Source organism: Poecilia reticulata, chromosome 3, assembly GCF_904066995.2.
Source record: "Poecilia reticulata chromosome 3, P_reticulata-male-v2, whole genome shotgun sequence".
NCBI classification, from domain to species: Eukaryota; Metazoa; Chordata; class Actinopteri; order Cyprinodontiformes; family Poeciliidae; genus Poecilia; species Poecilia reticulata.
In genome coordinates, this window is record NC_088832.1 from 14,514,155 (window position 1) to 14,629,341 (window position 115,187).

At 40.3% G+C, this 115,187-nt stretch overlaps 11 protein-coding genes across 15 annotated transcripts; 5 read left to right on the forward strand and 6 right to left on the reverse strand.

The window, feature by feature from the left end:
* Window positions 1-1,285: 1,285 nt before the first annotated feature.
* On the reverse strand, window positions 1,286-10,367 carry pros1 (protein S). Its single transcript, XM_008404382.3, has 14 exons — window positions 10,172-10,367; window positions 9,473-9,630; window positions 8,493-8,517; window positions 8,315-8,398; window positions 8,111-8,233; window positions 7,836-7,961; window positions 6,776-6,904; window positions 6,308-6,548; window positions 5,194-5,380; window positions 4,850-5,011; window positions 4,587-4,755; window positions 3,854-3,990; window positions 3,539-3,767; window positions 1,286-2,074 (listed from the first exon to the last, which is right to left on the reverse strand). Exons 1-14 carry the CDS (start codon window positions 10,248-10,250, stop codon window positions 1,896-1,898), a joined length of 2,028 nt encoding a protein of 675 aa, XP_008402604.1. The 5' UTR covers window positions 10,251-10,367; the 3' UTR covers window positions 1,286-1,895.
* A 1,083-nt stretch (window positions 10,368-11,450) lies between these two features.
* On the reverse strand, window positions 11,451-54,678 carry rasa3 (RAS p21 protein activator 3). Of its 2 annotated transcripts, XM_008404379.3 has the most exons (25): window positions 54,375-54,678; window positions 43,324-43,441; window positions 38,767-38,870; window positions 36,487-36,581; window positions 31,933-32,009; window positions 26,845-26,925; window positions 26,682-26,754; window positions 25,346-25,419; window positions 25,160-25,264; window positions 24,049-24,205; window positions 23,799-23,947; window positions 23,361-23,475; window positions 22,913-22,987; window positions 22,695-22,818; window positions 22,056-22,162; window positions 21,767-21,844; window positions 21,561-21,638; window positions 21,086-21,159; window positions 19,098-19,157; window positions 17,185-17,291; window positions 16,357-16,439; window positions 16,055-16,263; window positions 15,859-15,962; window positions 15,580-15,763; window positions 11,451-14,818 (listed from the first exon to the last, which is right to left on the reverse strand). In XM_008404379.3, exons 1-25 carry the CDS (start codon window positions 54,427-54,429, stop codon window positions 14,743-14,745), a joined length of 2,562 nt encoding a protein of 853 aa, XP_008402601.1. In that variant the 5' UTR covers window positions 54,430-54,678; the 3' UTR covers window positions 11,451-14,742. The 2 variants fall into 2 exon arrangements, with proteins under 2 accessions (XP_008402601.1, XP_008402602.1); XM_008404380.3 differs by lacking the exon at window positions 19,098-19,157 and having other exon boundaries at window positions 54,375-54,677.
* A 6,637-nt stretch (window positions 54,679-61,315) lies between these two features.
* Window positions 61,316-77,688, forward strand: tpp2 (tripeptidyl peptidase 2). 2 transcript variants are annotated; one of them, XM_008404375.3, is made up of 29 exons: window positions 61,316-61,654; window positions 63,127-63,255; window positions 63,408-63,503; window positions 63,783-63,887; window positions 64,003-64,127; window positions 64,229-64,392; window positions 64,831-64,985; window positions 65,284-65,360; window positions 65,449-65,576; window positions 65,655-65,903; window positions 66,025-66,140; window positions 66,249-66,420; window positions 66,513-66,670; window positions 66,755-66,831; window positions 66,918-67,024; window positions 68,122-68,276; window positions 68,367-68,483; window positions 68,565-68,665; window positions 68,776-68,872; window positions 68,951-69,088; window positions 69,190-69,434; window positions 69,673-69,751; window positions 72,727-72,765; window positions 73,128-73,279; window positions 73,363-73,459; window positions 73,546-73,676; window positions 73,771-74,026; window positions 74,869-74,988; window positions 75,103-77,688. In XM_008404375.3, the coding sequence occupies exons 1-29, from the start codon at window positions 61,319-61,321 to the stop codon at window positions 75,190-75,192; spliced, it is 4,011 nt and encodes a 1,336-aa protein (XP_008402597.2). In that variant the 5' UTR covers window positions 61,316-61,318; the 3' UTR covers window positions 75,193-77,688. The 2 variants fall into 2 exon arrangements, with proteins under 2 accessions (XP_008402597.2, XP_008402598.2); XM_008404376.3 differs by lacking the exon at window positions 72,727-72,765 and having other exon boundaries at window positions 61,318-61,654.
* Window positions 77,661-82,836, reverse strand: mettl21ca (methyltransferase 21C, AARS1 lysine a). 2 transcript variants are annotated; one of them, XM_008404378.2, is made up of 8 exons: window positions 82,707-82,836; window positions 82,433-82,534; window positions 82,182-82,351; window positions 81,585-81,702; window positions 80,845-81,507; window positions 80,107-80,255; window positions 79,893-80,010; window positions 77,661-79,156 (listed from the first exon to the last, which is right to left on the reverse strand). In XM_008404378.2, exons 2-8 carry the CDS (start codon window positions 82,524-82,526, stop codon window positions 78,714-78,716), a joined length of 1,755 nt encoding a protein of 584 aa, XP_008402600.2. In that variant the 5' UTR covers window positions 82,527-82,534; window positions 82,707-82,836; the 3' UTR covers window positions 77,661-78,713. The 2 variants fall into 2 exon arrangements, with proteins under 2 accessions (XP_008402600.2, XP_017159617.2); XM_017304128.2 differs by lacking the exons at window positions 81,585-81,702; window positions 82,433-82,534; window positions 82,707-82,836 and having other exon boundaries at window positions 82,182-82,300.
* Window positions 82,837-84,764: 1,928 nt separating this feature from the next.
* Window positions 84,765-87,586, reverse strand: mettl21e (methyltransferase like 21e). The gene is made up of 5 exons (XM_008404374.2): window positions 87,245-87,586; window positions 86,535-86,704; window positions 85,732-85,849; window positions 85,538-85,635; window positions 84,765-85,311 (listed from the first exon to the last, which is right to left on the reverse strand). Exons 1-5 carry the CDS (start codon window positions 87,294-87,296, stop codon window positions 84,994-84,996), a joined length of 756 nt encoding a protein of 251 aa, XP_008402596.1. The 5' UTR covers window positions 87,297-87,586; the 3' UTR covers window positions 84,765-84,993.
* Window positions 87,587-87,891: 305 nt separating this feature from the next.
* On the reverse strand, window positions 87,892-96,877 carry ercc5 (excision repair cross-complementation group 5). 2 transcript variants are annotated; one of them, XM_008404373.3, is made up of 15 exons: window positions 96,643-96,877; window positions 96,336-96,511; window positions 96,135-96,250; window positions 95,904-96,005; window positions 95,337-95,391; window positions 94,820-94,963; window positions 94,524-94,734; window positions 93,099-93,935; window positions 92,747-93,024; window positions 92,003-92,122; window positions 90,514-90,727; window positions 90,187-90,331; window positions 89,885-90,085; window positions 89,493-89,577; window positions 87,892-88,604 (listed from the first exon to the last, which is right to left on the reverse strand). In XM_008404373.3, exons 1-15 carry the CDS (start codon window positions 96,728-96,730, stop codon window positions 88,107-88,109), a joined length of 3,270 nt encoding a protein of 1,089 aa, XP_008402595.1. In that variant the 5' UTR covers window positions 96,731-96,877; the 3' UTR covers window positions 87,892-88,106. The 2 variants fall into 2 exon arrangements, with proteins under 2 accessions (XP_008402595.1, XP_081461253.1); XM_081605127.1 differs by lacking the exon at window positions 96,643-96,877 and having other exon boundaries at window positions 96,413-96,501.
* A 155-nt stretch (window positions 96,878-97,032) lies between these two features.
* blzf1 (basic leucine zipper nuclear factor 1) lies at window positions 97,033-100,278 on the forward strand. The gene is made up of 7 exons (XM_008404372.3): window positions 97,033-97,207; window positions 97,468-97,532; window positions 98,120-98,574; window positions 98,767-98,966; window positions 99,156-99,284; window positions 99,653-99,881; window positions 99,995-100,278. The coding sequence occupies exons 2-7, from the start codon at window positions 97,508-97,510 to the stop codon at window positions 100,178-100,180; spliced, it is 1,224 nt and encodes a 407-aa protein (XP_008402594.1). The 5' UTR covers window positions 97,033-97,207; window positions 97,468-97,507; the 3' UTR covers window positions 100,181-100,278.
* Window positions 100,279-100,877: 599 nt separating this feature from the next.
* On the reverse strand, window positions 100,878-102,933 carry trmt10c (tRNA methyltransferase 10C, mitochondrial RNase P subunit). Its single transcript, XM_008404371.3, has one exon. The coding sequence runs from the start codon at window positions 102,693-102,695 to the stop codon at window positions 101,178-101,180; it is 1,518 nt and encodes a 505-aa protein (XP_008402593.1). The 5' UTR covers window positions 102,696-102,933; the 3' UTR covers window positions 100,878-101,177.
* A 206-nt stretch (window positions 102,934-103,139) lies between these two features.
* Window positions 103,140-105,171, forward strand: txnl4b (thioredoxin-like 4B). Its single transcript, XM_008404370.3, has 3 exons — window positions 103,140-103,335; window positions 103,413-103,564; window positions 104,626-105,171. Exons 1-3 carry the CDS (start codon window positions 103,198-103,200, stop codon window positions 104,789-104,791), a joined length of 456 nt encoding a protein of 151 aa, XP_008402592.1. The 5' UTR covers window positions 103,140-103,197; the 3' UTR covers window positions 104,792-105,171.
* A 522-nt stretch (window positions 105,172-105,693) lies between these two features.
* Window positions 105,694-108,924, forward strand: mrpl16 (mitochondrial ribosomal protein L16). The gene is made up of 5 exons (XM_008404368.3): window positions 105,694-106,037; window positions 106,324-106,395; window positions 106,873-107,021; window positions 107,241-107,534; window positions 108,504-108,924. The coding sequence occupies exons 1-5, from the start codon at window positions 105,968-105,970 to the stop codon at window positions 108,693-108,695; spliced, it is 777 nt and encodes a 258-aa protein (XP_008402590.1). The 5' UTR covers window positions 105,694-105,967; the 3' UTR covers window positions 108,696-108,924.
* Window positions 108,925-109,025: 101 nt separating this feature from the next.
* Window positions 109,026-114,712, forward strand: cenpq (centromere protein Q). The gene is made up of 8 exons (XM_008404367.3): window positions 109,026-110,543; window positions 110,632-110,692; window positions 110,775-110,886; window positions 111,598-111,666; window positions 112,075-112,204; window positions 113,358-113,477; window positions 113,919-113,993; window positions 114,307-114,712. Exons 1-8 carry the CDS (start codon window positions 110,451-110,453, stop codon window positions 114,502-114,504), a joined length of 858 nt encoding a protein of 285 aa, XP_008402589.1. The 5' UTR covers window positions 109,026-110,450; the 3' UTR covers window positions 114,505-114,712.
* Window positions 114,713-115,187: the final 475 nt, after the last annotated feature.

Consider the following 115,187-nt stretch of genomic DNA (forward strand, 5'->3'; position numbering starts at 1 on the left):
AAGAAAATGTCATGAACTGGAAATCTGTAAAAATATCCCACCTTTCATTCAATTACCGCTGTAGATCGCCACCAACAATCCTGCAAGGACAAGTGGGTAAAGGTAGTAATTGGACATATAAATAAACTATTGAGAAAGTTTATATTTTCGAAATTCATATTCTGTTTACATTTTACTATTGTTTTTTGAGAAATGTCAAAATTTTCTATCAGGGAAAAAAATTATTGGTTGAATGAAAACTAATTTAGAGTTAATCAGCCAGGGGTTTGAATCATTTTTGACTGAACTGTTTTGTGAGACTTGAATTGTTTTTAACATTAAGCTTGCATATCCATTCACAAGAGTATTTAGAAAAGTCACATTCTCTGAAACGTTTTTTTTTTTTTTTCTTAATGGCGGTAAAAAATGTTATTTTTACTTTCATATAAGTTCTGTCCTTTCTGGTCTAGTGACGCAGTGGAAATACTGTTGCGTAACTCAGAAAACCTCCCGCAGTTGTTTTTATTCTTGCCAAAAAAATTTTTTTGCCAAGAAATCATTTTTAGTTTGTTTCATTTCCTGTAAATTAGACGCAAACAGTTTCATTTTCATATTCTAGATACTGTACACAATTATCATCCCTTTTTTGAGTTACATTTCTGTTTTAGTTTTCATTTCTGCTCCTGTGATTTTTGTCTTTTTGGTATTGAAACATGAGCAACATGGTACCCATCTACCATGTGAACACAGTTCTAGTGAGGATTAAGAATAAGATTTGTGCTCTTATTCAGACTGACCCTAACTTTTAAGCTTTAGCTTGAAAAGTTTTCAACATTTTAGTAGGAATAAAATGTCCATAAAATAGTTTTTCAACTTAACTCTTTCTTTTCAAACGTGTACTGAAAGCACAGGGGAATAATTCACTTTGTTTTGAGGTATTTTTTATATGTCAAATTGATCAACAGAATTGGTGTTATTTTGGCACACAAAGTTGGAAAAAAAACTGCCTTGTTGAATCCCATTTTTCGTCTTAAGTAATGCAAGCTAATCTGCAATAGGTACCCTAAATCAGCAGGAATGCTTGAGAATTCACAGAATAGATTTCAAAATTTTGGAGAGGTTATTTAAAAAAGTGCTTACTATTAAATTAGCAAATTCCTACTGTTTGCTGCTGTCACATTTCATACACATGACAGCATAATTTTAATCAGTCAATATACCTGACCCTGTTCTGTTTAATAAGTTTGAATTTAAACTCAGTATTATTTGAGGCAAGAGGACAGAATTAATAAAATGTAAGAACCACTGCTTTAATTAGGTTTTATTAAAATAAACATTGAGGGAAAAAAAATACACCAGGAAGAACTACACGGTTTGTCTTTTATATACACTGTGAATTGTGCACCCATAATATCATCAACCGAGCTGAAGACCAAAAGTTTTGATAACTGTGTGACCCAGATCAGTACTGTAGATCCGAAGACACATGAGTCGGAGGCCTCCAGGTTCTGCCTCTTTTTCTGAGACAGACACAGATAGGAACGTGACTGCGGCAAGGACAGGGTACTATCAGAGCATGGCCAACAGTGACCATTTGTTTATTTATCCACACAAAGGCAACCGTATGTTGCTCAGTACAAACTGCTACTGCAGAACCCAACTCTTTCTGTCAAAATATCTTGAAAAATTTTACATTTATTGCAACAAACTGCTACAACCATAATGTCCAGCTTTTGCTGAAGCCAAGACCAACCAAGAAACCCGGAATAAAAAGGGTGAACAAAGTTACACAGCATGGATGAAGGACAGCTCTTAAAACCCCATTTTCTACCTGACACATCCCCAGAGGTGTCCCCTGCGGGGTGTTGGCTAATTTGAGAAGTTTTTTTTAATGGTTTGCTAATTAAGGTCATTTCCTATGCAGGGCGATGTACATCAGGGTGTCCTGGGTCACTGACAGGAGGACAGGAATGAGATTTTATGCTGTTGTGTTTACTCAGTGCTTCGTCAAAGTCCAGCTGTCTGCCATTTATGCTGATGTCCATACAGCCGTGGTAAAAGGCTGACACAGGCGTGGCAGGCAAAGGGACGTCAGCTGAAAGAGAGTTGGGGAAAAAAAAAAAAAAAGCTCATAACTGGGCATAAACATAAGTGAAGTCTTTAAAGCTACTGGGATTTTTTTTTTTATAAAATCATTTAAATTGTCTTTATGTATAAAACAAAAAGTCCACAATTGACTCATAACTTTCCCTTCCTGACCATTGGACAGGCAGGGTTTCCTGTTTTAGAATAACCAAAATTGCTTTTGTGTAGCCTTTTCAAAATGATAACAGAAATTTTAGAGAAGTCTTTATCAACAGTTTACTGAAACCTTTCGGCTGTATTAATCAAACAACCTTTGCTTTTCCTCCACAAGCTTCTCGTCTTGCTTTTTGGCTTCTTCCTCAGCGAGTGGCCTTTCAGCACATTTCAGTTCCTGACTTGCTTCACTGTGGATCATGGCATTCTCTCACTGGCTTCAGTAACCCTCATGACACCTTTTGGTTTTGTTCTGGGACACATTTGCACATTTTGCACCAAAACAAATTCATCTCTGGGACACACAACACATCTTCCTCCTGAACAGTGAATACCTCCTGGTGTGTATACCTTCGTATGAATATGTCACTTTTAGGTATTTGGAAGTTGTACACAAGAATTCAAACACATGAGTTCCAGAGTCCTCTTCGTGATATCTCTGCTGGTTTCTTTTCTTTTCTCTATCTTACCACTCTGGCATTAAGCAGATAGGAATAAGTTTGGTAACTAACCAACTGAAAACGGCAAACATTTGGTCTGAATTAATGCCAGAAAAACAAGTTGCATGCATAAAACATGTCATATTTGTTTTGTTTTTGTTGTTGTAAAATGTCATTTAATCAGGATAAAGTTCACACTCCCCTAAACAAGCTTCCCTCCTTATATGCCCCTTTCTGTGACATCACATCAGCCAAATGACAACTAATCTTTTCAATGCGTCCATTTGAATACATTTTCTTTCTTCTTGTTTTTTAATATATTTTGTTCTTTCTTCTTGTTTTTAATCAAATTCTTATAGTGTGTGTATAGTGTTTACACTAAAGTTTGATAAATAGCTCAATTGTTATGCCTCTTGTAACACAAAAAGCAGAATTGGCAGTGTCTTTTTTTGTCTTTTTGCTTCAATGCACTTCAGAAAAATGTAGTAGCTAGTAAAATCCTGCAGTGGGAATCCATGCTTCATTACTCAGCAGTGTTTTTACTACCAATGAACATTTGCTAGTGAAAAATGCATCACTTGATAGAAGCTCAAACAACTGATTGTGTTGATTAAAGCAATAAAATATTGCACACTCTACTAAGTCTTGCCACACTAAAGTATCTGTTTCCTCCTGGCAGTGCTATAGCCCCACCCTGAGGCTGAAATGTGTAAGCTTTAACAGATCCACCACATTCCTAACTTACATTCCTTCCTTAAGATTCATGTCTGGGCTTCTATCAGACTTAAATGTGAAGTTTTAACCTTTGTTCTTTAACTTACATGGTATCCCGCCAATGTAAGTGCCTATGGGGTTCTGCATGGTGGTGTTGAGCTGCTCCAGGGCCTTCTGCAGGGTTTCAGACTTTATGTAGCCAACAGTGGAGGAGTTTGCAGAGATCTGGATTTCGGTCGGAGTCACGTTCAGCTGCACCATCAACCGATCAGGGTAACACAACATAAGCGAGTCCAGCGTGGCCACAGAGACACCGTCCAGGAACACTTGCAGGTTCTGCAGTGCAAAAGCACATGAAGTTGCAAAAGCTTTATCTAATGCGAACAGGAGTTTATTTCCAATATCAGTATCGATTAACTCACTGCATCTTCTTCCTCCTTCGTTACCACAGCAACCGACAGGGGGACTGTGTTGTTGTAGACAAGAGCGAGGAGGACGCCTGTGCTCCTTGATGGACGGATGTTCATCATTATATCCACCTTCCAACTCCCAGAATCACCTATTTATGCAAAAAAAAAATGCATAATTACTGTTCAAATTAAACAGGATGATTCAGCTACCTTCAAATTCATAGGCTCCAAATATAATATATCTTCAATTAGTGGTAAAGAATCTGAAGCTTGTTGGATTTTATATGCCATCTGGAGATTACTCAATTATATCTCACCAATTCAAACTTTTGGCTTGTTTATCCAGTCATGGTGTGTCACCAAACCTTGCTCCAAAATGGTTTTTTCAGTGAAATCAGTGGACTTTGTCAACATGAAGCTAATTTTTAGAACTATGGGACCAAGTACTGAGCAATTTGGAAAGCGCCACTCTGCAGAGTTCGAGTATTAACCTCGACCTGAAGTTCACCTCTGATTTCCAGTTGAGTCTGTGTAAGTTTTACATTGAAGCCTGAGGGTTTTCTTTTTCCAAGCAGGATTATTTTTCAAATATATTGTTTCTTTTTATACTGAATTATTGCTTTCTTAAAACTAAGAGAGCATATTCAACTGTACAGTCAGTCCTGCTGCAGCACCCTATGATTCCTCAAGCACACACTCAAAGCTTTCCCACAGGGATTAATAAAGCATGACTTAACTTACTCACTGTAGTCTATGTCGAAGTGTGCCAGTCCGGCCCCTGAGAAGAAGGACCCTCTTTCCACGTAGATGAAGCAGTGTTTGCTCTCCTTCTCCTGAATGATCTCTTTGACGCCGGATGCCCCCTGGTTCATCAGGTTCCAGCCACGGATGCAGCCGTCGAGTCGGGGATTGATCTGATGGAAGAACAGTTTGGATTTTATGTGTCAAACACATCCACTTAGCCCTGTCTGCGATCGTTATTTCTCTGCTGTGACAGGGCCAGCTTACAGGCTTCATGACGTCTGTGCGGTTGGGCAGCCCGGCGATGTAGACTTTGGTCTCCAGTTTGCCGTTGACTGAAGTGAAGAGATTCTCGGGGCTGTTGATGCTCATCACGGCCTCCTTACTGATCTTCACGCTGATGCTGCTTTCCAGCTCGTCCACCGAGATCTGTGCACCACACAGACAATGCATCACTTTGCGTTAGGCTGACGCCTTACAGCTTTCAGAGCAGAACCTCTGTAATCAGTTCAGCTTATCGATCAAGACATCAGAAACCTCTCCGTCAGCTAGAAGGAAGGAACCAGCTTTTTCTGGGTGCAGCAATTTACTGACGTGTCGCACTACCTTACCACATGCCACTGTCCGTCATTGATGGCTTGTCCTCCGCTTGTAACCTTGTAGGTGTGCTGGTTTTTAAACTGGACTTCAATGCGGCCAGCCCTCAGTCCCAACATGAACCACGAGTCAGGGGCGGACTCGGCATACAGAACAACTCCCTCTGGGTCAAAGGTTCGGAAGTCAAACTCGGCTGCGAATCTATTGAAGATGAAGAAAGATGAAAAAACCCTCTGGACAATCATGACTGTCATTATGGACGTAGTCATGGTAACAGTATCTTCAGCATCTCTTATTATGCTACAGAGACTTCAGCATAATTCATGTAAAGAAAAGAAAGAACTGCACTGTTTTTATTCTGGTGTTTAAGATGGATGAAGTATTTGAATAACTGTGGCTATTGCACCACCATTGATTGCTTAGTACTTCTCAACCAACAAATCTGGGCCCTAAAAGAAGTTTGTTAAGGCTGGGTGAGTATGCAGGAATAGCCTAATGCATGAAACCCATTTGAGTTGACAAAATGCGGATCATATATATCGGCAAAACCAGTGGGACATCCTTTATATGTCTAAAAGGTGTTTATTATAGTTCTTGTTATAATGTCAATTCACAAAATGAAGCAAAATATTCTAAAAATCTATAATTCATGTGGACCATACCATCTGTGGTTACATTTTCACAGTTTTATTTCCATAAAAGTCCAATATGTTGTTGTCCGCCTTGTCAATGTGGTATAAAAATGGTCTTAAGAATGCTTTAACCAACAAAACCAAAAGTGCTGCTAAGCCACAAATTCCACCAACAAGACAATACAAACAACAGCAAAAAATACAGGACTGAATCATTAAGAAACCAAATTTAACCAGTCATTCAAGTCATTAAAGTACTAGGACAGTTACGACAATAAAATCCAATATTCCCTAAAACAAACCAAGATATACAGATGAATAAAGGAACAGAAAACTATTTCAAAACCCAAAGGTGACAGCACTTTTTGCTAGGGAGCTAGGGAATTTTGTTTCATGTGTAGAAAACATCCGCAGTCTCAGAAATGTTCACTAAATGTAGAAAGACTGAACCACAGTTGCACTCATCAGCATATGCTTAGGTTTGTTAAACACCTACTTTGTGTTTTCAGGAAGGCGAAAGCGCAGGTGGATGACTGGTTTGCCTGCAAACTGCTCCCCTAGGTAAAGCATCTCGGGGTGTTTAAAGTCCGTCAGGTCCACGCAAACGGGGATCCTCTCGCAGTATCGCTTGTCTGCCGCCAGCTGTAACCCCCGACGGCCGTCACAGTGGCACGAGTAGCTGCCCACCGTGTTATGACACGTCCCGTCACACGAATGCGTCTCACACTCGTCCACATCTGCAACAACAAGAGGAAAATTTTAAAGACATTCGGATTGCTTGGTGAAATACACGAGGAGATAGCCTCAAGTGTAAAATAATTACAGAAAAACAACTGGAAAGCAAAAACAACTAGATAAAAGTAAAGAAGGTTTCACATGCTGAGACTCACTAATGTATAAAACACCTAAAATTACATTATGTGCATGTCAGGTGGGACAGAGTCTGGCAGGGTAAAGTTCTCACCATTGCATGTCCTGGAAGTGAAGTTGTATTTAAATCCGAGGGGACATTGACACTCATACATGCCTGGTGTGTTGACACATTTAGCTGGTTGTTCACAAATACTGGGGTACAACACACACTCATTGACGTCTGGAAAGAAACACAATAACAGTCTTGTTAGACATCAAAATATAAACTGCTTAAGGAATATTCATAAGGTTTACAAGATAAATCAAATGTACACCATCTCTGGTAAAAAACAACAACAAAAAAACATCTCATTTGGGATTTTATGTGACACTTTAAAATGTCATGAGATTTAGATTAGAATCAGTTTATAGCAACATTGCAAAGTCTGTCTGCAAACTTTGAATCTTTTAGGTGTTCTGACATTTTATGCGCAAATCGCACCGGATGTAAAATTATTATATTATCATGACACATTAAAATAATATAATTCTGAGTAGGAGCTGGGGTGAGCAAATTGGTTTTCATGGTTTGTTTACTTGTCGGGGCACGCAGTGGATAGCAGCAGAAACTCAACATGACGCTCACATGCACATGCAGCAGAGCGGCTTACTTACTCACTCACTCCCTGCAACACGCCAAATGAAAACAGAAAGCCAAATCATCAGACCGCCTGAGTTCATGTTTGTGAAGACTTTGTACTGGACAACACTCAAAAGATAAACAGTGAGCTCCCACACAGAACAAAACAGGAAATGTCCAGATGATCAAAAATGGGACAGCGGACATCTAAAAACCGTATGCTATTTCAAATAGCCTAGAGCTATTGGGCTGTTTTGGTGTTTTCAGCAAACCTGCTGGCCCGTCGGGTCAGAAATAACAAATGATGTGCTCCCTGAGGGCAACAGCTGGGGGAGCAGAGTTTGTGATTTAAGGCATGAAGGGTTCAACTATCCACATGAATAACTAGCAAGAAAAGTATCAGAATGAAAAACAAACTGTCTGTGTGCTCAGCTGTTGAGTAGAAGGTTGTTTTTTTTGACCGTGAAGTTGTAAAAACTTCCAACTTCACCTGCCAGAAATCATAAAAAAAACAAAAAAAAACAGGGCTTACCAACACAGTTGATCTTGTCATTGGTGGCGAAGCCTTCGTCACAAAAGCAGTGAAAACTACCTGGTATGTTGTGACATTTTTGGTTGCATCCTGCTGGAAACTCAGGATCTGAGCACTCGTCGATGTCTGCAGAAACCAGGAGCCATGACAAAGCAAAGTTCAGTCACTAAAAGGGCTTACACTTATATTCAATTAAAGTTTAAAAGCACCATTAAAGTAAGCACTTGTGCTTAAAAATCCAACAAAAAAAAAAAAGTCAATTAATGATAACTGACCATCCTCACAGCGCTTCCCCTTCCAGCCCGGCTTGCACACACACGTGAAGGAGGCCTGGCCGTCGACGCAGCGCTCTGAGCCCTCCTTGTAGCATGGGTATGGCGTGCACTGGTTACTGAGCTCTGGTTTAGGACACACCGACCCACAGGGCATGACGCTGGCAGCAATTCACAGCAAAAGCAGACCCTGCGTTAAAATCTCACCCGTTACGCAGGTTCGAAGGTCGGGCGGGATGTTTGACTGCGAGTTGTGGTTGTTGATGCCGACGCGGTGGGAACCCAAGCACACTGCAGAAAGAAGAAAACGAGTCGCGGGTATGAAAGCATGAGATGCTGAAAATGGCAAAAAAAAAAGAAAAACAATTAAAATGGCAAAACTCACAGACATATTTGGGGTAGAAGTATTCCTGCAAAAAAAAAGTGACAGATTGACAAATGTTAGATGTTTCATACTTCGGGACTTAGAACAAAATACGTCCAAAATCAACCTAGAACCAGTGTTCTGAAGAATTAATTATTTAAGTCACCAGTGCTACAATTATTGGCTTCCTTTGCGTTTGTCCAAAGTTAATGTATCTGAACCAGTGCCTTAGTTTTTATTTACATTTCTTTTAGGTTGATCAGACTTTCCATGAACCTTACATTAACAATCCATGTTTAAATGGCATTTATCCCTACAGTATGTAACAGGAGCATTATGGAACAGGAGGTAAACTAAAACTCTTTGTTAAAGAGCTGCAGGTAAAGAGTGGCATCTTTACCGTCACCAAGTCTCCATAACAACCATTAGATGTTATTTAGAACAACAAACCCTCCAAGTGGGTCTGAAGACAGAAAAAGACTTTAAGTTCTATTGCATGGTGGAGGGACTGTGGTGCTGTGGGCTGCTTTCTATTCCAAAGGCCCGCGGACCCTTTTTAGTTCACACGGCTTCATTGGATTCTTGGATTCTTTGTAAATAAATGTGGCACGAGTTAAAGTCCGAACAATCAGGAGTTGACCCACTTTTTATTCATCTGGTACTCGTGTTGCTTTTCTTTCGATGATTTGAAACAAATGACCTGAAACACACATTTGAAGATGTGAACTTAAGCTTCTCTCAAAGTTTTCAAAGATTTTCACAAATCTGAAGCATGATCTGCAAATTCAACTTCTAGTGAAGCTGGAGGCTTTTTTTTTTTTTTTTGCTTTACATTTCTTCCAACTTCTCTGCCTGTGTGTGTTCTTTCAGTTCTCCCCTATGTTCTGCTTCATTCCCCATTCCTGATCCTCCTCTCCTGTATTTTCTGCTGAAGCTGGTTTCAAAGTCTGACATATCCTGCAAATGCAGCAACATCTGATCTAACCCCGGGGGACCCTTACCGTCTCTGGGTGGTTCTCAAAAATCTCCCTTGCCTCCTCCTTGTTGCACACCTCCTCGATGCACTCCCTCTCCAGGTTGCCCTTCTTGCTCTCCTCGAACAGAGAGTTGGCCCTCCGCTGCCTGCTCAGGAACTGGGAAGCTGTATTCTGGTTCAGGACTAACACAGACACCCCGTTTCAGAAACATCTTTACCGTCTCCAAACAGCCACAGCTTGTTTGTGTAAAGACAATAGGAGATTTGCTGATTTGGAGGTTCCAATAGTGATTAATGCAATATACAAATACAACAAAGCCTGACTGATCCCCGCAGGAATGCAGAGGAGTCTCTTCCCTCATGACAGCTGGCCCATGTGTTTCTGGACTAACCTAATTGCTTCTCTATGAATTGGCAATGAAAAGAGTTCATTGCGAAACCGTTATTTCCCAGAAATAGCCCCCCTAGTTGTTGTAAGCGGCTCATGTAGTCCAGGCTTTTTCTTTCACGGTGTATGAGAGTCATGACCCTTCCGCCTCCCTCTCTGATTATCTTCTTTTTTTTATGTAAAAGTCCTGCAACTTTCTGAGCTGGTTTTATCCAGACTGAAAGCTCAATCTGGGGCCACGGTTTGAGTTTTAATGCGCCCTGACGAGCTCTGCCCCGTTAATGTCAGCAAAAAAAAAAAAAAAAAAAACCCGCAAAATGCAGCGATTGTACTTACATCGATAAGCATCGGCGAGCGCCACTAGTAATACGAGACAAGCCAAGGGTTTCCCAAGAGCCCGCTTCTGCCTCCACATAGTCGAGCCGTTCTTCCAGCTACAGGCCACGGTTTGGCTTAGACTGACCGAGAGCAGGTCGGTAAGACGGGGGGAAGTCGGGGGGCAAACTTTATTTTTCCCGAAAGTGTTTTTGTGTGGGGGGGGGGGTGGGGGGGGGAAGGAGAGGAAGGGAGGGAGGGAGGCAGCTAGGGAGCGCTGCTGACACGCTATTGACGCTCTCTGGCTTTTGTTTACTCAATGTGGCTGAACTCAGGCGGAAAATAGCGTTACTAAACACAATACAGGACAGGGGGCCCACAGCCCACAACTCAACCAATACGCAATATTGCATATTTTATAGTATTTTTAAATATTAATGTCCAAGTTAAACAAGGAATGTCCTTGATTTAGGAGTTTTATCTCCTAAATCACTGGGTGTCCATAGTGCGGCTTTTTTTTTTTTTTTGTGGACGAGCTGAGATGTAGAATGGAGCAAATCTGGCTAGCAAGCATAGGTAGTTGATGCGGGTGGATATTTTCTCCCTCTATATCTATATTCACATTTATTAAGAAAAGTTTTGCATTCATCTTAATTCTGGAGCAACTCGAACCACAAACATCGACCTAATTTTTCTCTAAAGTCATCAAAGGTCATCGGGCTGGACTCAAACCTGTGATGGCTGCTTTGAGGATTAAGGTTTCCATACGTGGGTTGTGTGCTCTGCACCACCATAATGCCCAAAAAGTTAGTTTTAAAAATGTTGGGTGCTATGGTGGCACAGTTAATAAAGTGCAACCCGTGTATAGAGACCTTAGACCCGAATACCAATGCTATATTTTTAAACAGCTGGTTGGGTCTCTGTAAAAACATACTACAGATAACACTGGATCTCTCTTGGTCGGTGTTTAGTCAGAAGAATACATTGCAAAGTAAATTGACAATAGGCAATCTAGCTGTCTTAAATTGTCAAGTTTTTACAATTGGTTTTAAACACACATACAAGCCAGAAGGCTGTTATATGCATGTTTTTGTGGACCAAAATGAGACCAAAATAAAACTTTTAGCAACATTTCAGCATCTTTATCTGGGGAAATGGTGATGGTGGCATAACTGTGAAACATAGCTTATCACACCTAGCACTTTGCTTGACTAAAATATCTCTATAACCTTGTTTCCAGTAAAAACTAACAGAGCACATCTCTTGAGGGAAGTTAAGAACAAATGACACATACACCAGATTTACATTAATATTGTATTCATTTAGTTATTCAGGAAAAAAAAAACACATCACATTTGCACCGTTCATTCAGCTGTTGTATGTACACATAATAACACACTTATTTTAATACTTTTAAAATATTTGTACAAAATACACTGTTCTCCCTTTATACCATCTCTCTGCTATTAGAGGCATTTTCCTGCAAAAAGGTCAGCAGACGCAAACTGTTGATTTGTGGTATTATTGCATATCGTCTTTATTGCATAATTCAGTCCCCCCTTTATTTGGGGGCTTTTGGGATGGAGGAGGTGCTTTTACCGTAACTGCCATCGCTGCACCACCTCAGCAGGCTCTTTACTGGAAAAATTATAATAAATATCAGTCTCATACACCTGAGGAGCATTAGCAACTGAAGAGAAAAAAAGAAAAACTGTTCAGAAGTCAAAGCAACACTGTTTTCCTAATAATTCACAAATGATCATTTACTAGGAATTTCTTTCTTTTTCTAGAGGAGAAGAATAAAATATATTTATAAGGGGAGCACTAAAACAGGCCAAAGTGGGGAAACAGTGTCCTTAGCACGATAGTGGGCAGTGGTTGTTTTTAATAAATGACCTGTTACAAAAGGTTTAAATTAATTGTTGATAAAATCCATCATCAAAACACCACAAGAATACACACAAACACACATGCGCACGTGCACGCACACACACTTACTCCAGTCATTCAGTTCAAGGTTTGCGTATGACAACATAGAAAACAAGAAGCTTCCCTAAAATTCACCACAGTCATCAAAGACGAGAAGAATGTTGCTTGAATAAGCGTTCAGCTGCTTTAAAAACAGTTCAGGCTGAGTTAGACGAAAAATACATCTCTAAATAACAGTTTTTTTATTTTTTTTTATTTGATTGCTTTTTAAAAAGTTGATATTAGAAAAAATCATGACTGGCACTGGTTGGGATCCTGTTTTCACGGGAACACCTGTGAGGCTAAATATACTGTACATGAGCTGAGTTTCAGAAAATACAAAATCTGCTTCTTTTGTTTTCAAGAGTCCATCGGGGCTACGGCTACACTTCACATGCACTGGTTTGGCAAGAGTGAGAGCTCAAGTCAGAGTGGCTGCCTTTGGAAAGAGCGAAGGGACAAAAAGAACCAAGCAAGAACAATAAACCCTGTACCTTCAACGGATTCTGAGCTGGCGTCCGGTAAGATTCACAGCGGACAGCTTCTCAGAGGAATGCACAAAAATAAGATAATTCACAACACAAGGAGGGGAAGAGGAGGCAAGTTCTCCAAGAGGACCCATCGAACACAAGGACTGCACCTTTATGGCAACACAAGTCAGCTCCACACAAACCATGTCAAAAAATACGGCTTGTGTTAGATTAAATGGAATAGTAGGAGGGAAAATAAATCTTTGTAATGGCTTTTTCTAACACACTGCATGTAAATGAAATAAGTAAAGTGACTTTAGCTACCTACACAGAGTAAAAAGAAAAATAAAAAAAAGTCCAAGCAGCATGTGCGATTATAGCTTGAATGGAGAATTTTGTTTCTCAGTTTTGTTAATATACAGCAGCTACATTAGTGTGAAAGCGGCATTTCAATAAAAAATAAAAAAATAAAATGAATATATGTTTATCTGCCTTAAAAATTGGGACTCCAGATCCACAGGTGCTTGAAAGCTTCCAGGGTCTGATTTATTTGAATATTCACCGATGTGCCTTCATGTTTTTTACTGTGTGGCATTATATTGAGATCATTTTCTAAATGCCTCTAGTACAGCTGTGTTCGTAGATTAAAAACAACCGCTCTTTTGCCAAATTTGCACCCAGCTTATAATTTTTTTTCCCATTTTTTTATAATTGTATTTTTTAAGAATTTATATGACACTATTTCCAGTATTTCTGTTTCTAATCTCTGTTTGGGCTACTTGAAATATGAGCGCTAATCCTCCCCGACGGGACCAAAATGACCCAAAGAGTCCTCCAGCTGGTAGATAACCACTTTTAGGTTGTTACACAACATAAACTGATTTTGTATGAAAGGTTTTTAAAGCAGGTACAAAATCATCAGAAGATAGATAGATAGGAAGAGTGGCTCCTATTTTCTTCGGAAACAGAAGTCTACAAAACGACTAAAACTGCAAAAGTACGATGTGGTGAAATGACCAGAACCCTACTGATGGTGGCTCTAAACTGGCAACAAGTTGTATTATCACATGAGAGCCAAACTCTCATGTGATGACACGTTATTATCCAACGTGTCACCAATGCAACCAACATTACACCCAACTTTGTTGGAGTTGAGAGTACCTGGGACTTTGTGGAACTGATTTTAGTGGTGGATGCAGTCAAGTCATGTTAGAGCACACAAAGACTCTGTGTAAGCAGCTAATGACACCAGCAGTATTCTCTTCTATCCTCTATACAGGTCACAGATGTACGTGAGAAACTAAACCAGGCTTACCGTGCTGATGATAACAATGAAACAGAAACATACAATTGTGCGTGGAGTGAGAATTTACAGCTAACGTTGAGCTACTTTCAGATTTCCTTGGTCCCAGTGATCCCTTCTTTTGTCCCCTTGACACTTGCAGCCTTACAAGAGTGGAACTGGGACAAAACAGAACAATAACAAAAAAAAGAAAAAAAGAAAGAAAAACCACACACACAAGTGCATAGGGACAAAGTCCTTTCTTCCTTCTTAAGTTTGGTCTGTCGGAGGCGAAATGCAGTAAAACATTTCACCGATCATTAAGAAAAAAATACACTTAGACAAAGTGTGCTGTGAGGCTTGTTCATCCAAGGATCTGGAGGCAATTAAAGTGCGTGTTGGTCACCATGAACAGTGTCCACTGAAAATGCTTAGTTTATTCTCTCGTCGCACCGCAGAAGGGACGTCAGGGCTGATGTAAGCGTGGTGTGAATGGCTCAGCTTTTGCATCCCTTCTTTCTTTGCACTGATCTGATGTTTGTTTCTCCAATTTTTGTGGAATGCGTTCGGAGACGCTGTTGTGTGGTCCAACCGACACAATGCAGCTCTTAAAGTCTGGCATCGGGTTTCCTTAACAACTGAACAAATCAGTAAATCAGGGGATCCCTGTTGCCAAAGCAGCTCATGAGTTACCTCGGAAAAATTATTTGGCTTGGACGCACCTGTCCTTTTTCATCTTATCTCGAAAAAGAAAAAGACAGATTTACGACTCAACAGAACACCCTGGGCTGCTTTAGAGTTGGGCTTTCTTGCAGTAAAGAAAAAAAATTGCTGGTTCTGGGCAGAAGAGAGAAAAATATGCAGGGCTGCTGCTAGATAGAGTAGGTGGTGTTCTCAGACTGCTGGCGAATGTAGCACTGAAAGCTCTTGTCTCCAATCGGATGCTCCCTGAAAGGACAAAAAAAAAGGTGGTGTGAGGTGTCAGAGGTAAAAACATGCACAAAAGTCTGACATTACATAAACAACTGATGTGACTTAATTCTCAGAGGTGAATGTGAACTTTAAGTTAATCTAGATTGTGTTAATGTTTCAGGCAGTTGTGCAATTCTACCACCTGCTGGCCGCCAATGGTAGTTATTCTCTAAAGACCTGGAGACTCGTTTTAATTTTGTGGCACGTGAAGATAAAGAATGTCTTCAACGGGCCGGTTGTGGCAGAAAGCATTGATGAAACTGCCAACTAACTAGCTGTTAAAATATGCATTTGATGAGAACCTCTCGAATTTAGATATTACACATCTTTTCATATGGATGGTTTTGGCCGTATACAGGTAAAACTACAGCAACTTGATTAATAGAATGATATTCTATTCTGTTCTAAGGTTCTAAGGAACCACATGAAAATTTATGGCTGGCCAGATTTGGCCTATGGGCCAAGAGTTTGAAACATGTGACCTACAAGATAGAAAGCCTTCCAGTGTACAATAAAAAGGCTTAGAATAAATAGTTCATTTTCCACAAATTTAGGTGAGTCGCTACCTTCCTGCAGCCACTTGTGAATTTTTATCATTATTATTATTATTATTATTATTCTGCTGGATGGTTTATTTTAAAGATTTTTTACAAAGCTTTACCAGAAGGGGTAGTGAATGTGAAGGGCACTTCACATTTGACTTAACATAGCAAATGTATCGTATCAGAAGCACATACTGGCTGCCTATCTTTGTCTTCTTGAACTTGTCCCGTTTGTACTTGGTGTGCTGCTGCTCCAGCGTCTGCACAGCCGAGATGATCTGCTTCAGGGTTTTGTACGTCTCCTGGGGGTCGTCGATGACAAAGGTGGAATACTCCTCTTGTTCTGGCCCGTCGTACACGGACTTACTTCCACAGGCCTCTGCGTGGGGGGGAGTCGGAAAGAAAACGAGAGATGAAGTGGAAAATACACACATGTAGAGAGCAGTGCGTGAGGCAGAGCCGCAGGTGTCTGACCTTGCATTTTGATCAGTTTGGTCATGTATGTGCCGAAGAGGGAGTAAATCCTCTCAGTCTCTCTGTCTCCATCTACGTCAAGCTGGATGTTTGCAGGTAAGCCGCTGAAATTAGGTGAACACGTGCACACGGTGAGAGGAAGAGATGGAAAATAAATAGAATCTGATTGTCGGCGTGCTCTGAAGGCTCCGCGTACCCGGTGCAGGGCGTACACCCCGGGGCCGTGTCTGCGGACAGCTTGCAGCAGAGCCAGTGGCCATTGAGGTAGGCTGACGGGTGGTAGGTGCTCAGGCGTTTGCGGTTGCACTGGCTGACTTTGGTCAGGATGTCTATCCAGTCTCGGGCCTCCACACAGTTGTTGGCTTGGATGTAAAGCGCTCGCTCCGGCTGAATGACCTGGAACATCTGGAGGAAGGGGCAGAAGCAGCAAGTGAGCAGAAATATGAAGCGCTTGCAGGGAATACTTTGGAGCATTATCTCGGGAGGAGCGCTCCTCACATTTTTCATCTTGAACGACTCCTCTTCTAGCCTCTCCACGGCCAAGATGTTCTCTATAGGAATGCTGCACAGCGCGCCCTCTCCTGGAGGCAAAAGGTAGCACAATCAGACAGAAGAAGCACAAACTAATCTAAAAAGCCAAGAAAAATGCAAAAAGAAAAAAAAAATGCAAATAATGCTGAGGAGCCAATCAAACAAAGGTATAATCTTATTTCATGGGACAAAAATGCAGCTATCAGATATTTTAATGAAATCATATTTTGGGGATTATGACCCCAAAACACATTATTTTCCAAAATGTCTGCAAGTTGGCTTTTCAGTATCTTTAGTTTGTAGAATATTGTCTGCAACCTATCTGCAACATGTGCTAAAAATACAACTCTAAATAAAGAATTTCAGATTAGCTTCAGTCAGTAGTCAGGGTGGCTGCACAAACTAGCTGCCTGCCGAATAACTTAAATCTGCACCACATGTGGTGCGGGATGAGTGTGCATGCTCTGCACATTCCCACCCCCTCTTCTGCTGAGCCAAACGGAAACGCCCACCAAGACGTAAACCAGGGGTGTCAAACTCCAGTCCTGAAGGGCCGCTGTCCTGCAGTTTTTAGATGTGCCACAGGTACAAAACACCTGAATCAAATGGCTTAATTACCTCCTCAGTTCTCCAGAGCCTTGCTAATGACCTAATTATTCTATTCAGGTGTGGTGCAGCAGAGGCACTTCTAAAAGTTGCAGGACACCGGCCCTCGAGGACTGGAGTTTGACACCCCTGACGTAAACTGACAAGAAAAACGGCGTAAGATCTTTCCGGGGAACTCGCTGAGCCCACCTTTTGTTTTGTGATAGGTGAACTCGTGGTTGGTGAGTCGGAACCATCTTTTCTTGAAGTTCTTTATCCCAAACCGGTTTCTGCCCTGAGCTCTCTTTATCATAAATCTGCAAAAAAATAAGAGCGGAACAAAAAACACAAAAATTAAGCTCAAGTGTTAAACGGAGCAGTTTCTTAAGCAAAATGCACGTAAAGGTTTCGTCTGCAGGGCATATATATTGCTTCATCTATATGTGGGAAAAAACCTCTGAAGAAGAGATTTGACATAAACCTTTTGCAAGAACTTTTGATCTGATTTGAGAGATTTCCGTATTCGGAGTTTCCCATTCTTTACATATGCTAAAATAGTCACAGCTGAAGCAGAAGACTTCAATTTTACAAACCAGTCAATAAGTCAGACAAAGCAGACAGGTCAGCTGAATAAAATCTATCAGTGGTTTTCCATATTTTACTCCCAAAATCAATAAAGTTGCATAAATTATACATCTTCCTAATTGGTGTACAGATGCCTTCTGTTTCATTTCCTTACTATTTAAGTAAAAATGGACTTAGCAATATTTTTTAAGACATGTACTAATCACTCAGCCATTGGTCAAAACTGGTCATTTACCCCTTTATTGTCTCTAACTAGGGACAAATATATAAAATATATTATTTCTTGTTCATAGAACAAAGAAATGTCCTGTTTCTTTGGTCTGTTAATGCTAAAAAAATGTTTTTCTTTAATTTACTTTGTTTAGCTTGTAGTAAGAATCCAACAAGTAAAAACAGCATAATCTTATGTGTAGACGGAAACAATCTTATAATTTATTTCAAACTCCTACCTCTTTTAAGGAAACCTGCAGCACATTGCTTTCATAGTTTCTAACATTTAGTGCTTAAATTCAGCTAAGAGGTAATCCTGCCAAAAGAAAATCAGACTTTAAAGAAAACCTGAAAGTGGTATGAGCCACAAAATCCTCGATGGGAGTCATTTTTCTCCTTTTTCTGAAACCCATCGTGTCATGCAGCACTTTATATCCGAAAAACTTTGATAAAACAACTGAAAGCCCAAAAGATAAAAGCTCTCAAATAGCAAATCACATAAAACAAAATAATAAACTGCTGTCTTATTCATTTTGTGACATTTATGAATCCGTGCTTCACAGTTTGCACCTTTTTTTAAATCAATAATTACATGCACACTAGTACATTCATGTTCTTCCAGTTTCAAGAAGAAAACACCTGCGTTGGCTTAACCAAAGGTTGAGGGTGCTGGTGGAGCTTTTGATGAATATTCATAAGTGTCTCCAGTTTGGCAGCGTGCTTGTTGTTCTTGGTAAAACATGTAAAACCACTGGGCATGACGGCATAAAGGAGAGTAAAGAGCAGGATGACTTTCTACAGGAATACAAGGAACATAAATCTGCAGGAATCTAAACCCCTAAATTTCTCACTATTTCACAGATCCTGGATCAGATCTGAATCCTCTGTTTTGGGCAGTGACATGGTCCCGCTCTGGATGCAGAGAGCGAGGAGCCGGGGATGTGGGCAGATATGAGATCGTGGAAATGTTTGTGAGTTAACTGAGTCTGGCTGTCGTCGTCACACCAAGCGTGTCGGGAATAATGGGACGGGCCAATCTGCGCCATTAACGCCGCCAAGGTAAGCGGGTCTAAAGGCTGACGCTGTACGTCACACGAGCACAGTGGAGTTACCGAATCACACTCTGGGTGCAGAAAGCGTCACCGCATCAGGAAATGCAACAATACTTACAACAGTTTCCTGTCTACAAAGGGATATAAAGTGTCAACAGTTTGCACATAATGACGGTGGGAGACAAATCATTTTGGGGGAAGTCACAGAGCAAACACGAGAGGCAGGGGTGGGAGGGGGGTCACCAAGGCTAAGCCTTTATATGCAGAAGCTCTTACCTGCCCTTTGGGGCTTTAGGCCCCTTCCCATCAACCCTCTTTATAGTCACTTTTACACTCCTACGGCCGGGAGCAGAAAAACAAGAGGGTGGGGTTGTTGATGAGTCAGGTTCTGACCTTGTTAGTGATTACAGATCAACAGCTACTGGGAGTGTTGATGGAAGAGGATCTGTGCTTTGCCTCACGTTAAGGGTCAGAGCTAAACGTTTCAGAGCTAGACTCTGCCATGGTTCCTGTTTCCACTCATTTTATCTTTTTAATTCAGACATTAGAAGAAAATGACTGAAAGGTAACAGAATCCATAAATTAAGTACATTTATTTAAATTTAAAAAAAGTTCTATTAAATGATTAGTTTGTGTATCTTTTTAAGGAAGCTCTAATTAGCTACATTGCTCAACACCACATGACATGTCATCAATCAATCAATCAATCAAATTTTATTTGTATAGCACATTTCAGCAGCAAGGCATTTCAAAGTGCTTTACATAATTACAATAAAAACAGCATGTGACATTAAATAAACAGTGAGAAAGAGAAAGAAATTTAAAAAAAAAGAAAAAAAAAGATAAAAACATTAAAACCCGCACCCCTTTGGGACTTCAGTTAAACGCCGTTTAACTGGGATTCTAACCCTCAGGGTCTTTAGTCAAAAACACCGTTTGACAAGGACTCCAACCTCTAGGTTTTTAGTTGAAACTCCGTCAACTGGGACTCTAAACCCCGTAGAACTTTAGTTAAACGTCGTTTAACTGGGACGTTTTCCGGGGGGCTTTACATCATTAAAATGTAGAAAAGAAATAAAAAGAAATTAAAAACATTAAAGACATAAAAACATGGAAGACATCAAAACCCGCAAGACATCAAAACCCGCACTCTAACCCTAATTTAGCCATAAGCAACTCTAAAACAGATGGGTTTTAAGTTGAGATTTAAAGGCACCCAGTGTTTCAGCTGTTTTACAATTTTCTGGAAGTTTGTTCCAAATCTGAGGTGCATAGAAGCTGAATGCTGCTTCTCCTCATTTGGTTCTGGTTCTGGGGATGCAGAGCAGACCAGAAGCAGAAGATCTGAGGGGTCTAGACGGTTGGTACAACAATAACACATCTGTAAGGTATTGTGGCGCTAAACCGTTCAGTGATTTATAAAATAACATCAGTATTTTAAAGTATATTCTCTGAGCTGCAGGGAGCCAGTGTAGGGACTTTAAAACTGGTGTTATGTGCTCTATCTTCCTGGTTTTAGTCAGAACCCGAGCAGCAGCGTTCTGAATCAGCTGCAGCTGTTTGATTGATTTGTTAGTCAGACCTGTGAAGACGCTGTTGCAGTAATCAATGCGGCTAAAGATAAACGCATGGATGAGTTTATCTAGATCATGCTGAGACACAAGTCCTCTAATGTTCTTCAGGTGATAGAAGGCCGACTTTGTGACTGTCTTAATGTGGCTCTGAAGGTTCAGGTCAGAGTCCATCACTACTCCCAGGTTTCGGGCCTGATCGCTGGTTTTTAGTTGTAATAACTGAAGTTGTGCGTTGATTCGGGTTCGCTCCTCTTTATTATCCAAAGATAATAACTTCTTATTATATTTGTAGGATCCCGCATCTGCGGGATCCTACAGATGCAAAACACCATCAAGTGAAACCAGAAAAAAAAATAAAACTAATGCCGACTAAAGCTTCTGTAAAGCATTCATCCTCTTATATTGTGGCTGAAGTGGAGCATGGGCAGCCATCTTGCCATCTGTTTTCTTTACATTCAGAGAAACACTGAGGTGAACAAACTGCGGCTGACAACTACGGCTTAAGATTTATTTAATTTCACTCGTTAGTGCGGTTAGTCCTTAAATTCATCTCCAACTCTGCTTGCTGTCATGTCTAAAGTTAAGAAACAATTTTGCAACAGCTTCATGGCTCATCTTTACATCTGACCTGTGTATTTATAACGGTTTCATAAAAGTCACATTAAAAACAACGTTAACGGGTCTACTTACCCCTCCTTGAGCATGATCGGTGTTTCAATGCTTTTCTGATCCCATTTGCCAGAAGTGGAGATCAGGTCCAGAAACTGTGAAGGCAAGTGAAGGATGCGTTCGGTCAAATCCCAGATATTCCCAGCGCTCCTTTCATATATTTTATGTCAAACTAGCATTATTTCCAAAGGTAAACTCTTCAGTGTTTTTTTAAGCCAACCTTTAAAGAGTAAATAATGGAAGATCTAGTTCTATGGATGGATAAAATGTTTGGACAATGTGATGAGTAACAAACTCTTTAAATAAGCCTCTTTTCCATTCACACAAATTTATTGCTTTTCCACCAAGAAGCCCTGCTACTCCTTCACATCGTGGACATGTTTTTAAAAACGCAGATCATTTCCCATCTAACCATTTTTCTTCTAACTCATCCCACATAAAAGCCAGTGTCATTGAACAGTCTGCCAAGTGTCTGAGAGAAGAAGCAGACACTCACATTCTTTACAGCATCTGCATATTTCTGCTCATTGAAGTAGTCGTAAAACGCAGCCATGTAGGACTCTTTGAAATTGGCCTTGAAAAGAAAACAACAAAAAAAGTGGGGGATAAAACGGAGACAGGAAGTTAGAAGCTGGTATCTTTGTTTTGAGCTGAATAGCTTAAGAGTGTTAGACAGAACCAGGTTGATGCAGAGCAACTCACAGATTTAGACTTGGCGAGACTTCCAAGAGTCTGTATTGTCTTGGAGATGAGAGTGAGGGTCCTTGAAGTGGCGGGATCCTACAGACGCAAAACACAAAAATGATTATTTATCCTACCCAACTGTGATTCGAAGCATTTCACTTAAATTCTCTCCTCAACCTGGTTCCGCAAACAACAAAGAAATAAAGTCGAATCTTTTGCTTTTCGGCGAGCGCTTTCACCAGCGCTCGCTTCGGATGCACATGCCGGCGCAAACAGAGCGCGTGTTAGCAGTAAATATCCGACTCACTGGGTGATGAGGCCGTAGGTGAAACAAGTTTGGTGAGAGGATGGCCGGCGCAAAGAATCGCAGGAAGATGAAGCTGCTGACGGCCGTGTATCGGACATCTTGGTCAACTGGATAGGAGAGGAGACAACAGCAGGCATGTTTTACACACGTTTCCGTCAGTGTTGAGGGGGAAGAACGTGCTGCGAACTGTGTGATGCTTTGTTTACTGGAAACAGATCGTGCGTGTTTCCAGTGACTACGGAGTGCACTGGCCACACAGAAAAGATTAAATTTTGCAGGTTTTGTTTATAATAAACGAACATGGATTATATCATGCATCTTTGAGAGCTTTCCTAATTTTATGACGTACTTAAGAAGCACAAACGAACTACAGTTGGAGATAGAAACAACGACTGGATTGGCTCATGACGGCCAACAGGGGGCACCAGAGTCTAATGAAATGATTCAATAATTTTCCTGAAAACACCTCAGTGGTTTTGGGACAGAGAGCAAACATAAAAGTACTTCTCGCTACCCACTGCATGTACACTTAGTGTCCTTGTAAGTCTTCCACTTCCTGCTATTTTACTACCCTCCACTTCCCGTTGCTTATTCCCAGTTTTCCTGCATCTCTCAGAAGTCGCTACAAAGTAAGTTCACCTTGAAACCTAGTGGCTGCCGACTCCCTCAGGGAGAAGAAGATGTCGCACATGACAGTGGGACAGCGGACACCGGAGGTGGTGATGACGTTGAAGATGCGGTCCACGTACTGGCGAAGGTTTTCCTGAGGAGGAGGAAAAGTCAGGTCAGAGTGGCCGGATAACACAGCGATGGAAGCGCAGACAGACAGACAGACTGCTTCAAACTAGAGTTCCTACTCTGTTTGTCTCCAAGTTCTCCGACTCCTTGAGCTTGACTGGGTCGATTTCGCAAGATTTGTGTTCTGTGCAAATCTGTGGGAAAGAGCGATAGCATGCTATTAAGACAGATATTCAGACATGTAGACCTAAAAACAGAAAGATGCATTCATATCTTAAACTTCTACCCACTTTTCCACATTACAAACATAAAGGTCAGTGAAATTGCAATGTTCTTCACTGGAGTTTAATTAGTGACATCACAGTAAAGGGGGCTGCATACAAAATGCATTCTGAAAACCATGATTTTCTTTCCATTATGTTCCAGTATTCCACTATTACACGGAATCCAGATTAAAAACATTCACAATTTTATTTGTAAGGTGAAGAAATGTGGAAAGATTTTCAGTTTAAAATATCTTTTAAAATACATTTGAACGGGACAGTAAAATGAAAGGTGTTTTAATACCTCGTCTATGATCGGTTTTAGCGTAACTTGCAGATAGTGCATCCCAGCCAGCTTCATGGTCTCATCGATACACTTCGAAGTCAGCGAGTTTCCCCGGAAAATGGTGTTTGGATCCCTATTCATAAAAAAAGTGGGGTTTTTTTGTTGTTTTTTTACAGAGTACAAATCCAAGGAGAAATAAACCATGTAGTAATTTAATATCCAAGGTAAATCTTATTACGGTGGAACTATTTTTTCAGAAAAAAAAAAAATTTCCCTACAGCTGGACTTCTACTGCCTCTGTAACTAAACGTGTGTTGACATAAAATGAATTGAAAATCCTCAATATACAACCTTGAGATTCTGAATAGATGCAGCGATATTTTTTTTTGCAACCCAATCATAAAGCTAGAGGACGAGTGGTATTGCGTTCCCGCTGTCTGTGTTGAAATCACTCACTGTGTGCGGTTGATTTCTGCATGAGCAATGGCACTGATGAAAGGCACTATTTTGCCGTAATGAAGAAAGAGACGCACGAGCGGGATGGCGGCTTCCTGCTTCTCTCGACACACCTCCCCCAGAATGTGTGCGGTGGACGCCGACACAGGCTGGACAGAGACACATCGCGGAGGTTCAGAAAACAAGACAGCGGGGTTTAAAACGCAGGCGGACAGGGCGGAGTGGGGGCGGGCGGCATCGTTCACGTTACCTCTGCGTTAGCAGATTGCAGCAGCAGATCTCTGAGGGGAGTGTAGTGTTCGGAGGGGAAGACGTGGTCCTCGGTGTAAACGATGTTTAGACGCAGAGAGCCGAGGTCTTCCACTTTCACAGACTTCCCTCCGTTCTCCCTGGGTAGCAGAAAGTACCTAAAGGGCAGAAATTAAAATAAAATCTGAGTCATGACACAAAAACCACACACGCTGATGAGTCAAAATAAATTTGTTCAAAGCACCAGCAGCTTTCTGGAGGTTTTTCCAGTCCATTTACCTGAGGACAGTTTGTACTGCTCTTTCTAGACCATTTACTGTAAATCTGAAGTGTGGGTAAAACCAAAGACTCAAGCCAGTCTCTGTTTTAATAAATCTACATTGGATTTTAGGCTCCATTTTACAAGCTGCCTGCCTCAAAAACAGTCGGCTCTCTATTATTTTGTTGAGCCCTTGTGAGCCCTTTAGTCATGTTTAATGATGACTGGTTAGCATTTGAACAAAGGGGAAATTCATTAGAAATGTTGTCTTTGTTTTCCACTTTCGGCTCACCACACCAGATGGTTTCCTAAGATTTTTGTGGAAAATGTTATCAACCACAGCTAGGACCAAACTGCGGTACATACAGAGTTTTAACAAATGCAGATGGTTTAGACCTACAAAAAATGAGCTAAAATCAAATCGAAATTTCTATATTTTTTCTGATTTTGAACTTGATCTCAAATTATTAACATTAAAAAAATAAATATTTACACTCTTCCTCTTATTAGGAGGAGACAATTAAGCTCCTGAATGTGTTCTTTAGGACAGAAAATCTTTTTAAACAATTCTAGGACAGTTATTGGTGTCAAAAAAAGCCAGGTTGCTAAAATTTTCCATCATACCATTCTTCTAATTTAAAGTCCTTTCAGCAAGATGTCAGATAAAGCGCCAGAGTCACAGAGTTTTCTATGGCTGTAAAAATAATAAAAGAGTAGCAGTAGCTGCTTTTTTATTTTAAATAAAAGCAATTAGACAATGTTAAACACTTTTTTAAATTGAGTCTTAAAACACAGAACTTAATCAATAAATTCATCATATGGACTCAGAGTGATGAAAATTTGTCCATCTCACCAGGCATCGTGCACTCCAGCTTGGCCCAAAACCCGCAGGGGGACTCGCACCCCACCCAGGAACTCGTCCCCAAACTTCAGGTTGCTGGCGTTCCACAGATCCACCCTGAACACAAGCAGTATGCTGTCGCTGGAACTCAAAGTGAAAAGTCCAGTTTTAAGTCCGTTAAGACAGAAAAAGACTCACCTCAGAGCCAGTTTGTCAACATCCTCCTCTTCAACATCAAACTGTCTCTTCGTGTAGCTCAGTGGCCGCGTAACCTACAAACATGCGTCAAATTAAGATCCAAAGATCGACCACTATGCATAAAAGATTCAGGAAGTCTAAACATGTCAGCTAAGACTTTGGTGATGATCCACGCTGATAAAAAAACCCAACATAGTTAAGGGATACAAAGAGTAGAGACGAGTAACGTTTCTGCATCAGTGAGACACAGAAGAGAGGATTTGGTCAGAAAACACCTCGGAGTATCTGTAGGTCTGTTCATGTGGCAATTAGAAAGAAATAAGACGGTCTTGTCGGAAATCAATGGGTCAGATTGTTTGGTTTGTCTGAATCAATCATGCTCTTGTCCAACTGGAGCTGCAGCGCAGAGGCCAGAGGGCGGAGCACAAGAAAAATGTCCGTGTGGCGCTGCAGCAACCGAGGGTCAACAGGGACAGAGCAGAAGTGACTATAACTGTATTTACTGTATTATGCAGAAACGTAAAAATAAATATAACTTTACTTTTTGCATTCATTTATCCATTTTTCAGCGTGACTTTAATTTCAAATCTCATTAACTGAATGTTTTCTACATTAAAGACTTCATAATTTAAAATGTATTTGTATTCTCGTCATAGTTGCTGCAGCAGTCATTCAGAACCACTAATTTCTTTGTATGACCACATCAGCATCCCAGTACTGGAGCACAGTGCAGATGTTCAGGTCCGAAGCACGCAATCAGATGAAGAACACTTTATGTCCATGTGATCACTAATCTCTGTTTTTGCTTTGTGTTAGGTTGCAGAAGAGAAAAATGAAAGATACAGTCTGAAGCACTCTACACCAAAGCAATGCATGGAATGAGCCCAAGATGAGCCAAATATTTATGTGCTGCTCAAGGACTGTGTTGCGGTCAATTTAAATCTCTTAAATCTTAGATATGGTTGTAGAGATACAAAGAAATATAAATGATCCTGTTCACAAAGTTTTAAAGTTAACTAAAATTATTCTAAGGTGTTAAAAAAAAACAAAAAAAAAAAACGCTGGGCCTGCACCTAATGTGGCATCATACTAATGTGTCCCCAATCAGTCGACTGGGTTGTGTGACCCTTGGAGGGCTGCGGTCGGTTGTCTGGATAGCTTCTACAATGGAAAAGTGGCCCATAGGCTACTGGATCACTGGGCAATATGACAAGTCCAGCATTTTCGTTTTAAATTCTTGTGTTAAAGCAATTAAATTGTTATTTTTACTCAGGATTAGTATACCGGAATCCACCGTAAAAGTACACCTGTAAAGAGCGAATTTATCTTAACCAACCTCAAAGTAGAAAGTTTCCTCAAACTGGGGATTGTTGGTTTTCCTCTTAACCTTGGTCTTCTTGGCCTCTGACCTGAGTTACAGAACAAACGCAAAGAAATATATAAAGCGTTGTCTTCCCAATTCAGACCAGTGATAAATATAAAACCGCAGCCAGGCTCACCTCGAAGGACCGAGTAAGGAAACAGCAGCGTAGGGATCACACTGTCCATTGACGATTGGAAGGCCTTGGCACTCCAACACTCTGTTAAAAATAGATGTTGACGCATCAGCACAATACTGGGCAGGAGTCTCACACTGGCTGCACCAGATCTTAGCGGGTTAAGTGGTTCAAAATTCCTCCTGAAGACGTTTAAGTCAATATTTAATTTCACATTATTACACAGCTAAAAGTATGATGAAACAGTAACGGGCTTTGCAGTTTCCACTGGGAAACAAAGCCGAATCACGCCCTTCTGCAGAGCTTTTTGGTTCCCTGCTTCCCACATGTGATCTCTGTACTACCATCAATCCTCCTGTACAGCAGAAGACAGAATATCGTGCCAGGAAACAAGACGATAACAAAGTCCCTGCTATCTGCGCAAGCGAAGAGATAGATTAGAGCTGTGAGCTTCCAATCTTACACTGTCTGCTCTGAAGACTGGTGTATAATCACTTTATTAATAGATAACACTAGAGCTGTGGTGAGTTCATGTGCTAAAAATGGCTTAACTCAGCTTTATTATGTAAAATAATGATCAAATTGAGTCTGGATAAATCCCACAGGCACTCACAATGGCAATAAAATTCAAAAGTACTTAAAGCGAGACTAGCATCCGCCCGCAGTTACAAAAAAGGGCCTTATCTAGAACTTTGTAGTCCGACCTCCTCGAAGACAATGCTAGACAAGCAAACAGTAACTAACAACGTCACTGTCTGTCTGCTGCAGAGAAGAAAAAAAACTGCTTCCTTTCTCAATTAATACAACAACAAAAAAATCTAAATCCTGGAGGCTTCGAGAGAATATTATATCCCTGCATTAGTCTCACTTCAAGCATGTTTACAGGTCTAGAAAAAAAGTTTTTAGACAGCAGCGCTGAAATTTATTTATTTATTTTTTTTTTATTGAATGCAATGCGGCCTTATTTGTTCAAAAGCCCTAAAAATACCCATCTTTCACTTGTACGCATGTGCCACAGATACTTTTTATGTATGCCTGTCTGGATAGAGGCTGACCTGCTGCACCATGACATCATGCTGTAAGGGGATTAGCGCCCAAACAGGGCACCCCGGAGGACCAATCACTTCCTGTGTGTCACTGTGATGCACCGCGAGTCACACAACACGACGAATTAAACAGCAAATTACAGAGCTTCCCAGAGCTGAACTGACACACATGAGCAGCTTGCACAATCCTCCTGGCACACACACACACACACACACACACACACACACACACACACACACGCAGACACACACACATACGTCTGTAATAAGGAGGAAGGTGTGTGCCTGGTTTAGCTTGGCTAATGCTGGAGCACTTCCTGTCCAGTAAGCTGGTTTATATAACCCCTGCTTGGCCTACAATACATCCAGCCTCCTCTTTCTGTCATCACGGCCGTGAGCTCTGACAGACCAGACAGCCAAGCAGACTTGTTTGTTATAGTCAACATTACTCATTCTAGGCTAATGTGCTTCTGCACCCACGGTTCCTGTCAGAGGTAATTACTCAAAGAAAAGAAGAAAAAAAAGAGGTGAAGAATTACTTCACAGCTTCCTCGCTACCTTCAACAAACCTGCAATTATAAAGTACACTTGATTATGGGTCAGTGTCGCCATGTCACATTGATGAGAGCAGCAACCTCCAGCACAATGATCTTTCTTGTTTTCATTTATCACTTCTTTTTTTTCCTTATTTAGCAATGAAACACAAGACATAAATGCTGGAGAAAGTTACTATTTTTTTTCGGTGGGGGCGACAGGGCGGAAGCCTGAAGCAAAAACCTCAGTAGGAAGGGGAACTTGGTTGAGTCAGTGACATTTGTGGTTAAGAGTTGGAAAACGAAAATGAAATCTAAAGCCATCTACAGTAAACGAAACTCACAAGACACTAAGACCTAAACTATGACGAGGCAACCAGAGCAATCAGCATCACACTGTAACTCGTCAAGAAAAGAGAAAGACAAGACACGTCGACTAAGAAACACTTTATATACTGGAAAATCTAAATCTTTCTCCACCACCTGGAAGTTCAACTTCAAAATGCAAAAAGGAGAAATAGAATCAAGAGATGTTGAGGCCGAGTTGGCAAATTATTGAAACTGCTTCTAAAGACAAACAGGATGTTCTTTATCTGATCCAAATGTTAAAGTTATTAGTCTGAAGGAAATAAAAATTTGGCTTTTCAGTCATTTTTTGACAGACACTGATGGCGCCGACAAGAAGTCTTCTCTGTGACCGTGGCATGACTGTTGTGCTGCAAAATAAAGTGTAGGTTTTTTTGGGACTTTTGGCACTAGTGTTGAATGAAATTTCTCAGAGTCTGAAACATTGAAAGCACAAAGAGGAAAATAATGCCAGGGGAAAATGTAATTCCTGAAAAAAAAGTACCCCTATTCAAACTCACTGTTTCTTGAGGTATCATTAACAATGACTCTCCAGGTATGTTTTTCTGCTCACTACTCCCCTGATAAGAAAAGTGAAGTTTTTTGCAAAAGTAAGTTTACATATTGCCTGAAAATCAAACATATAGGATAAAAAGTCAAAAACGTATTCTAAACAACTAGATATGATCATTTTTCATAAGTGGAATTCAATGTTTGACATAGTAATGACTAAATTGTATGTTTTGACGGTTTCACAATTAGGAAAACCTGCAACTGAGATACTACTGTTGAAAACTGCAATATATTAACCTAAAATTTTCCAAATTTTTCTCAGCACCTCTTTAGGTCTTTTGTCATCTTACTGATCATACTGAGTAAGTCTGTCCAACTGGATGAACATGCAATATGCTAATGTTACCAAAGCAGTCTGTAGTGATTAGCATATTGCATACTGATATTGCAATGATTACTTCAATTTCATTTGTTGTACAGCTCCAACACTGTGGTATAATATCAAAGCTCAACACATAACTTTTATTTTAAAGCGAGAAACAACCACCACTGCTGCTGCTGCGGTTGTGGTTTCTCAAATCAGTTAATGCTTGATTTGCATGAGTTTGTGCTAACACCCCAAACCCAAAGCAACGACTTTTGCCTTGTTAAAAAAAAAGTTAGTATATTTTAAAATTATGAACACATTTTGAAAGGGAATAGTGCCATCATTTGAAATATTACTATATTTTGTCTAATGTGTTGAGAAAGGCAGCCATGTTGAGAAAATGTTTCTCTCATTAACACTATGAGGTCAAGTGGTCAAAATGTTCAGTTTCAAAAGTTCAGACTTCAAAGATTTATTTGCTCATAAAGTTTAAAAACAGGGCATGAATACTTTATAATTATTTTCACTTTGATAGAAAGGGCCAAACAGAGACTATTTATTAAGACAATGAAAAGTCCAGTTGTAAAGCCTCATAAACATTAATGTTGCTCTTTTTAACCCTCTGTCATACGAGTCTTGAATTAAACACCACGGCCGACCATTTCTAAAGCTTTCTGTTCTACGAACAAAGTTTCTTGAAGCACCAAGACAAAATCATAATCACCAGAGTCAAAGTTGGCAGACGTTGGAGATATTCTAAGCGTTGGTAATTTGCATATTCCAAAATAATCCCTTGATGTGGCTTCAAAGAGTCAAGGTATTATTTTTATTAAGAGAAAACTAATCTAAATATGCAAATGTGACGATCAAATGTTGAAGACATCACGTCTGTGGCTAATTCAGTTCCGTTTACTCATCTTCTGAATGAGCCTACATGTGTGAATGATTTCTTTGGTTTGTGGGGCTGAATGCAGGCAGCAGCTCTTTCGCCTCGCTCTCACGTGTCTTTCTAGAGAAATCTGACGAGATGACCTGCTGCTCTTCGCTCTAAGCTCCTTACCAATATGTGATCTGGGAACAGAGCCACACTGGCTCATCATCAAACCTCTTTACTGCTCGTTACGGAAGCACACACTAACCCATCGACGGCTGTGTCATTCATCCCACTCACTCCGACTCCTCTGAAACGTACCAAAAAGCAATTGCACCACAGTGCGTAAGGTGCGATTTCCAACCGATGCATTTAAAAAAAAAAAACGTTGAAGAATTATAATTAAAAGCAGAAAACGACTCATTTCCAGTCATAAGGCCAAGCAGTGCAAAAGCAAAATAAAGCATTCTGTAGCAAAATCACCACAATGCCAAATATTGCAAAGCTTGCTGTTTCAAAGCATGACTATATGCAGCACAGGAAGCATAAATCACTGCTGGGAACCCTACAGTAACACGAGGAGCTGGAAGACCACTCGATGCTCTGCACTAAGCTCTTAGCAACTGACAGAATATTTTATGCTTGTTTTTAAAAGAGACTATTCTTGTTTAGTACACTACACATCGCTGTTGCTTACTGGCTACCAGTAAGCAACAGGGATCAGAATGTGACAACAAACCAGTGATGATAAAGAGGAGAAGTATTTCCCTAACATATGCAGAAAAGTTCCAGTACTGCAGGTCAGTAACTGTGAAATGTGGTAAAAGAAGGAACAACCCAGTAAAAAAAAAAAAGGTTTCCTTTTTTGGCTCTGGTGGCTTTTAGTTGAAAGTAACTTGACAGGAAATACTGAGGGTAGTGAGAGAGGGGGAAGACATCTGGCAAATGTCGCCAGGCTGGGAATCGAACCTGCGACTACCAGCACGAGGACTAAGGCCTCCGTATGTGGACTGTGCTTTTCCCCTGCTCCACCACAGCACCCAAAAAAAAAAGGTTTCTTATATTACGACTTTTGATTCGGGAAATTTTAAGTTAAACATGCATATAACTTTGGAGCTTCATTCCAATCTGCCACCGTCATCATCATCATCATCATCTTGCTTATTCTGTGTGGTTGTAAGACAAGATGTCTTAATGAACTAGTCAGTGCATTGTTGCCCTCAAATTTCCATTATGAGCTATAACAGTCGTAAGAAAAGGGGAAAAACAAAATGTAATGATAAAATGGTTTTACAATGTAGAGAATTGTAGGTCCAATGTAACTGTACAGGACTGTCAAAGAAATTGTGATACCATTTTGTTCATTTATAAAACATGTATTTTAAATTATTGCTAAGCAATAAAACAGAGACTCACCGTGTGGCCAGTTTATGGTTGACCACTCCACTGTCGGTGATAACTTCACTCAGGCGCAGCTCAAGGTGAACTTTTCCCTGTAAGACACACAAACATAATCCAATGTCTAATTTATTTCATGTTGTAAGTCACTTGAGACAGAAATAGACTCTGAATATGCGGATACATCCTCAACCCCTTTTTTGGACCTTTTTGTCACCTTTACCATCAGTACTTTAACAGTTCACAAGACTGGACCTGGAAGCGAACAAAGAAAGGTAGTGTTGACCTTTCCTCTCTCTCGGTCATCCTGAGTCCAGGATCCTCTTCTCTTCAGTTCACCCTAAAAGGATTTAGTTCTGACAGACGGCCATGTTGGATTGGATCATTACCATTTTGATGATCCATTTTCTGTTTTTTTGTAGAGAAAATAAGATTTTTATATAAAATGTCCTGATGTTTTAAGAGTCCATCTACCTGTAGTATTTATTATCAAAAAGGTCAAAATTGGGCTCATTTTACCAAAACACTTAGGTCACGTTAAAGTTCAAGCAGCATTTATCAAATGTCACATGTTTACATTTGTGGTGGTAGGACAGACATGGCTTTTTCATGGCATATTTCCCAAATAAGCTGAGCGTGTAGCAGATGGCGTATCATGTTTTTTAAGTAGAGGTGCCACTCTTCGCTGCTACTCTCCAACATTTTATTTTTGCTGAATTACAGGATAAATTCACAATTAAATGAGATGCATATTTAAAATTTTCAATCTGACAATTTCCTGATTTCAGTTCATTTTTATTCTTTCTACACACCCCTACAAAGCCTGCCGACAATCGTGGTACATCATTCGTACTTATTTTTATCGAATCTAATAACGCCAGAAGGCATTTTCTAATCTACAGACTTGTTTTCGTGCTGTGAGACGTTCAATTAAACACAGTTTTGAGCCGGTCATAAAACACGGCGAAGCACGCTGTCGTGGTGATGAAGAAATCATCTAACACGCCGACAGACAATATTTCTTCTTTCAAGATTTGTGTGTTTCTGTTTGGTTCTTTATTAATCAAAGCTACTCAGCTGTAAACAAGCAGTAATCCCCCCAAACCCCTGACAGTGGAGCAGAATAACTGTGGCTGGTCGTCATGCTGGAGACATTTTCCTTCTGAAGTGATTGGATTAATGACATAATGACAGTGTAGTGGTGCAGCTGTCTAGAAAAGCTCCATTAATTAACAGCATCAGTATGCAAACTCACAGGCGTTGCTGCTTCTGGGACATTCAAACGGAGGAAACACACACACACACACACGTATGCTCGCACACATGCATGCATGCACAGGCCAAACAATGCGTCCTCTATTAAACTGAGAAGAGAGACACTCTATCTTCCTACTTCATTTGATCCATCTCCTTCGCTTTTCTCTCAGAGCTGTGAGTCTCTCACGCATCCTTCCTCTTCCCCAGCTCCGCGGATGAATGTGTCTCTGTTTCAGATCGCTGCTCCGGGGCTACACACACCCATCTGTCTGCAGATGTTACTGCTCACTGTTCACTCTGTGTGTCTGCAAGTGTGGGTGACTGACAGTGCTGAATAGTGAATGGCAGAAAATGTTGCACACACAGCAAACAAAGCGCAATGAATGAAAGTGGCGAAAAGGCACTCAGCACTTAATCACTGGAAGATTTTTTTTCCCGGAAGCTGTAAGCACATATGCCGTCTCAATTGTTTTTTTGTTTTTTTTAATAATGTTTAAAACCAATTCATGGGTTGATTTTTGGTTTTAAGATCAAGATAGTTTAACCCCAGATGATTTATCTGCAAATTAAACCTAAATTCTCACCGCCCCCCCCCAAAAAAAACACAAAAAAAACTAACAATGGGAATGGTTCAAATGTAGCCGGTTTAATCCATCCATCCATTTTCTTACACCCTTGTCCCTTAGTGGGGTCGGGAGGGTTGCTGGTGCCCATCTCCAGCTAACGTTCCGGGCGGGAGGCGGGATACACCCTGGACAGGTTGCCAGTCTGTCGCAGCGCAACACAGAGACACACAGGACAAACAACCATGCACACACACCTAGGGACAATTTGGAGAGGCCAATTAACATGACAGTCATGTTTTTGGACAGTGGGAGGAAACCGGAGTACCCGGAGAAAACCCACGCATGCACAGGGAGAACATACAAACTCCATGCAGAAAGACCGGGGCCGGGAATCGAACCCAGAACCTTCTTGCTGCAAGGCAACAGCTCTACCAACTGTGCCACTGTGCAGCCTAGCCGGTTTAATGTTTGGAAAAATATTCAATAAGGAAAAAAATGTCCTTTTATTTTTGCTGAAAGTTTTTGTCCTTTCAATGCTCGGACTTACAACCAGCACAGCTCCCAAAGGAACACAACACACTGCAAAAGTACAATGTCACCTCCTACTTATGTGCATTACTGGGTTTGTACTCGTTTTCTGTACATGTCACACAATGTTGTTGAATTTGAAAATCTTGCCTGTTCTTAAATTTAAGGTAAGTATATAGGTATATATACACTTAACATAATGGAATTTTGTATTTATGTTTGTTTATTTTGAAGTTCATGCCGTCTGATAGTCTGTTAGTCATTTCTACTGAGTGTTATTACAGCGTGTGCGTGTGTGTGCGGGGGGATGTGGTGGGTGCTTGTTTTTAGACATCAATTTTTCAACAACATTGCACTAACCAGCTCTGGGACCAAAAAGGCGGGTTATGTTTTCATTCTATTTCATTCTTACTGCAAGCAACTACAATTCACAATCACATATTTGAATGAAAAAGTAGGAGTTTTAGTTTTTATTTTGCAAAAGGTAGAATAGCAGGATACGGCTGGAGGAAGATGCAAAAATACTGAGAGTTCCTCCTACTGACGCTTCCTTACAAACAGTTTCTGAAATGTTTGAGGCTTTTCGATGTCGTTTTGTTCAACATGACAGCAAAGGCTGCCATTGGATAAATATGCATTTCAAGACTAATTTGAATGTTGCATTCTAACAAGTCCTCTTATTACATCTAATTTGTTTGTAATCAGATCATTCTGAACAGAAAAGGAAATAAACGTGGCCTCTTTCAAGATGATCTAGAAGGTTTTGCATATTTTTCCTCTTCTGCTCACGAACAGAAAGTGACAAAGGTCAGTGGATGTTTTTTTTTTATTATTATTTCCACAGAAAACACATGTGACTTTGACCCTGCAGGTTTGAATGTTTCAGGTGCACACAGGCTGTGTTTGTTTGGGTTCTGTCCCGACTCCCAACATTAACACACAGACACAGCATCGTACAAATACACACATGCATATCCTGTATGCATGCGAGGCACTGGGTGATTCCTGCTTTGATATGGGAAATTCAGAAGAAATGGTTTGTTGTGTGGATTATTTTAGCTTCTTTTTTTTTTCTAGCGAATGATGTTCAAGCTCATGTTAAAGTAATTTCCTGACATCGGTGATGCAGCCTTTAAAATGTCCTGAGCCGAGGCGTATTTACAGCTTCATAAATACGCTACAAGCACATGGAAATATTCACAAAGAATTTCAGTTGAATAAATTGCTCTTTTACAGCTATTTGAAAGAAACCAGAGATTTCTCCAAAGTTAAGGAGCGACAACCCCAGGGGCCTACTATATGGCAATTTAACAGAGGAACTGGAAGCATAATTAAAAGATCAAACACAGCAGAAATACGAATCTGTCATGTAAGCAGGCCCAAAGCGTTGTATGATAGTAATGCAGTTTAGATCAACTGTGACTTTCACTGGAACCCGGCGACCAGAGATCATGAAACGGGAGGATGTGCCAATTCAGTTTTGGTTGGCTGCTGCTGAGCTTTCAGTCTAATCTTTGTAGCTGACTGGGATGAGACAAAAGATAATTCTGACCTAAAAACAAAAAAACAGATGTTCTTAAATTTATTTACACATCATTCATTTTTGACAACTAGGAAATAGCTGAAGAACCGAAACAGGATGTAAGAGAAGCGTAATTTTTCTGTTGACCCTGTTTTCCCCTGGATGATGCCAAAATACTTTTATTTTTGAATATTTTATTGTTTCCATACCATCAGCCAACATGACTCAACACTAGTTTATTCCTTTCTTTGAATGTGTGTTATTTGTATTTTTTATGATGTTTTGTCAGCTTCAATGGTCTTTATTTGACAGCTGTCTTTGGATGTGTTTTTAAGCCGGAACGACGTTTTTTTTTGTCATAGTTACGTGGCAAAATGTGACAGAAAAAAACAAATACACAAAAAATACACAAAACACTTCCATATATTATGATCAATAGCACATAAGTGCAGAAATGCCTGGTGACTCAGAAGTAAAATAAAAGTAAATTACAGACTTGTAATGTACACTTGATGCTCACGGAAAAAAAGCTGGTCAAAAAGTTTAGGAGTGAATACATTTTACATATTCATGTCATACTTTTCCATCCGAGTATAAAAAACAAACAACGAGTGAGTCTTTGTGATAGAAAAAAAAAAACAAAGAGGAAAAACCGCTTGGTGTTTGGAAAGCTTGATTCTGTTTTCTCTCTGTACTGACCTGCACTTCTGAGTCAGCGCTGACAGGCTGCAGCTGGAACCAGGTGTCTTTCCCATGGTATTTCTGCAGGTCCTCTTTCTTCACGGCAACTTTGCCTACACACACACACACGCACACACACACACACACACACACACACACACACACACACATCAGCAAACAAAGACAAATGAGCTCTAAACGCGACTCACTTTATGCTTTCCAAAAAAGCCTACGTGTTCAGATTTAATCTACAGCAAAAGCTCGACTAAGGCCCACGCACAGCGCTCACATGTCTGCTCATGCTCTGTAAATCCTCACACATCCATCCATCCATCCATCCATCTCTGTGTAACCCAAACAGGCACCTGGAGAAAAAGTACACACAACATGCGCTGTGGTGGCCTGGAGATAACCCCAGGAAGTAAATCGCACCACCTGCAATCATTCACATAATCAGGGCGGAGTTGTGACGATATGTCAGTTTGTGGTAAGTGATCAAACCCACTTAGATTCCTAGAGTCACACCGACACACCCGAAACCACCAAGAAACTTCCACTCATTGCAAACACACAGGGATTATTAATATAAGAGAGCAATGAAAGGTTATAGGTCACACAGAAAAAAATTATTAAATTATTATTCCTCTATTGTTGCAGTAGGAGAGATAAACACTGAAAATTTAGCTGCAGTTTTTTGTGGCGGTATTATTAGGCTTTTTGTATTCAGTATAGCTTAGTAGTTAACTGGAGATTTTCTTCTTGCTTTTTTGTAAACTTCAAGACAAATCTGCCTTCATTGATTTGTATTTATGTTCTCATCTTTTTTCCCCTCATTTTTAAAAGTGGCACACCATAAATATACCCAAAGGAAACTACGAGTTATAAATGCTGAGACACACTAACCAACCATAAAAATAAACAAAATGTATTTTTAGAGGAAAATGTGTACCACCAATGATTTTATAAAGAATATACTTTATCTTTACACCAAACTGTTTACCTGTTGAATAAGTGCTCAGATTAAATATAGCATTTTTCCCCCAATTTTTTTAGTATAAAATACTACCCAGGACATTACAACAAAAACTAAGTAACAGTAAATGTGGGAGATGATGTGGTAAAAGTCACAAAACTTTAACAAAACACTTTTAGATAATTTTAAATCGCTTCTTGAAACTTATTTTTATTTGTTGGCATTTAATTGAGGCCTGATACTGAACTTTTCAGCTGTGATGTTATATTTGTATTTTATTTACTTATTATTATTATTATTATTACTCTTATTTTTTGTAATATTATTATTTTTTTCTCTTTCTCTTTTCATCAACTTATTCCATTGTGTTATCGTTTTTATAAATGATTTTAAACTTGTGCTACATCAAGAAAATTGACATTGACATTGAAACAAGTTTCAATGTCAATCTAATAGCTAATGCCATCTCCCTGGTTCTGCTTTTTTTCCGCATCATAAAACTGTACAAGACAAAAACATAACAAAACTAGTAACCTCTAAAAGTTAAATATCATCTTGGTTGTAATCTTGTCATTTTCTTCCCGCTTACTCAAAAGACTTTTGATTTTTATTTTGCGAACTCTGTCTGCACATGGTTTTCTGGAGAGAAACCAAAGCTCACAACAGTGCTTGCAGCCATCTTGCTGACTCAGATTTGCTGCATGTTACTGAGAAGTACTGTGAGACTCGAGATGTTTAAAGTTTGAGCTTGTTAGCACTGGTAGGAGCTGCTGAGGGCGCACTGCCTCTGGTATACTGACATCAGTTGGATCCTGAACAAAGAGAAACGTGAGCAACTGCAAGAACCTCTGAGCGACGAGACTGTAAACCTCCAGACGTCTTTTATTTTTAGCCCCATTCCAGCAGTGCAACATCTTTTACTCAGCATGCTGAGGACAGAGACTGGCGTCCAATTAGATCTCGTCAGGGTGCAAACACCTGTTGGCAGCCAATCAGATCTCAGGAAGAGATGCATGGCTCAGTCAGACAGGGTGTAATTATTGGCAGCGATTATTCACAGGGCCGAGGGATGATCGCATCTGAGGAGTGAATAAAACTCGGACTATAAAATATTCTAAAATAAGAATTAATTGAATAAGAAGGGAATTAAATTGTGTTTAATGAATTGATTCACTTTTTGTGTCCTACTAGAAAAACCTGTGTTTATAGCTTTAGCTGCTAAAAAATTTTGATTTTTCACTGCAAGTCGATTTTTAAGCTCGGTATTAGATGATAATGGGGCTGAAAAGGGGAGCATTAAACAGACAGATGAGCTTATGACTCACCAATGCTGGAGTCCCTCCTGAACACGTCCCTGTCGAAAATGTAGAAGGAGAGATGTCTGAAGCTGCGTGGGATCTCGCAGTAGAAATCCTCCCCGTAGAAAGGACTGCAGGAAAGAGACAGACCGGGGTCAGAAACTCATGCAACGGATCACTTTATTAAAAAGTAATTAGTGTGTTGACGTTGTTTTTCCTCTTACAAGGTTTACTGTGTGGATTCTTGAATGAGAAGCTGCAGTTTCCAGAAAATAGCACCTTTAATCTTATCTTTTTGATTTTTTTTTAAAGATCAAAGTTTAAGCAAATGATTGAAAACAAACCAAAATGAAGATAATGGTGTTGATTTGGAACTGCAGTTGTGTGGACATTTTTCCTGTCAATTGAGCGTGGAGACACGCATGTGAACCACAGACCCAGAGACCGTTGTCTCTCACTCAGAAAAAATTATTCCTTCAGATTTAATTTCAAATTTTGTTTAAAACCACTTGAGAGACCAACTGTTGTGCAAAAAAAGGGCTTTGTTCAGAATATTGTGAACACTCACTGACTCATAGCTTACTCTAATTACTTTGAGTATTATTTTACGTTTTTACTTATTTAATTCGGTCAAATTTGGTAATATTATTTTCATTACTGAGGAAATAATTCCAGTGGCCAGCTCAAATACTAAATTGCATTATTGTTGTTTTTCTACATAAATCCTATTTTTGATATACAAAACCTAATTTGTTCCTTGTTTAAGACATGTTCTAAGATCCCTGAAAAAAACGTTGTCATTCATCCTTCAGATCATTTTACCAGGTAATGAGACTCATTCATTTCATCCATGAGTCAAGTAAATACTGGAGCGGCACATTTTATTGAATCACAATCATCGTCTCAATTTTTATGTGTGCAATCATATAATCCCAAAGAACTGATTGCATGCAACACTTTGAAGGATGTCGTACGTCAGGTGCCGCGCTTTCACAATCTGCATGTCAACGATATGTTTGGCCAGTTTAAAAGCCAACATCTGATGCAATGCTTTGTGATGTGGCTTAATAGTAATTGCTTTTGTCATTGCATTATTCAGCAACAGTATTGCGATATGCTTTACTTAAATTATGCACCCGTACTTTATTCATTACAGGCTGTTTCCACTATGACTTTGAGAATTTATTCTTTTTTTCTCTGGACTTTAACTTCCTGAAACATTTGATCTAACCAGGTGTTTTTCGTCCGCGTTTTCAGAACAGGTCTTTCTCTGGGTGAAGGGAGACACAGATCTCTGTCCACCACAACAGCAGAGTCTATGTCGCAACGAAAAACAACGAAATCAGCGTGATGCAGCATTAATCTTAAAATGCTACATAGTGACTGCAGGCGGGTCGATCTACGTTCCCACCCTCATCTATGGTCATGAGCTTTGGGTCATGACCGAAAGAACGAGATCACGGGTACAAGCGACCGAAATGAGTTTCCTCCGCAGGGTGGCTGGGCTCTCCCTTAGAGATAGGGTGAGAAGCTCGGTCATCCGGGAGGGACTCAGAGTAGAGCCGCTGCTCCTCCACGTCGAGAGGAGCCAGTTGAGGTGGCTCGGGCATCTGGTAAGGATGCCTCCTGGACGCCTCCCTGGTGAGGTGTTCCGGGCACGTCCCACCGGGAGGAGGCCTCGGGGAAGACCCAGGACACGCTGGAGGGATTACGTCTCTCGGCTGGCCTGGGAATGCCTTGGGATTCCCCCGGAGGAGCTGGAAGAAGTGGCTGGGGAGAGGGAAGTCTGGGCCTCCCTTCTGAAGCTGCTGCCCCCGCGACCCGACCCCGGATAAGCGGAAGAAAATGGATGGATGGATGGATGCAGGCGGAAAACTGGTGTGTGATGAACTATGCATCCTTGTTTTATGCATCCTTGACAGCCAATGGTTCTACAGATAAAACAATCTGTATCAGAACACTAATGCTGCAAAAATTTTACAATAACAGAAGTCTTAAATATTTCAACTTAGGTTGACAAATTTGGATAATTTGGTTGAAAAACAGTGTGATATACAGCAAGGTTTGTTTAAAATATTGTGTTTTCAAACTGTGTAATTTAAAGAGCACAAAGTTGAGGATAAGATGCTGAGACATGAGAAATGTTTGGTTTCCTCCCACTACAAAACTGCACACTTAGTTCATTCCGAAGGTCCTTCCTCCCAAACAGGGATGTTTTTGGGGTAGATATTTTTCAACTTTTATCGCATTTGTTCCTGGATCGGGAAATGAAGGAGGGAGAAAACAAACCCAAGAAAACTATCCGTGTCCCTCAAACGGTGAAAAACCGAATTTCCTCCATCAAACAAGAAGTGTAGCCGAGTCTCCTCGGTTACAGTTCAGCCAAGGATCACCTGGTTAATCTGTAAACAGCGTCTGCGTCTGTTACATTTTCTTCCCATCTTGGTGACTGGGAGTGTCCTCAACCAGCAGCCAGGCTGTAGGTGTACTTTCACCTTCGAGTAAACACCCCAACCACATCCTTGTCAACATTCAGACATGATTGATTCGGTCAATTAATCACCTCCCACATGGAAAATAAAGCCTGCAGGTATGTCTTTCCACGAATCAGTAAGAAAAGGGATTTTGCAGCCTGTTTGCCTGCAACAAAAAGGTCTGTTTGTGACCGCTGGCTGGAAGGCTCAGCGGCTCCCACGGTTCGCCTCACCTAAAGGACAACCGCAGAAATCACAGCAATAAGAATCTCGTGAGCCAAACCCTCGGGGCCGCTGCTGCTGCTGCTAATTATCGACGTCTTCCGCTGCGTGGCGGACGTGAAGACAGACAGAGGAGAAGATGAGTGAATGGGAAGGAGCATGACTGCACTTATCAATGATCTAGCTAATAAATGCATTTGAACTCCGCTTTATTTAATTTACTCTAGGAGTTGAGGAGCTACCTGAAATATCTCATGTTCATCATCTGATTTGACAACTGTCTTTTTTTTTGTTTTTCACTTTATTAAAGACTGGTATATTTTACAATAGAGTCAAATAATAAAAACATTCCTCAAATGCAAGCTTTCTGCTACTTTGTATTTCCTTTTTTTTCTGCATTTACCACACAAAACAATGCGCAGCAAAAGACTAAAAGAGCGATTTTGCTATCATTTTGAACTAAAACTACTGCCCTTTCCTCATGATCATTTTAACTCTTGATAGCATTAATAATAAGCACATGCTAATGGTACTAATGAAGCTATAACATGTAAATCCCCATGATTCACTATTAGAAAACATTAGCTGAAAATGTAACTGACCACGTGAAAATTTTGATGTCTTGTTAATTACGTTTGTGTATAAAATCTCTACTTTCCGAAGAACTCTTCTTCTGCTGCCTTCGATGGTGTGTTGTGCTTCTATTTTCACAGTAGTGACACCTGCTGCTTAAAAGAGCGACTGCAGCGCTTATAGCACCCAGATATGAAGAGCAACTCAACCGGGCTGATGCCAGAGCTTGTTACTTTTACCAATATCTGTTCAAATGAATCAAGACTTTCTGCTAAGACTAGCCATGGATCGACTTCTGTGTTTAAAGATATACCACACCATAAAATGTTGGACTAATAAAACTGCTCACACTCTCTTTCAAACTGTTACTATATTTATTTTTAAGTTTTTTAGAACTGCACTTGGGAACCTACGAACACCATATTTATTATGCCTCCATCTAAAAACCCACAACAGGCGGGCTACCTGAGCAGATAGCCTGACTTATTACACAGCAAACATATCAACTCCCATCATTACCGCATAATGAGCAGAACAGGGAATTTGGTGGGGGTGGGGGGGTTGCCATCAAACCTTGGCATTGTTAATTAAGGTTATACTGTGTGCATCTCAACACTAATTAAATCACAACTTTTATAAACACCAAAACCAAACTGCTGCTTTTATTGCTCTCAAAAATGTCCACAGTATCCTCCATCTGGCTTTAGAGAAGAAGAAAGGACGTACTTCATAATTTAAAAATGATTACAGTTTCAAACAACAAAAACACAGAGCAGCTGCAGCCCAGCACACAATGGAAGTGTGAGCAGATTCAGAGCTGACTGGATTTAAAGCTTGTGATCCATGGAGATGATTGGCAATCTAACATGTGATTCGGTTTCTGCGCTGCTACCGTTTCCATCGGCTCTTCTGCTGGAAAGTTGGCTGCCTCTTGCATCTCCTGCTCTGAGTTGATAAGGCCAATATGCTGGGAGGCAGATTTCTAACAAAATAACCTTTAGATGTTGCTGTAACAAGCCTTTGTTTGAGTTCAAACACTAAGTATTGAAATCCCTGTGTTGCATGATACAAAAACAGAATTGTTTGGTGCATCTTTAATCTAAGAAAATAGGGTTTATACATATTAGAAAACCTTACATTAAATAAAATTTAAATAAGTGATTAAAAAAAACATTCCAGGCATTGAGGGGATGCCATGTTATTCTATTCTATTGTCCTGTTTTTTTTCCTTACACTTATATGAAAAAAAATGTCTTTTTCCTAATTATTTTTGCATCAGAAGACGAGACAACGGAAAAAGGGGCTTTAAACGCACCAAAGTGACTTTTCCACAATCTTGGTCCTGAAGACCTCTTCTTGGTCCAGGTTGACGGTGCAGTAGCAGTCCCTCATCCTGTTCGGTCCCGGATATGGAGGAATGTTTTTTGCTTCCCCTGCACAAACAGAAAGAGATTGAGTGAGATTCATTTATGTGCCGCAGAGGCAAACATAATGTGTTTATTCAGGCTTCCAGTGATAACTTATTTTCAGAACACTAAAAGCAAACAAAGCATAAAAAATAAATAGAATTATGCAAGTTCACACCTGGTCAAGCTACAAGAGTGTGAGTGTGTGAAGATTGGATCTCTTTTTCTATCCCACCACCAAATCTGGCAGCACGATAAATGAGATTACCTCTGCCAAGGTGGCTACTTTTACATCTCACATATCATATCAGGGTCTCCCAGAGACGCAGAAGGACATGTGAACAGGCGTGTGTTTCCGCTGTGCTGCTCAGATCTGTGAATGAAAGAATCTGCGTGGGACATTTCCTGAAATCTTCAGAGTCTCAATCTGCACATCAGACATGTGTAACAGACAGCACTCCCTTTCACAAAAATGCTGTCCTGCCACCCACTGAGACAGACATATGCACACACACACAATGCAAAGGTGGTGCTGCAGTCCTGAGGGACCAATATATTCTGCTTCATGAAGCTGAGGTCTTAGTGCTCTGCTCCTTATTGTGTTTCTCTTCGCCCTGGGGACCCACAGGACTCTGCAGTCTTCAGTTACACATGTGTTAACTAACCATGTCAGTGTTTGCTCCAATAACGCGCCATCTGTACAGGAATCTGATGCAGCTTTGTCTCGCCGTATTACTTTTGGCGTTAAAAGACTAACTTAAGAACAACAGAGGCAGAAAGGATCCAAACACTCAGGGATTACGAAAGATTTGAATACTCTGATCATTTCTTCTTCTTTTAATCATACATGACTCAGCAAAAGCTATAGAGGCCTTATGTGGAAGAGTGACCTTACCTTATCATTTTAATTCAGTTGAATTTGGTTTGAGATCATCATGATCATCGTAAGTTTGAGCAAAAACACAACTGCTTCAGCATATTAGCACAATGATTTCAAACAAAAATATATATACCATATATTTATCGTCAATTTGATACACAGACTTGAGCTCTGGTTAGTTTTAGTATTTGTTTTCATGTAAATGTTCTTATTTCTCTGTAATAGATGTATTGCAGCGCAACAAAAGAATAAAAGGTACAGCATAAAATTATTCCAAAATAGTTTTTCTCATATGCAGGGGGAAATTGTAGCACTGTTCTTTCTGCTAGCTGGCCTGCAGTGTGCAGCAAATATGGGGCAAGGGTCATACAAGACAAAACTTCTTTCACTTCACCACATTCCCTGTTCTCTCGTTGAAAGGACTTATTTTTGCCCTTTTGAAGCTAACTTTAACAATGCACTGGCAACAGACACGTAGTTAGTCGAATCCTATTTTTAAAACAATTGCCACAGATAAACCTATGAGCCCCTATCTTGTGTCCTGTAAGCAAACAAAGCAAGAAAAAAAAAAAAAAAAACATTAAACCGGTTTGCTTAGAAAAATATTCGATTGCTGCAACAGGAAACAGTGGGCATGGACTCAGTTACCCCTGCAGCTGAAACCAAAGTAGAAAGGAGGGAAAAAGTTGACATTTGACACTGGAGAGCCCGCTGTGAAACAACAAAACAAACTATCTGCTCATGGATTACGGAAGTCATTTGTCCTGCACTCTGATTTATCAGACCCATTGGACTTTTCAATCACTCTGCTTTCTGAATTCACAGAGACAAATTAAAGATTCTTTGCCCCTTTTATTAGACATTTACCGCAGGTCTTTTAATATGCTATGATATTTTGGTTCAGGACTTCCTGTGTCTTGCACATTACCACAGTACCAGTTGAATCCTTCAGAGAGATGAGGTAAAACATGTGTGAGGACGGAGGTGAGTAGTTGGATTTATGAACACAACACATAATTTTAAGGGTTTGGATAAAGCCTGGGGCTTATTTAAAGATTATTTCCAGGCTGACACGATACCTGCTCGTAACGTCCTTTAACAAGAAGAAATTTCCATTGTTAGTTTCACATTTGATAAAATGACATACCAATCATTTGAAACCAATAATGCAACAGGACCGACAAGACGCACTGATATGGTGTTTGCACAATGCAGCGCAGTAGGCAAACGTAAAACCCTGGTGAGAGAAACGGTGGGGATAAACTGCGCTGTGAGCATTATGATGGCTCCTCTGGAGGCTGATTAAAGCCCTGGGCGAATTATTACACAACAGTTCCTGATAACAGTCATTCACAAATGAACCAGACACCTGAGCTGCGCAGCGTGTCACACACTTCATTGCTTCAACTTGCAGACTGCAGCTCTTACGTTGGAGATGACGTTACTCTCTCTTATCTCCGCTTCACCTCTTCATTTCCCTGTTATTAGATCCTCGTCATCTCTGCTTTCCTTTCATCCGTTTTCCAATTTTTACTCCACCTCCAACATGTTAATCCCTCTCATTCATTCCATGCTCTCAAATTCCCTTTAATCTGAATTTTGTTTTTGTTTTATTTCTCCCTCCGACCAACGCTCATTCATGATCTGTGAGATGCCTTGATTGGATTGCAACCATCCGGGTCATCCCAAATGTCACGGGATTACCACCACTTTCTCAACTCTGCATGCTTTTAATGACTCAATTTAAGGTGTTATAAAAATAAATAAAAAGGGGGCAGATGGTGGGCTGAGGAGAACACAGGGACTCAACACAGACTCAAGCAGCATATATCATTCTAGGGTTTTTAAGATAAGTTGTTTTCTCAGAAGCAACTTACTATATTTATAATCCATGAAAAAAAGGCCAAAAGACAGTGAGTCAGAAAAAGCTATCCGACACAGGACAACGGACAATAAATTTGAGTTTATCTACCTATTGTCATTGTCTAATTTTGATTGTTACTAAATTGATAACGCATTATGTAAATTTACCTTTGTACGCAGAGACGTGTTGCCATGTTGCAGCTTAATGTTGTGGAAAATGTCAGTGCATGTTTCTGAATTCAGGAGGGTGGATGGTTCAAGTTTTAGTTTTGTTTATCTGTGTGTGCTCATGCATGACAGCACATGAGTTGGAAAAAAAAAATCAATAAATAATATAAAAACTAATCTTGTAACATGTCTAAGAGTTTATCAGCTAGCGATTCTCTCTTTCCTGTTCCTGCTTTCATTTTCTATTACCAGAAAAAACTGATTTCACTTTCTTGTAATTTCTGCAGCTTCCCCTTTTCATCTCTTTCTCCATTATGCAGCCAAACAGACACTCGGACAAGAACGGCAGCGTTTTGTTTTTCATCATCAACCACCGATGCAGCTGTCCCTGGAGAATATCTTACCACGGTATCTGACCCAAACAGGCCAAGACACACACTTGACACGACTGTGTGTGCACACACAACAAACATGAAGGCCCCAGAGCCGACATGCAGAAAAGCAAGGGCGAATTGACACGCTCGACTCCCGTCGTCAGCGCGGCCGGTGAAAAACCGCCAAGAAGAGAAGAAACGAGGAAACCCGAGTGATTGTATGAACGTAATGGATGTAGTGAATGTGTAGCTTTGTTCCTCTCCTTCCTCTGTTGACCGACTCCATTCGCTGCGCCCGTGTGTACAGTTACAGACGCGCTGTTCGACTCGTTACTCTAATCTTGTCTGACATGAACACATTCGAGGATACACAGGCGTGAATGCTTTCAACTCAACTAGCAGGCCTGCGGACCACAGAGTTGAAGAAAGGGAAAGAGGGGGGGAGGCAAGGTTGTCACACACACACGCACACACATGGAGAATTACAAGCAGTGTGCTCAATCGAGTGTAAGAGAAGGGGAAGACTGCAGAAAGAGAGAAAAGTCAGCCAGATAGAAAACTGGAGAGCAGTTCTCTTTGGAGAACGCTACAACAGGAAATGAGATGGGGAGAAAGGAATTTCAACTGGATCCAAGGCGAAGTTTAAAAGCAGCGAGAACAACCCAGTCACCCCTGAGAGTGTGTGAATGTGGGGGGAAAACATGGTGTCGGTGAGAGATCACCATGAGCATGGAAACAAGGAGCGAAACTGTCTTATATTCTCCCACTGGTGCTGCTCGTCTCTTTGATGTTCGTAGGTAGAGACTCATAAAAAGAACTGAAACCAAACTGGAAGTCATTACTGTCGTTCTCAATATGACTGCACATAAAAACATTCGCCGACACACGACACGCAAAGGCCCTCCGTACGGACATCCATAGCCGGGACGTTAATCCTGCAGGACTGTTTATTTATCTATTTGTGACACTAACATAATAAATATGAAAAATGACCTTAGTAAATATGGTTAATACGGTAATTCTGCTCATTTTTTTGTTCCTTTTTTTTAACTTATCTTCACACTTCTTGTCTCTCCTTTGTCCTGCATAAGGAGAACCTTATCAACACCACTATGAGGCTCAGTTTGCTCTAATTGTCCAACTGATGAATCATCATGAGGTATTAATGGTTGATCAAGAAAAACTGAAAATGTGTCAGATGATTTTCAACAATACAACACTAATCCTGTTTGTTTGCCACTGTACTGAGCTTCTATAAACTATTAGGTAAAGCAGTTAAGCCGAAAAAAAAGCTACATTTTGATGGAAGCATGGAGCCATTTAAAAGTTTAGCATATCACGAATCCTTAGGGAGTTTGGGTCTGTGAGTAAAATCCACATTTAGCCTTCTTTAGATGAATCAGCGAATTCATTTGTAAAATGAATTATACATGAGAGTAAAAAAATGTTTCGCACTGTGTGATTCTCCCAGCTGAAACAAACAAAAAAAACGTCGAATTTCACGGATCTGAGATCTGATTCCGCTCACACCGGCAGCGACATAAACACGTGTTTCTTTTTGCCACAAACTGTCCTTCGTGATGAAGAAGAAGCGGCCTAATGAGCGGAGCTTTCCACACAAAACCAGCAGTTGTGAGCGCAGCATGTGGAGAACGAGAGCCGGGACGGAGGGAGGCTCTGGTTAAAGACTGCACACCGCCATCTCTGCAATAAACCAGCATACAGTTACTGATCAAACTCCCTCTTTGTTTCAGAGCCGCCTAGAGCTAATGTTCACACCGGGTCGTTGGTCTCAACGGAAAACTTGAACAAAACAGAAATAAACAACACACACTTCTATCTTTACGTGCAACTAGACCCTGCGGGAGGAGCGGCTTTCCAAGATGTCTTGTTGAAGTTGAAGCCCATGAATGGAGGACGGTGACCTTTCAAACCAGCAGGGTGTCACCGGCGCAGTTAGCAGGAGAGAGGCTGAGCTCCACGTCCTGGTCAGGATGCAGGTTAACCCCAACACTGCCTCCAGGCTTCATGCGCATTTACATAATTCTCAGAAGACTTTGTTCTTGTTTTCTGTCTTCTAGAAAAAGAACAATTAAAGACATAACAAGAAAAAAAAAAAAGGGGGGGGGGGGGTGGAGGGAGGTCAACCCTCTCGTTCCACTCTGCTTTGTAACCTCTAAGACAAGCTTAGCAGACACATAGCTGAGATGTTGTGATGTCTTTTGCAAGCGCGGGGAACAGAGCATGTGCTGGGTGTAAATTCTTGCATGTGGTGAGCTGGCATTGCTGGTTTTGCCCGCGTATGGAAACACTATTGCAAAACCTGATTCAACCAGCGTCCACGTGGCCATTTCCTAATCGGTCACTGAAGTCACTTTTCACGAGTGCTTTTACCGTCTCCAATCGAACATTCCACGACATGTTCGATTGCGTTCCTTCGCGTGTCGTTACTAGTAGGTAGAGGTCATCCCACAGGGCGTGTGAAGGACATGCGGAAGGAGCGGCACTGTGGGCGAGCCCTCCAGCCCTTTATTTACCTCCGCTGACATTGCATGCTGGGCCTACGGCGATACTTCCCGGTGTTCCTGGTACTGTGTGCTCTCATTGAGGACGCATTAGTGACACAAGGAGAACAACCCGGATTATTCCGCCAGCCTCGAGCTGCGTCTCAACAGTCAACAACACGCATGTTTATAAGAAACCTCCAGGACAAACTCGCCTTCTAGGACAAAATGGAGAACTTGGCATGCACTTGTTATTTCTATAAATTGACCCACGAGCCAGAATTTCAAGCCGAACCTCCTCTCGGCCACATGGCTCCCGTTTGTTGTCAACGGGAAGAAATGTGGAAATCTCCACGGGCCGGCCGCCAAGTGAAGGACGAAGGTCTCAGTCACTGCGACCAAATTTTTCCCTTTCAGCTAAAGTCGCCTGAATTGAGCCACCCACTCTTATTTCCTGGACCACAATCACTTGAGATCTTTTACAAACAATGAGTAATCTAGTATTCCTTCCAGTGTGCATTAGACGCTTATGTTCACTTCATCCAAAATTACACTTGTAATGTAACAACACCATTAAACAGTAACAGCCTTGTGCTGTGCCAACACAGTAGAGCCCATAAAAATAGTTAATGTCGGGCGGTTAATAAAGAGGACAGACGATTGATCAAAGATCAACCTGCCTAGAATCATACACTGACTCCAGCATGAAAGTCTAACCTCTCATATTTGAATTAAACAGCAGGTATATATAAAAGGACGTAGCTTACCATCAGCAAAATGGAAACGTTTGCAAATGCATTACTAACGACCAATTTGGTTATGTAATCTTTTTTTTTTTCCACTGATGGTATGCTGTCTACAACACAGAACATGCTTTCTTTGACCAGTGAGGTTTAAAATTTCCCTTTAGCTGGTCTTTTTAAAGCCTCTGCAATCAATATTTTTATATAAACAATAAAAGAAGTCCCCTTAACGGAATCACTCATAACAAATCCACAGAAGAACAGTGACTTTCGGTGCTTTTGTATCTAACGGCCCACACATTTTCTGTTTTGGTTGAGTTTCGGTGCTCACATCAGGATATTCTGGTTGTTTTTAGTAAAAGAAAGCTACAGTCGAGCCACATGTACCTGAAATGAAACACCATATGGGCAAAGAGGGGAACAGCTGCTGAGCAAAAATGGACATGTGTGCAGGTTTTCTGATGCGTCTTTGTTCCTGTCTGTTTCATATATGTCCAATTTCGATCACAGCAGCAACAACTGCAAACCCCCCCCCCAAAAAAAACATGAAAGATTACATACCATACTAAATAGAAATTTAAATGGCTTATGGGGAAATACTGTAGATAAATAGTTTAAGTCAAGCAAGTTTTAAAGAAAACCGATACAGTACAGGACTTGAATGATTTTTGGTTATCCACTCAGTTAGCAGTCAGTAAATGTCGGTGGCTGTTCTCATTCAACACGTACAAATACATCCTGTGGTATATTTCACTTTCTTATCTTAGCTATACATCGCTCTCGTCATTGCATCTGCTGGTACATTTTCGGGGAGGGAATGGTTTTAATATGCCTAATGACCACATGTATGTTGTGTGTTTTTGTGGGTCTCTATGCAAGAATATCTTTATTAGTCCACTTTTAAAACAATGTGCTATTACTGGTCAGGAACCGACCTGTTAGAAGCCGAGTTAAAAGATTTCAACCCACTTTGCACATCTGTGTAAGAGAATGCTCAATAATGTGCATCATTATGAAGTTTCATGTGTGTCACAGTGTTTGTCAAACAATGTTTCTCACTGTGCCAGAGAGGCCAAACGCACATATGTTGCCGTTAATTAGTCCCGACTCCAGCTGTGCCACTGAGATTTCCCGTCTCTCCGAGCGCCGAGTCGCTGACAGATGAAGCACAGTCTGCTTCATCTGCGAGACACCACCTCCTTACCCAACTCCCCCACCCATCCACCCACTCACCACCACCACCCCCACCCCAATATGCATCTCTCTACATCTGCTTTGTATTAACTCGTTGCCATGCAGGAAAAAACAATCCTTTTGTAGTCTATTCCAGCCAATCAGGAAGCGAATTGGGGGCAGTTTCCTGTTTCCTGTGTTTCCCCCCAGACGGTACAGGCTCGGATCCAGTAGTCCAGTTGGGTTTCCGATATACATTTGTTCCTCCAGGAAGTCGAGGGGAGTCATCACCTGGCAGGCCGTAATAATAAGCGCTCTTATTATTACGCGAATAATAAGAGTGTGTGGCGGGTTTTCGACTCTGAGTCATCGGCCAACCGCAGCCTCATGCCAAAGGACAGGCTCTGATGAAAACAGTGTGATGCAAGCATATCTTAGACGTTACTGGGAGCACAGCGCTGCAGGGATCAGACTGACAGAAAGCATGTCTGCTGCTTGGTAGCAGCGTAGTGTAAACTCTGCTGTCGTCATTAAATGGCATTATGAAGAACTTCAACGGAGGCCTTCGGAGTGACGACAACATAACGGTTTCTTATTAACGTCAGCAGCTAATGCAAACTCATAAGGGCCTTTTTTTTTCCTGGGGAGTGTATTATTTTTAGGAATGTAACTAGTTTTACTTGTGGTTCTAATCCTGTGAGAATCCCATACAGGCACAAGTACTACTAATAGTACTTGTACCACAATTTGCATTATTAAAATATGTCATTTTGAAATGTGCATTTAAAGTTAAGTGGAGTTGTAAGCAGTGCTATTTTTGTGCTACTGTTGACTGAAATTTGTCAACTCTTAGGAATACAGGCTTACATTATATTTCTCAGCAGTTTCAAACTTCCAAACACCACGACATGTTCAATAAAGGACATAGTGTAACATATGTCCTTTATTGCTGCATGTGTTAAAGACTAAAGGACATACATAACATCAGAAGCGCAGCTATTACAAATTGTTATGTGTAAGGCAGCCAACATTGGAGGTTCTGACTTCTACAGGCCATTCTGTAAAATGTTCCTGACACAAATATGGAAATTTAAGTTTAGGAGTAAAATTGAAGGTCATAATTAAACTTAATGTTTTTTTCTCCTTTTTCTGATACGACACAACAAAGTAAAATTGTCATGATCATGGTGCTTGTAACATAATTGATGTTCTCTTAGAGAGAAAAAAAAAGAGCAAAAATTGAAACCAAGAGGGTGAAATCTTTGGGTTTTCACAATATGTCAGCTACTGTTTAACATATTGTTTTAGGATTAGGCAGACAGGAGTCTTTTCATTTTGAAGGTGCTCTATTTGGTTGTAAAAATAATTGATGTTCCTGCTTGGCTTGGGAGAGTCCTAGCTCTGGAAATGCGAGAAACCTTTGAGATTTGAAATGGATAAATCTTCCACCCATTACAGGGGCCATAAGGAACATTTCACCTAGGGTGATTTTAGAATCGCATGTTAACCTAAAATGCACAATTTTGGACAGTAGGAAGCCAGAGTATCTGGAGAAAATCAATGCACCAGCATACATGCAAACATGCAAACTCAGCAGAACTCCCCCCTCTCTCCCCACATACAAGATCAGAGCAGAGACCATCTTAAAGCGAAAATTACCAATCCCTACACGCACCCCTCTTTTTTTTACCGTTTCTTGGAAAAACTACTTTACACGATGAATGTACGGCATAAAAAGAGCTTCGGATTAGTTTACTGTCGATCAAACGATTGTTCCCAGTATACCTGTTACATCATAAAATAATCCAGCACAGCAATTTGGTAATTCAGCTACATCACAACGTAATGATCACAACAAACTAGGAATTAAACACATGAATCATTTATCTGCACTGGTCTTATGGACATTAATTCAGAGCATTTGTTTTGATCCGAAAACAGATGTGTATCTAAGGCAGCACAAATGTCCTCAGGTTGTTTAGCTTTCCTTCACGGGAGCAATGAGTAGCAGCAAATTCACAAGACAGTTGTGGTTTCCACGTTACAGTTTTTCCAGATAAGCAATCTGCACAGGTAATATCTTTAAAATATTAGGAAAAAAGGGGGTCAAATGTGTTGTTCACGCTCCAATATTAGCTGGCAGTGTCATGCAGCCTCATAAAGGTGTTTGTTGCTTTTTTTTCTTTTCTTTTCTTTTTTTTTTTAATTTAGCCCATCCCCTCTGTTGCATGTTTGGACTCCAAACTGGACAGGATGGACTGGGTGCCAGATATCAGTCTGCCCCGTACTGACCCAAGATGACCTTTACAGCAAGTACAGGAAATGACTGTCTGGTTCTAATAAAATGACATTAAAAAAGGAAATGATACGAAAATGTTATCTGTAATGCTTTTTAGATAAATGTTAGTAACTTTTTATGACTCGGGTTCTGATCATCAAAACATTGGTAATTACTTAATAGCAAGCGCAGCATACCCTTTTTTTTTTTTTAAATATGATTATTAGCACATATTAGTCATTATTGGTGCAAAAACTAATCTATTTTTGTCATGTTTTTAAAAGAGTAAATATAACAAACAGCTGAATTTAAAAGCTGTGAGGGACATTACTGTCAACTTTTATATCAACGCTCTCATTACTACATTCACAAGTTAAACATGGAATAGGCTACATCCTCAAAGAAGTATAAATTGGAAAGCCATGTTCAAACATAAAAAAGATGGACTAACAATCAGACAGCCATGCATGCTTTTGGATGAAGCAGATTTTTTAAAAGGGGGTTTGCAATAAAAAAAAGAATGGCTGCTTGTAGTTAAGAGGTAATAACGGTATCTATAGTCTTAAAATGTGCAGAATAGCATCTGGAAACGTGCAGCTGTGGAGCCTTTATGTCTGTTACAGTCTGCTCACATCGGTTCAAGTTTAACACACATTATCTGGATCCAAACGCCAGCTGCCAAATTCCCACATTCTCCCACACGCCTTTCAACCCTGCTGCAGTTTCTGTTTACTTTCTCAGTTTTGTTGTTTGTTTTTTATTTTCGAATTATTTGCTGTTCTTATCGTTGTGCAGAGGGGCTCCAGTGTGATCTGAATCACAATAACAAGCAGAACAACACCGATCTGGACCCGTCCAGTCACCAGCCCCTCACAGCTTCCCTGCTCTCCCTGCAAACAGGGAGCCATCCATTGAGGCGCTCAGACTGGGGGTAGGGATTTTTTTTTTTTTAACCCCCCTCCCCTTCTTCTTCTTACCTATTTTTATTTTTACGCTCTGGAAAACCCGAAGACCTTCTTCTTCTACCGCCATGGCTTCACCGTAGGTCTTTCCCTTTTGAAGCTTAAATGTAGGCTGTCCTCCACGGCTGTTGTTTCTGGCCTCTCCAGCGCTCGGATATTCCAGGGGCTTTGCACATCTATGTTCTGCGGACAGCGACCATTCTCCGGTCCGACCGCTGCTCCTGCTGTTGCTGGAGATCTAGTGAGCGGATTGAGCTCCAGCCCCGCAGCAGCAGCAGCAGCAGCAGCGGTGAAGGAGTGGCCCCACACAAACACCGCCCATCGGAGGGTATGGAGGGTAATCCGTGCCCTGCAGGGGCGGTGCAGAGGAAACGCAGTCCATGTAGCGGATTTCAAGTACTGCTTCCCAGGGAAAGGCAAGGTGTAGAAGGAAAAGCATACTTTTTTTTCTAGTTAAGCAACTTCTTGTTTATTGGAGAGTTTCTCACAGAGTAGATGTGCTGCTGAGACTGCAGCACCTTGAACTAATGAAGAAAGGCAGGAAAGAAAGGAAGAAGTGAAGGAAAGAATGAAATATAAGCTTAATATATGCTAATAAGCTGTTTTTGAAGGTACACCAGAGCTACAATAAAGCTGCAGTATGTAACTTTTATAAAGAATATTTTCTTACCTTATTTGTTAAAACTGTCACTACATGTCCTGACTGTAGCCTATGTTATGAGAATTTGTGAGATTGACAGAGTCTTAGCACTGTCAATCACCCTACGTTTGGCGCTGCTCATGTCCCCTCTGTCTTCCCCCCTCGCTCTTCACTATGCTGCGACTAGCATAGCATGGTGGCAACCTCCGCCTTTTCCGGGCAGATTTCTGACTCATGGTCTTGTTGCATTCTCAACTCAGTACAAATAGAAAGCACTACAGGTTTGGATGCAAATATTTTACCACTACCAGCTGAATATTTTGAGCCATTAGCTACAACATGTAGCTCACAAAAGGCACGTCCGCAGCTCTTGGTATCCACTACTTGTTTTGTGTCAGTAGTAAATAGTCTTGACAATTCTGTCATATTGTCATACAAATGACTACACTGTAAATTCTCAATGGGTCTATCTACAACAGCCTACAATTTAGTCTCATCATCTTCTTTGAAAGCATTACACCCCACGTGTAGGACCAGGTGCCTTTCCTTCCAGAACCGTCGGCTGTTTCCTTCCTGAAACGGCCTAAATATGTAAAAAAAAGTCTGAGGGAAAAACAAGTTTAAACAAGGAATTAGGAAACAAGGCAACTGTGTCTCAGTGATATTATGGCTGTTTTCTAAATAAAAGACAGGGATTTCCCCATTCATACCACATGTTTAGGTATCCACTTGGAGTGAAGTCATTGCATGTTTGGACTGCTTAAGAATACAAGTCACTGTTTTTATAACTGCGTTATAGTCGTACCTAGAACACAGGACACACTGTGCAATTTTACAATCTCCTGTGCGTCATGGATTTTACGTTTAGCTTTTTGCAAGTCAAATTGACTGTCATCCTTTTACATTCAAAAGCTTGAACTGAATTGATAACAGTTTATGTCTCTGACTGTGAACCTTTACTAGATTGCTTTGAATGGAAGTGAGCATACCTACCTGCCATTACATTGGCCTTCTAAAGTGAAAAGTTGAATTCTTTATTGTTGCTTTAATTAGCAGCAATGTAATCAAAATGCATACATAAAATAAGTTCTTTCTTATTGTCTGAAGTTAAACCTAAAAGGTTTGGATAGCTCAAATTGGATAGCTTAAGGTGTGTAAACGTCTGAATTTGAAGAAAGTTAAATGTATTATATATATATATATATATATATATATATATATATATATATATATATATATATATATATATATATATATATATATATATATATATATATATATGCGCTACGACAGACTGGCGACCTGTCCAGGGTGTACCCCGCCTCTCGCCCGGAACGTCAGCTGGAGATGGGCACCAGCAACCCTCCCGACCCCACTGAGGGACAAGGGTGAAAGAAAATGGATGGATGGATGGATATATATATATATATAGAGAAAATTTCTGGTATTTAGCAAATAAAAATATTTTCGGTAATTTGAACTGACCTAAAACAAAAGAGGTTTGCTCTGATTTAATTTCAGGCAGTGAGGAACAAATGTGCATGTGACTTTTTATCAGGTGTATATAAACTTCCGGTTTCAAGTGTGTATTCTGTTTTGCTACCATCGTTTCCCTAAAATAAATTAACTGTTCAAAGGGATTCTACATTCATATAAACGTAATAAAAATTGGAGCATTCAGATGTAATCTCATATCTATGAGTTTAGAAGAGAGGCAGTAGAACTCCTGGTCTCTACTGCAGAGCTAAGAGTCACAGGAGGACGTGTGGTGTGAAAGGAGTACGTGGTCATTAAATCCCTTTTAACAGTAAAGCAGATAGAAGGAAAATATAGATCAGCACTGTCCCAAATGGTGAGTAATAGCTGGACAGGCTTTAAGATTCATTCAGGTGAATGTTGCATCACCAGCCCACATTCAAGCCCATACTTCTGAGATCACTCAGACCACATTACTAAGAATAGCCAGACCCAGGTCTGGAACTCTCCTATAAACCCTCCAGTCCAACCAATAGACACGTATGACCGGAGGAAAAATAAAAACAAACAGTTGTGACGTCTCTCTACCAGCAACGACGTTTAACTGCGGTAACCCTGCTGCTGGCTGCAATGTGCTGGGATTATCTGGACTCTTTTAGAACAGCTCTAAATCTAATTAGACTATATGTCTCATCATCCCACTCTGTGCCCCAGTCATAAAGAGAAAGCGTACTCCTTCATAAAGAAGCCATTCTGCTAAGGACCATTTCACCAGTGTGACTCACACAATAATATAATTTCATTCTTTTAATACCGTCAAAACACTTTGTGTAAAAAGCTTAGAGATTCACTCTGTGGTTTCTGTAGATGTCAATCGGTGTTGCTAAAGGTTAACTGAGACTCAAGTGAAATAATGTCTTAAAAGTATCTATACATAGTATAAGCCTAAATGTGTTGAGGTTTCCTCGAGTGTACCATAAGCCTGGCTGGCCACCAGACTTTATTTCTGCCCCCTCCATGGTAAGCATTGTTTATTTATTTTATTAGTTGTTGTTTTTTTAAAGACTTTATAGTTGGTGTTTAGGTATTGTTAATAATGTCTTCCAATAACACATAATTACAATTATGTAAACAATTTTTAACCCAAAAACATGGTAGACGCTGCATGAGACTGCCCTCCTGCTCCTTCCACTGCACTTAGAAAGTTTTCTGGGGGAAACTCTGTGCGTGATGGTGCAGAGTTTAGAGCGAATACAAACTATATAAATGAAGAAATTAGTGAATAAATGAATGAACAAACTACATGTAATTTGTCAGAGGGTAAATATATGAAATTGAATGTGTTATATTGACTGTGCAAAGTTTGGTGCATCTCTTGTCTTAAGACACCCAAGAATGTCCATTTTAAAGTCAAATAAGTCAACTTTATACTTTTAACAAACAAGTTAAAAAAAATATTGATTTCTTTACATTGTGATCTCAGCAGATGCAGGTAGGACATTATCTAATCAAACAGCTCGGGTTAAGAATATAAGCTACAGTAATCAACATGTTATGATAAAACAACCCAATCATGTGTACAGCTCAAATGCCATTTTTATGCGCTTCAGTTCCAAAAATAAGCTCTGAAATAATTTAGAATTTGCTCTTAAACAAACAAATTCAAACTGGCTGAAACTTTTACTAGAAAGATCATCTTTTTCTACGCTTACTGAAAGTGCAAACGGTGCAACAAAGCAGTCTCCCCATCGCTTCATGTCACTGACATAATTACAATGCCTGCGCGTGTTTGGCTATCAGCGCTAACACCCTGCGCCTCTTTTCATAGATAATAACCATGGTATTACCAACGTTGTGTCAGTAACCACTCAACACATGTAGATATTGAAGAAAGAGTGACATGCTGACATGAGAGGAAAGAAGTAATCAATTACAGTTCCTCTACAGTGGCCACATCCTGCTAGCTGTGTGTTTTTGAAGGTTGCTACAAGAACAAACCTATGATGACCCAATTATAAATTTACATTCTATTCAGACAAAAAATAAAGCTGGCTGAACACTGCCCTCTATAAATTTTCTTGCACACAATGTAACAGCAGTCAAATGACCACATTAGATTACAGTGCAGGAGTCACAAGATACCACTATCGCGGCACACTAGCCAAAGCAGTAGCGGTGAAGAGGTCAGTTCCTTAAAGCTTTTTAGCGCATGGCATCACATAGGAAAATAAAGCTTTAAAAGGTGACTGTGACATTCTGGAGCTTCAGTTATACTCAAGAGACAACGCCCTGTGGTAAACCACAACTGTACCACTGTAACTTCATGCACGTGTTTGTTGAAAGACGCAAATAAATACAGTCAACTCTTACACTGAGACACCAACAGATCAAATACATTTACACAAAGACTTATTTGAAGAGACTATGTGTAAGTGTGCAATGAAGCAGTTTGGTGAAAGAACGAGGAAGAGAGAGGCAGAAGCTGATTATGAGCAGATTAGTGAAAGGATGCTCAGTGGTGGTTTATTTTGCACAAGAAAGTCAGGGGAACTGGGTTTGAGGGCGTTGGCCCATTTAAAATAACTGTAAACGTACCACCAACCCTCCCCACTGTTGCCTGTGGTTTTATGCACTAAACAATCACCTACTGTAAACTATGCTGTATGTAAAATGTAATATATGTGTCTCTGTATGTGTGTGGAAGGGAGAGAATACTGAGTTGAACAGATGGCGTCTGGATGGACAAACGTAATCCTGGCATTACGGAGAAGACAAAAGCTTTATGAATGTATGAATCAAATCAGATTGTATGTAATTTGTCTTGTAGAATGAGGCCTGGCAGTATTTTAATCTGGCACGGATACACTGTTGCGTTGGTGCAACCAAGCACAAACAAACACAAAGTTTCCATGTTGATCACATTTGATGTCTGCAATGATGTTGTTTCCAACTCGTCCTTTCGAGCATCCCCTCTGCATGGGGTTGCCACAGCAGAATCCCCCACTCCACATCTGCATACACACAGACTTGGAGGGTGTCTTTAACCTGCTGTGGCCTTCCTGACACAACACCTCCTGATTATCCCGAGAAGGAATGGGAAAACATAGCACCAGCCCATAATGGATGAGCTGCATCAAGAATAAAAACATTTGACATTTAAATTGCATCTCTGACTTTGTTTGCTGTCATCCTTAGTGTAAACGGTTTGATAACATAGAAAGCACACAAGCAGCATCACCGTTCTGTAGTGTAACAATACAACAGTTTTCATTTGTGACCAGCGAAGGCACCTGCTAAGTGGGGATGTTTCCATGATTAGATTAGCTTTTTGATGGATGAAACTGTTACTAGTTATGAAATAAACAAACAGATATATATGAACCATAGCAAGAAGATGATTTACTTAGATTTGTGAATGTCTGACCTCAAACTGCAACAAGCAAAGCGTTCAGCCACAAAACTTGTATGGCAGAGTTACAGCACCACCTAATGTGAGAACACAGTAGGATTAGATATGTCTCGTCTGGAAGTTTTCAATGTTTTAGACAAATACTCATGACCCACAATTCATTCCTCTTTTTAAATTCTTTGTTGTATTATTTTGAATTTTAATTGTGTCAAGTGGTTTTATGCAAAATAGTTTGTGAAACCTAAAAATGTCTATTGAAAAGTTTTAATAGACGTGTGGAATGAAGGCATTTTAATATGAAGAACCTTTTTGGTAGGAACTCTTACCTTACATGGAAGGTAATCATTAATACTGTTTGACTTTTAAAGAAAAAACAATGATTACACATTATCATGTATCTCCAGTTATGCATTGTAGCTGAGGTCAGGACATTTTTACTTTTTAATTATGTGGTTTTGGCTTCACCAAGCTTAAGGATTAAAATGTTCAGATATGATTAACTTTGATGTAGCTTGAAAAATATTTCTAAAATGATGTTTTCACTTAATTCTTATTGGGAATAACAGTATGCTATGTTCAGCTATACTCAAATTGTGTATTTTTATATAGGTTTTGCTATTTAGATTGACATATGAAAAACTGTGTTTTATCACTAAGCATGTCTTTTTAGAATTTCTGGTCAAAAATGAACATTTCCTTTCATCACATATCGTTGGGTTGCTTCGGCTTACAAAAACATATGCCCAAACTACTGGAATATTCTCCAGTCTATTTTGCTTTGACTTAACAGCAATCTTAATGGTTTACAGAAACATCTAACAAAAAAATATTGCAAGTCATAATTTTTTTTCATAGCAGTCGTAATAAACCAAGACTAGGGTTCTGAATCTAAAAAAAGAGGAAAAACATCCAAACTTGACTACAACCAGTTCTAGAGGCATAATTTGTGATTATTTAACAGCTTCTACACTGTGCGCAATTTCCACATTTACATTAGCCCATATGCAATCTTTTCTAAAATATTAGATGCAGCAGAAACATAGAGTTAAAAAAAACCCACCCTGAAAAAGTCCCTGCAACCAAAAATGTCCACTAAGACTTTAATCCCATATTTTAGTCAAATCCCCTGTGTGTGCTTCCACATGTAAACGAGAAAGGCAGAATGAAGAAATTAGTTTTGATTATGTGAAGTTTCTGATCCCCAGAAATTAGACATCGCTTTTCTCTTTTCAGGCAGCTTTGTTGTTGAAAGCTAATAATCACGTGCCCTTGTGGGAGTTATAATAATGATCTTCTCCCTTTTGATCAAACTAAGTCTGTGTGTTACAAAATATCCACGCATTCACACTATTCTCTATATGTAACAGATAATATCAAACATATTAAACAAATATGCTCAAAAATAACATGAGGTTAGTTATGATTGGCTCCAGCATGACATTAAAAAAAACCTTCAAGTTCTGGTGGTGTTCCCTGGTGTGTGCAGAAAACAGCAAGCACTGCGCCTTTAATCAGCGCGCCTTGTCTCACCCGCCGTGTTGCTCTCTTGTCTCTTCCCCATTTCGCTGCTTTGTTTTCATTGTCGCTCCTTTTTTTATTTGGATCATGGCTGCTCATTCTACCGACGAACCGTTCCCTTTCCACGGGCTTCTCCCCAAGAAAGAAACCGGCGCTGCTTCTTACCTCACCAGGTTCCCCGACTATGACGGGCGAGGGGTGCTCATCGCTATCCTCGACACCGGCGTGGACCCCGGGGCCCCCGGCATGCAGGTGAATTTGCCCGGCTGCCTCGTGCTAGCGAAGACCGAGATGGTCGAAGCTAGCAATGCTAAAGGCCAGCGTTCCCAAATAGCATTATTATAACAATTAGTAAATATCTTTTATGACAGCCAAGCACATTTAAAGTCTGTTATGGCAATTGTTTTCGTGCGCTTAGAAATTTTGTTTCAGAGCTACACAAGCGGGCTTTAAACTATCTTTACATTTATTAATTAAGCATAAATGCTAACCGGGTAGCTAGCAACGTTTGTGCTTACGAAGTTGAAGTTGGTGTCCGAATCGTAGCTTTCAAAACCACTTGCAGCTTTTATTTGTTTCCTGGAGCACCTTAAATCAGCTCTGGCTCAAAGTACGAAGTACTCGGACTTTTCAAAGCTGACTTGCATTATTGTATGCAAAGTAAGAATAAATGTACAATTTGGGATCTGCCAAACTTGGTTGTGACAACACTGAACAGGAGGTATTGGTATATGTGCTTGCATCAGACGACCTAAAATGGGAAGCTACTAAATACACTTTGAAAAAATCAAACCTGTCTGCACTGATTACAAGTTCTTTAAAATTGGAACAAAACAAGTAAATTGGCCACTTCGGTACTTTCATGTTAGGATTATGATGTTTTATGTGAAACTAAATGTCCCATTTAAACCACTTTAGACCAGATAACACCTAATCATTGCAGTCTTGATGTTAGACCTGAAGGTTACCTTGAAGCTAAGGAACGGACCATAAACTGTTTAGAAAATATGAAATGACTACAAAATTATACAGGTTTGAGTATCGTTTACTCGGTGGATCTGGTTTAATGTGTTCAAGACGCCAAAGCACCATTGTTTATCTCAAGTATCACAGCTGCACCACAGCGATGTCTTAATTATTTCAAATTTTAAAGTATGATTGGTCAAATACATTGCAGGATCCTTTAAAAACCCATGAAAATAGTTTTTTTCTTAAACATAAATGATGTGCTTTCTATATTTGAGCAGTAAACTCTCAGCTCAGTTGAGATAAGCTGTATTTGACACTTTTTCCCCCTCAATTTTAGAAGAAATAGGAACACATCTTAATGATGTACCCTTTTTTCTCATGCAGGTTTTTATTTACAATGAAGCCTGCAAATTAAAACACTGAACTAACATTTGTATGGATGGAAATTGTAGTCACTGTAAATATGATCAAGCAGCAATAAAACCCATAGTTATAACTGGCCTTTGAATGGTTAACTCAGGCAATAAGCAAATAGTTTATTTTAATGCTGTTTTTTTTGTTGTTGCTTAGATCACGTTACTCCTTCTTCTATTATTATATTTAACCAAAACTTCTGTAAAACCTTGGAAGCTTCTGAGTTATTCAGAACAGTTTGTGGATATTTTGGCATGTTCCGACTATGTTAGTTTGTTAATGAACAAGGACTCGTCAAAACGTCTTGATCCATTTCTCTGTGTTTTGAACTACTTCTTTAGGTCACCACTGAGGGGAAACCAAAGATCGTGGACATCATTGATACAACAGGCAGTGGTGACGTGAACATGACCACAGCAGTGGAGCCTAAAGATGGGACAATCACTGGCCTCTCTGGAAGAACGCTCAAGGTTGGGGAAACACCATTACAATGTTCACGTTTTTATTATTTGAATTTATAGCCACTTTCATCTGTGAAATTTTTCCGTCTTGCACAGTGTCCTACATCCAAGTTCACTTTTTGGTGATCTCGTCTCTCGCTGCTTCTTTTTATATTTCTCAGATCCCTCCCGCCTGGGTCAACCCATCAGGGAAGTTTCGCATCGGAGTTAAAAATGGCTACGAGTTCTTCCCCAAGGCTCTTAAGGAAAGGATACAGGTAGGGAGATGTGACGATGATTGCTGCTCCAGTTCTGTCAGATTAGATATTTCATTACTTTTGATGTGCAGAAAGCACAACATCAAACGCGCCGGGAGCCGAGGCACAGGCACGAACATTGGTGTTATTTTAGCTGGTCAGAAAAGGCTGTCCATGGGGCAGGGGGAAGTTCTGATTTTAATTTAGATTTCTACATTTTACAAAATATTACCAGCAGGGATTTTGGTTTAGTAAGCTTCTTACTGAATCTGATATTTTTGCACATTTCTCCCTTTTTAGAAAGAGCGAAAAGAAAAGATGTGGGACCCGGCACACAGAGCAGCCCTTGCTGAGGTCTGTCGCAAAACAGAGGAGTTTGACCTCGCTCATCCCACGCCCTCTCAGGTCAGATCCACAACACAAACTATAAACCTAAAGGTCCTATGTGCCTCTGCTTGGCGTGATGATTCTCACGTCTGCCTCCGTCTGCCTCGACACATCCTTCATCTTCTCTCCTCAGATGGAAAAGCTGCAGAAGGAAGACCTGCAGTGTCAGTCAGAGCTGCTGGCATCTCTAGAGAAGAAGTACAGTGATCCCGGCCCAGTGTATGACTGCGTGCTTTGGCACGATGGCGTCACATGGAGGTAAGTCGGGTCTTGTTTACTTTCCCTCCTCATTATTTACTGGCGTGCACAAATAGCATGTTTATCGTTTCCATTGTATGAGACTGTTTTGTTGTCTTCAGGGCGGTGGTGGACACATCGGAGTGCGGAGAACTGTCCCAGTGCACCGTCCTGGGCTCATACAGGGAGAAACAAGAATATGCCACTTTAGGAAATGCTGAGATGCTTAACTATTCTGTTAACGTATACGATGAAGGAAACACACTCTGCATTGTTACCAGTGGAGGTGAGTTACCCCAAAGCAGAATATCAGAAGTCTTTGTATTTTTGTCAGTTTAAATGCTTAATAATTTTATCACAGTTATTCCTAGCAAAAGTGCAAAATTGTGAAATGAAAGAATTGCCAGCATCTGATGAAGTCGACCAATATTTCATAATTCTGTTATCAGCTGACACACCACAATAAATAACTCAATTTACTTTTTAAAAGCTCCGACTAACTTTTGTGATTAGCCTGACATAATTTTTAAGTGACTCACTAATGCATTTAGTGCATTTAGTGATTGAGACATGATATGAATTCTGAGTTTCTATCTGGATGGTCAGGGTGCATGAAGACAAAAATTAGCAAATTTCTCGGTTTGGCTCTAGATGTAAGCAGTTCATTGAGCATGATGTTGACTCCAAATTTCCTTCTCCAATCTGACTCTGTGTGCTCTTAAAGGGGCTCATGGGACCCATGTGGCGAGCATCGCGGCGGGTTACTTCCCAGAGGAACCAGAAAGAAACGGCGTGGCTCCCGGTGCCCAAATTCTGGCTCTGAAGATCGGAGACACTCGACTCAGCACCATGGAAACTGGCACCGGACTCATCCGAGCGGTATTCCTTCAAAACGATACCTTAGCAACCTCAGCATTAAAGCTGCATGATGCATCAGAATCGAGACAGAAAAAAAATTATTAAATTTTTTTTTAATTCCAAGATTTCATGAATTCACAATGTATGTGGTGTGTTTGATGGGCTCTTATTGTCCTTAATGATTTAGCTTCATAAGGAAAATCTTATTTAATTACTACCAGTTTCTTTATAATGACTAAATACTGGTCATATGTTTCCCTAATATTGTGACTTTTTTTTGCACTAGTTTATTTCTGTTCTGTCTCTTTGTGTCTGAAAGATGATTGAAGTAATCAACTACAAGTGTGACCTGGTTAACTATAGCTACGGGGAAGCCACCCACTGGCCTAATTCGGGGTAAGAATAGCAGAGAGGGTCTCTAATTTTCCTGGCTTGTGTTTTTGTTTTAGCTGTTGCTAAGTGTCCTGGGCCACTTGCCTTTCAGGAGGATTTGTGAAGTCATCACAGAGGCTGTGCAGAAGCACAACGTGATCTTTGTGTCGAGCGCAGGAAATAACGGCCCCTGCCTTTCTACGGTCGGCTGCCCAGGAGGAACCACCAGCAGCGTCATCGGTACGTTCTCTAAATGCACCAAAAGAAGTCTTTGAATTTTCGTTGCTTCTCCTCTAATTGCTGCCGTCGTCCCCGTAGGAGTTGGCGCTTACGTGACTCCAGACATGATGGTGGCCGAGTATTCCCTGAGAGAGAAGCTGCCACCCAACCAGTACACATGGTCATCCAGGGGTCCCAGTACCGACGGAGCCCTCGGGGTCAGCATCAGCGCTCCAGGCGGGGCCATCGCATCCGTGCCCAACTGGACGCTCCGTGGCACCCAGCTGATGAACGGCACGTCGATGTCCTCGCCAAACGCCTGCGGAGGCATCGCGCTTGTTCTGTCAGGTGTGTTCTGGATTGCACGGCTTGTAGTTGATGTGTAACATTGTTAGAAGTGAGTGATTTCAAAACTGAAGGTTCTGTGTGAATTACATTATTATTATTTTTTTTTTTTTTTATGAAAAAGGCCTGAAGCAGAGCGGGATCCCTCCCTCTGTTCCTGCTGTGAGGAGAGCGCTGGAGAACACCGCTCAGAAGGTCGATGACATTGAAGTGTTTGCACAGGGTCATGGAATAATCCAGGTAGCTTTTTATTTTTTATGTTATTTTTATTTATTTTATTTTTTTACATCTTTTGCATCTTTTTTAAACATTTTTTTTGTAGTGAAGTAATTGCTTTGTTTCTCTCAGGTGGACAAGGCTTTAGACTACCTCACTCAGCACGCCTCATTACCCACAAGCCGCCTGGGCTTCTCGGTCAGCGTGGGCTCACAGAGAGGCATCTACCTCAGGGAACCGGCCCAAGTTCTCGCACCTTCTGATCACGGGGTCGGAATTGAACCCATCTTCCCAGAGAACACAGGTAGCACAACTGACTGGTTGGATTTAGTTTTACATCACTTTATTTATAGTTTCTATTTGTTTTAAATGTATTTTGTTCTTTTTGTTGAACAGAAAACTCCGAGCGAATTTCCTTGCAGCTACACCTGGCGCTAACATGTGCCACCCCGTGGGTCCAGTGCCCTTCCCACCTGGAGCTGATGAACCAGTGTCGGCACGTCAACGTCCGGATCGATCCCGTAGGACTGAGAGAGGGAGTCCATTATACCGAGGTGCATAGAAGGCAAAAGGAAATGAATAAAGCTAAAAAAAAATGGGTATCGTCTTTTTTTTTAAATTTTGTAATTGTTTTTCAGGTTTGTGGTTATGATACAGCAGCCCCCACCTGTGGCCCACTATTCAGAGTTCCTATCACAGTTATCATCCCTGCCAAGTACGTTTTCACAATGTGTGGACTTCATTTAGGTTTTTCTTAAATGGTTTTGGCTCTTATTCGTTTCTCCCTCTTTGCACCAACAGGGTGACCGATAGTCGTAATCAGGAGGTGCGATTCTCAGACGTCCACTTCAGACCCGGACAGATCAGACGCCACTTCATCACTGTTCCTCAGGGAGCCTCCTGGGCAGGTCAGTTGTGTCTGACCAGCGCAAGCTGCTGGTCACTTTCTCATCTTTTCCAAGACCTGTTGCTGAAGATAAATAAAATAGTTTGTAGTACAAAACAAAAAAGCTGATTGTGATCCAGGATTTTCTTCAAAGTTTTAAAACAAAATAAAGTCCAATATTCTAGTCTTGTAGATTAATTGATGTGGAGTTAATATATGTGGTAAATCTGGAAGCGTACGAGGTAGATGGACTTTAAACACAAACTGAAAGTGTTCATGATGGTAGAGTATGACGTTGCTAGTAGATATTAACAGTCTACAATTTCACATGAGATCGGTGTTAAATTTGATCCTGTTTTTCAGTCAAGCTTTCCAGTTTCTGTTACAATGTGGAGCTGAGTTGTTTTAAGGTTGCCATTTCGTTGCAAGCAATATATCACAAAATGTTTCCGTGACGATGAACGTTCTGTGATTGACACTAATTTCCGGGATCCATTTTATCTAAACGGGACACGACTTGTCTATTTCCACTGTTGGTTCCACAACCCGCCTGCTGATGTAGATTATGTTGCCTGACGCTGCAGGAGTGACTATTCCTACAGGAACCAGATCCAGAATCCCAGGAGAAGTCAGACCACTGCTACATTAACCTCAGAGTGTTTTACAGTGGTTATGGTTCAAAAGCCATGGATATATGTTGGTAGAATAGATTTTACAAATTCTGACTCTAGGAGACAAAAACTAAATTAAAGTTTTAACTCGGGTGAAGTTTGTGCTAATCCACAGTTATGGTTGCTATAATGGATATATTCAATAGAGCACATGTTATTTGGTACATAAAGTAAAAAAATAATAAAAGTAATATGGCTCTTTACTACAGTGTTGAATCAGACACTAACTTCAGCATTGTTTTAGGTTTTTTTTTTGAGTACAGATAATAAAACCCAACTAGATATTTATTTTGCATTTAGTTTTAAAGGATTTTAAAGTCAAACAAGCCCTGATTAAAATTATAAAAAATTATTTTGACATTCATAATTCATATAAAAGGTTGCAGGACAGAAAAACACACTGGGGTTTTCACTGTTTCGTGATTTTCTTTTTTTCTGGTTTCCACAGAGATCACTCTGACCTCCCATTCCGGAGACGTATCGTCGAAGTTTGTTCTTCACGCGGTCCACCTGGTCAAGCAGAAAGCCTACAGAGCCAATGAGTTCTATAAGTTCTCCTCACTGCTAGAAAGAGGTTCTCTGACAGAGGCTTTCCCAGTGCTGGTATGTGGACGGTACACTCAGCTAACAAACACGCCAGAATCAGCAGAAGACCTCTGTTTTATTTTCGGTGCGTTCCTGCCTCCTCTGCAGTCGGGTCGGGTTGTGGAGTTCTGTATAGCCCGCTGGTGGGCGAGCCTGGGCGACGTGACGGTGGACTACAGCATCTCCTTCCACGGCCTCAGCACTTCTCCTTCTCCTCTGCACATTGTGAGAACAGTTCTTACACACACATGCACCGGAACAGGTATTGTTCTCTTTTGTTTTTGACTCTGGTTTGTCTCTGTGCAGCACGCCTCAGAGGGAGTGACGAGTTTTGACGTGTCATCACCCATGAGATATGAGGAGGTGTCCCCCACTGTCACCCTGAAGTCATGGGTTCAGCCTCTGCGGTGAATTCACATGCGCTCAAACACACACACACTCACGCACACGCAAACAGCTTGTTCATGTATTAAAGTGCTGTTTTTTAAATTATTTCTCATGTTTGTGTTTGTCCCAGGCCTCTAAATTCAAAGATTAAAGCTCTGGGAGTTCGGGACGTTCTGCCTAATAACAGGCAGCTCTATGAAATTATCCTGACCTACAGCTTTCACCAGGTATCATCCAACTTTCTGCCCATCAGAGCCGATTAATCTGCCGTATGGATGCATAATCGTGTGTTGCTCTGTCCTCAGCCTAAGAGTGGAGAGGTTACGCCCAGCTGCCCGACGCTGTGCGAGCTTCTCTACGAGTCTGAGTTTGACAGTCAGCTGTGGATGCTGTTTGACCAGAACAAGAGACTGCTGGGCTCGGGGGACGCCTACCCACACCAGGTTGGACATCTGTAGAAATTATCTTTATCCAAAAAAATAATAATTTACACATGATCTCTGAGAACTGTTATCGGGATTAATCACATTTCTTTTCTCTCCAGTATTCCCTGAAGCTAGAAAAGGGGGATTACATGGTCCGTCTGCAGGTCCGACACGAGCAGTCCAGTGAGCTGGAGCGCCTGAAGGATTTGCCGTTTGTGGTTTCTCATCGTCTTTCCAACACTCTCAGCCTGGATGTGTATGAGTCACACCGCGCTGCCCTCATGGCAAAGAAGAAGGCCAACTCTGTTACTTTGTGTCCGGGGGCTACACAGCCGTTCTATGTCACCACCCTGCCAGACGACAAGTGAGTCACGCACTCGAGAGTTTCCTTTCACATTTCTAACAGAAGGAGATGATCTCTTTACTCGTTGTTGACGAATGGGTCGTATTTCATCTTCCTTTTTAATGAACACAATATTCCTGTGACGCTTATTTTTTGTTCATCCTAAGAAAAGCATCTCAGTTTTCTAATATCAGTAGGACCAGTTGTCACATTTTCTTTTTTTTATTCCCATTGCTGTTTGTCTCCCTTCATCCTCCAGGATCCCTAAAGGCACCAGTCCAGGATGCTACCTGTCAGGCTCTCTCATTGTGCCCAAGAGCGAGTATGGCAAGAAAGCAGTGAGTGGCTCCATTCTTGAACCTTTTTGCTTCAAACGTTCAGTTGTGCTCTTCAGGACCAAAAAGTCACATTGAGTTTCCATTTCAATTAAATTCAAAAATACTTTGACCCCAAAAGGAAATTAAATGCTGTTGTAGCTCACATTAAAGATTATTCAAATGGTTATTATAGATGGAAATGTGAGACAATGATGGGTGTGTGCAAATCAAACTACTGGATGAAGGTAGTTTGTTTCAGAAGTGTTCAGAATGGACCAGCGTGAGGAAAGTGTCCTGTAGAACCAGACTGACCACCACTGTCACCTGTTGTTTCCGTTTCCTTCTCACTCTTAGTTCTTTTTGTTGGTTTCTTTGGGTCTTCTGTGGGTCATCAAGTTTCATAATATAATAACCTGGAATAAAAATACCAGGATGTCGTAGCATTGAGGGCTCATTATTCTCACCACTTCTAAAATAATCTGATTATTGTAGTTATAAGATTTCTTAAAGCAGGCTTACATTAATAGAAGTGATGAGTGTGCTGTAGTTTCCACACTGACTGTTTCACACAGCTAGATTTGTTTTAATGTAAGTGAGACAAAAGTGTAGCAACGGTCTTTCTGTCAGCTGACCAGCAGTGCACAGCAGCTGGTGAGGACTTGAGATAATAGGAAAGGTCCAACCTCCAGTTTTAGCTTTTTGAACCCTTGATTTTTTTTGTCAGTAATGGGAATCGCCCATTTCTAGGAATGTATTTGGTAAATCTTTGGAGTTTGGGAAGTTGCTCTAAGTGTAAACCCAGTAAATGAAACATGTTTTGACTGAGGGTTCCTGGAAATTTTAGTTTTGTCTCCTGGACTTCCTGGAACTTTTAATTTACCATGGCTTTTTCTGAGTACATTTCCCAGAAAGCCAGGCGCTTTATGTAGGTTTCATCCCCTGATGCTGAGCAGGTTGTGGCTCCAGCCGTTACAACAGCAGAGTCCAGAACGTGACTCTAAAAAAAAAAATCTGACTATATTAATTAATTTGAAATTGTTTCATAGTGGTCACAGACTACCACTATAAACTGTGAAAATGAGTAGCTACATTGGAGTATAAGCACATTGGACTGAACTTAACGCAGCTCCAGTTCAGATTACAATCGCCCATCTAAAGGAATAATTTCCAACAATATCAATGTTTACGCTCCAAAACTGAATTAAAATCACTTCTAACTCAGAAGTTTGTAGTAATCTATAGATTTTTAACAATTAAATATTGTTAAGCGTGTCTCCTGTTCGTAACCCTGCAGCAGCAGCAGCATTGCTCCATTCAAATTTAAAACCTGTGGATGATTAACAATCCTGGGCAGCTCTAGTCGCTTTAATGTAGTTGAATTCAAATTACATAAAACATGATAATGTTGATCAAGGGTGGCTAAGTTTAAATGTTTTTGTTTGCACAAGAAATAGCTGAACTGCGGCTAACAGAAAATATGACCAGCAGAGGAGGTTTCCTCCCACTGAGAAGCTCCGGCTTCAGTTCAAAGTCCATCTGAAAACTCCTTCCTCCCTATCAGGGCCGTTTTCAGGGCAGACTGCAACCCGTTTTAGTCTGCATTGGTCCTGGGGGAGCTAATCTGCCCCAGAGAATTACCCCTGCTCCCGCAGTGAAAACGGACCTTGTCAGAGTTGGCTTGTGTTGGATTTAGCTGCATTTTATGTGGCGGTGTAAATGTTAATTTGTTCAATAATAATAATAGTAATAACTGTAACTAATCCAATGAGACTAGTTGGTGTCAATACTTGTTTTGCAATCGAGACTTAAAAGCGACTGACGCCTGTAAAATGGCTAAATCTGAAGACAGAAATCTTTTTATCGTGAAAAGCAAAGAGCAAGTGACTCTGCACTGTAGAGACTCAGTACCTGTTGGTGAATTTCACAGAGAATGTTTATGTTTCTCAGAGACATTCAGTTTGAATCTTAAGTGCTTTTGAGGTTTTTTAGGAGAAAATGTATAGAATAAAAATTAGTCTGCATTAAAACAGCTGTGTTTTATTATGCTGAGGTCTTGTTTTTTTTTAGTGATAATCGGGATCTTTCTTTCATATTTTTATTTTTTTTCTTTCCCCAAATCTTGTCCTGCTTGTTGGTCACATCTGGCTGGTTGGGAACGCAATTTAGTACAGACTGTAAGACTTTACTTTTGCTTTTGCTTTGGGTTGTGAATTTTGGGGCAGCACAATATCTGGAAAATGTTCAACTGTGAGATTATTCTTGGACATGGCGATGGTGATTTTGATTGACCCAAAGTTTCCTCACTTTTACTTTCTTCTTCATCTTCCCACTTTAAGCAATTCAACCACCTAAAACACACATGTTGCGCTTCAGGGGCAAGTAGAGAACGCTCAGCTTCCCAAATATATGATTGGCTTTTAAGTAAGACTTAAAATATGACATCCTACTAAATGTTGCACCCAATCGGTCCTCTGCGGCTGTGATAAGGCGATGATTGATTTAATTGATGTATTGTGCAGCTCTGGCAAACATTGTCATGTAAAATTTTTCACCTTCCTTTGGTTTTTGTATTTTAATTTGGTTTTATAAACAAATTTGGGATATATATGGGTTGCACTGTGTAGCACCCTTATGGTGTATTGGCTTCTGTTCACAAAATATTTGATCGGCAACAAAAATAAATCTTTCATCCTTTTTTCTACATGTTTAATTTTAAGGAGATGCTATTGCCTTTGGGCTGCGAGCTCTATTTTATTTATTTCTTTTAAATATTCTGTAACTTTTATTTGTCTTAATGATAGCAAACAGATTTATTAGACATGATTAGGAGAAACGGCAAAGTTCATAGTAAATTGTATTATATTTATACTGTTTGAGTTATATCTTTAGCAATGAGACCCTGAGTCTCTGGTTGAGGATGAAAGACGAATGAAAACATCCTTTTTGGTTGGTGTTTGTGTTACCTGTTCCTTACTGTGTGTTATTTTGACCACCAGGGGCAGGCCTCTGCAAAACGACAAGGAAAATTTAAAAAGGTACTGGACAAGTTAGAAGCACTGAACCACAGAGCGCCTGCTGCTCTCCTTACTTTGGGAAATGACTTATTTCTGTAAAACCTCATCTGTCATGTCAAAGCATGTTAATCTTTTAGGAAATATACACAAGTGTAAAAGCTGTTTTTATAAACTAGTTGCTAGGTTTTCTGGTGGTCTGTAAAAGTATTGATAGTACTACTTTAAACCTTCACTACTGGGTAATTGAAAAGCATTTTTACTTCAGTGATCTATGGAGCAAAGACTATCTGAGGACATGAAATTGGTAGGAAATTTGAGAGAGTATTTGAGAAGTCGAAGATGTGTATTCAATCATACTTCGTTCTGTTTGTGTCTTGGTGCAGGACATCGTTCCAGTCATCTACCATCTAATCCCCGCCCCAAACAAATCAAAGAACGGTGGGAAGGAGAAGGACAAGGATGGAGACAAGGAGAAGGATTTGAAGGAAGAGTTTGCAGAAGCTGTGAGGGATCTAAAGATTCAGTGGATGACAAAGTGAGCTACGTTTCTCTCTCTGGTTTCATACCACTCAGCTTCTCTATTTCTCTGTAATTTATCTGTCGTTTTCGGCTCCTCAGGTTGGACTCGAGCTCCATCTATGACGAACTGAGGGAAAACTACTCGGATTACCTTCCACTTCATGTGCAGAGATTGCATCAGCTGGACTCGGAGAAGGTAAACGACGGCAGGAGACAGGGTTGGTAAATGGTTGCATCAAAACTGTGCAGAATCCTCATACCGAATCTCTCGTTTGTGTTAAGGAGCGAGTGAAGCGCCTCAGAGAGGTTGTGTCAGCAGCAGAGATCGTCATGTCCCACATTGACCAAACGGCGCTGGCTGTGTATTTCACCATGAAGACGGACCCTCGGCCGGACGCCGCCTCCATCAAATCGTAAGCATCACTTTAACACAGGTTTTTGACAGAGACGGGGTTGATTGAGGCAGCGTGTGAACCCACCTCCTCTATAAAACATTTTGTTTTTCAGTGACATGGAGAAGCAGAAGTCATCTCTTCTGGACGCCCTATGTAGAAAAGGCTGCGCTTTGGCCGACCAGCTCCTTCTGCCGTCCACGCTGCAGAGCGGCGCCGGGGCCGTTGCTACAGAGCAAGCTGCGGTAGAAGAGGAGGAGGTCGGGGAGCAGTTGGCCAGCAGCTCTGACGACCCCGTGGACAACACTTCAAATGCCCTGATGGACACATTCTGGGAGGTGCAGAAGTGGGCGGAGCTAACTGACTCAAAGGTGAGAATTTTTAAATAAATTCAACGTGTTGTTTGGGGCAAATAATGCATTCCATTTCTTGACTTTTTTTTTTATGTGTGAATTTTGGACGTTAGGACAAAACGCATGCAATGGCAACCAGTTGAAAAGCAATTGTTGTACTACAATGTAATGTAGAGATCAAATAAGTGCATGTAAAACAATGTGAATCTTCAGGAAACTAGAAAACACCAAAATAAAAGAAAATTTATTCAGTCCTACTTGTAATCCAGGTGCTTTAATCCATGTTTGTTATGTGCTGTTGTGTTTTCTACCTGGAGCCTGGAAAAGGACTGGAAGTCATGGATTCTATGCTGAAAATTTATTTTTAACAATCCACTGTCTACTGTGCCTTACAGCAAGACTGAATACATCTTCATTTGATCAATTTAGAAAGATGAACTATTGGATTAAACTTAAAACCAGCATGTTAGGTTGGTGCATTATTGTGCTTCAAAAACACAGCAATCAAGGTGAGATTTTTGTATTTTAGATCTTATTGACAGAGTGATGTGTCATTTTAGGAAAGTTTAGCATAGTCACTGATTTGTGCTTTGATAGGTATGTCATCTTTCTGTTGACATAGCTATCAACAGAAAGATGTTGCTGGGTATGTATGTACATTCAAAAATAACTCATGCCTCTCCCTACTGATTTTCCCTTTTTTGATGAACTTGTCACTTGGGGGAAAAAAACCCCACAAATTCTGAAAGTTGATCCAAAATTATTTTGTTGGCTGAATTTGAAGCTTTAAGCTAGTTCAGGAAGCATTTTACCTAACATCCTTTGTTCATGGTTTTTCTTTTTTCTGTTCACTTTTTAAGGTTTTGACGTTTTCATACAAACACGCCCTGGCAAACAAGATGTACGGCCGAGCCCTAAAATTCGGCTCTAAGATGGTTGAGGAGAAGCCCAGCAAGGAGAACATGAAGAACTGCATCCAGGTATGAGAGCATCAATGATCGATGCTCAACATGATGAAGAAACATGTTTTCTATCGGTTTCTGGTGGTGTAAAAATTTTTTTAATAAAATCATCTCCTGGGTTTTGTTTTGCAGCTCATGCGTCACCTTGGCTGGACGCACTGCACTGCCTTCAGTGAGAACTGGCTCCCCGTCATGTACCCCGCAGATTACTCACCGTTCTAAGCACAAACGGGCACATGCATGGGACGGCATGACCTCCAATGGTCCGTAACGGGACGAATTTGATGACATGTCCCTCATGGTCATATGGTCTATGCATCTGACCAACCAGCTGCCTCCTGAGACTTTTTCTTTTTAAGGTGTCAAACTAGGAGCTGACCCAGAGCGTAAATATTTTCATGCATGCCAAATTCTGAGGTGACGGGGTTGTAAAACCAGTCGAATCAGAAATTTTGAATCCCCACCAACAGAAAAATATGGAGAACTATAATCTGTCCTGTGTTTTGCTATTTCTTTGTCAGGCTTAAATATCCCTTCCTCCCCAGCGTTCCTAACTCGTTGCATTAAAAACTTCTCTTCATGTGTAAATACTGTAAAAACCGGCATTGTGGACTCTAGGGATGCATCGGAAATCAGATCAGAAAACTGTAAAAATCCGTTAAATTACTTCAGTAAGAGGAGAGACAGACTCGCTGCCGCAGAAACTCTCCTGATGATCCCAAATGAAAAGCAGGGATTGGACTGATCACAAGCCCGTTTTTTTTATTATTTTTTTATTTTCTTAAATGGCTCCAGCCATCCTGGGTTGACAAGTCAGTCCTGTCTGTCTTTGAACACAAAAAAAAAATGTCGCGGTGCCTTTCTTCAACGTACCTTACCTTTCAAGATGGAGCTAAACTAACGGTGGCAGAGTTTTGTTCAGGGGAAGCTGCAGAGTTTGTAGCATCCGTCCACCCTCGCAGTCGTTTCACTCATCAGCTTCTTCGAGTCAAACCGCATGATTCATCCCCGCACCATGTGCAGGCTTGACTCTTCCTCAGCGCCACATTTAGCCTCCTTTTTTATTTTTACCAGACCTCACTCTCAGAATGATGCAGTTTTTGGGCAGCAGTGGGATGTTCGGAACAGGTTACACAATCAGATTTTCACTCGGTGTTGCGCTTTCTCGGCAGCGTTCAGAATGCTGCACATGTACACAGTGTCATAAAGTAATGTAAATACACTCGCACCATGAAAATATAAAGATGCAATAGGGATATAACAGAATTTATCTTAATCGATGTATTTTGCATATATGCATGTGTTCTAGGGTGTATGAAAAGTTAGTTTGGACGAGGAATCAGATTTTAGTTTCTTTCAATTTGACTTTTTTTTTCCCCTCCCCCTGTGAATTATGCTTTGGAGAAATGTCAACAGTTGATGGGTGGGTGGGTGTGTGTGTGTTTGTGAGGGACTTTGCGTGTATTCGTGAACCTGTATTATCAAGTGAGACTGCATTCTTCTTAATGGGACCCTAGCTGTTCAAAAGGACCACACCAGTAGTTTCAGCTCATTTTGAATAATTGTCTCACATAATATACATAACATTAGAAATACTCATTTTTGACAATTGTGACTTGGGAGTTTTGACGCTTTGAATTTCGGATTTGATTCAATTGCCTTCAAAGCTTCAAAATACTGTTGCACTTTCCTTCATACATCGAAAGAGATGTTGAAAGCCTAAAATGTATAAAATATTTACTCTTTGACCCTTAAAAGTTATAAGAAATTATTTTAAAAGCAGAGAATCTACAGCTATTTTTGATTTGTCTAAACTTAATACTGGTTTGGTCCTTCTGGAAATGTCTCACCTGAAGTTACAGATGAGGGCTATGTGATTAATTTTAATTTTCATGTTAATGATCCTGTTTGCTTTATAGTCCTAAAAGCAGAAGTGTTATCTTTTGTCCCTTTTCTTTGTGTAACCAAAGAAAACTTGTCTTGTTAAGCTGGATTCAATATCAATATGTTAAAGGAAAAAAAAAATATTTATTAGATGGAAAAAATAATTTCTTTTTTTTTAAAACTAGTAGTATAAATAAAGGCTTTGGTTTTATCTTTCATTGTTTTTTTTTTTAGCACTCTGGCTGGAAAGTTGATGCCTAAGAATGTAAAGTATCTGCTTTAGGGCCTCTTGTCTTCTGGAGTCTGATGGTGAATCAGCGGCAGGGAGATTCTTATGTTTCTGTTTAGCTTGAAACGGTTTCACTTTCTGCATTATTCGCAGCATCGACCTCTTTGAGCTGTTGGCAGGAATCCTTTGTGAGAGTTGGCCTCTTTATTAATTTCCCTCTTCATTGTGTTTCCTGTTTGAAAATATGCTGTGCACAACAGTATGTGTTGCCAATTACAGTCTCCAAAAATGGCCTTAAGTTTTCACCACAAGACTTCACCTTCGACCTCTGACACCAAACATATCTGTTGGAGTTGCTCCTCCGGTGTTCATAGGAACTTCAGGAATGCTTGCTATGGATGCTGTGGATGTTGTGTTTATATTTATAGCCATAAATCGAAAGCTATTTCATCACAGAATGTTATGAGTTAAAGCTGTATTCTCTATATCATTTTATATCCTTTCTGGATCATGTGGGAAAGACCTGAGCCACTGTTAAATTATTTTGTGCTCACGAGAAAAGCCGCAAACAAGAAAGTTCACTGAATAAAGATATTTAAAACGGGTTCACATGTCACTTGTCTCTATTATGAGTCTGAAAAATACAAAAAGACAAAGAAGAATTCACATTGTCCACATAGTTTGATCTATCAAAAGTAGTTTGTTAAACAAAAAGGCATTGAACCACCAAATAGACAATAGGTTTCCCCAGTACAATGAGCTTCATTGTTGCATCTAGACCATTGCATCTTTAATGAGATTTGACAGGAAAAGGGGAAGTATATTCTGTTTATATGACAGCATTCTGACCACCTCCTATAAGACCAGAAAGTGGATGTTTGGAGGATACAGATGTGTGTTAACACAATGTCAGCATGGAAATTACATTGACTTTAAAGAAGCATCTGTTGATGTGTATCAATCTAGATTTTAAGGCTTTTTCCAATCAATTTTGTAATCCACAAGTGGAAATCAATCAAGGCATCCCAGCAAATTCACATCAGGATGAACTCAAACGTTTCCAGTAGAACGACTTCTGTCTTGAAGAAAATACAACAGGTCATGTTAAGTTTGTAAAGTGGCACCTAATTGTACCACAAGGACAATCATTGGACAGATGAGACCACAGTAGACATTTTGGTAAAAAACCCAGTGCAGCATATCGTCACAAACATCTTGTACCAGCATAAGAAGCATAGACACAAGTTGTTGCAGTGGCATATACAAATCCCATGCTTTGGCAGAACCAAAACAGCAGAAGTATTAAAAAAAAGTTGTCTATTGTGAGAGTGAGCCTCCAGAAACGGTTCATTACTTTTCCTAATTTTTCTTGATTAAAGTCAGACCAGCCAAAGTGAAGCTTGCCAAGACCACTATTATAAATATTTTGATACTAAGCTGACATTTAAACGTTTCTCAGGTAACTGAAGCCAACAAACGTAAACATGACTTCCATACTGAGTCTCGAGCAAAACATTTGTAAACAGATCTTGCATGTCTGCCAACCATTAACAAAGTTAGTGGGCATCTGACAACATTTAAAAAAAATAAATCACACAAAAAGTTTCAACATTAAGTCCTTTAAACCTCCTTAGGCTTTGAGCCTGCAGTCGGTAGGCCTACTCAGTCTGTTCCTGTCACCTTCATCTTCCTCCCTACTCGTTGCCATGAAGATCTTCATCTCTCCTTCTTCGACCAGTAGACTTGTGTGGAAGGCTTTCTTAAAGTTCTCCGTGAACACTAGATCGGACTCAAGTCGGACCTTGTTGGCCCAGATCAGTGTTGTTCCTGGTTTGCAGAAATGCTTCATGGTGACCAAGAGCTCATCCAGGAAGTCGTGATGGTAAACCACGTCGGCTGCCAGGACGTAGTCATACCTGTAGACGGACGAAGGGTAGGTGCTCTCCAGGTCGTAGCCCCAGGGCAGAGGTGCCACCTGGGGTGTGTGTCTGCAGAGACCCCTGGTGTTCCTCATTAAGTTGGCTTGAAGGTTACCTAATATCTCTGGAAGGTCTGTGGCTGTGACTGCAGCTCCTGTTGATACAGAAAGAAAGGAATGTCATTTTAGGTTACCCTGTAACACGAAGTTGCTGACTGTGTCTCCCAGGACTGGGGATGCTTTAAGAGTTATACAGTCTTTGTACAACCAAAGCAAAAACTGTGTCCGCATTCTCAGCCTAGGGTTGGTCTTGTTTCCAGTACAGGAGGTGAGGTCTACCCCTTGTCCTTCATCTGTTTCTGGTGTTCATGGGCACATTTTCAAGGTGTAGTGGTGGAGACTTGTTTCAGAAACTCTGGTCTTTTTTGCTCAGTCAAAAAAGACCCGATGAATCATGACTAACAGAAAAAAATATAATCTACAAACAACAATCTGAAATGAACTTCCCTCATAGGGTGGCTGAACTCACCCTTAAAGATGGCGAGCAGCTCAAAGTAGAGAGGCTACTCCATCACATCAAAAAGAGTCAGCTGAGGTGGTGTGGGCACAGTGCCTCGCTTAGTTTTGCCCCATCTGTCAAGAGCAGACCCGGAACATGTCAGAGGGAATATATATCCCTTCTGGCCTTGGGATCTCCAATCAAAACCTGGAGAATGCCACCTTTGTGAGGGATGTCTGGGTGTCCATTTGAGACTTCGTCCGCACTACCAAAAATTTATATTCATTGGACAGGCAGATTGTGAAACAATATTACAATTAAAGATATTTTTTTGCCCTGTTTGTTGTGGCCTGTTTATGTTTAACACCATGATGAGTCTAGTGACTGCTCACCCAGTAGACTGGCCACAATGGCTACCAGTCCTGTTCCTGCTCCCAGTTCCAGCACCTTCTTCCCTCGCAGGTCCACTGTGTCCCTGTTGTTGTCAAGGAAGGAGCACAAAGCCAACGCCTGCAAATTGAAGAAAACACTGTTGATATGACGTTAAGCTAAAGAAGATTATATGATTTTTTTTTACTGTAGCAAACTGTTATCAGAAACACTCACAGCTGGCCACATCATTGCTCCAAATGAATCTATGGATTCGTAAATGACGATGTCCTCCCCTACGTAATGGTAGATGTCTTTGTTAACGCGGCAAATGATGTTTGGAACCCATTTCTGCCTTACATCTGTCTGGTCCGAACGCTCCTGATCTGCAGGGACCAACAGACACGTGGTGTAGCTCAGAAAGAGTGAAACAAAACATAAGGCTTAAGCATAGACTATAAAAACAATTAAAATCTTGATATGTGCAATTAAAATATATAAATGCGCATAATATGGCACTGTTTTTGACTAAATAAGCTCAGAGCCATTGAAAAAACAGTCTGCCTCTCTTCCTTGAGATCTGAGATACTCTACACCAACGGGCCCAGCAACCCAACCCTGGGTGCTATCTCAGGACAGCTAGTTATACCTTTGGCTTCACTATGTTTTGGCCTTCTCTTGCATCTCTCAGACTTAGTTTGCAGCACTCCTGACATTCTCAATAAGGCTGTTTGTTTCATTTTACAGTCTGCTGACAAACTAACACGCCGATCTGATTAGAGAAGAACAGCATTTTAAACACAACTAAGACCTAACAACTCAAAATCCAGACCAGCTTTGTATGGAATAAGTTATCCCTGTGAATTACTTTCTTTTTTTTTAAGCTACACTTGAGCCTGTTGAACATCTGTAATATGCAAACAGTCCTGGCACATCCTTTGGTACATAAATTATTTGTGTGTGAAGATAACTCACCAGAACTGTTGTCATTGCTTGCAACATTCTCATTTTGCTCATGTGTTTCATCGTCTTTGGAGGTCACAATTTCCTCTTCCTCCTCATCACTTTCAAACTCTTTGTCTTTTTCCCACTCCTCCTCATTGTAACTGTCCAGTACATCAGCTCTCACCTCTTTACAGGCACAGGAAGGTTGGTCTTCGCTGTCATCTTTGTTGCTTTCTTCCTCCACAGTCGTTCCATCCTCTTCTCCCAACAGATCTTGGATTTCCAGCCCCTGGTCTACTTCACCATCTCCCTCCCTACTCATTGCCATGAAGATCTTCATCTCTCCTTCTTCGACCAGTAGACTTGTGTGGAAGGCTTTCTTAAAGTTCTCCGTGAACACTAGATCAGACTCAAATCGGACCTTGTTGGCCCAGATCAGTGTTGTTCCTGGTTTGCAGAAATGCTTCATGGTGACCAAGAGCTCATCCAGGAAGTCGTGATGGTAAACCACGTCGGCTGCCAGGACGTAGTCATACCTGTAGACGGATGAAGGGTAGGTGCTCTCCAGGTCATAGCCCCAGGGCAGAGGTGCCACCTGGGGTGTGTGTCTGCAGAGACCCCTGGTGTTCCTGCACAGGTTGGCTCTAGTGTTGCTCAGAACCTCTGGAAGGTCTGTCGCTGTGACCCAACCACCTGAAAAAACAGACCCGTCAAAGCAATCGCACGTGTTCATTGTCAGTCAATGCAGACAGGTTCACGTTCACTCGTACCGAGAAGTGCCGCTACCACAGACACAAGACCGGTTCCTGCTCCAATCTCCAGGACGGCTTTGTCCACGAGATTCAGCTGGTCACGGTGAGTGTCAAGGTAGTGACAGAGAGCCAAAGCCTGGGAGAAACAGCAATAATTCCCACTGCCGGTGTGCAAACCCAAAGGATGGATGCAAAGTAAAACATATAAAGTAGCAACCACCCAAATGTCCAATATAGCATAAATAACTAGTTTAATAGCTAGTACGATATAGCCAACCATGACATTATAGTCCTCAAACTTAATGTAGAAAAGGAAGTAGATTTTTCCCTTCCTGTGTTGCACTGGGATGCAGAGAATTGGCGAGCTACTCATGGCTTTTTCAATCAAAGCATTTCTGAACATTTTGCAGAGCCATGGTGCAGAGTGGATAACCTTCACTGACTCTACAATGAACATCAAGTGGCAAAATCAAAAATCTGAAGCGGTCAGAGCTCTTTAACTCTCAGTGTTGTTTTTAAAGGGAAGCGTGGCTGGCATATACTTCTCAACCTTCTCCACAGTAGGCCGGGTTTTATAAAAAAGTAAAACCTCAGTACCAGCACCAGCACACTCACCCCAGGCCATATCATGCCTGCAAATGAGTCAAGACCCTCTTCGATGACGATCTCATGGCCAGCGAAGCTGTACACCTCTTTGCCCATTCTGCAGTAAAAACACGGAGCCCAGGCTGCCCCAGGCCGCCGTCGTTGCTCCCCGTCAGCTGATTCCTCTGTTTGTGCATCATCTGAAAGAAAGAAATAAAAGTGATAGTTTCAGATGTATTGTGGAGTGAGTCAAACACAGAGACTACATTGGTCACAGTTACCTTTATCCTCCTCTTTACTTTCTTCAGCCTCATCTTCCTCCTCTGTTCTGGCGAAGCTTGTTTCTTCTGCAAGCGGTGAACTCAAAGTTTCCATATAAAATCCTTTGTATTGTTAGAAAGAAGGTATTTTTTATTTAATTTGAATTTGTACTTATGAGAGCAAACATGCCTATGATTAGAACAATGTTAAATTAGTTAGTTAGTTCTTCAACTGAGCTGTATTTCTATCATCACTCTCATAAAAATAAGAAAATGTTTTATTCTGGTGTCTCACCTGTTAGTTGTGATCCAATTCTGCTTCAATTCCCATGAAAGAGCACCTCAACTGTGTCTGGATAAGATGGACTGCGATGTTATAGAGGCTCAGCATCCAACAGGACACTCCCATCATCATTACAAGGGCAGAAGGGTATTTTTAGAGCTGCGCTCATTAGGAATAAACCTCCTAGAGGAGCAGAGGGCACAAAGTTTCAAATGCACAAACAAAGAGAAGAAGGAGGAGGAGCCAACAGGAAGAAAGGCAAGTCAAGTAAGCTGAGTCTTTGCTTCAGGACGTGTCTGCTGGTGGTCCATCTGCAGAGAACCAGACAGTGGGGGTCCCTAACCCATAAAATAATCTGATATAAAGAGGAGGTATGCTACACCTACAAAATAATGACGGTTGTTTAGGTTCACAACAGCCCTGATCAATTATGGCGGCGCGACGGTTTTAATCAGTTGACTGTATCTAATAGGAAAACACAGAAAAACATAGCACGAGTTTTCACTGTGCAGAAAACCAACCCAGGATATGATTTGTGTTTGACATGACAGCATCTTGGCAAAGAGTGAGTGTTATTACTGACCTGTTGACTCCATTTGACACCCAGAAGCAGAGACTGATAAACACAGAGTATGTCATGATAGAAGAAGTTACCTGCATTACTGTGCCGTGATGACAATCACGTGAACTCGTCCTTCATGGAAATTCGACACCTTCAAAGCGTAATTTAAAACTGTTACTTGTCACAGAAAAAGCAATTCATTTCTTATGTTTTTTTTTAAAGCATGAAACATTGCCCATATCGAAAAAAAGGTGTAGAGTAACTCTAATCTCTGTCAGTAAACATTTATTTTTGCAAAGACGCCCTAACACAGGGGTGGGTCAATGGTTCAAACAAATAGTCTATTTAAAATTAGTCACGTAGTCTGAGATGCCTTCATGCCTCTTGCTCGCTTTTCCTGCAATGGCCTCAATTGCTTCAGCAGAGATAGAGGGTAACAGGATCAGGCTGGACTGCATCCTGCACGTATCAAGCTCTGGAGAAAATAAGGGGGCTCTGATGTCGACAACATCAAACATACCCATCATGAATTATAATCTAAATCTCATTTTAAATGCTGGATTTTGGTTGTTTTGCTGTTGATGTTGTAAAGTCAGTGACAGGCTAAGTTTGATAAAACAGTAGAAGTTTTATTTAGCATGGTGACAAAGCAGAATTCCACCGTTGTGTCTCTGTGAGAGGATTTTTAGTATTAGCAGGGTGTGAAAAGAAAGATGAAGTGAGCAGATATTCCTATAAGGCCACATACAGGCCTCAGCTGTTGGGTATTTGTCTTGACAAAGGCGGAGGTATTTAGTGCCCACCAGCTTAGACACCCTGCATCCCTTTAATCCAGCTCTTCAACACTCCTCTCGCTCCAGAGACACACATCCACCAGAACCACCAGGAACGGCAGGACAGAAAGCGACCCGGGAAACCTTGGAGGATTTGGAATCATCAACGTATCAGATTTAACCGGTTACATTTATAGAGGCTGACTCGAACTTACTCTTTCCAATTTAATAAACTAACTGGTGAGTTTCCAAAATATGGAAGAAATTGGGCAGAGCGTTGGTGTTCAGGTTACTGAAGTGGCATACATAGAGCCAAAAAAAAGGGGTAATATGGGCGTGATATTTAATTTGACCTCCTAAAAGTGTTGAGCTGCTAAACTATGACCTTTAACAGTTTAGTCAAATGATAAAAAAACTCAAAAATAACTTCAGGAATAAGACTTGATCTCAAAATGATTCATACATTTGTTAAAGTTGTGTTTTAACACGTCATTGTCTATATCTGCTTGTCCTTGAAGGATATATTCTTCAGCAGTCATGGGGCAAGAGGCTGGGTGCAATCTGGACATGCCGCCAGTCCTACACAGAACAAACAACCGTACACACACACCCACACACGCACACACACACACACACACCACACACACCACACCACACACACATACACATCTAGGGATAATGAACCTCAGACATAGCCTAACAGTGATGTTTTTGGACATTACACACAAAAACATACAAAGTTGTAGAATTTATTTGAGAAAGTAGTTATTTACATATTTTACCCTTTGATTTTCAAATGAAATAAAGTAGCTTGACCTGTGCTGAGAGCATTGTAAACAGTTAGATGTCCGTCTTTTTTTTGGCAAGCCTGTAAACACACAAATAATTGCTGTTGATGCCATTCAATATGATTTTTGAGACCCAGATTCATAGCAAATATTCAGTGTCCTGCGTGTTCTTAATCTCATGCGGCCTCTGTTTGGTCCTTGCTGTCCTTCCTCCAGGCTCGGTACAGTTTTATACTCAGACTGGGCAGGTTGTACAGCTCCTCGAGGTGGAAACGCTGCTGAAAGCGGTCCACAAAGCTGTTCTCCGGGTCCAGCCGGAAACGCATGGCCCACAGTATCTGAGTGCCGTCCTGACAGAGGTAGTCGAAGGTCTCCATGAGCTCAGTCAGGTAAGGGTGCGCGTACACCACGTCAGCTGCCAGGATGTAGTCAAAACGATGTGTGGCACGAGGGAAACGCTCAGCCACGTTCTGACCCCAGATGAGCTCCATGACCTGGAGAGAGTCATCAAACCTATTGAACAACTGATAGCCAAAAATGCTTTTTTTTTTGTTGCTTTAAAGCTTCATTTTATTTGCACTAAAATATCAGAGTGATTTGATAGATTCCAAAATAGACATTGAGTTTCATTTTACATTTGTTTTTATTTTCTCAAGTTGTAAATTAAACTTGCACTGGGTAATATAACTGTGTTATAACTGGGTTAAAAACAAAACGTACCAGTGGGATGTATTTGCATCTGCCCTTGGTGTTGCGTGTCACATTGTACTGGAGGTTCCCCAGAACATCTGGCAGATCTGTGGATGTTACTTTAGCACCTTAGAGACAGTGAAAAGTGTCAGAGAAAAGCAATTACAAGGTAAACTGAAAGCATGATCACATCCATGCAAATCACCAGATTTTTATTGGAGTACCTAACAGACTGGTAACAATGGTGACAAGCCCAGTTCCGGCTCCCAGTTCAATCACATTCTTATGGGCTAGGTTGTATTTGTCTTGGTTGGTCTCCAGGAAATGGCACAGCACCATGGCCTGTTGGCGGAGAATACACTTCTGGTTAATGGGAGGGGTCATCAGTAAGAATAAGTCTGTGTGTTTAAACCTCAAACAATTTGTTTGGTGACATTCGGTGTGATCCTGACTGTGGAAGTGAGAAAACATGGTCAGATCGAACAGAAAGACTGCTCTTGTCACTGTTTCAAAGACTTCCTGACTTTAACTTTTTAACATCTATGGAAGGTGTGGAAGTACAAAACTTTTGCTCTTTAAGAAAAATATTAAAGCAAGATAAAGTTTTTCAGATAAAATAAAAATGAAGTCCTGGATATTTTTTTAAATATATTTTGGACACATTAGTCTAAAATGCAGTTATTTGGAGATCAGAACACATTTTCTTCAGAATACACATTTGTGTTGACATCCTTTATTTTACAAAAAAAGTATTTTTTTGGGGGGGCGACTTTTTTTTTTTCTTTTCTACACCAGCGGGCCCAGCAACCCAACCCAATGTGCTATCTCATTATAGCTAGTTTTACCTTTGGCTTCACTATGTTTTGGCCTTCTCTTGCATGTCAGATTTAGTTTGCAGCACTCCTGACGTTCTCATTAAGGCTGTTTGTTTCATTTTATAGTCTAATATGTGAACCCTTCTTTTAGATTAACTAAATATTTTTGTTTCTTTTCCTAATATTTTACTGTACTGAGGGTAAAATCGCACCGAGGGCCAGAGTACGGCTCCATAGAGGTCTGTGGACTCTTTGATCCGTATCTCCTGATCAGAGAAGACGTATCCCTCCCACGTCTCAGGACCGATGGCCGACGGGTGGAATTGCCGAGACATGATGGCTTTGGCCAGCTCTGCATCCTCAGTGACGTCCTCTTTGGCATCTGTAAAGAAAAGTATCAATTATTATAGTCAAGCCACGATGCCAAAAATGAACAAGAAAGAGAGGAATAGACATTTCAACATTTCAAGTGATGTATGTCAGATAAAAGAGGTGCAAAAGTACCACAAACTTTAATCAGGAAAACCACAGTGATGTGTTTTTTCTTGACTTTTTTCTTTAACGTTCGACTCTTTGCTCTGTGAATCACACAGAGGCTTGTCATCTCCCCTCTGAGCTGCGTTGGCTGCATGAGAGCATTGACATGTGAGCATCCAACCCACAACTTTGTGTTACGCAATGCTGGTTTAGATAAAAGGTCAGGAAAGCCCATTGTGACAATGCCAACCTTGTGGAGTGCTGAGACGGTTTTAAACCCTCTTTCTGTTTTCACTTCACGCAGACATGATTGCAGAAAATTCCAGCTTCAGCACAACTGCCTCTCCAGAAAAAAAACCGCTTATAGCTCATTTACAGCATATGAAGAGGGACTGGACAGAGAGTAAATAAATAAATGGTTCTGAGCACAAGTCCAAATTCTTACCTCCTTGTTTGGTGCTGGAGTCCTCCATGGCTTTGGGCTGCCGAGCGTCCATGTCTGAAGGAGGACAAGCACACCCTAAACAGGACACGTTACCATGCACGAGCCAACCACAGTACGTGTCTTGTGGTCAAAGGTGAAGCCCTTTCAGATGTGGGTCACTGTGGAGGCTGATCTCGAAGGAGCTGTTATTTCTAACCCTCTGTGGTTTTAGGTTACACACAAACGCAGTGTTTAAAACGTCCTTGTCCGACAATCCCATGCGGAGCCTCAGATCCTGCCCATATTTCAAGTTCCCTCCAGTCAAGCTTAAAGTCCTGTCTGAAGCAGAAAGCTGACTGACAGCAGCAGCTGCTGCTGCGCTGTTGTTGGACAGAAAAGATGGGTGGCGGCATGTTTTGATTATAAGGGACTGAATGAAAAAAAAAAAAAAAAAAAGATAATCTCCTTAATTTTTACATCAGGGATGGAGCTTTTGGTTATTTATTCTTTATTTAAAAATCTGTTTGTACAAGCATTTTGTTTTACATAAAGAGATGTGTATGACTGTTAATGTGTATGGATAATGAGGTTAAATGAGTATAATACATTAGACTTGAACTTTTGTTAGGATTGATATAGCAGAAAAAGAAATGACATCTGACACATACTTATGGAAAAATATATTTTTTTATGCAGACCAACATTCCTCTCACATCTCCAAAGTAGTAAAAAAATATTCCCAGTAGCTTCAGTGTTGGTAAAAAATAACCAAACATGATGCATATTACAGAAAACTCTCAGTTAATTTATTTTCAGAAATTTTCAGCTGGTTTCAAATTTAGTCCCACAAGTTTTGAGAACATTTATGCAAAAGTTGAGCATCTTAAAGCTTCTTTCCTCTTCCTCTTGGGCGTTTTCCTCCTCGGCCTCGTCTGTTGGCCTCAAACACAGATCGGGCTGTAACCATAGCAACGGCACTGCCTTCGTCGCTATCCTCACCGGAGCCGCTGCTGCTGCTCTTCCTGCTGGCCTTCTGAGGTAGTTTTTTAGTAGACTGGTCAGCAGCTGTTGCTGTGAAGGATTCCTGACCTGGACTACAGAAATCCCTGAGAGGTGTAGAAGGAGATTCAGAATTCGACTTCGGAGCTAAGAAACCTCCACCTGTCACAGGGGGCTCCTCTTCTTTCTGTCCTTCTGTGTTTTTTAGATTTCCTTTCCTGGATTTGGATGGAGAAGGCAGTTCTTCTTCACTGCTGTCACCTTCCCCTCCTTCCCTCTCCTTTCTCTTCATGCAGGTGACGGCTCGGCGGAGTCGCTGGCTGCGGATCGACTGCTTTTCCTGCTGCTCCAAGCGGAAGAATGAGTCTATTCGGAGCTGAGTCTGCAGTGAAAAAGAGAAACAGAAAAACGCAAGGGTAGATTTTCTTAATACATTCCTTAACTTCATCCCTTGCAATATACAAGATATATTTACACATTAAAAAGTTTGTTAAGTTGATCAAAAGCAAGTCTGGTGCGTTTTTCTTTAGTAAAACACATAAAATTGATTATTTTTCTATTTGGGTTCTTTGTCAGAGTCCAAGAGAACCAAAAAATTAAATTGCATCAATGTTGATTCCTAACTTCTGTGCAAATTGGTTTTTATTCCCATGCCACATATGCACATTTACAGTAAATTTACAACACATGAGAACCTATTGTTACCTAATGGAAAACAGTAATTTTATTGATTTTAAAGTAGTTGAGAACTGAATGGGAATGATTATTCCACAAAATGCTGCAGGAAAATATGCATTATGCACAAATACATTTCAAAAACTAAAGATGTCACAGTTAAATACTTATTTTAGATTATTTATTACCTTTAAAAACAGTTATTTATCATCACAGTAAATTTGTCATTTTTAGCCCTTTAAGCTTCTGGCCCTTTTTAATTCCCCTCCCAGCTATTTAACCTTCCAACCACTGGAATTACCTTCAGCTCCGTCTAGACGGCAAATAGGACAATCTGCTACTTAAGGAGTTGATTCTTAGCTTCTTATTATCAAAATGCTAGCCAACAACTTCCTATACAGGATCACAGTGAGGGAGTTGTAAACTTTGTTCAAACTTTAAACACAATTTAATCATTAGTTGTATAAGCCCTTGTTATAGTTTCAGAAAGCAGTGTTGGTCTAATGTCATATCAGCAGAAACAGCTACATCACTGATGATGAAGCATTCAAACATGGTGGTAACCAAGTCAAGGTGGGTAAAGTCTCTCAGTTACCTGCTGGTTGTTGAGCTGTTTGATCACAGGTTGGAGAGTCTCCTCCGTCTTTCTGCTGCTCCAGCCAAAACGACTGAGACAGAACGTGACGGAGAGGTCAAAGAAATGATCATGAAGAAAACAGAAATGCAAGGAGAAGTAGTAGTTGTATTTTAGTTTTACGGTCATATTAACAACTATGAATCATACAATGTTGATTACTTAAAACATTAATAAATAAACAAAAAGGGAAGTAGTTAAATAAGCAATTAAGATCATAAGTAACTTAAATGAGATTTGCTACATAAATACGCAATAACAAAAAAAAAAAAAACACTTTACAAGGTATTAGCTTATTAAAAAATGTTCTATTGTAACTTTACTGTAAAACGGCTGCAGAAACAAAAGGATATTCTTTGATCATGTCGAGTTGCGGGCGGCCCCAGCTGAAGGAGGCCTGGGACTGATCGACGGCAGGCTGGAGGTAAGCCTGAGCCACCGCAGGGTTGGGGAAGCCAGGCTGAAGTTTCAGTTCCCTCAGCTTCTTCTTCACCTTCGTATCTCTGGGATTATCGGTCAGACGCTTCTTCTCCTGAGCTTCACACCACCAATTACTACAGGGGCAAAAATGGAGAATATAATTGCTCTTTAGTGTAAATGTGTTCCTGCACTTTGTTAGGGCTAAACCCCCCCTCCCACCCAAAAAAACACAAACCTAAGCTGTATTAGTGGCTCCAGTCCCGGCGCTGGAAACTCGTTCAGTATCTCCATGCCAGTAACATATCCCACTCCTGCAACACCCTCTGTGTAGTCACTTCCAAGCAGATAAGCCAGATTGATCATCTTTGTTCTGTCCAGACCTGGCAAAGACAGGCACCATCGCACTTCATCAGGAGAAGGAACACTGATAGATTATCTATCTTTACCAAAAAATAGTTACATTCTCCAATGTGTTCATTAGCTCATGAATTTAATCTCTGCTATTCCACTATTCTTTCACTTTAGGCCAAAACACATCCCAGTTAGGTCAGCAGCCACTGACCTAATTGGCTCTGCAGGTCGCTGTACTGGTAGTGCTCAACATATTTGTTCTGGCTGAAGAAGTTCCTGTAAACATGTCGTCCTCCAAACAGCCACACGTCAGAGTCGTCTGTGATGGTCCCGTTTGTCTGGTCGGCGCGGTCCAACGCCGCGCACTGAGCCTCGGCCTCCATGGGAGCCACCAGGAACGGCACGCCGAACAACCGCAGCAGCTCCTGCGTTCCAAACACTCATCAATTTACAAAGCAAAACACGTAAAAACGTAAAACCACAGAGACTGGCAAATGCATCAGGGTTTATAGTTGCTCATCATAGAAACTGAGAGACAAACGTGCCATATTCTAAAATAAATGATTTTGTTAATTTTATTTTTGATAAAAACTATAATAAATACATGAAAGTAATTTATGATGTGGGTTAAGCACAATTAAGTTAAATGCAAAGTAGTTTAGTCATTGTCTTTTAAAATCCTATAGTTATTTTAGAATTTATTTATTTGTAAATCATCTGTGCTGCAGTATGGTAATAATAATAAACTGTTACTATGACTGATTAGACGCACCACAGCATCTAATTGATTAACCCCTTAGCCAATTAAACAACCAATAGGTCAGCACCTTTAGCCCCGCCCCTCTGACTTTGATGGGTGAGGCTGACCAATAAAAAATTAATGATAATGATAAAAATGAATATTTTATGTAGGTTTTCCCAGTTACATTTAAACATTAAGCTTAAAATGTGAATACAATTTAAATAACTACAGAAACATTTGATATGTATTTAATGTATACATTTCAACAGTTATTTAAATAAATATATACAACAGTTATTGCAGGACTTTTTTTATCTACTGTATTGCAACTCTTGTGGCCCTTGACGGTACTGCAGGATGACGCCACAATTTTAGCACATTTAGTTTCTACTTAACTGTTAATCTGATACCTTAATGTCGCTGTTGTTATTTATCATAACTCTCAGAGTGTGTGCTTTTATGATTACAGCAATGTGTTTCTCTAGGGAGCATCTCCATGTTTTTGTTGCCATGTGAGGAATCCCTTTGCTCTTAGCAGCTCATTATCAAAACAGCTGAAAGGATTAATGAAGATCCTTCACTCTGACAGGTATACACCAGTGCTGACTTTATAATACAGTTTTTACAAGCAAATTCTGATCACAAACACAGATATGAGCATGCTGCTGTGCAAACTGAACATACTGCAAATAAAAATAACAGCAACGAATGCAAGTCGAGCAGCGTGTTTTGGCAAATGCGGCACAGCGACATGTGCCCTGCCCCTCCCTCGCTGACCTCCTGCCCCTCCCTCGCTGACCTCCTGCCCCTCCCTCGCTGACCTCCTGCACCTGCTGTGAATCATCAGCTGTCAGGCCACCATCACAGAAAATTAATATACATACATGCAAGTCAGACTGCTTAAGGAAGGTTTGCTCCCCGTTAGACCGGGTCTGATTACACGGCTCGTTTCGTTCACCTGGCTCTCCAGGTACATCTGCCCTGTGACTGTGTTCGCCATCCGCTCCTGCTGCTGCTTCTGCTCCCTCAGGCTGCTCTGCTCCAGCTGCAGCGAGCTCTCCAGAGCCTCCAGCTCGTCCTGCAGCACAACAAACAAGTTACTCTACATGCACGATGACCTGCTGACCCATCTGAAATACGATCAAGTAGCTCAGACACCACCTAAAGATGTTGACGTTAAAGTTATGACAGCAAGGAAATATTTAGATAGAGCTGCTTTGCAGCTGCACAAAATCTTAGAGATCTAAACTTATTTTGAAGAGAACAAGCTTTTCAGCTTTAAGAGATTTCAAATGTCTGCTTTGCCACTTGTCAAAAGATAGTTTCACTAAAGTAGTAAATATACTCTCAGGGACTTCTAATAGGGAGAAACAAATGTTAGGGTGAATGATTTGTTTTGGAAATAAAACAGCATCAGCAACCGCTGCATTAGACTAGAAATGCTATTTTGGTTGTTGGAAATTTCCATTATTTAAAACCAAAGGTGTCTCAATAACTTGAAGGTGTTCATGTTAAACCTTTGTCATAATCATCATATAACTTGTGAATTTCATCAACCAATTGACACTGACAGTAGCATGAGGCTAGTTAAAATATTAGCAAAAATATTTTGACTAGCCTCGGTAAAAGAGAATATTAAATATTGTTTTAGCTCATGACAGCACGAGACAAAAAGCTTCTGCTTTGATGGAGAAATACTAACCATGTCAAGGTGTTCCCACTCGTTGTTTTCTGCTGTTGGTTTGGATTCCATGTCGTCCTTCGCCTCTTTTTCCTGAGCTTTTCTCTGCTCTCCCTCCTCCTCATCCTCCTTGTCTGAGCTCAGAGCTGGATGACCAGTGGCCTGAGTCAAACTTTCCTCGGACTCTTCTTCAGTTTTTGTCTCATCTTCCTGCACCTCTTCTAAAATCCTCTTTTCTCCTGCTGAATCATTTGCTTCCTCCTGCTTAAATTCTTCCTCGGACACCTCAATGAAGCTCTCTGTGAAACACAACCATTTTAAATTTGAATGATAAAAAACAAACAGTTGAGTCTATAAATTATTCTAGCTTTACCTTCTGAGTCGCTTTCCTGCTGGCTGTTCTCTGACTTGACGTCGTCTCCGTCGTTTTTTGCCGGGCCTGCGGTGAGTCTATCCTTGCTCTTGTCTAGGAGCCTCTGCTCCGTCTCAGTGCTGGCCCGTTTCGCACTTTCAAGTGATGGAGAGCTGATGGATAACTCCTGACTGGATTGAGAAGCGTGCAGCTTGTGCTCAGGTTCTCTCGGCTCCAGCTCTTTTTGTTTCTCCGCTTCCCTTACGCGCTCCACCTCTGACTCCATCGCAGTTGTGGGACTTTGTCGAAGTGCCGCAAAGCGAAAAGCTTTATTTCTCTCTCCAATAACTTCACCCAGCTCATCTTCAGAGCTGCTGCCCAGCAAACTGTCTTTGATGCGTGCGGCGCTTTGACTGAAGTCCGACTCTTCCTTAAGTGAAGGCTCCGTCTCCTCATCAGAGTTGCTGATCACCACTCGCCGCGCAGGGCGCTGGGGACTTGTCTGCAGTTTGGACGGTGAGACGCTTACTTCGTCCTCAGTTAATGCCTGCTGGATTGCGAGGAGTGTCCGTGGAGAGACTTTGCCGTCCTTGCTATCTGGATTCAGCTTCTCTTCATCTGAGCCGTCGCTCATAGCAGCCTGGATTGCCTTGAGTGTCCGAGGCGAAGGCGGCTGCAATGGTTTTGACACAGGTGGGTTGACGGCGTCTGAGCAGGTGGGTCGTACATCCTCCTCTTCATCGTCTTCAGCGATGGGTCGCCAGAGAGGCTCGGGTTTGTCAGCTTTCCTTTTCCTAGAACTTGTCCAGGGTGCAGCTGCAGGTTGGCTCTGTGAGGCTTGTTCATTTTTTTTGGAGCCTCAAGGTGAAGAAAGTAAAGAGTTGATTTTTACAGAAATTAAAAGACATCAAAGTAAAATAAGCCCTTTCTGCTTCACTCAACATAAGTGCAGTGTAGACAGATCTGTTGAATATTTTTTTCAATTAACCAATTAATAATTGGACAGCAAAAGGCACCAAATAGGAGAATTTTACAGAATTTGAAAAAGGTGAACTAGAACTTTAACACTTGAGGAGTTCTGGGTAGAAAATATTTACAAAGAAATGTTTTTTATATATAAAAGGCAAAATGTACATTTTTTTAATAGTTTTGGCTTAATTACTACTCAAACAGTGTTGTGTTTTTTTCAGCAAATTGAATATTTTATTTAGTATACGCCAATTAACAATTGATCAGTTACTAAATGAATTGACAATTATGTCAATAATCGATTCAACACAATTAACTGTTTCAGTTCTACGGGAAAGAACAACAGTTAACAGTGAGACCCAGATCCTTAGAAGAAATTTAAATGTGAGCTAATATAAAATTTTTTTAAGTTATGCTTCTAGTTAGAATCAGATATTGTGCATATGTATTATCAACATAACGCTACATCTGCCTCACCTTTTATAAGTATATAGTGCGAGTTGTCTTCTGAAACCAGCCGCCTTGACTCCACGCTGCGATTCTGCTCATCCTCATCCTGCTGACCGAGTTGTGGAGCGCTGCCAGCGCTGCGCTGGCTCATCTCCTTCTCAACTCCCTCCAGGCGCTGGTTTAGCCGGTTCCTCTGCAGCAGGCCGGCCAGTTGGTACTGCGAAAAGTCTCCGGAACGCTAGAAGAAAGAGAGAGAAGAAAGAAAAGGAGTGAGTAATGGAAAGAAGAGTGGTGAGTGGAGTGTGTTTGAGGCCTAAATGTACCTCGGGAGGTTTGTTAAACATGGTCCGACGTCTTTTGCAGAATTCTTTCATCTCTTTGAGTATCTCGTGTTTCATCTCAGGAGGCAGGCTGGTAAAATCCTCAGAGTTCATGTCCACCGAGTTCGGGTCCTCATACAGTTCTTCCTGAAACAAAATTAGGAATCTGGCTTTGAAGGCGAGTTGTCAAGGAAAAGAGTTTTACATTTATTTGGGAGGTGGCAAAACAGAAAGAAAAGGTAGCCAAAGTACCTTTTGGAACTGCTTCTCACAATAATGTTCAACAGTCAGACACTCACTTAAAAAGACCTAAAGAAATTAAACTAGAGAACTCTTTATTAAACCTATTGTAATGTAAAAATATTGTAATTTGGATCAAAATAATCTGTACGTAATGGCCGGACAGACTGAAATCAATTGGATTCATTTGAAAAAAAACCCAACAACTTATTTCTGTAGCAAAGTGCCTTGAAATTTAAATCTCAACATGTTTTATTTTTATTAATGCCTTTATTTTTACCTGGTATGTTTCAACCATTTCCTCGCTTGCTCGCTCCTCCTCATCCTCCTCTGAGCTGCAAGGAGAAAAGAAAAATTTATCTGTCATGACCACATATGACTATCTAAACCAAAGTATACACTTATGACAGTCCTGTTTTTGATTGAAAGCTAATTAGGATATTGTTTGAAATGACACTAATAATTATTTAACCATATTGAATCAATTTGTCCTTTTGTTTGTAAATCTAACAACACTATTCAGTAGTCAGTTCTTCTAAAGTAATAAGTTGCATGTTATTTACTTTCTCATACACTCAGTGCCTTGGTGTATCTATACTTAGGTTAAATTACATACCAGATGAGAAATGCTAATTAGGTGACTACTTAAGCAGCTGACTCCTCTAGATTTTATTTAAGGCTTTCAGAGTAAAGTGGTTACTCTTGAGATTACTTTTTTTCTAACACTACACAACAGTTTACACACTGTTTGTTGATCACATCAAACTGCAATAGATTACTCATAAAATAAGCAAATGTTCAGGGTGTAATAAATAACTAGACAGCAGTAACACTTCTTGACTCTGACCTGCTTCTTTCCTTTTCCTCTGTGGGTGGAAGGGCGGGTAGGACATACATGTCGTCCACTTCATTTCTTTTTACACTGGAGAGGCTTGGTAGAGGTTCCTTACTGTGGAATATTTCAGACAAAAATGTTAAGACTACAGTAAAGAACAAAGCAGATAGAGTATGTACAAAATGAAAACCTGTTGATTTTCAACACCTCCCCACCATTCTGCCTCCTCCTCCTACTGCTCACCTATGATCTCCAAGAGCAGCTTTGATGGCTTGTCTCTTCAGGAACGTCTTCAGAAGTTTCTCATTGGTCTGTTTGGACTGAGTGGTCAGTTCCTCTTTCCTCTGCCTCCTCAGAGCCTGCAAGAGAAGAGTGTTTGTAAACATAAAGTTCAGTGGCCGTATTTATTACACCCTTAGCAGTAATCGTCTGAGCTGGGCTCACCAGGGTCTGCTTCTTCAGCATAGGAGCATCTCCATCAAACACAAACACCGGTCTAATGCGAAAAAAGAGCAGCTTACAGATGCGGTTGAACAGAGTGAGGAGGTGGGCGTTCTGGACGCTGTTGCCTTCACGGTCCCTCACCCCCTTCACTGCCTGGTTCAGCCATATACTGATGTCTGAGGAGCGCTGGTTAAGGTTCTCTTTATGACGCAACATCAGTGGGAATCAATTAATGCGTTTCATAGATAAAGTAAAAAACATCTCAAAAACTAGGAAGAATAAACAGATCAAATTAAAGTTAGGATACCAACAGCAAGAATCTTTCCTTCCAGTGTCTCGGGGTTGATGGGTTTTCCTGTACTCTCCAGGAGTCTCCAGAGTCCATGCACTCCCATGATAACAACTCAAAGCACACACCCTATAAAAGTAAAGACTTTTACCAAGACGTCAGGCAATTTTAACAGTGGAATAAGACAAATGGAACCAAATTGTTTTTGTAGCACTTCTTAACTCCGTAATGCAACTCCGACAAGACACGAAGGTTCCGCTATTCAGCAACGAGGAGTATTTCGTCAGGTTATCTGACACTGCGCTGCCTTATTTAGTAAATAAAGCAATTTGTGATCGTCGTAAAACTGTACTTTCGTGTTGCAATTTTTAGTTTGGTGGTTTCATCGAGAGAAACTTCCGTTAATCCAGTTTTATTGAGTTAAAAAAAATATTGTTTTGACAGGAAGTTTTGCCTGGAAGTCCAAGCTCGGGGAAGAAAATTTTACGTGCGCTCACGAAAGGCCAACCGTGTCCGGGTGGCAAAACAAACAGCTGACAAAACTTAGAACCGAGGAGGAGGGGGTCAAATTCATTTTTACCTGGTATGTCAATGCATAATATTTCCATTTTAAGGCTTCGGATTTAAGTCGCAGTAAATATTTCTGATAAACTCTACTAGTAAAGAAGAGCTGACTGCTGTAGCTAGTGCTGATAAAGTTCTTACTTTTGCTAACACCTAGCTCAACAACTAGCTTCCTTTATCATGTAACCTTATCAGCGCCCAGCTGATAAAAGGTGAACTATGAGCAACATATTTCTTTTATAAACAAATAACTGCTGTCTTTCCTGTGAATTACAACAGAATCACCGGGTTTAGGTAAAGTTGCGTCTCCTCTGCCGCCATGGCTGCTGCAGCAGTTGTAAGAGGTACGTAGCATTTTCTTTCTTTTTCAAATAAAACGGCCTCATCCATACAGCTAATGTCAAGCATTTTAGCAAGGAGGCCAGATTTCTCCTGTGATTTTTAAAGCTAGACTGTGAACAGATTCCTAAAAACTGTGCTTTTGCACATGAATTAATGTTTACTCAACGAAGGCCCTTTGTGTTGCCTTGATTGGTGTAAAGTCCCATTCTTTGTCCTGTTGTGTGCCTAAGAATGACGTACGTTGCAAATTGGTGCAGTTTCAGTAAATTTAACTGAATATATCTGATTCACACAATATTGTTTGGAAATTACGTTGATGTTATAATAGGATTGCAACATGTATCTTAAAATTGATCGATGGATTTCTGTCTTGAGAAGAAAACAAGAACATGTAGTACAAAATAGTAGTAAAATAATAGTAATCAGAATACATTGAGAAGGTTTACAGACTATAACCCAGCTAATTCAGAAAAGGCATTAAGACAGTACAGGTTACACACTGCATTGGACAGATCTATAAACATAATAGATTTTTTGGCAGAAGTGTTTAAAAATAACTGCTCTCACTTTTTTATTTGTATGCTTCTAGGTTCTGCCACTGTCCCTGTTCGAGGACCCGGCGATGGCATGGAAACCGCAAAACCACCAGTCACACTGGAGGCCATCACTGACGCTCCGCCACCGTTTTTATCTGAAGTTCCTCTCCTTAAAGTAGCAAGCCCTAAGCACAGCCCAAAATCTCCACATGTCACACCCCCTGCTGCCCCACAGCCTCTCGGCGTGCTTCACCTCGGCAAAGTGAATAGAGAGGCGTGTACAGAAGTGGAAGCCGTGAGGATCATTGTGCCCAGAGCTGCCATCACCCGGAGAGGCCGGGCGGGACCCACTGAGGGGAAAGGCGAGGCAGGGCAGCAGACCGAGGAGCAGGGCTCTCCTCTGCTTGTGGAGGACTGGAGAGGACAGCTAGAGAAGCTGCAGAACTCTGAACGCCGGCTCCTGCAGGACAAAGAGGGCCTTTCGAATCAACTCCGTGTGCAGACAGAGGTAAGGCACGAGTGAAATGACAGACAGATTTCAGTGTAAAAAAAGATCTCCAGAAAATAATTATGCAACATGGTAGTCTTTAATGTTGATTTCTTTTATTTATTGTATCTTAAGAATGTCGGTCTTTATGTATAATTTGAGTATAAAACTACTTTACATTTATTGTCATCTTGTTTCTAAACTGTGTGGCAGGTAAACCGCGAACTGAAGAAGCTGTTGGTAGCCTCGGTAGGTGATGACCTCGAGTACCAGTTTGAGCGTCTTGCACGAGAGAAAAACCAGCTCATTCTGGAGAACGAGGCTTTAGGCCGAAGCCTTTCACACACCGCGGAGCAGCTGGAACGTATGAGCATCCAGTGTGACGTCTGGAGGAGCAAGTTCCTCGCCAGCAGGTGGGAAGTGCTCCACTCAATTTTGTCTTCATGTTAGTTGGTTGAAAAGTTTGTCTTCCCATCTTAGTTTCAAAGGCAGCATACAAAGATACATTCACAATCAAAAGGACAATTTCAATAAAAAAAACAAAACATGCTATATGAACACAACATATCATGTTGACATGTATTAAAATAATGTTACTTCAGAGTCATGGCAGAGGAACTGACAAACGCCAGAGCCGCTCTGCAGAGGCAGATCAGAGAGGCCCAAGGAGCGATTCAGGACCTGCTGCTGGAGCGGGAGGAGTTCTCCAGGGACATGGTGCTCAGTCACAGGTAACACTGCACTGATCAATAATTACTGACTCCTTCCAAATGTTCAATGCGCTCACATTCTGTTAATGTGAGCGCATTAACAGAATGCGCTCACATTCCTATTAGCTTGTCTTGTTTTATACAAGCTAGTGACTACTTTTCTGTAGGAATTGTTTTCTTTACCTGGTGAGGCTCCCCAAGGTTCAATGCATGGCGTTTTGTTCTTTCTCTTGTGCCATTGATTGAACTGGACAAAAATGTTCATGTGTTTTTGTAATAACTTTTTGTTTTTAATGTGTTGTTTACTAGACTAGTAAAACTGTCAGAGAAGCTTGTACAAGTGCTCATGGAGCCATTACGTTGACTTTGTGTCCTCTTTGCATTGCCAGGTCCCTGGAGCAGCTCCTGGTGTCTTTGCAGTGGGGCAGACAGCAGACTTATTATCCCAGTGCTCAGCCTCTCAGCATTGGAGAGCTGGCTGCAGCCAATCACAAGCTAGCAGATGCTATTAACTCTCATCTGTTGGGCAAAAACAACACTAGCAGCACTGTGTCGAAGGGCAGTAGTGCACCAGCCGAGCATATCTGCAGCACACCAGCAGAGAAGATGGCTGAGAAGGTATGAAGTTTATATAAAATGTTACCTGTTTTTCTTTGCCTAATATGTTTTTCTAGTTTTAGAATCCAACAACTGAATAATGTTTTTACCTTATTCTATTTTTTTTGCTCTAGGTGTTGAAGGTTTTGAATCCAATCTCTTGTTCAGAAAACAAGGCAGAACCTGCACTCAGTGACTCCACCTCCCCAAACTTTCTGAGCAGCAAGAAGAGCATCGGCAGGTTTCACCCTTACACTCGCTACGAGAACATAACCTTCAACTGCTGCGAACGCTGCACCGGGGACATCATAGTTCTATAGGTCATCCTCATTTGACACGGGGAGTACTAGGATTTTTTGTTGTTTTTTGTATTTAAAAAAATAAAGATGGCGGACAGCAGGTGGAGCTGTAGCAGAAACTATGACTGTTTATTTGCTGACATTTAAGTTTAACAGTTTTAAATGTGTGGCTTAACTTAAGCTCTTGGAAAACATCAAATAAGACAGACTAGTCTGGAATTAAGAAAGCATTTCAATTCCATCGTAGACTGATATGTAAATCATGTTTATCGCTAAATGTGAGGTCAGTCAGTCAGTGTTACACTGGACGAGTTTATTAGTTGTAACTGGAACATAATGCTGATGTGTATGTTGTTTTTATTTAACCAGTTCCTACTTTCATACTGCAGGGAGTGATTAGATGGGAACACAGATGACAGGAAGTCAGACATTAAAGAAATATAGGTGCCTCTTTTAATTCAGGAGGGCTTTTTTTCCATTTATGATGGTACTTTTTTTTTTTTTTACTTCAGGAATATATTTTGTTTTAGTTGCCGTAAAAGCATTAGAGAAAGTGAATTGATGGTACTGTGATCAGTGTTGTGCAGTTTTGTTTTAAAAAAAACCTGTTTGGATTTTACTGATGTCAGATTCTATTTTTATCTTTTTATTTTTTGCTTAGAATGCAGTATGAATTTACTTACATGGTGCAGTATTTAAGAACAAAACAGACAGGCTCTATAATATTAAGATGTATTTCATCTGTATAGCAAACTTTACAGTAATGGGTATAATTTTATTTACTGTAAAACTGTCAAAATATTATTTAAGCATCCTGTTTTCTGTCAGACTAAAATAAAGACCAAAGAAGTTTCTACCTTTTAAAGAAATCATATTCTTGTCAATTGTACAGGCAAAACAAAACTAATCTTTGTTTTCACCCTGCGTGAAAACAACGTGGATATTAGAACAGTTTCCGCACCACTTCTTACGTTGAAACTTTCTAACACACGTCCATGTTAACAGCAGTTATTTCCTTTCACTCATGCCACCACATTGTCTTGTCTCCTGTTTTCCTTGCTTCCATTTTTCTTTTGAACGATGTACGCACTTTAGTTGCAGCTGGAGAACTTTTTCTGGTGCCTTTTTGTCCAGTCATTCTGTCATGATTGGATTCGTAAACCGTCTGGTACTTAAATATTTGCCCAGAGTCTTTTGCCTCAGATCTCACAAACACATCACCACTCTTTCTCAGTGCATGTTTTTTCACAATTCTGGGTCTGTCATTTGAAACCTCCGTTTGTGTCTGCCATTGATAGAAGCCATCGTGTTTCCGCTTCGGCACAAACTGTAAAGCTTCTTCCCATTTCCCCGTGTCTTTGATTGTCAGAATGATGCGAATCATCTGGTCCAGAGTCAAATTTTTGGCTCCCAATTCCCAATGAAGAAACTCATCAAGTGGTAAGCGAGCTGTTGCTAGTTTCAGGCGCTTGGCGTTGGCCAGTGACAGTCCGGAGTGGATGGACCTGTCCACAAGGGCTCCGATGATGTAGACCTTGGAGTGATCAAAGCTGCGCAGGATGTTGGGGGAGTCTGCAGTGAGGTATACAAGCTGTTCCCTGGGGAACATATCGATATAATGTTGCTCAGTGCTGGTGATGAGCAGGCGGTCCCAGGTCTCTGCGCCGTATCGCTTCAGTAGCTCCTTCTTGTAGTGGCTGTCTGGCTGCAAGTTGCAAAAGTGAAGGTGAAAGGGCTCTGCTGCACGCCGGTTCCACCCTTCCACCTCCATCAGCTGAGACACTGTGTTCTCTATCTCCTTCCTGGACATGTTGGATTCATAGCTCAAGTCAAAAACAATTGGTTGACCAAACCGCATTGCCTGAGCGGTTCTCCAGCCCAACAGTTTGTCCAGGCTGCGGTTCCAGTACTGGAGAAACATTGTGTTTTTCAGTTTCTGTCCATCTTGATTGCCTTCTTCTTCAATGCTTTCCAACTCCTTTCTCTGCTTCATTAAAGCCTCTTTGTCAGCCTTCTTCTTTTGCTGCTTCTCCTTGCGGGCCTGTTTGTGAACCTCCTTGATAGCCAGGTACTTCAGGTACTTTTTACGGGCTGACTTGGTGGTCAGGGCTGCCAGCGTCTGTAAGTCGTCCTCGGTTATTTCCTGAGGTACACGTTTCCCAGCTTGACGCCACATGGAAACCAGTTCACGAGTTGCCTCCAATGAGGAGCTGTCCTTCACATCATCACCTGTACTTTCCAGTTCATCATCATCATCTTCTGTTGTTTCCATTCCACGAGAAGGTTTTTGCTCCTGGAATGCAGCTTGTGATCTCATTACAGACTTCCATTTGTCAAGATCTAACGCTTCTTTTTCCTCGGATATGTCATCTTTAATATCGAGGCCATCCTTCTTCACAGTGTTGCCTGTACAGAAGTGACTGACACGGATGGACTCTCTGTAAGGTCTGGTACCAAAAACTGGTTTGTTCGTGGATGTCAAAAATGTTCTTTTCAATAGTAAATTACAGCATCTGGTTGAAAAGTGTCGCAGCATTGTAAAAAAAAAAAAAACAGTTCACTCCCTCAGCAGGACCGTCAAAATTAGCTTTCTTTGCACGAGACACCCGAGCTAATAAATATCATTAGCGATATTATTTACTCCTAATTATCACAAAAAGCATCTACATTCTGTTATACCTCATGGAATGAGAAATCCTCGTCCGCACATGTGTTTTCAGACTTCCTACAAAGAATTTGGTGGAAGGTCACGTTGTTACACTGTGTCACGTCGTATTGTGCCGTACTGAAACGTGAGAAACGCAGCATAATAAAAGGAGAAAATAAAATCATATATTCAATAAAGAAAGGTGTTACCTTACGAAAAGAAACCCAATATATAAGTCTTATTGAAAACTAAAACTCATTTTAGTATAATGCTTAAAGATATTTTAATTATTTTTCATGTTTCTTGCGGTGAACTTAACCCGGGATTCACAACAACAAAGTGACGTAATTTCCTGCTTTTACAGACAGCAGTGAAGCGAACGTGTTAGCATATGAAAATGAGCTTCTTTTTACCAAAATTGACAACCAAAAAAGACATCGATGAAGTTATCAAAGGCGTCGCGGAAAAAGTTTTAGTCCTGAGGTTCGGGAGAGATGATGACTCGGTTTGTCTCCAGCTCGACGAGATAGTAAGTGACTTTAACAACAAACATCTGATCAGAAAATGCAGTTGGTTCATAATTTCTCACCTCTTGTGTTGTTGCAGCTGTCAAAAACCGCACACGATTTGAGTAACATGGCGTCCATCTATATTGTTGATGTAGACAAAACTCCAATTTACACCAGATACTTTGACATCAGCTATATCCCATCCACTGTCTTCTTTTTTAATGGGCAGCACATGAAAGTTGATTATGGGTAAGTTCATGAAAAATGTTTAATCAAAATGCTTTATATAACGCACATTGGTAACAATTAGATCAACAATTTAATTAACTAAGTTAAATCGAAACTCGTTATTAAGAAGAATTTAAAATACATTTTAGCCTATATTAGAAGTATGCACAAAAATGAGAAAAGTGGACGTATTTGTAGGTGTCTTTGTTTGTCTGAGCACTTTCCAAACACCAAACGGACAGAACAAAGTAATTTAAAACATAAAAAAATGAGGTAAAAAAAAACACTCTACCTTTTATGAATGATAAGAACAATAGACAAAAAACGTATATCAAGAAACAGTTATTCAAAGTAGTTGTAAGGGAAATAAGACAAATAACACCAATATAAAAAAGGTATAATTTCAGTTTGAACAAAAATCTCCATTTAATTTAGAGAATTTATAAAAAGTTATTAAAAACTTCAATAAATCTAAAATTGATAGGGGAAGTAAAAAGAAAATTCAAATCAATTCATAGATTAAAAGTACAGTTAACTGCAGGTATAATGAACTTAAACTTAAAATAAGAATCAAACATTTCAACTCCAACAATTAATGCAAACCAATAATGTCTTTCAGAATAGCTGAAATCTTTCATTTCTACTTAAACAAGTTAAAATTATGGATAATTTAATGTTATTTTATGGTCATAGCTGTTTTCTTTGTAGGGTGATAATATTTCTCAGCAAATACATTCACCAGTAATTTTATCAGGTTCGCCTATTCAGTTGAGAATCAGCCAATCACACTAGAGCAGCGTAACACATTTAGCCATTTAGATGTGGTATAGACAGTTTGCTAAAGTTCAAACCGATCAATCAGAATTAGTGAGAAAAGGGATACTATATTGTTAATATAGAACAAAATAAAGGCAGTGTTAAAAGCAGCCAAGTACTAGTGAGGTGTACCTAATAAAGTGACAAGTGAATATGCTTTGCTTATTTAAATTATATATATATATATATATATATATATATATATATATATATATATATAGTTACATTAGAGTGGTGTTTATTATGTGTTTTTAATGTTCTTTCAGGTCTCCAGATCACACTAAATTTGTTGGCAGCTTTAAAACCAAGCAGGACTTCATAGACCTTATCGAGGTGATTTACAGAGGAGCCATGAGGGGGAAAATGATAGTCCAGAGTCCAATAGATCCTCAGAATATTCCAAAATATGATCTTCTCTACCATGGGATTTAGCATCTTCACTAGCGTCCTCTCTCTTGTCAAAACATCAAAGTGACATGTATTTTTATTGACTGAGAAAATCGCCAAATTCTCCTGGCATTTAGCCACCTAGAAGTTGTGTGAAGAAGTTTTTATAAAAGTGTTCTAGATTTGAAACCTTATGCTTGAAAGAAATGACTGTTATTTATGCTCATTTTATTTAAGACCTTATCTTTTGTTGCAACTATAATGTAACATGAATTTTGTAGGTAAGAACATAATTTTGTTTGTGGATGACCTTAGAGGCAGAAATTATGTTTCCGATGGAAAATTGCTACATACCTGCTGGAGAAACCGATGTTTATGTGAAATGTCAAAACCTTGTTCTGATAATAAATCATAAAGCACCAAAATCTTTTGTTTTCATGCTGATTGTCTTATCGTTTCACATAAAATGTTGGGTTCAAAGCTAGTTAAAGGTGTGAGGATATGCATCAGTGGTCGCTTATCTTCTGAATGCATCTAATGTCAGCAGACTGTGTCCTTTTTATAGACTATATATTAGACCCATGCTCAACATCTCATGAAAACAACTCAAATTACTAGTTTTATTTAAAAAACATGTGCAAAGTGTCCATAGACGTTTATATAACATATGGTCATTTTGAATAAATGCATTAAGTTCAATTACTGACTTAGCTAATTCCAAGTATTAGAAACCTGGAAGACTAAATTGCACCTAACAATTTCTCATTTGAAAAAGTAGAATGCAATTTCACGTCACCTATTTATCAAATAAACGCGTTTAAAGGGGAATTTAAATGTTAAATGAGTTCAATATTTTAACAACTTTGACATTTCACAAGTTTCTATTTTCAAATCTGTCGCTTATTTCTTTCATTGAGGGCACTCAATGAAATTCTGAACGGGGCAAATAAACTATAAATGTGCCGAAGAAATCAAATCTGTGCAGAAATGATGTTTACAGAAAAGTGATCGAAATTAAAGCACCGCTTATTTTGAAAATCACTTTCAACAGGAAGTGCCTACCTCATCTTGGCGGAAGTATTTGTTGCACAGAAATGGCAGCGACCTTGCTCAGCGTGTGGCGTTCCTAAAAATACAGTACTTTGCTAGTATTTCTAAAATGCCGATGTATGAATCAAACGAAATAAAAATTACGGTTTTTTAGTATCGGGTTTTTACAAAATGATCTCCCTCGTTAAGGCTGCTGTCGGCGGCCTGACGGTAATCTGCAGAACTCACGGTCACCAGCAAGGTAATGAGGCTTGTGTTAACAATGATGCATTTGGGCACTTGGGAATTCTCAAATACCGATTAACAAATGACGATTAACAGAAATGGATCATATGAAGCAAGCATGGCTGGATTCCCGCACAGCAATTGTCCTTTATATCTGATAAAGCTGGAAACCAAAAAAATAATTCAGTGCTATGCTAACTCAAAGTTAAATGCAATCCTAAACTTCACCACGACCTTTTGGGGGCTTTGAGTCGCAACTAATCACAATTTGTCATTTTATCAACTTTGCATTTACTCCACAGCTCCTCTGCACAGCTATTTGAAAATCTGCGCTGCTGGGCTGAAGACATTTCCAGTCACTCCAGACTACAGCAGTAAGCTTTCATCTTCTCCTCATTCATATCAGACTTTTTTTTTGAGCACATAAGACACTGATAATTATGCACATCACTCAGTCTAGAGATCATAAAACAATATAAAAGGGATGTTATATACATTTATGTCAAAAGATATTTATCGCTTCATCAGTAATCAATAGAAAAATCTTGCCATTACATGATTTAAGCTTCTTTATTCAAATTTCAAGTCTTATAGTTACTAACCAGATTTGTACACATTTTCACTGGTGTTTTTAACATTTTATCTAATTTAAGGCTCCCTCCACAGATTGCCTGGTAATCATGTTGGAAAATTTTAAACTGTCAGGGCGGTAAATGATTTTAAGCTTTGCTGAATGTGGTGCAGTAATTCGTATATGCCTTGTGTTCCACTTTATGGATGCGGGCTTTAGACTTCCTCAGACCATTTCCTGTCCCGCATCTTAATATTTTGTCCTCATTCCTCTCTTAAAGATGTTGTGCTGCCGGAGAAACCAAAGCTGAAGTTTTTGAACAAGGTGCCCAACCTAAAACAGGCTAAGAAAGAGAAAAAGAAGCTCAGGGATATCCAAGGACCGGCTATGACATCGAATACCTTCACTTGTGGGCAGTATGCCATCGTTGTGAGTGCACTGATGTCAATTGAGGATTTTCTGACAGCTGAAATTGTCCGTTACATATGTCACATCTTTACCTCAGTATAATGACCAAAGTTTTACAGCCTTTTTTTGTGTGTGGTATTTTTATGACATTTGTCCACATGTTTTAACTTTATTTTGCACAATTAAATGGCTGAGTTTGAGCGTTAAATAACAAAGTAACTCTGCTGCTTTATTTTTCAGGCCATGGGCGGAGGCTACCTGCACTGGGGTCATATAGAGATGATCCGTCTAACAATTAACAGAAAGATAGATCCCCACACAACATTTGCCCGGTGGCGTATCAGTGCCCCGTACAAGCCAATCACGCGTAAAGGCCTGGGCCAACGCATGGGCGGCGGTAAAGGAGCCATCGATCACTACGTGACACCGGTCCGGTCCGGACGTTTGATCGTGGAACTGGGAGGAAAGGTGGAGCTGGGGGAGATTGAGCATGTCTTGATTCAAGTGGCCAAGAAGCTGCCCTTTCCTGCTAAGGTGAGATCTCAGAGTGTGCTCTGTTCCAGTTGCTGTTTAGATACAAAGGCAAAAAGAAACCAAACTGGTGCACATTTACAGCTGTGGTGATAAATTCCCATACTCTAGCAGAATTTCCCTTTTTTTTTTTTTTTCAACATTTTCTGAGTATAGAAATGACGATACAAGAACTATGAAGTCATATATCATCAAATCATTGTTTGCTTTGTTTAAATCATAATCACAGCAGTTAACTGCCTAAATGGCTCAGATCAAAACTTTCTATAACCTGGACACTTTCACCTAGCAAAGGGCTCATTAGTTTCTACATAAGGGTTTAAAAGTAACCATCTCACCGTTTTTTATTCAGTGCTGCACTGATTTTACTGGACTCTGCCTCAAAGGAAACTTATCAGTGGATCTGTTAAGCTGCTTGAATATTATTAAAAATTAAACATGATGTTAAAATTGATTGAACATTGCCGATGAGCCGTGTTTAAGCTCCATTTAAGAGGTGGAAAATGAAAGATTCTTTTAAAAACCAGTCTGCAGTCAGGCAGTCAGGCATCCCCACATAATTTCAACTGCTGGCCGAACAACTGCTCAGGATTAAAAGAAAAGCCCTTAAATAATTTCAGCATTTTTAGACGTATAGGACTCTAAAAAAAATGGTGCAGCTGCCTCCGTCCTTCCTCTGCAACATCCATTTTCTGGCCTGTCCTCATTGGCCAGAAAATGAGAACAGGCTGGTTGTCTCTAAGCGAAACAACCAGCAATGTTGTTTCGCTTAGAGACAGTTCTCTAAGCGAAACAACATTGCTGGTCTTGCAATGTTGTTGCAAGACCAACATTGCAACATTTCTTTTCATTCCTAATTTTATTAGACACATTGAAAACAGAAAATACATAATAAAAGAAATAAATTCTGAGAACAAATGTATCTATTTGGTTTTCGCATGTTAAAGCAATTCTTTGCCTTTATTATTTCAGGTAATGAGCCGAGAGAGTCTGGAAGAAATGCACAGAAAGCAGAAAGAGATGGAGGAGAACAACCAGAATCCCTGGACCTTCAAGCAGATAGCCCAAGGCAACATGATGGGCATTAGGAAGGTGCTTAGTCCATTTGACCTGCGCAACCATGGACGCTTTGCAGGCAAATTTCACTTTCCAGGGAGGGTGTGAGGGACCTGGGGGACAGCCGACATCATCCAGACCGCATGTCTGAAGACTCGACCTGAATTTTGTTACTCCCTCACTTTCAGAAACAACTTTCTTTTTTCAATGACACATTTTAAGTCTTTTTTTGTTTGTTTTGCTTATGTAAACCAATGACTCATGTTTATTACTATCAAGCTACTTGGTTCTGACTCATAATAGACAAATAAAACATGGGACAAGTGAAAACAAATAACATCTCACTTAATTCATAGAAAAATACAAAGCCAATGAAAATACGAAAAGATAGGTTAATCTGACTACTGATATTTCAATGTGTTTTGGGGTAAGATTTATTCTATACTGCATATAAATTACAGAAAACAATTTTTTGATTATTTTTTCCCCCCAAAATATTTTTGCTCAAATAGAGATAAATGAATGTAAGCAGTTGATGTTTTTGATAGCTTAACATAAAAATGTTACAAGTTTCATAGTGCAGATATAAGCTGTTTGTTTGCATATCTGCTTTGTAAATCTACAGTGAAATATCTGTTATAGCGAGAGAAAAAAAAGGAAAACAAACCAATTAACCTGTTTTTATGTATTTTAAATTTGACTACTCCTCAAATTATTATTCAAGTAATAACTGTAAGTCAGTCTGAATCAGGTACTTTTGCCTCGTCTGTTAACCTCACCAATCAGTCTTTCTCGTCATCAAAAAATTCTAAACAGAATTTTTTTTTTAGCTTTATACCATTTTATAATGTTATTAGCTAATCAAAAACATACCTGGATTGTTGCTTTAATTCTTTCATGCATGTTTCAGAAATCCTTGAGCCATTCAGGGGTGCCTAAATGCTTACTCTCACAATGCAACGTCTACTTTCACAAAGCTCCTTTTTCCCCACACAACTTCAGGCTAGCAATAGCATAGGAGCAATTAGCAAACACCTATGCAAATTACAACAGTTATAAAGGCATAATAAAAAAGCATTGTGAAGAAGGTGGCGTGTCAGAAAGAGTAGCGGCTTCTTAAAGAGGCAAGTCAACTTAAGTATATACTCTTAAATTATATACTGTACACCATTTTTATAACAAGTGAAGGTGACAATGACTTGATTGTGCCATAGAATGGCACCGTCTATGGGGGAATTTTTCTGCCATAATAATAATGCCCCTTTAAAACCATATATCCAAGAGAAATATGATTTGCCATTTATGGGAGTGACATAATATGAGAAAACACTGTGCAGATGCAGAGTAGCTTTTTATAGTAGAAAAGTTATTAAAGTTGATGGTTTGAGAGGTTTTGGGGTCATAGTGTAATTTCCGCCCCGTGTTTTGTCTTACAGGCGGCCTTTTGCCACATCTTAGCGGGAGTATAAAAAATTCGTACAGCGAAATGACTGTACTGCTTTTATATCCGTCAAGATAAGTAGCTGTATATGAAGTACTTGGACTTCTCATGCATGCTGCAGTCGCCAGAACGTGCTGCCTGGCAAGCATGACTCTGGGTACGTTCACCCACTAATGACGCATGCGCTCTGAGTCTAAACGTTCGAAAACAACAGCGCGAAAATACAGGTCGTTAGGTGATTATAACATACCGATACCTCAGTTTTAGATTTTGTTGCTCTTTTTCTACTGTGTAGTTTGTGTCTTAAATCACATTAAGCCTAAACATATTGGTCAAAATAATTTCCATCTTATTAATACTTTCGAAGCTTTAAGGCGTCGGTAGTTAGCTATTTAGCTAGCTGTTTCTGAACGATTAATACTATGAAGCCGTCAAGAGGCTCAAAACGGCCTCCAACAAAAGCCCCCAACCCGAAAAAGAAAAAAGAAAAGGCGTCTGGATTTCCTGCAAAAGAGGTGACATATTATAAACGCACAACTGTTTTATATACTGCTTTGTTTCGCTGGTAAATCCACTACAATCAGCCTCTGTGGCCTATTTTAGGATCAGGAGCAAGGTGATAATGAGAAGATCCCCCTCACCAAATCAGTTAAGAGGAGAAAAGGTAAAATCTGCTTATGTACTGTTCAGATACAGGGAAGAGGTTTGTTGTTAATGTGATATTTCTTTGTGCTTGTTCCTAAAAGCTAAAGGGGATTCACCTTCAGTATCAAAGAAAATGACCATTCAGGACAGCTGGAGGCCGATGCCCCCGTCCACCATCAATGCTGTGGAGAACATATTGGACTTATCCATACTGTGAGTTTCACACTGAAGATTTTTCAGTCTGAAAACTATTAAGTATTTTATAAATCATCTGCTCATGAGGGTGTGTACTAGGACACACCCAAGATATTAGAAAACCATGCAGTGAAAATATTGTCAAATATTGTGGTGACGATATCACTTGTAATAAATATACACATTCTGTTGTTTTTGTTTTTTTGCTGATTTCTATCTCAAAATAAAATCTATAGTTAATTTACTTGTCATTTAACATGTCTCTGTTAAAAATTAAACAACTGTCAGTTCTGCATGCATTTTTCATAGCAATGCTGCTATCACAAGTTAAACGTTTAAACATATTTACACTTATGAGACTCTCACTGCAAGTTGGATTACACTACGGCTGCATCATATCAAGATACATAATTATCATGCTATTGCTGAACAATGCAATATCAATTACAAACAGCCCATATTTTCCCATCTCTTTCTCTTTGCTTACTCTAATTATAGTATCACATATAAGCAGTTGGTTGGAGTACTGTAGACATTGAATGCAATGATGATTGCCATTTGATAGGCTGTGCAATTCAAGCTTAAATCCATCTTCAGCAACTATTACAAAACTTATAGTGTGATAGAGCTAAATATAACAAATGAATGTTATCCCTGCTTGCAATGACGATATCAATATCAAATAATTACTATGCATGAAAAATGAAAATAACCCCTTTTTGTTGACAGAGCAACACTTGCTTTGAGGCGGGCAGGGAAGAAAGAGAGCCAGGAACATCTAAACATCATCAAAAATAAGTGAGTGTCTAACATTTCAGTCCAAATTTATCAAATAAGTCATATGTGAAATGCACACCGTATGAATTTTCCATGTTTAAAGACAAATACAGGATTATTCAATTTCATTCTAATGTATTTCATCAAATATTTATTTACCTAAACTCTATTAGGGAGTTTCAGGTGGATGTGATATCAAAAGTAACTGAAATGAATAATTTGGTGACATTTGGGTTCCTATGAGGAAGATAAGAAACATATCAAGCAGAAAAGTGCTGCTCCTGTGAGTTTATATATTGCCTGTGAGATTCCAATAAACACTGATAAGCATGCATCAAGTTATTTCACGATATAGAATCCAGTGTGGTTGCGAGACGTCAAACATGTCCGATGAAATCTGAGTGATATGCTTTCTGCAAATTTTTCCAGGTTTTTAGCTAATTGTGCACAACTTAAGGTTCCAGCGCAGAAACGGGGAGATTTGATTCATTCAACTCAACGCCACCAGGAGGAGACCAAGAAGTCTGAGCTCGGAAAGACGACGCTGAACTCCCTGAAGGTGAGAATCATGTTAACAAAATAAATCCAGACATCTTCAAAGTAAGATTTGTCCTCTTTATCTTCAGTCTTCATGAATGTTTTCTGAGTAATGTTTTGGGTGTAGATTGATATGAATAAAAAAAACAGTTGTTTAACAAGACTGAAACTAAGCATTTTGCTGCTATCTGTTACCACATTTCACTGCCACAACCACTGCCAAAGTCAAGGGGAAAAAAAACAGCTTACGCAGATGTTTCCTGTAGAAGTTAGAGCATATTTGTGGCAACACCTCAGCTATTTTTCAAATGTGGTAGCCTTTTCTGTTAGTTCTACAAGAAAGTATTATCTGCTGATTTCCAGGTCATTTAAAGAAACAAAGCATGCTCTGAAGAATCATGAGGTAATATTTGACCCTTTAAATCTCAGTTGAGTCCCTGCTTTTGCTGCAAGAAAAGTTCTGACCAATGAAAAACAGCTTTTTCATTGCACTGTACAGAATCAGGCTGTACAGCTGATTCTGTACAGCTTGATTGTACAGTCAAGCTGATTCTGTAGGATTTGAGGTTGTAGGTTTGCTGAGCGAACTGTTTGTGCAGCACATGCATCACATCCTGAATGTGACTTGGATTTAGAAAAAATTAGAGCCCATGGCAACATCTTATTTTGTTTTTGTTCGTGTATGTGTGTGTTCCTGAAAAGTGTAAAGATAGTACAAGTGCTGGCACACACTCCCTAATTTATTATGTTTACCCAAAAGCAAAACCTTCAATGCGTGGGAGTATAGTCCCACTTACATGGAACTACATGGTCTTTACTTCCTGTATGGATTAGTGATCCATTGTCCGCCATAGCAGTCTCTCTGGATAATTGTTTTTCTTCACCTACCATGTGTTGGTAGACATCTGACATCAGATAATATTATAACTTTAGAGATTTCTCCCTTGTCAGGTTTGCTCAAGTCCCCACAGGTGTGTGTGTCAAACACATGAGCTCCAAAGACAGCATGTTCATTTCCTGCCTTCTGTCCTCCCCCTCACAGTCAGATGACACTGTAATGAAGACGTTGTGTTTTTGTCGGCCTTTTAGCAGTCATAATGTTCCTTCTGATCTACACGTTTTAAAACATAATGTGTTTGTTTCACAGAACATGTATCTGTATTTTGGTTGCTCAGGCAGACTTGAAGGCTGTTGTCAGCGTGCTGGAAAGGACAGAGGAGCAGACGGTGTCTTTACAGCAGATATGCTCAAAGCTGAGAGATGAGTTGGAGGAAGAAGAAAAGAAAGCAAAACAGGTGAGAGCAAAATGTCTGTCATTATCCACATACACTATTTATATAGATTTATGGCAACTTTGAGTATTACATTCTTTTGATTTTTGTTTTGTTTCAACCCATTCCAATGCGCTCACTGTTTCTTTTAATTGAACATTATATCTTGTGTTCTAAGAAGTTTTCAACATATTTTGAGAATATTTTTTCTTGGTTGCACACACTTGGAGTCTTCTACTTGAATGGGACATTTCAAAATCGCAGTGATTATGAAAGAGATGAGGTGAATCACTGTTGTCTCAAACTTGAATATTTCACATGTGGGCATTTAGAGCTTTCACTTCTGTTTGGAAGATCTCTCATGTCTAAAAGTACAGGAAATCGACAAAAGATGGCTGAGATTTTGAGATCCGAGCTTGTGGTAAAAAACACTAATGTGAGCAATTATTTCCTGCCCACCTGCAGATAATAGAAATAAGAGACCAATGCGTTCTCAAGCTTCCGTCTCTTCTGCCACAAAAAGAGGAAATTACATTAGAGGTGAGTTTTGATGCTGTTCAAAAACCCCTTTATTATCTGTGTGTCTTTACACTCTGAACACATATTGTTTATCTTACTACTTCTTTTAATAATGTGAAATTGTCTGCATGTGCAGTTCCTGTGAAATCTTAACAGGAAACATTGAGGATGCCCTTTGTGGTGAAACGCCTTTCAGCTATTGCAACATTATTTTAAATCTCATTGTACATATTAACTCGTGAGAGTTGCACGTAATCATTTCGTGCAAATGCTACTTTAGCAAAACCCAATCTTCGAGCACCACAGTGACCACTGCATCTTCTGTTTATTTCAGACTCGTTTACGGAAAATAATACCACAGTGTGATTGTGAGGTGATAGCTCAGAAGCTGGGGGTCATTCTGCAGAAACCAGAGACCACCCAGGATGCCCAGGTCCTATTACTGCAGGCACAGAAACATGCTGATCACCTCTTCCCCTCACTGAGCAGTGGTGCAACTTATGAAGATGAAGTAGAAAAACATTTTTCTTAAGGGTTTTTAATGCAGGAAATGTTTTTTCAGTTTTTTTTTTTATTAGGTTGATTGTTGTGGTTAGATTTATCTGATCCATTTATCTTAAAATTAAAATTGTAACCTTTGAAACATAAGATATATTTGCCTTTTGTCTGTCCAGCCTTGTGCTACATTTATATGCGTCACTAAAGTACCGTATTGTTTTCAAATAAAGTTTCACTCGACAATAGAAACAGAAGTCAAACGTGTTTTGTTAAAAAATGTGAAGTCTTTTGGTTTTTAAAATGTTTTTTATAAACAGTTTTTTTTTTTTTTTTTTTTTAGATGGAAGCTTTTATGAGTCTACAGTGACGTAAGGAGATTGTATATCTTGATTTACACCTCCTAAGAAATAACTAATCTACTAGAGAAATGCATCTTTTGCATATCTAACTGGATAGAATCCAATGCAACCCAAATGTAAATAAGTTAAAATTATTCCAGTAAAATTCAGTTACATTGTCCTTTTCCAGAAACAGGTATTCATTACGCACTTGTACCAAAGTAGAAAAATACGATTGATTATGCAATGACAGCTGATAAAAACGTATGTCTAAGAATCTCTGCTGATTCATTTTGCATCAATCCCTCATCCTGAGTGAGGAACATTGGAAAGGAACAGGTTCATTTAAAAGAAGAAAAGAGATGCCATTCTTCACCTG

Bases quoted from the DNA above. Each gene is read 5' to 3' on its own strand.
- pros1 (XM_008404382.3), bottom strand. From the start codon at position 10,250: ATGTGGAGGCAGAAGCGGGCTCTTGGGAAACCCTTGGCTTGTCTCGTA. The intron at 7,962-8,110 runs GTCAGTTATCAT...TGGTTTCTGCAG, and splicing joins GGGGAAGCGCTGTGAGGATG to ACATCGACGAGTGCTCAGAT. The intron at 6,905-7,835 runs GTAAGCCCTGTT...GTTTCTTTCCAG, and splicing joins TGACAAGATCAACTGTGTTG to ACGTCAATGAGTGTGTGTTG.
- rasa3 (XM_008404379.3), bottom strand. From the start codon at position 54,429: ATGGCGGTAGAAGAAGAAGGTCTTCGGGTTTTCCAGAGCGTAAAAATA. The intron at 38,871-43,323 runs GTGCGTTTAAAG...TCTTTCCTGCAG, and splicing joins ATTGTGGAAAAGTCACTTTG to TCCTTTCTACGGGGAGGATT. The intron at 24,206-25,159 runs GTGAGATGGACA...TCTGCCCTTTAG, and splicing joins GCTGGAGTGCACGATGCCTG to GTACTTTCTGCTACCCAGGG.
- tpp2 (XM_008404375.3), top strand. From the start codon at position 61,319: ATGACATTAAAAAAAACCTTCAAGTTCTGGTGGTGTTCCCTGGTGTGT. The intron at 64,986-65,283 runs GTATTCCTTCAA...TGTGTCTGAAAG, and splicing joins GCACCGGACTCATCCGAGCG to ATGATTGAAGTAATCAACTA. The intron at 66,671-66,754 runs GTGCATAGAAGG...ATTGTTTTTCAG, and splicing joins AGGGAGTCCATTATACCGAG to GTTTGTGGTTATGATACAGC.
- mettl21ca (XM_008404378.2), bottom strand. From the start codon at position 82,526: ATGGAAACTTTGAGTTCACCGCTTGCAGAAGAAACAAGCTTCGCCAGA. The intron at 80,256-80,844 runs GTGAGTTATCTT...TGGTCCCTGCAG, and splicing joins AAGCAATGACAACAGTTCTG to ATCAGGAGCGTTCGGACCAG. The intron at 80,011-80,106 runs GTGAGTGTTTCT...TTCAATTTGCAG, and splicing joins GAGCAATGATGTGGCCAGCT to GCGTTGGCTTTGTGCTCCTT.
- mettl21e (XM_008404374.2), bottom strand. From the start codon at position 87,296: ATGGACGCTCGGCAGCCCAAAGCCATGGAGGACTCCAGCACCAAACAA. The intron at 85,636-85,731 runs GTACTCCAATAA...ACTGTCTCTAAG, and splicing joins CATTGTTACCAGTCTGTTAG to GTGCTAAAGTAACATCCACA. The intron at 85,312-85,537 runs GTACGTTTTGTT...GACTCTCTCCAG, and splicing joins GATGCAAATACATCCCACTG to GTCATGGAGCTCATCTGGGG.
- ercc5 (XM_008404373.3), bottom strand. From the start codon at position 96,730: ATGGGAGTGCATGGACTCTGGAGACTCCTGGAGAGTACAGGAAAACCC. The intron at 96,512-96,642 runs GTATCCTAACTT...AGCGCTCCTCAG, and splicing joins AGGAAAGATTCTTGCTGTTG to ACATCAGTATATGGCTGAAC. The intron at 92,123-92,746 runs GTTAGTATTTCT...GTTGTGCTGCAG, and splicing joins AGTGGGAACACCTTGACATG to GACGAGCTGGAGGCTCTGGA.
- blzf1 (XM_008404372.3), top strand. From the start codon at position 97,508: ATGGCTGCTGCAGCAGTTGTAAGAG. The intron at 98,967-99,155 runs GTGGGAAGTGCT...ATGTTACTTCAG, and splicing joins AGCAAGTTCCTCGCCAGCAG to AGTCATGGCAGAGGAACTGA. The intron at 99,285-99,652 runs GTAACACTGCAC...TTGCATTGCCAG, and splicing joins GACATGGTGCTCAGTCACAG to GTCCCTGGAGCAGCTCCTGG.
- trmt10c (XM_008404371.3), bottom strand. From the start codon at position 102,695: ATGCTGCGACACTTTTCAACCAGATGCTGTAATTTACTATTGAAAAGA.
- txnl4b (XM_008404370.3), top strand. From the start codon at position 103,198: ATGAAAATGAGCTTCTTTTTACCAAAATTGACAACCAAAAAAGACATC. The intron at 103,336-103,412 runs GTAAGTGACTTT...GTGTTGTTGCAG, and splicing joins GTCTCCAGCTCGACGAGATA to CTGTCAAAAACCGCACACGA. The intron at 103,565-104,625 runs GTAAGTTCATGA...ATGTTCTTTCAG, and splicing joins CACATGAAAGTTGATTATGG to GTCTCCAGATCACACTAAAT.
- mrpl16 (XM_008404368.3), top strand. From the start codon at position 105,968: ATGATCTCCCTCGTTAAGGCTGCTGTCGGCGGCCTGACGGTAATCTGC. The intron at 106,038-106,323 runs GTAATGAGGCTT...TTTACTCCACAG, and splicing joins AACTCACGGTCACCAGCAAG to CTCCTCTGCACAGCTATTTG. The intron at 107,022-107,240 runs GTGAGTGCACTG...TTTATTTTTCAG, and splicing joins GTGGGCAGTATGCCATCGTT to GCCATGGGCGGAGGCTACCT.
- cenpq (XM_008404367.3), top strand. From the start codon at position 110,451: ATGAAGCCGTCAAGAGGCTCAAAACGGCCTCCAACAAAAGCCCCCAAC. The intron at 110,693-110,774 runs GTAAAATCTGCT...TGTTCCTAAAAG, and splicing joins ATCAGTTAAGAGGAGAAAAG to CTAAAGGGGATTCACCTTCA. The intron at 113,994-114,306 runs GTGAGTTTTGAT...TGTTTATTTCAG, and splicing joins AAGAGGAAATTACATTAGAG to ACTCGTTTACGGAAAATAAT.